Below are 144,179 nucleotides of genomic sequence, written 5' to 3' on the forward strand. Positions count from 1 at the left end.
TATATTTCTTTCCATCACATTTATACATATCATCAGTTTTCCCTTTTAGTTTGATAATGCAAATGCTGGTGTATGTAGGGGATTCACAGTTTCTTGTAGTGGTAGTACCTAGATATATAATGACACAAATACCTGAAAAAATATATCAAAGTATCTTTAGGAAAACAAACACAACAACTCATCAGTTTTTAAACCAATAGGTTGGCGTTGCATGCAAACAGCCTCTTATTAAACACTTGACTCCACCAATTGCTTGCACTGTTTACACAAGCTGTTCTCTTCAGGTTGGATCAAGGTTGAGTCATACTATGACTAACAAGACCCATTGATTTCAATAGGTCAACTCTAAGTATGATTCTGTCTGGATCTAATCCTTCCAATGTATTTATGTATTCCGGGGGGATGGGACAAGTGGCTTTGCCGGCTAGGGCTAATGGGAGCTGTAGGCCTAAACATATGGTCAGCCACAAGTTGCCCAACCCTGATATAGTGTTAAATAAAATCATAGTTAATACATTCATAAAAGGACATGAGTAGATCAAACCACAAAGTGCGGAACCAGTGAAAAACCCTTTGAAATAAAAGGATAAGTGCATCTTCCCAAATATATTTCAAAAGTACATACCTTGCTTATTATAACAGTAATTATGTATGCATTAAAATCACCATCACTTATTGGTGGAGGAAAAGTATTCTGTCATTAAATATCCTTTGTGCCAACAGCCTTCTAGACATTCTAAGGGTTGTGGAACATTTATACATGTGATTGAAACAAAATTAAAATGCCCAATGATTCCAGCCTCAATTAGAAATAGGATTTGGCTCATGGATCATCCCTGCTGGAAGGGCAAAAGGCAGGGAGCTCCACATCTCTCACCACCTCCCAAACCGTATGCTCAATGCCAGAACAATCATGAGAACTGGCAACGCTGGCACAGCCAATAGCTTTCCGGTCACTGGCTTGCTTCCTCTCCTCCCTAATCCCGATAGATGAGCAGTCCGGTCAGCAGTGACTATTCATTGTGGTGAAGAGGCTGCAGCCTTCTGATGGGCTCAAATGGTTCCTGATAAGGATACTTTTATCTCAGTCATTAAAACATGAAGCAATTAAAAAAGTGTTTTCAGCTTAGAAAGAAATATGAACCAAAGGTAAGGTAAAAATGCCTTAAAACATTTGACCTTAAAACACCTGTGCCCCATAACTGTCTGTAATATCACTGCAGTGGCAACATAATGACATTTTTTTTTGCAATTAATACATTAATGTTGCAGTTGGTAACCTTTCTCCTATGGCAGGGTGGCCAACGCACAGCCCAAAGAACACATGTGGCCTCCACTCTGGGCTCCCAATGACCCCTGAAATTGGGGGAAACATTTTTGGGGAAAAAGAAATGCCATCCATGGTGCCTATGGAGTGTCCCCAAAAGGTAAAGATTAGCTTAATTGCTAATTATGCCCCTTTAGCATTCTGTAGCTGCTATTGACACTATTTAAAAAAAAAAAATTTTTTTTGTGCCCATGGTGTGTGAGTGTGGTACATAGGCTGGTGGTGGTCTGGGGGCTGAAAATTGGCCATGGACTGCCATTCTATGGGCTTAAATTCAAGGTGAAAACAATCTTCTCTAGGAAATTACAAAGTTTTCCTCCCAGAAAATATTCCAGTGCTGGCTCTTAACTGTAGATTAAAGAACTGTAGAAATCCTGTAGCTGACATTTAACACTTTCCCAACATGTGTTCACTTTGTCAGTAGTTCGAGGGAAATACATGTTCCTTTGTTCACAAACCTCATGTTTTTCCTCAACAGTAGCTCCTTGTCCCACAAAAAGGAAAACATCTGAGCCGATCATTATTCTGCATCATTATTTTATATCAGCCTTCCCCAACCTCTCTCCTGATGTGTTGGGACTACAATTCCCATCATCCCCTAGCCTGTGTACTGGGAGTTGTAGTCCAACACATCCAGAAGGCACCAGGTTGGGGGAGGCTGCTCTATATATCGGCCAGTGACTGACGCGTTACAAAAAATGGGGTTGGGGGGGAAGAGATTACCTTTCAGTGCATGTAACTAGCAATATATATATAGCAGGATTCCCAACAAAATATAAAGTACCATGCCAAATGTTCATGATGGAACTATTTGTGCAGCCATGTTGTTCCAAATACACATATGAATCTTTAAAAAGCACCCACATGATTACCTCTCAGTACCCACTGCAAAATTTGCTACTTGCAGGTTTCCCACATAGAACAGTAGGTGTTTGATTAAAATATGACACAAAAATCACCACTGTGCAGATTGCTTTAACAATGTCATCAACATCTGTCCATGTTCCAGCTATTGATTCCTGTTCAAAGTCACATCCAAATGAAATAAACTGACAGTTTGAAAGGTGAGGACCACCTTTTCAGGCAGGTTTGCAACACAGAAAATGGCCAACACCAGTGACATCATTAGATTATTGTAACCAGATACTTTTGTGTGAAAAGTAAGAAGAGTTAATATTTCTAGGTTTTGGAGGGTAATGAACAATCCAGATTAAGAAGAGATAGTGTAAATGAAATGTGTTGTACCCAAGAAAGCGCAGATTATAAACAGTGATGCTTTACTCAAGGAAGTTTTTCCCCCATCATCTTGGAATAATCATTTTGTCAGCTTTTTTCTATGTATAAAGTGCAAAATATGAGATAAAAGTTTAATTCCAAAACCATTTTTCTAAATTACCTACAGACTTGTATTCCTGGTGTCTTTTGACATGGTCACAGGCAAAGCATGCGTGCGATTCCCAGAACTGAGGAAGGCGCACTGAGAAATCCTTCCTCCAGTTGAAGTAGCTAATGTACAATTGATCATTTTTATCAAGCATCAGAAGATATTCTGAAAGGTCCCTTGGGGAGAGGAAATCCTCCACGTGTATGAAAGAATTAGCTGGGATGTAATTCTCATAGTTTTCCCTAGGAGGGCCCAAAACGACTGGTACAGACCCAGCCAGAAAAGCATTGTAAAGCTTCTCTGTGATATAGTCTTTGTGGATAGAATTTTCAAAGGAAAGGTAAAACTTACAAGTGGAAATAGTTGGGATCAAATTTTTATCACTCACGTAATCTCCAAATGCTTGCCCATAGGTATGGATTTCAATGTATTTACTTAGTTCGTTATAATACTTGACCCTAGCGTGTTCAGGGTTCCAGTTACTCACCACCCAACACACCAGCCTTTCTTTATTGGGCATTTCAAACAGAAAGGTGTTTGTGCTAACCATCATGAAGCCATAAGGCACTTGAATATCTGAATCACGACGATAAGTGAGGGTCAGGTTAAAGAGATGTTCAATTCCACTCTTTTGTGGAGTGTGTGTTGGTGATTCCAAGTTCATCCAGATCCATTTCTGAAATGGTGGCCTAGGCTGCTGAGGTAAATTAGTCAGATCCCAACTGATGTCTCTGTGGTGAATAAGAACAGCATGAGACCGGTTATATAGTGTGCGGTCAGTAGTCAGATGGCACCCATGGATGTTAAATGTTGGGCAGAATTTCAGGTCAAATGTCTGCCCAAATGGCCACACCCATATTAGAATAGTCGTCTCGTTGATATAATCACTTTTGCTGGAGAAGAAGTTCTTCATTTTCAGAACTGAGCTGGCTGATTCGATGGGACCAGAGATCCAGCTGTTTGTGGGTTTGATATAAATAAGCAGACATGCCATGAAACAGCCCAACACAATGAAGAGAACTAGAAATGGGCGGAAAATTCCTTTGGATGACGATATCATAATTTGATCTGCGAAAGAAAGACAGAAATGAAAAATTATCATCTTCAGATTAATATCATGTGCCCCGTGGTAACAACTGCATGAATGTATCTGAAATTTATTTATTTATACAGCTACAAAGCTTCCCAGATGTTTGCTGGCATTTTTAATATGTTGCTTTACAATATTGATAAATGCACACACAATAAATACTTGGGGAGACCCACAATGCTTCTTTTGCCATCTGAATGGAAATTTAAATACACTGAAAATAGATGGAGAGTTGGGATGAATGATTTCGTTGGTTTTTGCTGTACTTATTTAACGTGGTTTATGTTTCATTCAGTAATATTGAATTTGACTGAAAGTTCAAGCTCATCTGTACTTATCATAATATACCAAAGACTTTATTGCCTCTTCTTCCTCTAGTACAGTTGCCCCAGTTTACTCCGTAAACCTACGAAGGTCTTTACAAAAAAGAGTTTGGACAGTAAAATAATTTTCTTAATCTGAAAGAATGACAGCTAAGAGCATCATCAGATGGGAAAATCATGTTTCCTTACCAATGCTTTCTTCTCTGCTTCTGCTCCATGATACTTCCGCTTTCTTCATGCAAGGGAAGAAAGAGGAGGTAAACAAAGACCACGTGGCCCATTCAGTGGGCGTTTTTATTGCGCAGCTTTCCCTGCACACAGCAGAAATGGCAGAACATTTTGTTTCCAAAAACACACACCAAATAATCGGATTTATCAGGGTCTATTTTGTGATGGAAAAATGGCTAGAAGGAGCAGGAGACGTATGGCATTGTCTAACGACACATGGAAAACTGTAAGAAGGCAGTAATGAGCATGTGATAAAATGCTCATCTGATGATGCTCTATGTATGTATTTAGGTCCAGTAGTGCATTAGGTACAAAAGTAACATTTTTCTTGCCTAGAGGACTTACAGTGCAAAGATAGCTTCACACATTCATCTTGGGCATTGGTGCAATAGGCAAACAAGCTCTAGAGACACCTGAGATCAAATCCTCACTCAACAATGAGACTTATTGGGTGGCTTTCCAAGATAATCTCTATGTACACCACCCAGATCTTCTTGGGTGGGTGATACCAGCATGATAGTATCCAGTCATCCATCCATCCATCCATCCATCTCTCTCTCTACCACAGCTCTGTTTCTGTTTCTTTCTTTCCTAATCCTGACAATGGAAGTATGTCACTGAAACAAGTCTATTATTTAGGTGTACAGAAGAGAACTATTAAAAAGCATAAAAGGATCTCATGAACACAAAAAGAAATTGGAGTGACAGAAAGATCAGTTTAAAAATGCAGTCCTTTTCTGTACACTTGAATGTCTGGACCCTGGGATTCTTGGCAATGGAGATCCACACTATGTATAAGACAGTAGCTTTCTGTTCCAAATGTGGCTTGTTCTGACTGGCTCCAGGAAACTCTTACAAATCTTGTGAATAGCCCATATACAGATACAAGGAATTATATTTGCATAAGTAGCCTTAAGCATGATTTACAATTTAGCTTTATTTCCCCCCCCCCCGCCCATGGTAATGGCCTTGCAGCCCAGACCAGCCCCCTATGGACCACTGGGCCTGGGTAAAGTGCCCACTCCTGTCCAATGCTTGGCTCCTGAAGGTCATTTTTGTGAAGAACTCTTAAGGAGAGTAATTACAAGCATTTGAGTGTTTTAAGATGCAACTGCTATACTGTTCTCGAAGTTATGCTATAAGCAGTTTTCTTATCTCCTGTCAGAATCTTGAGCCCGGCACATTGCATAACAAATCTTATACAGGCAAAGGAGCAAGAGTTGATGACAAGGCCCAAGTATAATTGTTCCAGCCTCAGGACAAACTTCCTCCTCCACCACCTCCAATATCTATAATCTCAAGGCCTCTTTGGTTGTGAAAGGAAGGAAGGAAAAAGGTAAAACTCTTGGCCATCTCAAATTAAGGCAGGAAGAAGGCCTTTGAAAATGTCTTAAAATTTCACACACAGCTCCCCAAATTGATTTGATTATATGTTGGGGGGGCATTTTCATCCCACCCCACAAAATGCTGAATAAAAAGCTAGGCTGAATACTTGGGGCCAGATTTGCCTGCAGGGAATAGAATAGAGGTTAATTTCAATTGCTCCAATCTTCCCCTTTGACCAGATAAACTGGTTATGTTACACAGTCTGCCTAAAGCAATAGCAGGCCAGTGAATGACCAGTCAGTTTAGGCTATGGTTATGGAAATCCCAGCACTGATCAGCAATGTTAGTTTCCCCATATCCCTTCACACAAATAAAGCAGCTATTTATTGATTACATTTATGTACTGCCCCATAGGCGAAGCTCTCTTAACAGTTTACAAAGATTCAAACACTGGGAGAAAAGTCTTGACCTGTCGCTGAAAAGGTAACAATGTTGGCAAGCCTCGTCAGGGAGATCGTTCCATAATTGGGGGCCCACCACTGAAAAGGCCCTCTCCCTTGTTGCCATCCTCCACACTTCCCTCGGAGTAGGCACCTGGAGGAGGACCTTAGATGTTGAGCGCAGTGTATGGGTAGGTTCATGTCAGGAGAGGCATTCCGTCAGGTATTGTGGTCCCAAGCCATGTAAGGGCTCAAAAAAAGAAAAGAAAGGCAGTTGGATATGTACATGTTATCGTAAGTTGTGCTTTTAAGCAAGCATAACTTGTGACAACATCATTACTGATCATGGGTGCCTGTTAAGACATCAGCTTAAGGGCAGTAGCCAACAGTGTCATCCCACAAACTCAAATAGTGCCAGAGAAGCCCTTGTATGTGTGGTTGTGTATTGTTAGCGCAACCAGTCATGTAACTGTTTGCACAATGGAGGCAGCTCTGAGTATAAGAAGAAGCCATTAGGGTTTTAATACACATTTGTATGTAATATGTAGCTTGGCCCTTTACTTTTGTGTGTAAGTGTCTTCCCTTTTCCGCACTTAAAAAAGAAAAAAAGGTGGTGGTGGTGGGGGAAGAATAAATATACTCAATTTTTAGATGGAGAATTTCAGTTATAACTCTTCTGTAGTCCATCCTAACAGCGTCTACATTTCTGTTTTCTGCACAGCTTGAGTCATACTAGATATAGTGAACAATGCAATATTTATTTGACTGTGAAAATATCATAATATTTGAACTTGAATCTTGCTTTTTCTTTTTCTTTTTAACAAGTCACTCCGTAAACATCAGCCAAGTCTATTGATTGCTGGAGAAAAGGACAATTCAGAGACCAAAAAATCAGGAAAAAAAAATGGGTTTCTTTATATTCAGGAGAAGAAAACTCCCACCAAGAAACATCAATAATGATCCATCCTAAGAATGAATCACACAAGTTAGATCATTCACTAGTGATTACAGTTGGAGAAATGGCATCTGAGTAGAGCCACAGTGCTGCATACACAAATATATATATATATATCTGTTTATCCACAGACAACAGGAAAATGCAGCATTTTTACAGTACATAGCAAAGAAAGAAAGAATGAAAGAAAGAAAGAGAGAGAGAAAGAGAAACAAAGGCAGAGAAAGAAATACAATGAATTTGCAACACTGTGCTGCTGGCCTGACTTACCATAATCAAAAGGCTGCAGGTAAGTTTTGGTCTTGCCTTGAAAAGTACCACTTCCTTGTGCAATAGTAATAAAACCAAGGAGCAGATCTTCCATGCAAGCCTGCCAGGCTTTGGGCAGGTACTTCAGGATGGAATTATAATTATATCCTAAGGGTGATGGGTATATTCTTTTGATCTCCCCCAAATGGACTGTCTTACAATGGGGAATAGTTTCCGAGCTTGGACACAGGAAATCTATGGCCCCACCCCATTCAGTTACCCGCTGACTGCTCCAGGCCATATAAGGCTATAATAGGAAGCACGAAACGATCAGTAAAATGTGATGGCTACTTCTGTGGGGAATGTGCTTTGTTAAGAACCTCTTCCTTCTTCCAGCTCAACTCTGACCCACCTGCTCTAATTAAGAGCTCAAGCAGCTCCTCAAGCCCCTGAGGGCTAAGGAAGCAATGTAAAAGAAATATATATTCATTATATAGAAGACACTTTCTGGTTTTAGTTAGTTTTTCAGTGACTCCCAATTCATAATGACCAGTTTCGTATTACTGTATTTTAAAATTTGGCCTTGGGTCAGTATTAAGCAGATTCTGGTTTTAGTTCATTTTTCAGATAGTCTTCAAGTGACTGGAAATTATTATTATTATTATTATTATTTATTATTTATTTATATAGCACCATCAGTGTACATGGTGCTGTACAGAGTAAAACAGTAAATAGCAAGACCCTGCCGCATAGGCTTACAATCTAATAAAATCATAGTAAAACAATAAGGAGGGGAAGAGAATGCAAACAGGTACAGGGTAGGGTAAGCAGGCACAGGGTAGGGTAAAACTAACAGTAGAAAGTAACAGTAGAATCATAGAATCATAGGATAGTAGAGTTGGAAGAGGCCTATAAGGCCACCGAGGCCAACCCCCTGATCATGCAGGAATTCACCTTAAGGCATCCCTGACAGATGGCTGCCCAGCTACCTCTTGAATGCATCTAGTGTGGGAGAGCCCACAACATCCCTAGGCAACTGGTTCCATTGTCATACTGCTCTAACAGTCAGGAAGTTTTTCCTTATGTCCAGCCGGAATCTGGCTTCCTGTAACTTGAGCCCATTAGACCGTGTCCTGCACTCTGAGATGATCGAGAAGAGATCCTGGCCCTCCTCTGTGTGACAACCTTTCAAGTATTTGAAGAGTGTTATTATGTTTCCCCTCAGTCTTCTCTTCTCAGTTCTTTCTTTCTCTCCTCATAGGTATTTATTTCCAGACCCCTGATCATTCTCGTTGCCCTCATCTGAACCCCCTTCCAGCTTGTCTACATCCTTCTTGAAGTGTAATGCCTAGAATGATTTGTTTCATATTTTAAAAATGGTAAAATCAGGCTTAGCTGATAATTGGGCTCCCTAAGCATTAAGAGGGATTATAAATAAGCTTACAAGATAGCAATGGAATGGATCCAGATTTACACTGGATTAACTGTGTTGGTGAAGATGAACTTCCCTGCCCATTCCTTCCCATAGCAGTTCCTCTAGCCCCCTGAAAATACTATACAGACAACCAGGAGACCTTGCTGAATGTGGCCATTCCTTGGCACGATCGCCTCCTCCCCACTGCCATTGCCCACTCCTTGGCATGATTGCGAGCATCCCCTTGAAATCCCCAGCGATCGTGCTAAGGAGTGGGCAATGGTGGCAGCAATGACATGCATAGCCTCTGTTCCTGGGCCCAAGTAAGTACAGCCCTCTCAGGTACTGCATGCTGGGAGTTGTAAGCTGTATGGGGGCCTAGGGCTCTGCATTAAAATGGCGCATCCATCGTATCCATCATAAAATGTCCATCGTGCTTCAATTTACAAGGCTGAATCTCAAATCTTGCACAGTCCTATTTAGAACTATTAAAGCAAAAAGACTGGAACTCCTGCCTCATTAAACAGCTTCCAACTCCAAGATTCCATAATTGTTTTACAGAAGGATTATTTGCATACTATCATCACTTATAAGGAAGCTGGCACTATTGCTTGTACCAACCAATGAAGACATGGTTCCCAATGAACTAATTCAAACCAAACACTCCAAATGCAAGGAACCAAATAACGATGCACTGGACCAGTAATTAGCTTTTTATACAAAATGTATAATATTAAATTGTACAATTAAACTAGGGTGGCCATATGAAAAGGAGAACAGGGCTCCTGTATCTTTAACAATTGAACAGAAAAGGGAATTTCATCAGGTCTCATTTGTAAGCATGCAGCACTTGACAAAATTCCCTCTTCGTCACAACAGTTAAAGCTGCAGGTGCCCTGCCTCTTGACCAGATACAGAGGGCAGGGCCCCTGCAGCTTTAACTGTTGTGAATTTCACCAGATGCTGCATGCATACAAATGACACCTGCTGAAATCCCCTTTTCTGTACAACTGTTAAAGATACAGGAGCTCTGTCTTCCTTTCCTTATGGTCATCCTAATTAAACTCAGTCATTATTTGAAATGATCAAATAAACAGTCAATAGGTTTTCAAAAACAACAATATCAGTGAAGGTGTTAACAATCAGGTTCATAAAAGAGTTGTACCAGGCAATCTACAATTGTATCTGTCAGTCTACAAGTTTTCAAATGCACCAGTTGTATCTGGTGGTTTATTACTACCGACCCCTGGTGAAATTCCATTTTGAACTGGAAGTCTTCCACAGGTATTCAGATAGATGTAACTTGTAAGAGTTTATAATAATTTACAAAACTCATAATGTTGGAAAAACAGTTTAACATTCCTAAACAACTGAACTGTCAGCAGTCTGGTGGCTGGTAAAGGCGAGATAGCTCCCCCTTTTTGGGGGGTGGGATAATGGTGAGATAATCCCTCTTGTTCCTTCAGCTCACCCTTCCCATAAAGTCAATACTCCTACGACCAGTCACAGACACAGCAGTCATGAATACAAAGAACATATTTATGTTTCTAGCATGAGCTTATTACACAGAGTTACTTTTAATTTGCTTGTGAATCTAAATCTTGTGAAAAGCAGTAATTAATGGTTAATTGACTATAAAAACATGGGAAGTGATCCAGCCAAAGTTGCATGTAGTGAGGATTTACAACGATTTCCAATTTGCAGAAGGCAAAAAAAGGAAGAAAAAAAAGAAAGTTTAGTGACAAAGTTTGAGGAGCACAGTGAAACATTGAAAGGCATAGATTGTATACATGCATGCAGAAAGCTGCTGAAAATGTAGAGCAACATGGTGTTAAAAACCCTTAGCAAGACCTGTGCCTCTGGAAACTTAGCAGACTCTCCGATAAGAGATAGGATTATTTGTGGCATTTCCTTACTGCATTCACCCTAAAGTGAATGCAATAACGGAAAGGCTATTGCATGAAGTCCTCACCTTGGAAAACACTCTCTTAAGATATGCAGTGTTTGTGAGGACTCAAATAAAAGAACATAGCAAGAAGAAATTTGGGCAGAATAAGCTTACCCAGAGACAGCAGTAGCCCTCTATAAAAGCACCTGGGAAGGGAGAAAGAGGCTTGAAAAAAGCTTGAAGAAGCAATGGCACATAGCATGGTTTAAAATAGTGAGATACATTTGGGAAACTCTGCTGGGGTGATGGTAATCACAGGTAGGGGCACTTGCTGGTGCTAGCCTGAATCTATTTCACAGGATCCAGGAAGTATTCCACAGAACCCTGAGTGTCCATTCATACTGATGAAAGGTGTTTTTCTCAGTTTAATTGCCACACAAGAGTCAATTTTCCAAGGGGGATTGCAGCTGGGGAGGGAAGTATTAACTCTTTCTTCCCCATATGCTGCAAAACTCCCCCTCCCCCCAAATCTTCCCCTGCATTAACTTGGGGGGACGGGACTTTCCCATTGATTAGGAATAATCTGGGTCAGGGTGCAAATTTAATGGAAGAATTTGTTTTATTTGAATGATTTAGATGAGAAATTAAATGCACCTTTAAGAAACATGCATTTCCAGTCATTTGGGGGCTTGCCCCCGCAAGCAATGCATTGCCACAGTTGGTGGCCATGCAAGTGCTACCACCAGCAAGATCAGCTGCGCATGGCCCAGGAACTGGTAGTGCTCGGTGGCAGCGGTAGGTCAACACTGGATCCTATCCAGGGTACTCAGGATGAGAGTGAGGCTCAAAAGGTCTGCCAGTGTTCTGTGTAAAGTGAGTGTATGTCCTAGGACAGATGAGGGGGTTGCAGTCCAACAGATCTGGAAGGGAGGAGGCAGTCCAAGAACACAGCCCAGATGCCTACACAATGCATACGGGCTCTACATTTGTATGATGCCTAGGGTATTATGTATATAGATGGAATCATCATCATCATCATCGTCATCTTAGCCTTTCTTTGGCAGATGAGGTAATGTGGAAAGTGTTTCCGAAAGGCGTGTGTGTGTGTGTGGGGGGGGGGGGACTGTCCTAAAAAAGCCATAAAGGATGATTCAGCAGAGTTTCTTGTATTTTCAGTGTTCCAAAGGTGATAGTACCTGACTGGAATTCTATATTATTTCAGATAACACAGAGAACGAAATGTTTTATCACCCAAATATGTTTTTTTGGATGGATAACCTTTACCTGATAAAGTTAAATGAAATGAAATAAATTCCAGCCATTCTGGGAGCAGCCTAGTAAGCTGAAATGAAAGTGCTTCAGCAGAAAAGTTCCAAAAACAATTTCCAGATCAGACTAAATATGATCAATCTCCCATGAGGCCACTGGAAAGGTATTTAAAATGGCTGTTCTGCGCAAGCCAGGAAGGTGTAATTTGGAAACAGCTGATGTTGTAATAGTTTTGTCATTGCAACTCCACCCCCCTGCTTTTCATTCCACAGTGGATTTACATTACTTTTGGCTTAGTTAAAATTAGAGGACATTTCTTGGAAGGATGCTGCTGAGGCAAACAGCATTTTGCAATGTCAGATCTTAAAAACAAACAAAAGAAGGTAGAAACAGGCCCTCAGCATGCAAAAGGATTTATTTATACAAAGCCCGACATGTTTTGGCCTGTGTCCTTTCAACAGCCTTCTTCTGGGGGCTGTAAACATTAAAAGTACATTTAGAAATATAATGGGACAACATATAACATTAAAATATATTCATATTGTAGAATTGATTAGACATATTGCCACAAGGGCCTGCCTGCCTATTTATCTATCCTTCATAGATAGGGCCATGGAGCATGTATACATGTGTCCAAATAAAAATGTATGAAATAATTATACATCAAAAATATCATCATCATACCTTACTTGTTAGAAGTTGTCTGCAGATTTCCCTCTAGCAATGAACTGTCTTACACTAATAACCACTGGCGACTGGAAAGAACGACATTCAGAGCCATCATTATATCACCGGTTCATTTTTGTTTACTGTGCCAGGTGTCCCCATGTGGCTGTGATAGTGTCAAGGTCTTGTGATGAGACACTGCTGCTATCATAGGAGAATGTCTACAGCAAATTGCGGAGTCACAATAATGCCAAAAATTCAAGATCTTCATTTAGGCCATTTGGATTCAGAGTTTTTAATTTAAGAATCCATTCTATTTCCCTCCTTAGTAGTTGTTTGTCATCATGTGTATTAAGCTTGTCCAGTGCCCAAAATGTTAGGTCGGCATGTTAGGTCTTCTAACAAGTAAGGTATGATAAGGATATTTTTGATGTATAATTATTTCATATGTTTTTATTTGGACACATGTACACATGCTGCAGTGGCCTTATGCAACATGAAGACTTCTAAAACTTTTATATATGTACACAGGGCCTTGTGGCAATATGTCTAATCAATTCTACATTAAAATATATTCATATTGTAGAATTAGTGTAAGACAGTTCATTGCTAGAGGGAAATCTGCAGACAACTAACAAGTAAAGTATGATATTTTTGATATATTATTACTTCATATGTTTTTATTTGGACACATGTATACATGCTCCATGGCCTTGCATGGCCTCTATGCAATATGAAGACTTTTAAAATGAAGGAATCTAGAATTCCCCACTTCAGGGCTTCCTGGTGAGGCTGTACACCTTCCTTCTCAGGCTGCACACCTGAGAGTTGGGTGTGCAGCCTGTTCTAGATAAGGTTATACTCCCCTTGAAAGAGCAGATTCATAACTTGGGGGTACTCCTCGAGCCAGCTTTATCACTGGAGGCCCATGTGTCCTCAGTAGCTTGGAATGCATTTTACCAGCTTTGGCTGTTCCACCAGGTACAACCATTCTTGAATAGAGATGGTCTGGCCAGAGCGGTCCATGCTCTGGTAACTTCTGAACTGGACTGTAATGCATTGCATGTGGGGCTCCCCTTAAATGGAACCTGAAAGCTTCAAATACTGCAATATGCAGCTACTAGAATATCAACAGGTATGGCCAGATGGGATCATATTGCACTGCTTCCTGACTTGCTTCTGGGCCCAATTCAAGGTTTTGGTGCTAACATATAAAGCCCAAATAGCTTAGGATTCAAATACCTGAAGGAACACCTCTCCCTAGTCCAGCCTGCCTGTGTCTTAAGATCTACAGGAGAGGATCTTCTCAACATGCATTCTGCTCATTGTGTGAAAATTAGAGAAAGGCCCTTCTCTGTTGTGAAAACCCATTTGTCAAACAGCCTCCCAATGGTGGACAACGACCTTGCCATCATTTCAGCTCCAAGTCAAAGCTTTTCTGCTTGCCTGGTCATTTTAAGATGATCAGTCTGTTTTATGTGGTTTTTTTTATTGCCTTTTGTCTTTCAATGAAGAGTAGCTTCTATTAGTCACATGAAACTCCTTCAGATGGGGAAAAATCTCGTTCCCTTATTGTGGCTCTGCTTCCTGCATCTCTCCCGCTTCTGCAATGAGCTGTAATTACTAGGGGTGTGCATTCCACCCTGGAATTATCTGGTAACCATGAACATCCATGGAGCATTCAGTCTTCCAGAGCAGAGATTGGTTGCTTCCAAACCCATCGACTAATATCAAAGTGGAGGCGCACCCAATCGGAGCTTCTAAAGCCTCCAAAATTATCCTGCTGTGTGTGTGTGTCTAAATTGAATATCTCCATATTTGGAAGACACTGCGTGGGTAGTTTTGATATTGACTTCTGTGGCTAACCAATTAGGAATTGCCACAGCGCTGTCCATGACCATGTTCTCCTCGAATCGCAGATTTTAGGGGAGTGGGAAACACTAACTGGCTGCTGATTCTGGCCATGGGGGTGGTGAGCGAGAGAGGGAGTGTGTTTCTGCTCAGTCTCATAGAAGTCAAACATCCACATTTCAAGAGTCTAAAAAATCTGGAGGGCAATAGGTTGGAGAAGGCTGGAATGGGATTTTTTAAAAAAACAAATTCCTAAAAAATCAAGGCATGAATAGATCTAATTCAAACTTGGCATGGATAAAGCCCTCCTTAAAAGCTATCACTGTGCTAAGTTTTATCTCTTTATCTTTAAAAATGAGAGCGTTGTAAGCATTTAATTAATTTCCATTGATTAGAGTGGTTATCCGAAAAGGGGTGGTTCTTTGACAGGTAATCCAATGGGGAGGAGTAAGGGGAGGTTCTCCAAAATTGGGGCAGAGAATCGCCTCAACAGAGATCTGGCTCAAATTTCAAGGCAGTGAACACCCACTTTGCACACCCCTAGCATTACATGGGGAAGAGAGCCGGAAGAGCCTCAATGCAATTGAATGGGACATTGGCAATGCAGTTGAATGGGACAGCGCCCTCTAGTGGGCATTGTATAGTGTAATTTTGCCTGCACATAGCAGGAAAACCCAACAAATATCGATTTATCCCAGAAGAGTTAGGTTTTCTGAGGTTTTATTTGTAGCGCTAGAATGGGAAAATGGAACGGGAGATGCACAGTAGGCTGATGATGTCGTCAGAATGACCTGTGAACATCCGCGAGTGGCCAGTAATGAACATGGTATAAAATGCTCATTTAAAGAAGCTCATAAACAAACATCATGCAGTTAAGACTACACTGTAAGTTATTTGCATTGGAAATAAAACAGATCAATCATTGCAGCATTCTAAATATTATTAAAACGAAACATTTTTTTTAAAAAATCTGCCTTTTCCCTTGTGAAACTGCCTCCCAGTTCACATGCCCCCTCCCCTGCTTCCCTTTTCCCTTCAGAGGCTAATGGAAAAAGGGACTTTGTCATGGCCTGGAAATTATGTAACCCCCCTCCCTAGCCATGTTTGCCTAGCATCCTCCTGGTTATCTTTTAGGTATCAGGCAGTGTCTCTTGAATGGCTTTTAATGATACTTAATTGGTTCCTGCTGCTTTTATTGAGGTTCTTGGTTTGCTAGTCAATGGATTTCATTCATCATTGTTTCTATTTTTTTAATTGTATAGCATATTTTATGGTATTGCAATATCCTTATTGTAAGCCACGTTGAATCTATTTTGCAAAGAAATAAAGAAATAAATACAACATGGAACTCAAACAGGACATACACAGCAGAACCAGGATGGAGGTGGGGAACTAGTGAGGTTGATAAGCAGAACAGTACACACCTCAAATGAAAATCCTTCCCTGTTATTTGCATTTCCCCAATTAATTGACTTTTTAAACATGAATATTGTGCATGTATTTAACAGCAACAAAATTAAAGGGATTGTGATTAATGGATGCAGCAAATCTTCATGTGAACATGCAATTTTAGGACCAGACTTCCTCTTCCTCTAAGCCTTGCCTTACATAAAATACCAACGTTTTGAAATCAGTCCTATTCTGTCCATGTACTGCATCATTGATCAGGCAGACAGGTAGTCTATTTCCACTGTATATTGTTTTCCTCTATAGTAATTTAGAAATCTTTCAGTTTAAATCTTAGGAAACATATTTTCAGTGGATTCATCATATTGTTTAATGTGCCTTTTTTAGAATGGCAATATGGAGGAGTGAAGCATCTTTGATGAATTTCAATATAAGGATAATTTCCATTTTCCCTCTTGAATCCCTTCTCTACTGAAGCTAAAAAAAGAAAAGTACTAAGAAGAAAATGTGATGCTCAACCAGAAGATTAAATATTAAAGGTCAGCAAGTTCTTGCTGTATATTTCCTCTTGCAGAAAAAAAAACATACATAAAATTAATTTTTAAAAGCTGCTTATAGAACTGTTGTGCCGTGTATTACCAAGCTACTGAATTTCAGACAGAGATTTGAATTTTAATATAAATCCACGGGGAAACTATCAACATTTAAAAATCTGCTCATCATCCTAATTTACACATTTATGTCTTAGGGTGTATTCAAATGAATATTATTTTCACCATGAAGTGGGTTTTTCCAATTGCTTTCTGATGAGATCCACATGGAACTGTGTATGTTGCAGCTGTGAGACAGCTTGCATTTGGCACAACTGATCCGAGATCCAAACTTGTGTAGGATTTTCCCCATGACCCAGTTTCATGTTGGCAAAATAGTGAGATGGCTGGAAAAGTTCCTCCCCTCACAGTGCAAGGCAAACCACCATGTAAATAGTACCTTGCTCTTCAGAAACATTGCTGGCTTTTTGTGAGCTGAGGCGAGGGCATCTCAACTCCACTCACCTCTATGGCCTCCATTACAAATGAAAGCAAAATGGCTTGTTTGCAACAAAACAATGCATGACTTCAGTTTTAAGAGCAATTAACGTAATTGTTACAAGTAAGTTCAACAGGTAGACCCAAACTATACTTCGCAAACTGCAAGACAAAGACCTAGTTGTACAGGAGGAAAGATCGCTGTTGGGAAAAGGATTTCTGCTTTTAGGTAAGCAAGTGTAAGTACATCCAGAACCAGACTCAACTCTAGTGACAGGTATGTATGCTTTGGCAGGATGAGAGCCCAAAGCCCTTCTCTGCTGCTTTTCTCTTGCTTGTTGATTTATTAGTTGCATTTATATCCTGCCTTATCCTCCAAGCAGCCCAAGGTGGCATAAATGATCTTCCTCTCCATTTTTTCATACAACAACCTTGTAAAGGAGGTTAGGCTGAGAGTCAGCGACTGGCCCAAAGCCACTCAGTGAACTTCATGGCTGAGTAAGGACTTGATTCCAGGTCTCCCCAGTCCCAGCCCAATGTTTTAACCAATACATCACAATGGCTCTCCAAGCAACACTGGGTCACACTTGACTGTTCTCCTAGTCAAGCACAATTCAGTCTCTTCCCCGCTGGTGCTTCATCCAAAAGGGAAAAGTCTGGAATAGTTCCCTGTGGCCCCACCTCAAAGTACCTGTTATCCCCTTGAATGATAGTGCTTCAGGCTTAAGATGGGGTTCTATTCCTGGCCTCCTCTTTGGTAAGTATAGCCTTTAGGCTTTCTCCCTGACTCAGCTTCTGTTGGCCTTTCTTTCCTTTCTGGGGAGCCTTGTGCATCACAGCCTTCAAAGCCAACAAAGGTACAATTTGTAATTCCTCTGTTTTGAAGATATCACTGCAGTCACTATCCCCACCTTCCCACCAACACTGCACAGCTGGGACTTCACTCAGCCAACTTCCTGGGTGGGTGGGTGCCTGCTCAGCAGTTACACTTGAGGAAACCCCCACCCCAGAATTGACACTGCTACTCATTGAGCTAAGGATACAGTGTAAACATGGGGATGACAACTAGCCATTCAACAGGGGAAAGTGATTGTTTCAGGAAGATTCATGAATGGGACATAGATAGGCAAGAATCAGTATCTAAATAGTACTTCTTTTTAAAGTTCTAGCCTGGTGTTGTATGGGGTGCATTTGGACTCTGCTTTGGACAGGAAAATGTCTCATGTTGTTTAAAATTTTTAGAGCCGCCTAATACTTATTGCTAACAATTTGGAATAATTAAGAATACCTAATATGTGAAATTTGTATGATAAAAAATCTGCAGAGAAGAAGTCTAAAATATTGGTTAAGTCTAACCAGAGTGTTGCACTAAGTGCACATGTAGAACTATTCATCCCTTGGAAAAGACACTGTCATCCTATGCTGTCCCCGTTCTAGCAGAACTGAGTGGTAGCACAATAAGAACTAGTGCTTCCTGAAACAACCAGAAATTAGAGAAGGGAGCTCTGCTGAATTGCCACATTCCAGAAATAGTCATTTCCACACATTTTGGGGGTTGTTTCAGGACCCCCTAGTTCCTGTTGCACTAGAAATCATTTCCACTTGTGCAAGATAACTAGCAGGAAAGCAGCAGCAGTATAGGATACTGCCCTGTAAGTATAAAGAATTACAGATTCAAATCACCTTTCCTAGAGACCAGGGTAGCTGTGGGCAGTTTCTTACATAATGGTCCAGTTTGTATGGTCACTGCAGTTTAAACAAGTGATGGTGGCTTGTTTAAGCGGTGTCACACCATTTACCTAATCACCTTCTCCCCACAGGTTTTCGTATTATCTGAACCCAGGTGGCATGGCTTTTTGAGGGAGAAACAGCTCTCAAATAATGTAACAATAGATCATGGGTTATTTGAAGGTTGTTTCCCCCTCAAACAATCCATGCCACCTGAATTTAGATGACACAATAGGCTGCGTCCAGGTGGACAGTTAGGCAAAGCAACCAGCATGCACCAGCATGTGCCGCAGTTTAAACAAGCCATGATCACTTGTTAAGCCACAGTGATCATGCGAACATGGCCAGTGTTTTGCACTTCAGTATGATAATTGAGAAGTACAAAATAAAATACACAGATATTGTACCATTTGTAAAGAAAACGGGCACATTCCGCACTGCTTATTATATTTAACTCTTTAAAATAAATAAAGATCTAAATCTCACATAGGGCCTAGGAAAAAGATAAGATGTGTGTTTTTTTCTGGTAAGGTTATAGCGAAGCAAAGAGAGCTGAATTTCACATGTTGGTTAAAAATACCCAGCTGTTAAGTACCCAGTTAGCTGGGGGAATGGTAATAACGGCTGGGAAAGGCAACGGCAAACCACCCCACTATAAGGCCTGCCAAGAAAACGTCAGCAAAAGCTGGCGTCCCTCCAAGAGTCAGTAACGACTCAGTGCTTGCACGAGAGGTTCCTTTCCTTTCCTAAGTCAAATTAATGCTTGAAATATAAATTGGTAACATGTAAAACTTTGTTGGACACAAAAGTCAAGAGGATCTGCTCTTTTTTTGTCCACTTTTCCTGTGATATATCCATATTCATGACTCTCTGACTAAAAAATGGCAATTTGTTGTTGTTGTTGTTGTTTTATTTTGGTTTAGTGATTATTAAGAATAACAGAATTCAATTATAATAATTTAATATGAGAAGAGCCACAGAATCACATGTTGTATTGTAAAATCAATGAAGAAGGCAATAAAAGCGAAATGAAGTAATGGCTAGTATGTGGATGGCTACATCTGAAATGGCTACATCTGAAATCTCCATGTACATATTCTTGCCGTAGTATATATTGCCACACTGACATATCCTCATTTATGCTAAATCTACAATTCCAAAGGTGAGGGAGACACCTCATTGATTTAAGTCAGCGGTGGGGGAACCATATTAGTTTATGTGCTAGATAGCCCCTCCCCCCAGATTCCACCCTGGGCTATATGATGTTAGAGAGTGGGGCCCAACCCATTACTTTAGTTCTCACCCCGAACTGCTGCCTACCGGTGCTTCATCTGGGAAAGGTGAGGGACAAGTTGAGAACAGTCAGATGGAATCTCTTGTTCATTCCAAACTGTGATTGGAGATCACAAGGGGATTCCTCTCCCTGCCTACTCGCCAAGTCTCTAGTAGTATCCAGGCCAGGGGGAGAGGTGGGCCCCACAGAGGGAGTCCAAGACATCTAATGAAGATCATTAATAAAAAGGTAAAATGAATAACCATAGTGGTTTACAAGTGCGAACTCACTCAATTTACGTTAGAAACAAATTTAAAGAGATGAAACTAATGAGAATTGTGAAAGTCTTTCATAAGGACTATGGGACATTCAGAAAGACAACACAAGGCATTCTAATAATGACACCCACAACATCAGGAGTTCATAAACCTGTTCATCTTCCAATATGATATATGCCATCATTTGCCAGCAATGCCCTTTGGCAGAAGTAGGCAAGATGGTGCTTGTGGAATGCAACCAAGGTGCCCTGCCCCTCCCGCTCTCTGTTAATTAACACATTTTCTTACTGGCAGCTGGTATTGCTGTGAAATAGGTTTCTTTGGATGCTGAAAACTGGCTTCAAAAGAGTTGCATAGCGATGGTGTCTAAGTTAGGGCTCAGACACCATCACTACGCCCACACAGTGCACAGAGTTCAGACGTCATGACAACCCACAATATGGCACAAGTAATTAGGGCAATCCCGATCATGCAACCAGCATGTGCAGGGGGAAAGAACCAACACCACGTTGTGTCCTCTGCTGATTGTCTGAACAACTTCCAGGAGTCTTTGGTGAGGGACTTTGTCAAAAGCCAATTAAACAAGACTGACAAAAAGACCCCTATCCACATAGATCCACATGTCTATTGTCATTCTCAAAGAACTCTAAAACGTTAGTGAGGCCCCTTGCAGAAAATCAAGTAGTGAGAGTTAAGTAGAAAGAAATGGCTATTGCCAAGGACGTGTTGGTGGGTCTTAGCCCCCAAGCTGAGAGTCAAGGCTGAAGGCATATTTCACACCAATTAAATTCCAGGTCATCAATAATTCTTTAGACAAGTCAAGAACAGGACCAAGTTTCATCGTAAGCCTATTGTATTCTTCAGGCAGACTAACAGGAATGATGGTTCTTAAATAATCCAAACAGCTAAACTAGGCTGCAAACTAGTCAAAATTCAAAATATGAGACAGAGGGAGCAATCCTATGACCACTACACACTGTCTACAGGGTTATAGGATTATTTGGTTACTAAGAATCACGGTTAGAACCAGGGCTCTGACCTCAGAGCCCGGAAACAGCTCGCCCGTCCCAGCCCCCTTTTAGCCAGCATGCTGGCTACATTTCCATGCTCTGAAAAGAAGGTCAGAGAGCACAAAAAGGGGACGGTCACAGGGGTGGGAGGGGAGCAGACCACAGAAAATGCTTTCCACAGCTTCCTGTCAGGTCTCCAGGTCACTTCCCTCATCCTCCCCAAAGCTGTGCCTAGATGAAGTCCCACTGTGCTCCAGCAACCCTGCATAGGATAGATGGCAGCCTATGTTTTCGGAGGCTGACAACTTATCCAGATGGGATTGTGTCCTAAAACATCAGGGCTGAAAGGCTCTGACAGCTGTCCCCTCTGACAGTTGAAATGTACACTTTATATGTAAAAAGCCAGTTTTAATGTCTTAAGACATTTAAAATTTTGAATTTATTTATATTGATTTTGTATTAAAGTTTCAGTTTGGGAGCTGGTTATTAACATTGTGTTAATAACTTGATCACATATAGCCAAAGCTAGAGGGCTTAGACATTTGTCTACTTATCATTCAGTAATAAAGTTTACTATTTTTGCAATGTTCTATTTCTGTTATATGCTAGAATGACATGTCCTTTTAAAATTGTGTAATTGATTACATTGTTAAAGGACAGTATACCGCACTTAATTTTAACATGGAAATAAACTCCTGCAGATACTCTTCTGACATAATTTGAAATGCTGGCATACTTCGAATATCCAGTTTTGTTATCAGTACGGTAGCATATTCATTCCACATCCATGACTGAACAGATCTTGATCCTCTTTTCTTTGTAAAAACCAGGATTCAATTAAAATGTATTTCCTTCTTATGGTTTTCTATATCAGCTTTAAAAGATGAAATGGGTTTCTTCATCTCTTGTGTATACACTTGAACCTGCACTCATTGTCTTATCAAGAGCTTTCTTTAATTTGATCTTTAGAAAGATTCTATCCCTCAAAGGGACTTTATCAGTGCAAGTTCCTTTGTCTTCAGACAGGCCTTTATGGGTCTTTTCTTTTCTTTTTAACAACATGGTTTCTTTCACTCCTTTAATTATCACTGTAAAAAAAAAAAAAAAAACTCGCACACAACACATTTTTATGTTCCATCTGAAATGCCTATATTTTTTCAGTTCCCCTCTGCACCTACTGCTTTATTTCCATTTCATAATGTTTACTTGCCAAATCATTATAAAATGCAAAACATCTCAGTTTTATATATGTAGTTTTAATCTGTTTAAAAACAAGATGCTTTTAACTATAACTATGCACAACCTTCATTTCTACGCATATATGAGAGAAAGAGATTGCCCATTTTTCCTTCTTGCAACAGCCTCTTGAGCCTCATGGAATACTGCTACAGAGAGTCCTCAACATTTGGGTATGCCTTTCTAGTTGTTAGGAGAATGAAAGTTCCCTGTGCACACATGGGGGATCTCATATGGCCTGTTGGATCCAAGCCATGGAATATATGGATCCCAGCCAAGCTCATATCTCGTAAGTACAGAACTTACAATGTTCTGATCAAGTATTACACTGATACGATTAGGAAGCATTACTACTACAAAGTCTGGTGCTACAGTAGTCCCTTAAAAGAATGCAGTAGAAGGCGAAGATGGAAAATTCCCCATGTTCTGTACAGATGTGTATTTGAACCTTTTGATGTCCATCTGATTAATATCTAACTATGCCAACTCCACAGCCTGAATCTTACAATTTTGCTCACTACCTGCTCGTCTGATGTATAGACAGGATCCTATCACCAATCTATCCAAAGATGTTTGAAACTATGAAAATTAATGTTGATACAAGATTCCTTTTTAAAGAGGGTTCTGTTCAATTCACAAATTGTTTGTGGCTTATTCTGTTTTTCTTAAATAATAACATTGTTTCTCTTACCAGAGCAGAAATTCAGCCCGCTTCTGAAACTCACAGATGGAGCATTCATATTTACATCTGAATTTGCACTTTGCAAACCTGTGGCATGGCATTATAGCTGCTTCATTTATGCATTTCCTCTGTAATTGTGATAAAAGGATTAAAACAAGGGCCAGATCTACACCAAGCAGGATATAGCAGCATGAAAGCAGTATATAAGAGGCAGGAGCCACACTGACAACTGTTGGGGCCATGACACATACCGTATACTGCTTTCATAGTGCTTGGTCAAGGTCTTTTTCTTAGGCTGCCTCTTTGCCTCAGGTACATAAACATTTCTGCTGTTTTATGACACAGCCTAGAGAATGTCTTGTTCCCTTACTGAAAGTGATTTCTATTTAGCCAAAAGCAGTGCAATCTACATACAATGGTATCAGCAGCTTGGGGGATTCCTGAGTTTTCCAGAGTCCAAAAATCTTTAGGGAGGAACCTAAGGTGTTGCACTCCAAAACCAGCCAAATGAAGTCTGTGCATGCTCAGTGGGAAACAAAATGCTGACTAGGTTTGGGGAACAGAAAACTGGGTGGAAAGGGGAATGGAATGAAGTTAATTTGTCTGTTGTTTTTACTTGAGCATTGTATCTTTTGTTATTGTACTGAATCATGTGAGAAGACAAGTATTTATTTATTTATTACATTTTTATACCGCCCAATAGCCGAAGCTCTCTGGGCGGTTCACAAAAATTAAAACCATAATAAAACAACCAACAGGTTAAAAGCACAAATACAAAATACAGTATCAAAAGCACAACCAGGATAAAACCAGGCAGCAAAATTGATATAAGATTAAAATAAAGAGTTAGAACAGTAAAATTTAAATTTAAGTTAAAATTAAGTGTTAAAATACTGAGAGAATAAAAAGGTCTTCAGCTGGTGACGAAAGGAGTACAGTGTAGGTGCCAGGCGGACCTCTCTGGGGAGCTCATTCCACAACTGGGGGGCCATAGCAGAGAAAGCCCTCCTTTATTTACTTTAGCACAAGTAAATTGTGCTAAAGTAACAGACAATGTGGAGTGGTCATTTGCCCAGGTGTGATTGCATATGCAATTTACTTACTTGAAAAACTACAGCACTGCTGTATACAAGATTGTGTATGTGTGTGTGTGGTGGGGGGATGTGGTATATTCATTCACCTGATTCTCTTTCTGTAAAGGGCCATAGTAACTCGGAGATCTGAATGTTTTAAAATTACACCTTGATAAGCTTTTAACTCCTGTTTTAGCCTTTTAATTGCAATGTTTTATGGTTGTATAAGCTACATTTTGTTTAATTTTGTTCATTTTCTTAATGTTTTATGTGCTGATTTTAAATTCTGATCTTGGTCCAAAATATGTAAGCTTTTTACTATAACGATTGATATTGCTTTTATCTAGCAATGGTCCTCGGACCCAAGCAATAAAGTATAGTAGTATTTAGTACTGAAGGCAATAATAAAAAAGAACGTTCAAGTGTGATCAAATAATTTAACATTTCTTCTAGGTTATCCTGATCCTTTGATGTTTTTATCAGGATATCTATATAACCTCTCTGGAACAATCCTTACTTTGTTTCAATTTCCTGTTTTGCATTCAAATGGTACGTTCACACCTACATGACGGCATTTTATTGATTGAGTGACTGAATTTATATCTCATCTTTCCACTACAAATAACGTTCAAGGCGGCAATCAATAAGAATAAAATACAGAATTATAATTCAAATTAATTAATTAATAAATAAATACAATTAAAAACACATCAATAAAAGAAAGAAAAAGAAATAAGCAGCAACCACTAATTAAAATACACTTCTGCAAAGTCAGCTTAAAATGGCCACCTGAATAAAGATGTGTTTGCTCCTTGCTGGAAGGGCGACAGAAACTGAGCTGGCCTTACCTCTCTTGACAGAATTCGAGAGCCTGGGAAAAGCCAATGAGAAGGCCCTTGTATTCCCAGCAAGCTTGCAATAGCAAGTGGTGGCCAGGCCAATCACAGAACAAATACCAGAGACACAACTTTCATAGTGACCACAGCTTTTCAATAGATGCAGCTCACATATTTCACTGAGAATCATCAAGCACTGAATAATCAAATAATGAGAAATTATTCTGTGTATAAGCATGTGTGAATTAGGCCTTGCTGTGTTTTGGAGCTCTGTGTATTTCTTGTACATATTCATGTGATCCTCTTGGTTCTTTGGGCAGGCCTTTGGTTTAAAAACAAAAGTGCTTAAAATGTTTGTGTATAGCTTGGTACAAATAATTTTGCTGTGGTATAACCCCACCACCATACATTCACTATATTCCTTTCAGACTACGTTGTAGTCCTTTTAGCACCAGGTGAAGACCTTTTTATTTTAACGGTATTTTAGCATTTTAGCATCATAGTCTTTTAGCTCTGTTTTTGTAAATCTGTATTTTAAATCTCTGTATTGCTGCTAGGTTTTATTCTGGTTGTACTTTTATATTGTGGTTTTAACTTCCCATATTTTATACTTTATGCTGTACGTTGTGGTTTAATTTTTGTAAACCACCCAGAGAGCTTCAGCTATTGGGTGGTAATGAAATGAAATGAAATAAATACACACATTCAGGGAAGGAAAATGATATTGAAATGCCTGTGTGGTATTGCCAAGAGTCATGAAAGACCAGAAATAAAACACACTTACAAAACAAGGTTCTATTTGTGAGGACCGGTTGTCTATGTACAATCATATTTAACAAAGAAAACAACAAGGTCTGATAACGAAGAAGGAGGAGGAACGATGGCAGAGACAATTCAAAGAATACCATGGTAGGAGTAGAACCTGATTTATAAGGTAATAATAAATTACCTTCTACGAAACATACAAATGTGTGAATTGGAACAGGACAAGTTATCAAAAATACAGAACTGCACAAGCTGCTAATAGGGTTTTTTTTTACTGATACAAATCACAAGAAAACGAGCTGTTAGAAATACCTAACTACAAGTATATAAAGAAAATGTATTCTTCTAACAGTCTTTGTCAGTTGACCCTGGGAACCTTCCAACCATGTATATTTATGGATATAATTTATATGCCATTGAAGTCAATCACAAAATTCAATTTATTTTGATGGATCTAAATTGCAACTTTTTAAAATGTTCAAACAAATACTATGTGCACACTTACTTGGAGTTACTTCTTTGTAAACATACATTGAACTGGATTGCAACAATGCAGTCTTTTGCATGCTTATTTGGGTGTAAGCCGCACTTAAAGTGGGACAGCTTTCTGAATGAAGATGAATAAAACTGGTCTGTTAAGATGATTAAAAACAATTGGAAAATCTGTGGCCATGCCTAGTGATTTGCAGCTATTCAACCATGTCCAAAACCACATCGCGCCCAACATACTTGCTGCTAAGTAACTGTTCTTTTCTTTAGTATTTGCTTTTCTGATCCCCTCGCCCTACTCCTCCCCCTCCTTTCTTGAACCTGCTTTTTGTTGTCTATTACCAACAACTTGTTTTAAAGAAAAGGGTCTCTTTTCAGACCTCTGCTCCCTACATTTATATTTTTCTAATTTTAGATGCCTTTGCTCACTCTTTTCCCCTGTTAAAATATTTTTCTTCCTCTTCCTCCTACTTCGAATCAGCATTGATGCGCTTTCTGTTTGCACCACTGTGTGTGGGATGAACTGTACGCCTCAGAGACTAGAATTCAAGCAAGAACTGCACTGTTTGCCCCCGGCTAAGGATAAAATAGATCTGAAAGAGCACAAGAGAAGGGATATGGGGTGATGCAGTGTTAAGACAGAATAGGCCAAGAGAAGAAGCTGGTGTGTCTAGAGTATGAACCATGAGTACTTAAATAAACTAAGCTGATGGAAAATATTTCAGCTTTCCCTATAAATCTTTATTAAGAACGAAAAGGCATTGGCGCTCATTAAACACCCAGCAAGAATATAAGTAAAAGCAAAGGGTTCTATAATATAAAATGATGCTAGCTTAAGGGGTTACGGATAGAAGATAATTGGACATTGAATTTTATTCCATATGAGGCTTTATGGCAGAAGAGATCTTTTGGAGTCACATTGTTCTGTGCCTTAGATCCAATCTTCATGCACTGGAGCAATGCATGAGCCATTTCTGCCTGGCTGGTTCCCACACTGCTCTGTAAAGAGGTACCATTTGGGACAGTGTTTTCTATGCCAACAGTGTTAGCTCCTAAGGAGGTGTACTCCTGACATGGAAAGGAACTTAGCCATTTGCCTGACTCACATGGTTCCTCTTTACAATGTGTGATATACTCCAGCCATTCAGATGGAGCTTCCATGCCAGTCCAGGAACAGCTAAATAAGGCCTCCTAAAGAAACACAGTAAGGTGACTCTGTAGAAGTGGAATGTCATCTCATGAAAAGCCTGCCGTATACTAACTTCATTAAGTTTTGGAAGATCAATGTATTTATTTTGCTGGTTGCACATGAAAGAATACTGGGCAGGATAACCCCACCCCTACTTTCTGTACCCATCGCTTAGGCTTGCAGAAATATTGCAGCTAGACTCAGCCCACGCACACACTGGTTGACAGAAGAATAGTATGGTCAGCTTTGACAATCAGATATACATGTTGTTTGAGTAAAATTCAGCAACACCCCCCACAAAAGCCCCTACATATCAGTATGATAAGTATTTTTGAAACATAGTTCTCCACTGCTCTAGTCACCTTATCATTAATTGCATATTTTATAAGAGATGTAACCTAGTCTCTTATGACCAAGCTCTAAAGAGCTGTGTAGTTTTCTAATCGCTGCCATAACTTTGGCTTTTAGGAAATGGTCTGTCAAAGGAATTAATGATAACATGAGGAAATTTATTAAATTAGCTGTATTTCTAGATAGACCCAATTTTATTATTAAAATGACAGTGTGTAGCACACTGAAACAGCACTACAGAATCCTGACTGCAGATTTTTTTTTTATTCTACACTTCATACACATAATAATGACAAATTCATCACTTTGGAATTCATAACCTTTCTACAATTTGTAATATAGCACTGCAATGTCAGTTATTAATCTTCATCATATTAAAGGAACATTTGTCAGTGAAGATAACGTTTCCTCATTACCTGTATTGGTAAGCTCTTATGATTTCAAACATCATATCAAGTTTTATTTTCGGTATTAAACCAAAGACATTAACCCTACTCAGACTTTTGGGAATTGTGTATGCTAAGTGTGTAAGATGGGGAACACACTAACCCCACCCCCTCATTGTGCATTTCCATTGCCAACTACACTTGGAGGGTGATGTTTTGAAAGGGTGAGCCTCCTGCATCTTTAGAGGTTCTCCACCCAATTCGGAAAACCTGAAAATCAGCATTCCAAATTACGTGGAAACCCTCCATGGATCTGGGAGGTGGTCCTCTTCAGAAAGTTGTCATTCACGTGAAAGAGATGAAGGAAATGATGTGGAGAGTGGGGCTAGTTTGTTCCCCCTCTCTACGTGTTTAGCATACTCAGTTTCTGAACACTGGTATAGGGCTACAGTTTTAAGTATTTCCTATGAGGGATAGGAAACATGAGTAACAGTGGTACTTTAGTGATGCTTTCTCAGACCCAGATAACCTTGACACATGGGTTAGGGCCCAGAATCGCTGCAGTTCTGACTCCCAGAACCATGCAACAAAATAAAGCAAACCCATAAACCGTGAAAGCCACAATTTTGTGCCAAAATGCCCAACCACAATAGGCTGGTTTGTACAATCAGAATAAGCCATGGTAGCTTATTTAAGCTATAGAGGCTTGTTTAAATCATGGCACATGCCAGGCACAATTTCCATAATCACTACCCAGCTTGTCATGTCATGCAAACCCAGGTGGCATGGTTTGTTAAAGGTGGAAACAACATGGGCTGATGCAGGATTATTGGAAGATTGTTTCCCCCTTCAACAAACCATGCCACCCTGCTGTGCCTGAGCGGAAATCGCACCCAACGTCCATCCAACATGTATTGCAATTTTAATAAACCATGGTGGCTTATTTTGATCATGTGAATCAGGTCACTGTTTTCATATACATTTCTTTCGATTTTGAATTATGAAATTGATTAGATATAGAACCACTACATGTCTATAGTAGGAGAGAGAGAGAGAGAGAGAGAGAGAGAGAGAGAGAATGAATGAGCTGGACTTCCCTCACCCACTGATTACCAGAAGTCATACAAAGGATGGTGGAAAAGTTTGAATCTGCCACATGTGTTCTTCAAATGTGGGGGCAGTATGTACAATTCCTAAAGAAGAAGGAAAGTATGTATTGCTCCATGTGGCTTAAAACTCAGAAAGTGGTGTGGGGATGTAAGCAAGCATAATTCATTCTTTCTCTCTGTATAACACGTGCAAACAGATATTTTTAAAAATGGTGGAACTACAGAGAAAAATTTAGAAGGTCAATCTGATTTTTTATTTCACTGCTCTCTCTATATTTTCCAGCATACAAAAAGAGATTTCATATAACATACGTTATTCAAAATGAAGTCTAGAATTTGTGTTCTTTGGAAGCTTGTCCCATTTTTGCTTTCCAAAAGAGACTTGTACTTTTCATTCTACATCAGCATTAAGAAAATCTCAGCTCCAGTAAGAAAGAGTAAAGCACATTAATGAAACATGGAAAAGATTAACCAGCATACAAAGAAACCATTCACCCTGCAAAATTCTTGGGTGCACTTTATGCATTCTATCTATGTGACTTCTCTCTCCACCCCTTATTTTTTATGTTTAGTTCCAGTGAAATAACTAGTAATATTATCAAATAATATTATCAGCCTTTGTCATCTCTAGATGAAGCTATTTTGAAAAAAAATTCTATTAATAGTAAACTTTGTGATGGATCCAGATTTAATCTAACCCAGAGTAGAATTATTGGAATGAATGGAACTGGAGTTAGTCAAGCCTAAATTAAATCCCATTTATTTCAATAGGTCCATTCAAAGTCTTGCTAAATCTGGATCCAACTCATAGCATTTTAAGACTGCAATCCGCAGCACATTTTAACTGGCAGACATTTATTTCACTAGATGGGAACTCAAATGTTCAGAAGTAAGGTCTTGCACATCACTGCATTGTTTCAAAAGGTTCAGGGAAGATCATTCATTTGAAAACATCCACCCCGTCTGTGCAAAGTTAAACCGTTATGGAGGAGTCCGCGGATTCTTTCCCCTAACATACTTACTAGTTATACATGGTTAGCTAGTTTGACAGAAGGATTCTAAAATAGCATTTACTCCTTGCACAGGTAGAAGGAGATGTTTATAGCCACTTCTTTGGCAATTTCCCACTTAAATATAAATTAAATTTGATAGCATTATGGTCACTGTTTTTGACTGGTTCAACATCTCTCACAATTCACACTAGGTCCTGGCTAGCACTAGGTCCTGGTTGGAACAATTTAGGACTAAGTCTAGGATTGCCTCCCCTCTGATCAGTTCTATGACCAACTATTCGAGGGAACAGTTGTTTGGGGTATTGAAAATTTAACCTCTTTGTCATGACTGGAACATGCATTGTGAGGATAACAATGTGAGGATAACTGAAGTCACTCATTACTACAATTCTTCCTTGTTTGGATGCCTGCTGCTTTCATTTTCCATTGAAAGATCACCCAGGCTCATCTACATCAAGCAGGATATTGCACTATGAAAGTGGTATATAAAAGGCAGGAGCCACACCAAGCAGGATATAGTGGTATGAAAGTGGTATATGGTATGTGTCAATGGGCCCCAACAGTTGTCAGTGCACTTCAATACTGCTATAAAGCAGTCGTGTGGCTCCTGCCTTTTATATACCGCTTTCTTTCATAGTGGAATATCCTGCTTGGTATAGATGACCCCTGCCTCAACACACACAGGCTCTTTACAACAGGCCTGTCCGCAGACACTCAGACACAAGCTAAGCACCACCACTTTATGAGCCTGAGCCTGAGGTGAGGGACAAACACCACCTTTCTACAAACTATGTGGAGAAAGGGGTTAAACAGGAATAATTTCAGGAATAAAATAATGTGCAGTGAATTATATGTGCTGATGGTGAATTAATGTCAGAACGGGTGTTATATGTATATAACTGCAGATGATAAATGCCAAGGAGACACGTGGGATTTTTGTGGTAGTAAAACAAACTGAATAAAAATTTATTTCAATGTTCACAAAAACTGAACTGCTTGTTTTTACTCCTAAACCTACTCCTCACCTCTCATTCTCTCTTACTGTCAACGATGTCACGCTTACTCCAGTCAAGGAAGCTCGTAGTCTTGGCTTTATATTTGATTCCTCGCTCTCCTTTATTCCTCATATCGAGGCAGTAGCTAAATCCTGTCGTTTCTTCCTGTATAATATTGCCAGGATTCGACCATTTTTGTCTGTCTCTTCTGCCAAGACTCACGTTCACGCACTGGTTATCTCTCGGTTGGACTACTGCAACCTTCTTCTCTCTGGCCTTCCCTCGTCTCACATCAGTCCGCTGGTCTCTGTCCACCACTCTGCCGCTAAGATCATCTTCTTGGCCCGCCGCTCTGACCATGTCACTCCACTTCTGAAATCTCTTCATTGGCTTCCAATTCACTCCAGAATCCAATATAAACTTCTCCTGCTGACCTTCAAAGCTTTTCACGGTCTAGCTCCTGTCTATCTCTCCTCTCTCATCTCACACTATTGCCCCGCTCGTGCTCTCCGCTCCTCTGATGCCATGCTTCTCGCCTGCCCAAGGACCTCCACTTCCCTTACTCGGCTTCGTCCTTTTTCTTCTGCTGCCCCTTACGCCTGGAACGCTCTTGCAGAACACTTGAGAACTACCAACTCAATCACAGCTTTTAAAACTCAGCTAAAAACTTTTCTTTTCCCTATAGCTTTTAAATGTTGAGTTTGTTCTGACTCTATACTGTTAGCCTCACCCTACCCGGTGCCTGTTTACACTTCCCTGTGCCTGTTTGCATTCTCTTTCCCTCCTTATTGTTTACTACAACTTTATTAGATTGTAAGCCTATGCGGCAGGGTCTTGCTATTTACTGTGTAATCTGTACAGCACCATGTACATTGACGGTGCTATATAAATAAATAAATAATAATAATAATAATAATAATAATAATAATAATAATAAAACTTTTCAGACCCTTGTTAAAACCTCTCATCCAATCCTTTCTCTCTTCTCATACACACTTTCCTTTCTCTCACACCTTCAATCTTGAACTTTCTTTATTATCAGGATTGGTTAATATACACCAATTGATTATCTGCACACTACACTCAAAAGACCTGATCCTCTAATTCTCCCTCAAACCAAAGTACTTTAAAAACACACCCTCTTTTTCACCTCAGTCATTCCCTTATATATCCTCCTCCCCCCTCCTAAGATATTCAATCTCCACCCACTCAGGTCAACATTCTAAACACAATAGACTTACAAATCCTAGACATACATTAGGGAACTGACTTGTGGGGTGTAATGCCACAACCCACCCACCCCGAGTATTTTGGCCAGGGGGGTTCAATAGTGTATCCCCTGGCATTGTCACCCACAATGATTCTGTGGAGTAGTCTGTCCCTTTTAAGGCTTCTAATTTCCTTGACATTGACTGAGTTTACATGAGACACTGTGGCTCATCATGGGTTATTTAATGCACAATGAATTCTGACGTCTCCTGGTGCTATGTTGCATATCCAACCCTGCTCAGGGGCTGTCATGTCACACAAATCCAGCAATCATGGGTTATGAGAGGGTTAAACAACCCTCACATAACCGCAAAATAGACCATGGGATTTTCAAAATGGCAGCTGCACACTCCCCACAGCCTCACCATGGATTAAATAACCCACAGTAGGGTGTTGTGTCATCTGAACAGCCCCTTTCAATTGTGGTAGTGGCACAGTCCTTCCATGCAACAATACTACCTTAATTGTCCAATGGAGAATTATTGTGGTGGGCATAATTGAAAGTACGCTCACAAGCAAATTGTGACCATCACAGAGAGAAGCCTATTTCATTAATGTTGTATAGAATTAAACATTAATGAAATGGAACATACAGCTTCGAGTATACAACTTTAAGGAGGCTATTTTATTAGCATTGTATAGAATTAAACATTAATGAAATGGAATATAACCAAAACTATTTAGTTGTACAGCAAACAAGGAGCTGAACTATTAAGGATTTGGATTGAAGTGCTTTGGATTCATAAATATTTCCTAACTTTCTAGTCAAGTTCCAGTTCAGACTTTGGGTTGAATCCAGACTTGGTCTTCCACAAATGGAAGGGTTCCTTATGTTCACTGAATATCCTGTGCCCATCTTTTGGCACAAACAAATCCTAGCAAACAAACACATAAACTAGAAACAGTGAGAACTTTTATTGGTAGCAAAGCAGGTTTCATAGCCAAGCTTCTTAGCTCTCCTGGAAAAGCTTAATGGTTGTAACTCTCTAGAAATCATATAGGATATGACAATTAGCTATAAGTAAAAGCAAAGTCAAAAGCTAATCATTGTAACTATGCCAGAGATCAATGCAACTTTGTTTCTTTGATGCAATCTCTATGGTTCAAAATACAGGGCAAGGGGTATAGTTGTCGTCGGTGTCTTCATGCTACATGGTTCAAGGCCTATCAATTCCAAGAGTTAAAACACAGGTTCAAGCATTAAGTCTGAAGTAAACCTACATATGTAGAGATTTCGAAAACTAGACCTTCAACTTTGGTTTCTCTGTGCTACATGGGTCAAGGCATAGTAAAATCCAAGAGTCACAATCAGTCCAAGCCATCAGGCCCTCTAGGCTATTGAAAACAAAGATACTCAATCCACAGCAAACAAGAATTCAGGGTTAGCTCACAAATGGAACATGAAAGTGGTATTGTTCTTCCATTGTTACTACCCAGAAACTGATGTTCACGCCAAAACAGACATTACTTTAAATCAAGAATGGACAACATGTAGCCGATAGGCTGCATAGGATCCCCCACTGTGCACCTCCTTCCTACCATACCTGAATGTGGTCAGGAAGAATTGCTGGTTTTAGCAGTACAGAACACTAAAAGATCCAAATTTAGCTTGCGAAAAGTCTAAATTTGACACTTCCAGTGCTCCATTTTCCTTTACCGGCAAATTTCACGACTGGCACTGAATTCAGTGCCTGTTTACCCTACCCTGTGCCTGTTTGCAATCTCTTCCCCTCCTTATTGTTTTATTATGATTTTATTAGAATGTAAGCCTATGCGGCAGGGTCTTGCTATTTACTGTTTTACTCTGTACAGCACCATGTACATTGATGGTGCTATATAAATAAATAAATAAATAAATAAATAATTAATAATAATAATAATTCCACTGATTTATTTATTTTTTGCTAGTGTCTCACATTGTGCATGACCCCCATAGAGTGTGGCATTTGGAGTGCAGCATGGGGAGCATTTAGAGGCAAAAATGCCACTACAAAGTTGCCCGCCCCTTCTTTAAATCCATATCTAACAGCTCTGTCTTTCCTCTTTTATTCTAGAGAGCAGAAGGGCCCCCAATCCAGATGTTAAAAGCCCCCCAATCTAGGGGTCCAATCCAGATCAGGCATCCTGTGCCTACTCTAGAGTTTTAAAAATGAAAGGAACTGCTAGATGTTATTTAAAGCAATGTCTGTTTTTGCTCTCTGTGACAGATTGGCATGATTCCAAGAAGGGCATCAGAAAGTGACATTTCCCCCGTTTCCCCCGCCTGGAAACCCCCTGAAAAGTCTCTTCTGATGTTGGTAGACCCTCCTGAATTAGGTAAGCGGCAGTGCAGGGCACTGGAGATGAAAAAGGATCACCAAAAATTCCATGGAAGAGCCTTCTTGAGCAGACCTCCTGCTCATGGAAGGTATTTTTGCCCAATTATTGGCACCTCATGCCACAGCGCAACTCAATTCAGGAGAGTCGACTAACTCTCAGGGGAGAGGCTTTTCAGAGGACTGCTGGGAAAGTCCTCTTCCACCAATACCCTTCCACCACAGCTCCTCCAAGCCACTGTCTCTGAATCTGGAGGTTGCATATAGACATTTTTGTGTTGACCGTATGTGGACAGATTGGCATGCAAGCAAAATAATTATCCGACTGCATGCCTGGAACCCTAATATTACACTGTAGGCCCTCATTTTATCACACCACTTCTGTGTTGCGTTGAATTGCTTTGGGCATAAATGGTGGATGTGACTATGTGACTATGCTGCTACTTATGCAGGTCATCCTTCATCCCCTCCTTTGGGCCTTTATTTACATAGTTCAAATACCTTTCTGATTCCGGGCTTTGCTAGACCTGCCGGGATAAGCCGGCAGGGAGGCGGGGTGGGAGCGCGCTGATGTTAGTGCGCCGCCCGGGCTTCCAGACGCAGGACGCGCAGGGACGTCGGATCCCTGCAACGTCTGCCTTTTTTTTAAGTTTAAAGGGGCCACGTGCGGCCCGAAGACTGCGGAGAAGGTAAGGGTTTTTTTTTAGTTAACCCCCCCATCCGCTCCTGTGTCGTCTCCCCTTCTCCCTGCGTGTGTGTGTGTCTGTCCTGTGTCGTCTCCCCTTCTCCCTGCGTGTGTGTCTGTCCTGTGTCGTCTCCCCTTCTCCCTGCGTGTGTGTGTGTCTGTCCTGTGTCGTCTCCCCTTCTCCCTGCGTGTGTGTGTGTCTGTCCTGTGCCGTCTCCCCTTCTCCCTGCGTGTGTGTGTGTGTCTGTCCTGTGTCGTCTCCCCTTCTCCCTGCGTGTGTGTGTGTCTGTCCTGTGTCGTCTCCCCTTCTCCTTGCGTGTGTGTCTGTCCTGTGTAGTCCCCCTTCTCCCTGCGTGTGTGTCTGTCTGTCCTGTGTCATCTCCCCTTCTCCCTACCGGGATCTCCCCCGGCCGATGGGCACAGCGCTCAGCGCTGTGGCCAGTCCGCGGCTTTTTGCAGCTACTCGTGAGTAAGCGAGTAGCCGCAAAAAGCCATGGAAGTAGCTAGACGTTGCCCAGCCCCCGTCTCAAGCCGGGGCTGGGGAAAAGGCGCGCCATAAGCGACTTCGCTTATGGCGCGTTAGAGGAGGCTTCAGTGCGGCCTGGAGCCGGATTCCCCTGTGCGTCATGTGGAAGCACAGCAGGGAAACTGGCTCTCAAGGTGCGCTAAGGCCTCGTCTAGGAACGCCCTCCTTCTTCCAAGAGACAATTGCTTTTATAGCCCAACAGAAAGCATTAAAAAGGAAAGAAAAGGAAATCCCCATTTTACTGAGGACGAACAAAGGTGTTAATTACCTTAAAAGAATTACATTTTTTCCCTAATCTTTCTTTAACTTTTAATGTGCAGTAATTATACTTTGTCAAAACTGTACCTCTGAGCAACCTGCAATGAAAGCATTTAAATTAATTCTTTGTCAGTAAAATCCATGAATGTGATAATGTCACAATATATAGACTATATTTATTTTTTATTTTGTAAAAGAGCCCATTGTTTTTTTTAAACCAAAATTAACAATACAATGTATGATTAACTTTATAAAAGGAGTGACCTTTTAATATTGTGTGAAGAGCTTCCACTCACATGCACCCTCATTGCCATTCTCATACATTCTCAAGTTCTTGCCCAGCATTCTGCTGTACAATTAATATTACAACAGCAAATATATACCAAAACAATTATTTCAAAATGTGGAAGTCAATGGTTAAAATCCTGTGCCTATAGTCCTGTGGTTTGTACATGCATCTGCTTGATCATTTGGTTTCTACTCAGCACTTGAAGGTTCTCTGCGAAATGTGTCAGACTCAGATATAATTCTTTTCAGTGGAAAACTGGCTGATAATGCAAATTAAAGCTGTGGTGATTGACTTGTGACAGCTCATTCTAACATGCAAGTAAATCATCACTTCCGTGAATGATGAACATACATATGTGGTCCCTCCCCTAGATCTCATTAGGAATGAGATCTAGAAAAGTAGAGGGTTTCCATTGCTGTGCTGGAATTTTTGCAGAAGTTTCTTGAAAAATGCCATTTTGGCTCCAGATTGCAATAGTTTTACCCAATCAGGGTACAGGAGAGATGTTGTATATCTCTGGTCAGCAGCCAGTTATGTTGAAAGGTCACTTTGAGGGGAGAGAAGAGATGGTAGGCCACTTTCTACTCTCAACTTGAATGCTTCTAAGTCCATTTGCTAAAGTTATCACTCCCTTCAAATCCCTCACTTTAATTTATGTAGAGTCAACTGGAGGGAAGGCAGCACTCTACTAGAACCAGATTTAACCCAAGATCTGCCAACTGTTTGCTTATCCCTACCATGTAGGAGAGAAAGAGGAAGGTGTAAAGTGGCACAACAGCAAAGCAACAAGCAGGCTCTGGACCCAGTATGGATGCAGTCAGTCTTAAGAAGATGTTTATAAGAAAGATAGACTAACAACAGAGTAATTTCAAAATATTTGAAATCTGTCACAGACTTACATTGTAAACCTATGGATTCCCACCTACATTAACTGCAAGTCTTGTCTCCTGAACCCTCTAAAGAACATAATATATAGTTTGGTTCGTTGAGCAGAATCCGATGAGACTTACACCCCCGCTGATCCTCTTACGCTCTGCCAATCCCATTGTGCAGGTGGCCCCCACTGTTTGTGCAACCAAGATTGAATGCTTCTGGAAAATGAGCAGAAATGCTCTTTTCTGGAAGGAGGCAGGTCAGCAAAGGCCCCACTGACCTGCCTTCTTCCAGAAACAAGCATTTCTGCCCATTTCGGGACTTCCCCTAGGCAGAGGTGAATCTTTCTTGTGAAAGCAGTGGGTCCCACTTGTGCAACAGAATTAAAGGGACCCACCGCTCTTGGAAAAGAATCAGCAGGGTGGAAAGGAAAGTGGGAGTTTAAGCGCCCCGTTGGATAACATGTTCTGCCCTTAGGGTAACACATATTTGCAATAATGAAAAAAACTTTTCAAAAAGATGCAATGAACTTTTTACTTATTTGCAATGATAACATAACAAAACAAAACAGGAAATCTAAAAAGAATAACACCGATAGCAAGAACACGAGAAAACCTAGGAAAAAACCCATATCCTATCACAAGTGTTCACAACACCATTGATTTAAAAGAAACAAGACAAAAAAAAACCAAATAAAAAAGTTTGACACTTCTGTTTCAAATATTTTTGTTAAGCTACAAAGAGTCGGAAGCGACTGAACGAATAAACAACAAACAACAACAAGCAGACAATGTGTCTAAATAAGCAGCCAGCAGCCAGACAAAATTGATGACTGTAAGATATGCATTCAAATGCAGCAAGATTTTCATGCCACTGAATAAAAAGTGGTGGATATTTATCCTTCCAGGACTGCAGCATAAGTTTCTTTGTAACTGTTAGAGCTCCCAGAGTCCACTTTTTCTGTCCCTGTTAATCCTCACATTATAGGAGTATAATTTAACAACACAATTATCACAGAATTTTTAAGAAAAAAATATATGTAGGCAGTAATTTCTAACCAAAAGGAATCCACCATAGGGCAGGCCCACATGATATGCCCCAGCATCACATTGCTTTTTCTTAACCAACCTCCGTGGTGTCCAATATAAACAAAACATCATTTTTGGGGTGAATCAGTCTCGGTCCTAATTCTATAGAAGTAGTACAGATGGAAGTTAAAGCAACTTTCCATTGATTAGGCTGCATGGAACCTAATCAATTTCCTATTTCATTCTTCTCTGGGCATGTCTATTCCAGCCCTATATCCCATGGCAGTCCCTGAATTGCCCGTGCGTCAAAATGGCACATAAGGGATCTGGGGGCAACACGGGACAACCTGGGATTTTCCCCAGGATATAGGGAACTATGGAAAACCTGATTTTTCCACGGTCCTGGGACCATCCCACGGAGCACGGGACGTGTGGTCACTGCTCCCAGGTTGTCCTCCCCTCCCCGTGAGTAGCAGGGCACTAAAAATATGCACTGAGCTCTGCGGGGGCAGTCTGTGCTCATTGGGGGTGGACGGTGGGAAGTGGGTTCGGGATTTGTTAAACTCAATTTTTTGCTGGAGTGCAACTGTGCTCTTCTCCATTTTTTTTTTTTAAATGGCAACCACAATGTTGTGCCCCAGCTTGAGACAGAGCGGGAAGGAGGAAAAGCTGAGCCTGGGAGTGTTTGAGGAGTGGCTCTTCTCCAGTAACAGGCAGAAGCCAGGTGCAGGTGAATGCAGCTGACTGTAATCTCTGATCACCACCATCCCTATTTAAGACATGCAAGGGCCGCTGAGTGGTGCTGGAAGCAATTGCTATTCTTCTCTGCCTTTGCCCTTGTTCCTTGCCTACCAGCTTCTAAACCTTGCCTGACCTTGGACTGGACTTTGATGCTTTCCTTATCTCAGTGTCATTGACTTGGTTTCGGACAGATATTTTGGCTTTTGACTATGGACTGTTTATTGACATTTCTCACCTTATCTCTGTATGTCCACATATGTCGGTGATTTACGACATGCAATGTCCTTCCAGCCTTTTCAAAGGGAAACAGCAAAAAGACTGTGTTTGTTTTTCATCATGGAGCAATTAGCACAAGAGACCCTACAGTTACAGGAACAGATCAATCACCTAGTGATGGTTGTTCAAGCTTTGCAAACTGCCGTGGCTGTTCCAGTCCCGGTGTTGAAGCAGAAATGCCCTATAGCTCTTCCAGAGAAATTTGATGGCTTGGCTGATTGGCTACTGGTGTTTTTGAATCAAAGCCAGCTTTTTCTGAGCTTAACGGCTGAGGCATTTCCAGATGAAACAGCAAAGGTCGGCTTCCTTATCAGTCTGCTTACAGGTTCGGCAGTTAAATAGGCTACTACCTTGTTGCTGGAGAAAAGCCCAGTGTTAGGAAATTTAAATGACTTCATCACAGCTGAAGGAAATGTATGAAGACCCAGCAAAGGCAGCTACTACTAACCGCTTTATTTGAAGGCTGCAACAAGTCTGAGTACGTAACAGACTTTTGCCTTCCACAGCAGGACTTTGCTTGGAATGAGACAGCATTTTTGGACCAGTTCCAAGAAGGACTCTTGGGGGAGATATTAGATGCCTTGGGATATGTGGACAGACCTCAAACGCTGCAATAAATGATTCAGCTCTGTCTCAGGATTGAGGGGAGGTTGGAGTCCAGACGAGGCCACTCTAAGACTACAGAAGGCCATGAGGTTCCTACCCCCAAGCCATTGACTCTGGGAGTTCCTAGTGCTGACTGTCCACTCTTACCTGAGGAACCCATGCAGTTGGGTGGAGCCCGCTCTCACCTGCCACCAGGAGAAAAGCAGTGGTGGTGGAAGCTGGGCCTCTGTTTATACTGTGGCCAGAAGGGACATTTTGCTAGTCTCTGCCCAGCCAAGATGTCAGCCCATATTGAATCAGGAAAAGGCCACACCTGGACCCCTGTGGGCTCCAGGGTTGAGGTGAGATTATGTTCAAAGAGGCCCAATGCACTCAGTCCACTGCCTCCCAGCATCTGACGGTACCTATTGCCCTTACAGTTCCAGGGCAAGAGAGTATCCATATACAAGCCATGGTGGACTCAGGTTGCACTAGTAACTTCATGGACATCTCCTTTGCAGAGCACCACCAGATTCCTCAAAGACTCCTAGACCACCCCAGTATGGTGGAGATGATTGATGGTCAGGTACTATCTTTTGGGCTGGTGGTGCAACTGAGTCTTTGTCAATGACTCTAAATGGGTATCAGGAGAAACTCCTATTTTATTTAGCCATGGCTCCCCATTTCCCGGTGGTTCTTGGAATGGCTTGGCTTCAACATCATGGCCCCAGTATCCAATGGTTAACAGGTCAGATTTCCTTTCCCTCACCTCATTGTGAACTGCTCAGAGAGCTTCGGCTATTGGGCGGTATAAAAATGTAAATAATAATAATAATAATAATAATAATAATAATAATAATAGTCAGGACTGTTGTCTGGTCCCAAAAGAACAGGATCTCTTGGCCATCAAAGGGGAAGGCCAACTTGATGGGTTACCCCTCAAATATCATGACTACCGGATGTGTTTGGAAAGAAGGAAGCAGATCAGTTACCACCACATCACCCTTATGGTTGTCCCATCGACTTGGTCCCTGGATCCAAGATTCTGGTTGGGCAGATCTACGCCTTGTCTGAGCCAGAGTTAGCTGAGCTGCAGGGCTTCATAAAGAAGAATTTGGAATGTGGATTTATTAGGCCCTCTACCTCACCTGGACCAGCTCTGGTACTTTTTGTAAAGAAAAAGTGAGAGGAGCTCCGCCTTTGCAACGTTTACAGAGCCCTCAACCAGATTACGATCTGGAACAGATACCCCCTACTCTTGATCCCAGAACTGATGGAACAACTCCAGGAAGCCAGGATATTCACCAAATTGGATCTTCGGGGTGGGTGGGTGGTATAATCTGGTCCAGATTAAGGAGGGAGATGAGTGGAAGATGGCGTTTCGAACCTAGTATGGGCACTTCGACTACATGATAATACCGTTCGGTTTGTCCAATACTCCTGCCATTTTCCAGTACCTGATAAACTACATCTTCAGGGACTTCCTGGACTACTTCCTGATCGTCTACTTGGATGATATTTTAGTTTATTCCCGAGACCCCTGGGAACACATTCAATATGTTCGGGCTGTATTGCAACGCTTAAGGGACAACTGCTTATTTGCAAAGCTTGAAAAATGTGCGTTTGACCTCACCACCGTGGACTTTCTGGGTCACTGCATCTCCCCAGCAGGGATCCAGATGGACGCAGTTAAAGTGGAGACAGTGGTGCAGTGGCAGGCTCTGCGGTCGGTGAAGGAGGTGCAGCACCTCCTAGGCTTTGAGAACTATTATCGCCTTTTCATCTCCCATTTTGCACAACTCACAGTAGCAATCTCTGAGTTGCTCAAGGGGAAGGGGCTGTTCTGGTGAACCGAGGCTGCTCAATGGGCTTTTCAGCATCTGAAGAGGGCCTTCACAGCAGAACCCATCCTACAACAGCCTGATCCTGCACAACCCTTCATTGTGGAGGCCGATGCCTCAGACAAGGCAGTGGCCGCCGTACTGCTGCAGCCCATAGGGGTGGATCAGAACCTCCTCCCATGTACATTCCATTCCAGGAAGCTTAATGACTAGGAGCAGAATTATACCATCTGGGAGAAGGAATTGGCAACTTTATCCTCTTAAGTGAAAATCAAGGAGGAGAACTCACACCTCCAAATAAACGTCTGAAATTCTGCATAGAAATTTTGAAAACACATTTGGGGAATACATAGAGGAATATTACACAATGCATAGATTAGTCATGGTCAGACATTCATCTTAAGTATATTAACCTTGCCCCAAATGCTTAAATTAATTGATGCCCATCTTTCCAAATCTAGAAATATTTCTGTCAACAATCCACTTAAATTCAATTTAATAATTCGAGCAATATTCCTAGGCACCTGTATTCCAAAATGTTATAAATTCTGGACACCAGCAGAATTGCCATTTAGTAACTACTTTGGGTAACTTAATACTACCTACTGGCATTAATTAATATTTTGACCAATTAATAGCCCAAAAGTGTACCAAAGGTATTGATTAATCTTATTAATTGTGGCATAGAAAATTCTAACCTACTAATAAATAACAAGTCATCCACATATAAAACCATTTTATATTCAACTTACTTATGCACAAAACCATGAAATTCTCTGCTCTACCTAACTGCACATGCAAAGAATCCCAGACATAACTCAAGGGAGAAAGAGGGAGCTCTGCCTTGTATCCCTCTGTAGACAATTTTTTTTGGAAAGAATTCCATTTGTCATCACTCATGACATTCTAAGTGATGATGTCAGGTAGTGGATAAAGTGTTCGACTGGGAGTTGGGAGATCCGAGTTCTGTCCCCACTCAGCCATGGAAGCTCACTGGATTTGTTTGGGCCAGTCATAGACTCTCACCCCAAACTAGCTCACAGGGTTATTGTTGTGAAGATAAAAATGGAGGGGAGGAGGATTATACATGAGACCGTGGGTAAATAAGCCTAGCAAAAAATCCACATACACTATCTAGATTTGAAGACAATTCACCGCTCCCACCCTTGTACTTCTAAAATGTTTCATCACAAAACAAGCCATCAAACACAATATCACACACTGCATATTCAGAATGTTCAAGACAATGTTTATGATATTCATAACGAACTGAGCATGTAAATTTACTAATGAATCTTGCATTAAGGAAGGGGAAAAATAATAATAAAAAAAACTTTGAAGCAAAAGCAGTCAGACAAGAGAAAAAAATAAAACTAAACAAAACCCTAAAGAAAAGGGGAAAGTACAATACAAACAACCCCTAGTGCCACAAAGGTCAGATGGCAGCATAATCCATCCGCACAGCCCGTCTGCTGCCAACATGTAGTTTTGTTAGCACTGTGGTAACACTTAGGAAATATGTAGTTATAATATGTGATGACATTTAGAAAGAATTCAAACACAACAAATCTCCTAATAAATGGGGAAGAGCAAAGAAAAAAGATCCAAACATAACCTCACAGCAAGAGTCCAGGTTCCAACTACTAAGAGATTTATTTATTTATTAATTAAGTTCTATAATAATGGGAAGTGAAGGCCTTGAGACTTGCAAAGCAATGGACTTTATCTGTTGGTCTAGCAGCTAGGTCCATGCCAAGAAGATAATCTTCAACAGCGCCAGGTGTTTGAAAAAAATTGAGACTGCATCCATGGTGGAGACAAAAGACAGCTGAAAAGCAAATACTATAGATTCTTCTGCCGAGCTAACTCTCCAGATTGTCTAAATGCACGCTGTCAGAATGCACTTCCTTTATATAATCTGGGGAAATCATTATACGCCGATTTTGTTTTTGACGTCTGAGTTCCCCTTTAACGCTTGCTATTCTCAAAATAAATCCTTTCACAGTAAATCTTGAAAATCTCACAATGAAAGGCATGACTTTTCAGACAAATGACATAAACATTTTGAAATGCGATGTGCATGATGAACATCTAGCTGATAATTATTTGGCAAATCAAGTAAATCACACAAATATAAAAGTCAAAGATTGATCTTGCTCAGACTTCTCCAGGATCCTAATAATTTGTAGATTACAAGAGTGAGAATGGTTTCAAGCACATGTACCTTAGCCTGCAAAGCAGTTTTAGATTTCTGCAAGGCAGACAACGCAGTATTATGTGGTTGGCGTTGTCCTCCAGCTGCAAGATTCTGGATTCTCCAGCATCTCATCTAATAGAAATCCCATCAACCATCAACAGAATCTTTGGCAGTTTTGCAATCCACAGCCATTACTTTAAGGAGTGACATAGCTTCTCCCTTGGATTCTTTTGAGGAACCCAACTCACCCTCCATTTGGAGGGTTGCCACTGTTTTCTTTTTTGTATCTCTGTTGCCCGGCATCGAGTAAATTTAAATGCAAGTTTAGAATCAACAACACAAAGTTAACGAGAAGAGTGTGAAAAGGAGAAAAAGAAGAAAAACAGTCACCAGTTTTCATCTACTGTAGAGAGTAAAGCAATTATTAAGATACAATAAGGTAAAGGAGCAGGAGTAAGTCAAGTCATATCCAACTATAGTGCCATCTCAACTGGAAGTCCAAGATGTAATTAAATTAAATAACATCTCCAACAATGCAGATGCCCTAGTCACATTATTGACTCTAATATCAGTCCAGGGATGCCCTCCTTTATGAAGAAAAAGATAATTTTTGGAATGAAACTTAAATTCCATTTGTTGTGGACTATCATAACCACCAGATTATGAAAAATGGTTACCCTATTATATCCTATTGTGCTTGTTAAATAGAAGGCATTAGCTCTCCGCCATGCATTGTATTCAGAAAAACACCAAATTTACATAAATTACTAGTTAAAGCAGCACTTAAATGATATATTTACAAACCAGGATAACACCAATGTAAATTGGCCTGTTGCACTACATGCAGTTACCTTTAAGAAAGTACTTCTTTTAAGAATACAGTTACAAACATTAGACAATCACTAACATGCACTTCCATTAATGTTATTTATACAATTAAATGTTAAAAAATGAATGTCATATGGAAGGAGTAGGAAAAACTACAATGGACCTAAGAACAAGATTCAATAACCACATATCTGTAATTCTTACTAAAAAATAAAGGGGGGGAATCTAAAGCAGCATGTTGCAAGGTATTTTAACTCACCTGCACATAAGTCTCTCAGACTTAGAATTTCTTCCACTTGAAAAAACAAAGGACACTAATATACTCTGCAGAAAGAAAACTTCTGGATCTACAAACTCAGAATTCTGTATGGCCTGAACCTATAGGAAAATTCATAAGCTGTTTAAAATATTGCAAGATGGTGCTGTCAAGGTGATGCATGCCATATGCCAGCAAATTTGGAAAACACAAGAATGGCCATCAGACTGGAAAAAATCAACTTATATCCCCATACCAAAAAAGGGAAACACTAAAGAATGTTCAAACTATCGGACAGTGGCACTTATTTCACATGCCACCAAGGTAATGCTCAAGATCCTGCAAGGTAGACTCCAGCAATTCATGGAGCGAGAATTGCCAGATGTACAAGCTGGGTTTAGAAAAGGCAGAGGAACTAGAGACCAAATTGCCAATATCCGTTGGATAATGGAGAAAGCCAGGGAGTTCCAGAAAAACATCTATTTCTGTTTTATTGACTATTCTAAAGCCTTTGACTGTGTGGATCATAACAAACTGTGGCATGTTCTTGGTGGTATGGGGATACCAAGTCATCTTGTCTGCCTCCTGAGGAATCTGTATAACGAACAAGTAGCAACGGTAAGAACAGACCATGGAACAACGGACTGGTTTAAGATTGGGAAAGGAGTACGGCAGGGTTGTACACTCTCACCTTACCTATACAACTTGTATGCAGAACACATCATGCAACATGCTGGGCTTGACAAATCCAAGGCTGGAGTTAAAATCGCAGGAAGAAACATTAACAATCTCAGATATGCAGATGACACCACTTTGATGGCTGAAAGCGAGGAGGAGCTGAGGAGCCTTATGACGAAGGTGAAAGAAGAAAGTGCAAAAGCTGGGTTGCAGTTAAACCTCAAAAAGACCAAGATTATGGCAACCAGCTTGATTGATTACTGGCAAATAGAGGGAGAAAACGTGGAGGCAGTGACAGACTTTGTATTTCTGGGCACAAAGATTACTGCAGACGCTGACTGCAGCCAGGAAATCAAAAGACGTTTACTTCTTGGGAGGAGAGCAATGACAAATCTTGATAAAATAGTTAAGAGCAGAGACACCACACTGACAACAAAGGTCCACATAGTTAAAGCAATGGTATTCCCCGTAGTAACCTATGGCTGCGAGAGCTAGACCATAAGGAAAGCTGAGCGAAGGAAGATAGACGCTTTTGAACTGTGGTGTTGGAGGAAAATTCTGAGAGTGCCTTGGACTGCAAGAAGATCAAACCAGTCCATACTCCAGGAAATAAAGCCAGACTGCTCACTTGAGGGAATGGTATTAAAGGCAAAACTGAAGTACTTTGGCCACATAATGAGAAGACAAGATACCCTGGAGAAGATGCTGATGCTAGGGAAAGTGGAAGGCAAAAGGAAGAGGGGCTGACCAAGGGCAAGATGGATGGATGATATTCTGGAGGTGACAGACTTGACCTTGGGGGAGCTAGGGGTGGCAACGGCCGACAGAAAGCTCTGGTGTGGGCTGGTCCATGAAGTCACAAAGAGTCGGAAGCGACTGAACGAATAAACAACAATATACCACTCACATCTGGTTGGTTTGTTTTTCTCATGAGGAATTTTCATCTCTCAGCGTTCCAATCTGCCACTCTTGGTATCTATTTAACATTGCACTTACTGATGAAGGTGTAAGCTGAAATGTTTAGGAGTAAATATATATTGAAATTACTCTGTTATTAGTCTGTCTTTCACCTATATATAAAATAAAATATAGATATGTCATAAGTTGCATAGAAGCCTGTGACACAGGTAATGTCATAACAGCTTTCCTAATTTAGAGTGAATTATCTTGCAGTTTTTTTTATTGTGAATGAACAATTACCATTTTTTTTTGTCCTCTTGACATGCACCTATGGTGACAGAATCAATAATTTCAACATATTAGCATCTATTTCCTTGAGATTTTTAGTGCAGGTTGAGAAAGGCCATGGCATTTTCCAGACACTGCTAGTTCTTTCCTTTGAAAAAATAAATAAAATGCTAGTTGATTACTGCAGTTTTGAAGTGCATCAAGTAATCATATCACATAGCAAAACGTAAATGAATCAGTGCGCTTATTGAGAGGTGTGACAGGTAGGGGTGTGCACGGACCCCCCGATCCGCTTCTCTTCCAGATCCGCAACTTCCGGATCGTGTCCGCTCCGCTCCAATCCACCTATAGTCCGCTCCAGTTTGCTGCGAAGCTTCGGATCTTGATCGGAGTTCTGCTTTTCCCCCCCATAGGCTTGCATTGAAATCCAAAAAACCCTACAACTTTTTTTCTGTTAAAGTTAGAAACCTCAAATTCAGCACCATGACCCCTCATGCACATATACACACTCATGCCAAGACTCAAGCCAATCCAAGCCTCCCCTGATTTTTGGGGATTTTTTGAAAATTGGACACACCATTTTCAGGCATGGACTGTTCGACATTTTGACAGATAAAAACTTGGAAGCAGGCACATCCACATTCATGGCAAGTTTCAAGCAGATTCCATCATCCCCTGATTTTGGGGGGGCTTTAACCTCCAACGCAGCACCCCTAACTCCAATTCAAACACCCCTTTCTATTTCTCCATCAATTTTCACTTTAGAAACCTCAAGTTAGGCACCATGACGCCTCATGCACGTATACACACGCATGCCAAGACTCAAGCCAATCCAAGCCTCCCCTGATGTTTGGAGAATTTTTGAAAATCGGACACCCCAGTATCTCAGGGATTTAAAGCTGCAGACAGTTCAATGGGGCCATTTCAAAGGAAATCCCAACATGCCATGAATTGGGGAGTATATAAACCTAAATATGAATCTTCTTCCACACTTGAAAAATTGATTTGGAACTTCAAAAAGTCTAAGTGAGCGCAAGAAGGACTTATCCCCTGAGTCAAAGCAAGACATACATAAAGGATCCCTGCGAGGCGGGCAGGGGAGGAGGGAGGGAAGGCAGGCAGGCAGCAGACATTTCTGGGGCCACAAGGAAGTGCGGCAAGGATGGCTTGTTTCTTTCTAAGCCAGCAGTAATGCATTGCAAACCAACCCTGCGAGGCGGGCACAAGGAGTGAGCAAAGGATGGCTTGTTTCTTTCTAAGCCAGCAGTAATGCATTGCAAACCAACCCTGCGAGGCGGGCGCAAGGAGTGAGCAAAGGATGGCTTGTTTCTTTCTAAGCCAGCAGTAACACATTGCAAACCAACCCTGCGAGGCAGGCGCAAGGAGTGAGCAAAGGATGGCTTGTTTCTTACTAAGCCAGCAGTAACGCATTGCAAACCAACCCTGCGAGGCGGGCACAAGGAGTGAGCAAAGGATGGCTTGTTTCTTTCTAAGCCAGCAGTAATGCATTGCAAACCAACCCTGCGAGGCAGGCGCAAGGAGTGAGCAAAGGATGGCTTGTTTCTTTCTAAGCCAGCAGTAACGCATTGCAAACCAACCCTGCGAGGCAGGCGCAAGGAGTGAGCAAAGGATGGCTTGTTTCTTTCTAAGCCAGCAGTAACGCATTGCAAACCATCCCTGTGAGGCGGTCACAGAGGAGGAGGACAGGTGGGCAGAGAGCCAGGCAGAGATACGCCATAGATCTAGTATGGGGGAGTCAGTCCCGGCAGATGCCCCACCACAGCAGCACCCCGGGGGGAAGGCAGGCAGGCAGCAGACATTTCTGGGGGCACAAGGAAGTGAGCCAAGGATAGTTTCAAAGCCAGTAATGCAAACCATCCCTGTGAGGCGGGAGCAGCACAGAGAGATGCCTTTTCTTTTGCATCCCATAACTAGGAGGCTAGGAGGATAAGAGTAAAGCTTTGTGATCCTTGCTTCAGAGTTTATTGACTGCACTTTGATTACAGCAATTCTTAAACAACAACAACAACAACAACAATAGTAATGTTAATAATAGCAGTACTAATTAATATTAATAGCAATAACAACAACAACAACAATAAGGAGTTGAACCACAATGAAAGCCTGCCTGACTTCACTGAAGAGGAAAAGCCAGGAGAGCTTGGGCTATGGGGTGTAAATATAAAATGGAATAAATAAATAAATAAACAAAGGAGGGGTGGAATTAAAAGCAGCAGTGTTGCTGAATAAACAACAACAAGAATTTTTTTAAAAAGGCTATGTCTGTCTTTTACCAGTAAGAGGAAAGTGGACGTGCCCAGAGGGAGGGGGATATGCCAATTTTTGACTGGCCCTAAGTTAGTACCAGTCTTAAGAAGCTACCTGTCACTTCAACTCATGATAGGCATTAGTCTCCACTGGTTACTCTTTGGAGGGCTCTGATTACCCTTCAAGGGCAGGACACAGTGTGTGTGCACTGGGCATGTCCACATGCCCTAGGGGACCTCATCCCCTTGCACCACATCTATTCAGTTGTTCACCAAGGTTAGGGTGGGTAGCAGTGCTGTGTTTCCTATCTGTTATTTATTTGCTTAGTATATGATTTCAGGTTGTGTTTGTGCATTTGGTGGGGCTACTGTTTTAAAAAACACTGGGAAAAGTCCGTTCAGACTAAGAAAGAGAAGTTTCCCAGTATCCCAAGTTACTAGTATCCCGTTTTGCCTATCCCCTCCTCCAACTTTGGGATCATGGGATCATGAATCTGCCTCTCAGCACTTCAAAAAGGTACCTCTCCTGCTTTCTTTACCCTATTTTTAAAAAAATTATAGCAAGCGAACCACACCACGCAGAGTGCTGAGAGTAGGCTCAAAATGACCCCCAGCCACAACTCTCTAAGCACAAGAAATTTCAGAAAGATAGCTTTAAAAACAACACAGTTATGCCGTAATCTTTTCCGCAATGCAATCCTATGGGTGAAATTATCCAAAATGGCAGGCGGATCGCTCCGCGAAAAGAGAAGCGTTTCTCCTATGGCCGCTTCTCTTCGCTATGCTTCTAAGGGTCCCCGGTTCGCTTCTACTCCGCCTCTGGGCAAGGCGGAGCAGGCCAATTCGCTTCTGATTCTCCGTTTCTAAGTGGAGCGGAGCGCATCCCTAGTGACAGGTATTAAGTGTAACAAAAATATGATTGAAAATATAGACTATTCATTTACTAAAACAACCTGCACTGAGGAACACCATTTTTAAATCATTTCTGTACAAATGGTTTAGACAGCATTTCATCACGCCACAGAATTAGGGGTGTGCACGGATCCCCCCGCTCCGCTTCTCTTACAGATCCGCAATTTGCGGATCGGGCCACTTCGCTCTGCCCCCGCTCCGCCTATGTCCGCTCCACTCCACTGCGGAGCTCCGGATCCGGATCGGAGCTCCGTTCCCCCCCATAGGCTTGCATTAAGCTAAAAAAGTATACAACTTTTTTTCTGTTAAAGTTAGAAACCTCAAGTTTGGCACCATGACACCTCATGGATGTATACACACGCACGCCAAGACTCAAGGCAATCCCATCATCCCCTGATTTTTGGGGAATTTATGAAAATTGGACACCCCATTCACACCCCTTTCGATAGCTCCGTCAATTTGCACGTTAGAAACCTCAAACTTGCCACCATGACAGCTTATCCAGGGATACACATGCACGCCAAGACTCAAGGCAGTCCCATTATCCCCTGATTTTTGGGGAATTTATGAAAATCGGGCACCCCATTTGCAGACATGGGCTGTTCTCCGACGGTTTGACAGATAACAAAAATTGAAGCGGACACCCTCCCAGATGCCACCCTAATACTAATTATAATATGTATAAGAATATAATACTTATACTAATACTAATATGTATAAGAATATTACTAATACTATATGTAGGGAAATGGGACAAGAAGTGTGTATGCTTTGCCCAAACAGGATTTGAAATGCTCAATCTGTGGCTGTTGCACTTCACAAACAGTGCACACAGCACACTCACACAATAACACAGTCACAGTCACACACACACAGTCCAAGTAACAGAGAGAAGAAATAGAGAATTTTTGGGGGGTATTTTTTTGTATTTAGAAGAAAGAAGGAAGATGAAACACAGTCAGGCTTTAAGAGAGGGAAGGGGGGGGGGAACCAAACAAACAAACAAACACTCCGAAATTTAAAAATAAAGTTTATATTAAATCAAAGTAAGGGAAAAACACAGAGCAAACTAAGAAAAAAGTCAGAAAGAAGCAAACACACACACACGCCAAGCTAAATCTAATCTATCTCCAAACACAGCAGCAGCACCTAACTAACTCCTCTCCCCACGAACGCAAAACCCACAAGACGCTGAGAGCTCAAAGCTCTGAGGGTGCCTCTGCCTTAGTCCCCCCTTCCAACGCTGGGATTGGAGGATGCTTCATGAGGTGATCAATTCTCATCAGGATTGGGAGTTGAATGTGCCTGTCATCACTTCCAAAAAAAAAAAAAAAAAAAACCCCGCCGGTTTACCCGCTGTCCCTGTTTGTTTACCCGACCTTTCCAAAAATTCTAGCAAGCGAACTGCAGCACACAGAGAGCTGAGAGTAGGCTCTCTAAGCACAATAAGTTTCAGAAAGATAGCTTAAAAAACAACACAGTTATCCCTGATTCTTTTCCGCAATGCAATCCTATGGGCGAAATTTTTCAAAATGGCGATCGGATCGCTCCGCGTAAAGAGAAGCACTCCGCCAATGGCCGCTTCTCTTCACCTTGCTTCTACGGGTCCCCGGTCCGCTTCTACTCCGCCTCTGGGCAAGGTGGAGCAGGCCAATTCGCTTCTGATTCGCCGCTTCTAATCGGAGCGGAGCACATCCCTACACAGAATTATATATCTTGTCCCAAGCTCATCCCCAGATAAGATAGCAAGATGATCCCAACTTAGGCCTTAGCTAGACCTAAGGTTTATCCCAGGGTCATCCCTGCCTGCTCCTGGGATATCCTGTGTGTCATTTACATGAACAGTAATGACTCCGGGACGATCCTGGGATAAACTTTAGGTCTAGCTAAGGCCTTAGATGGTGTGCATATAATCTTTGTGAAGAAATGTCATGGAGATATGCATCCAATTTCCAAATTGGATGCCAGAATGAAAGCAACTGAAGGATTGAGCAGGTTGTGAGTAGTATTGGGGCGGGCGGGAAGAGGAGTGCTGAATTTTAAATGTAAATTGGGCTGTGATATTGCCACAGTGAAGGCATGATGGGACAATATTTCATAATACCAGCAGCCACAGCAGCAAGGATTGATAACAATATTCCTGAAGTAATGTTCATAGCAGAATGCAATTGCACATCAATTAGCCTGGCTTGAGAAGAACCTGGAGAAAACTACTGAGAAACAAACAGCTAAAGCAGATAACCACAGCAATTAGTTTCCAAGAGATAACTTTCTGAATTATTACATGTAACCTTTGCTGCAGTTTTGTGTGAATGATTGTGGAAGGTCAGTGTTTGGTCAAATAAAACTGGAACGTAACATTGTAAATTAACATAATATTTCAGCCTCTGACCTTTTAAGATGATATTTAATACGAAAATGAAAACAGCATTATGTAGGTAGGACACGTTTGAAACTGTGTTTGACACACTTGGTGTTAGTTAGGAATGTTTTTAGAAATCTGCAATGAATTCAAATGAGTTCAGATTTCTATGAATCTGACCTGCAGAGTCTGCAGTGGACCAGCTTTTTCTGAGTCACACAGACTGGTTTTTCACTGGGGGCAGGGAGGGATTGGGCAAATTAGCACAAATGCACATTTGCACTAATGAACACTACTGCAAGTGTTCTAATCTGCATTAGTTAATGTGCATTAGTGTTAATTTGCACAAGTGCTAATGTGCATTAGCATCAATGCAATTTAGCATCAATGCAAATTAGAGTAAGTAGAACAAAATCCTGATTTTAAAAATCAGATTCTGTCAATGAGTGAATGACACAATGAAAGATGCCTGACAATCCATGAAAGACAGGCGGAATGGATTTTACAAAATCTGTACATCCCTGGTGTTCACTGCTGGCAAGTCCTATGGACGTTTACCTGGGAGTGAGCTCTATGACATTCATTGTGACTTACTTCTAAATAAACGTGTAGTATTGAGCTGTACGTCAGACCTTGCATGAGTATAGAAGCTCAGATAGATAAGCTTTTCAAAGTGTGGGTGCGCACATGCGCATTCCAGCTTATTAGCATACATACATTATGAACAAACGCTATAGAAAGAACCGACTCCTGTGAAACCCAATTGACCTGTTGACTCAACCCAATAAGTTTCAGATGTGCATTCATAAGGTATCTTCAAGGTAACAGCTCTACTCAGATACCAGTCATCAGGGTAAGATACATGACAGCTTTACTAGGAAGCCAATAAACCAGCCTGTCGTAGGCAGAGGAATGAATGAAAAACATGGCATCACATATTAGATCCTTTCAAAAATACTAATTCCTTTCTTTTTTTAAAAAAGGTGTTTTTTAATAAAAAAAGATACAAATAACTGTATCAATATAAGAGCATATTTCCACATTTACTAGTCTTCCCTGAGCTAAACAAATTAACATGATCTTTCCATAATAAACACTGTCCATTTATTTTTAAATACTGTTGTTTCACCAACCCCAGTTCTAACCCTAACATAAGACATTATCTTTTCCATTGACGTCACTTCCCAAATCTTAATCAGCCAGCATTCTATGGTAGGAACACTGGCATCTTTCCATGTTTTAGCTATGCAGATCTTTGCCATAACCACAGTTAGCTGTATTAGTTCATGCTGCTTACAAATTCTATAAACTAAAATACAGTCTAATAATAATACTTCAGGGGATCTGCTATAGTGTGGCCCATTATTAAATGGATGATATGAATAATTTCTTGCCAGTATTTCCTGATTGCTGGATGCATCTGACATGGATACCTGTATCTTTATTGCTACAGCCTTTGTAAAAAAGTCTGTACCAAAAAATATTCTTAAAGTCAGTCAACAACATGGGGTTACTGTTGGAATTCAACAGTAATGGAATTCAACCCAATGCTGTAATGGAATTCAACCCAACGCTGGGGTTACTGTTGGAATTCAGTGCAGAGTTAGTTTTAACAATCCACAGAATTTACTGATGAACCATTTTCCTGGATTATGCCTCAAGGTGAATATGCATTTTCAATGTCAAATTAACTGGAGGGAACGAGGACTCTCTCTGGAGGCACAAGCATTTCACAAATGTTCTATTTATGCAGAGGGGCCAACTTCTCACCATACTTGACCTTTAAATATTTGAGTTCTTGTCTGCATGGGTACCTATGTGCTCTTATGTATGTATGAACCATATGTTTATATATATTTTCCTAGGCTGAGAGCACATATTCTCAATCTATATGCCAGCCTTCTACAACCTGGTGCCCTTCAGATGTTTTGGACTTCAACTTCCAACGTAGTGGGCTATTGTGTTATGGGAACAGCCCCTGTGTGAGGTATACCTGTTCTGTCCTTTGACTTATCTCCTGCATTCCACAGTCCTACGCAATTGTTTACTTTAACATTGAATCTGCATAATAATCCTATTATCCAATATTTTGATAAATAAGATGCTGTTAACTTTTAATGTACACCACCGTCTGTCCATCCCATAACCTCAACCCAGCTGCTGTATGATAATATTTAAAACTAATCGGTGGCAGCAGAGATTAAAGGAATAAAGAAAGCAGTGCTTTCTGTATATGTAAAGGTGGGGAGCAAAATCCTTTCACAGCATCAGAGGAGGTTCTACAATATATATTGTTGCTCACAGTCACAGTAAGATAACCCATCCACAAAATCACCAAAGTATTAAATGTCACATCATGACACTTTTTTAATCATTCAACTTTAGATAGTAAAGTGATGTCTTCTGATGTTGTTGCATAGCCATAGAAGGTGGATGTATTAATGTTTTGGACAATGGCTTGTGCTGTCTTAGGCCTTAGCTAGACCTAAGGTTTATCCTGGGAGCGTCCTGGGGTCATCCCTGCCTGCTTCCGGGATCCCCTGTGTGTCATTTACATGAACAGGGATGAGCCTTGGGACGATCCCGAGATAAACCGTAGGTCTAGCTAAGGCCTTAGCTTCTATGTGCTTGTTCCTTCTTCAGTAGAACTTCCATAGTGTTCAATTACTTTATTGAAAGTAGCTTTACCCTTTTCATCAAAGTCAGATAGTTGCTCCCTACAGCACTTCATACTATCAGAGTTCCATGAATAGAGTACTCCTTTCATAACTCCTGTGACTGCTCCTCTATTTTAACAAAAGGAAATCAGACATTTTTACTGAAAATTAAGCTGACATGTTCATTATACCACCCTTTTTACTGAGTGAAACATCTTTAAACAAAAGAGAGCTTGTCTGTGGCATCTATTCATAAGGCAGGGGTACTGATGTCCTGAGAACTTGAAAAGTTTTACCTACTGACAAATGGGACAAGCCAAATAGAACAAAATTGAATGTGCCTCAGATTTCCAAGGGTGAAATCAAGAGTGATCAGTTACACTCTTCACCATCACTGGACCTTTAAAGGTATGGAAAAGCTAATGAAAACAGCAGATAAATGAGGAGGGAGGGGGCTCACAACACACATGTTGACATTTCATTATCTTTTAGCAGTATTATACCTTTTAAAAAGCACAATACATACACACATATACAAATAAATGTTCAATGAGACTTACTTCCAGGTAAGTATGTATAGGATTGCAGCCTGAAAAGCTTTCTGCTTGGTTCTTTTAGATATATTTCCAAGTCCAAATAAATCTGGTAAGTTTTTGTAAAACAAAACACTAAGTGCTCATCTACACCAAGCAGGATATTCCACTATGAAAGTGGTATGAAAGTGGTATATAAAAGGCAGGAGCCACACTACTGCTTTTTAGAGGTATTGGAGTGCACCGACAACTGTTGGGGCCCACTGACACATGCCATAAACCACTTTCATAGGCCTGGTTCAGACAACATGTTAAACCATGCTGCTTAACCACAAAATGTTTAAGGGAATGCATTCCATTAACCATTTTGTGGTTAAGCAGCATGGTTTAGCAAGTTGTCTGAACCAGGGCATTGTGTTATAACCTGCTTGGTGTAGATGTGTCAATGGGCCCCAACAGTTGTCAGTGCACTTCAGTACCGCTATAAAGCAGTAGTGTGGCTCCTGCCTTTCATATACTACTTTCATACCGCTTTCATAGTGGAATACCCTGCTTGGTGTAGATGAGCCCTAGGTTTACAAATCTGTTAATATAAGCCAGCTGAATTCTACACTTAAACAAACTGAATAAAGCATATGTTCAAGGCCGCTTTCCTATCTTAATAAAAGAACCATGGATTTTTTTAGGGGTAATGTAAAAAATATGAAAATGTAGTATTGTAGCATCTATTCTTATGGGGTGTTTAGCAAGACCTTACAGGCAAACAGTGAATCCAGCGAATGCCATCTTATATCTCACCTGGATCATCCACTAAGCCTATCTGAGTGGCCTTAGAATCCTAATTCATGCCCACTAAGAGAGTTCTCAGTTTGCTAATTTATAAAATTATGAATATTTGTAACTCTTTCTGCCTAAGACGAAAATAAATATTATTTTCTATCTCATGCCAGGTAACATTCCCTGCTTCTGTTAAATATGGGGTACACCATTGTACTTCCATGAATACTAAGAGAAACAATCAGAAATCAATTAATGTCACAATATCTCTGTCCTACTACTAACAAAAACAGAGAATACCATATTGCAAAAAGGATGTGAATTGTGTGAGTAAACATTTTTGGATTCCCTTTGGTAGTAGCATAAAGGCCACAGTTATTTTTAAACAATATGTTTTGAGGGCTGCATGAACTAATTAGTACACACGTGTCTAAAAAATGACAGAAATATTAATGTGAGGATTGATTTAAAATATTCATTAAAATCAAACCACCCTTAGGTGAAACTGTTTAAACTATCCAAATTAAAAACAAACAAATTAAGCATGCTTAAATTACACTGAGTGGATTGCTTTAGGATTTGATGTAAGTTCCTTGTTTGGTAGATCTTGGAGATATGCCACCACCAAGTTCTCAACACCAACATAAAATGCTGGGTTCACACAACACAACAACCCACATTTCAACAGCAAGCCATAGTTCAATGACAACTCAAACTCAACCCATACTCAACTTTGGCCGTTGCTAGACCACGGGTTAGCGCGGTGCGAGGCCCGTGCTCATCCTTGTGCATCCAGATGACGCACAGGGGATCCTGGTCTCAGCCAGGACTCGAGCTGCCCTGGCACCACGCTAACAGGAACCGCTTGTAGCGCAGTTCTTCCCACAGTCCTGGCCTCAGGTGGGCTGAGGCCGGGACAACAGGCGTGTGGACCGTTCCGCCGCTTTTCCCGGCTACTGCACTTATGCACGAGTAGCTGGGAAAAGCAGCAGAAGGGCTGCAGCGCTCCCGCCCCCCTTCCCCCGATTCCCCCCACAACCTCCCCTAGCCTCCGATCCCTCCCTGTCCCCACGTGCATGTCTCGCCACCCCCCCCTTGTCCCCACCTGCTGTGTCCTCTGCTGCCGCCGCCGCCACTGTCTCCAGCTGGCTTTTCCTGTTTCACCATGTCTGGCCTGCAGGACATGGCAATCCCTTTCGCTATATCCGGCCTGTGATGCCTGCTAAGCAGGCATCACAGGCCGGACATGGCGAAAACAGGAAAAGCAGGCTGGGGATAGTGGAGGCAGCGGGACAGGGCGGCTGGGGACATCAGTGGCAGCAGGACACAGCAGGTGGTGGCGAGACATGCACGTGGGGACAGGGAGGGATCGGAGGCCAGGGGAGGTTGTGGGGGGAATCGGGGGAAGGGGGGGCAGGAGCGCTGCAGCCCTTCCGCTGCTTTTCCCAGCCAGGGGAAGTCGTGGGGGGGGGGGAATCGGGGGCAGGGGTCCCTATTTTTTTTTTTAAAAAAACCCCTTACCTTTGTCCGGGAAAGCTGCCAGTAGACCAGCTAATTAGACAGAGATACAGATGTGGGCAGTGTGCCCAGAAAACCCCAAGAATTCCGCCACAAACTCAGCAAACAAACAGTGGAGTTTGTCTTTATCTGTGCTATGAAATAACACAGTTAACTCTTTAATGTCAGAGTACAAGACGTTTAAACATAAGGTAGAATCCAGTTCTGTTCCAAAAGTCAAAGGCTTACGAGAGGTAGAGAGAGTCCAAGAAACGGTCCAGAAGTCCAGGGATAGGAGCAGGTCACGAATTCCAAGCCAGTCCTAAGTTCAACCAGGATACAAGGTCACCACGATCCAAAATAGGAATCAAGAGCTTTCACCAGGATGCTCAGTTAATCTCTGGCAAAGTTCCTGTTGCTTCCCAGCTCTCTAAATACCCCTCCCTGGCAGCTACAGGTGTTCCCTATTGAGTTGGCGTCTAGCATAAATACGCAGAGACCTGCGCCGGGCTTCCTTTTCCGCCCTATGCTGCCTGAACAACTGTGCAGGTAAGTTTTTGCTTCTCCCTCTGTGTCTTCTGAATTGGCCAAACTCCCTGCTGGTTTAATCACTGGCACGCTGGTACTTGGCTCTGCTTCCACTTCATTCTCTGAGTTGGCCCCACTCCCAGCTGGCACCAGTTCAGCAGCCGTGACACTAGCCTCTGCCTGTAAAGGTTCTGCTTCCTCCTCCTCTGAGTCCATCCCCAGAAACTCTTCAGAGGGCCTAACAACCTTGGCCGTTGGTGTGCTCCTGCGCATGCAGCCACTTTAACGGCAACAAAAATGGTGGACGCGACGGGGCTTCCCTTGGCCCCGTCGCGTCTCACGTGTGGATGGAGCCTACAGGTCGTGCTACTTCTAGCGCGGCTTGGCCCCTCCTCCCACACGGATTCTAAGGTAGGTCTAGCAAGGCCCTTTGAGTATGGTTTGTCGTATTGTGTTAACTCAGCAAATATGAGGGATTTAAAGGCATAAAATTATGACAGTGTATTTCCACCACTGGTGCAACTCCATCTAAGAAACTGGCCAACTAGATCAGTAGGACCAGCAACACAACCCACATAGGTTCTGGACACAGGCCACAACACCACATCTGAGCCTTCAATTTGTGTCATTACAAGTGGCAAAATCCTATTTTACCCACACACCTGTTTTTCTTAGATTGCTGAAGCTAACTAGAACCAAGGTATCAAGGCTACAGAAACTGTTCTCAGTTCCAGGTAAGGATGCTGGAAAAATTGGAGATGGAGGAAAATGAGTTCTTGATTTCTAATAATCTGACCTGTGTAATCCACTGCAGACTGGCCTCCTTGGAATGGATGGAATACTTGGACTCTTGCTTTAAAAAAAAAATAATCCCGAAATTTGTGGGAAATACACACGTTTTTGCTGACACATATGGCATCCTGGAAAATATATGTGGGGAGAAGTTAAATAGAATGTGGGACAATATGCTAAATATTGCGTGCTAACATAAATTAAGGAAATTGTTGTGAACCATGTTACGGATTTTTTTGAGCATTTTCCCGCATAACAGAAAAATAAAAATAAAATCTTTCTGTGAATGGACACCAGAATGAAACTGCGCAATTCATGAAACAATACACGGGATTTCATAAAATCTGGACATCTGTAGTTCCATGTACTGGGAAAACCGAACCAGGAAAGAACTGCTTGTGGGTGTATTCCAGGAAGACCAACCAAGAAAAACAACAACTGAAAGTAACATTTAAATCTCCACTGCTAAAAGATATATACTGAATTAATCTCTTAGAGCCATTTTCAAGAATAAAAATGTATTGCTGCCAAGAATCAAGCCCATAAGGGACTTTTTTTTAATGAAAGCCTAGCTTTAATTCAGTGGCTTAGCTGTCTTCCACCATAATAATTCAACTTGGTATAATTAGAAATAAAGATCTGCTTGCAGCCAGACACAGTTGTAGAATATTTACAACAAATCTACTTATTTATGGAATAATTCACTTTAATATTGCATCTTTTATTATAGTTGTACAAAGAGAAGGCATTTGTTTGTAATTTAATGGCATTTCACACAGAGTCCCTAGCTGCTTGCTAGGCTTAGGTTTAATCACCATCCCATTCTGTATAGGATCTTCCAAGTTCTAGAACCTACAAGTAAATGTGCAGTGTTCAATGTATATGCAATATATGTAAGGTGAAAACAAAGTGTCATTTGTTGCTTTTGAATTATGTTCATGTGTATAATACATGGCAAGCATTCCTCTCTCTCTTGCCAGTGTCTTAAGGACAAGTAGATGTGATGTGAGGGATCTGTGATCAGGATATCCCTTCTTTGGGTGGATAATTTCAAAACAGTTACATATTGTTGTTAATTTGATCGAGGAAGTAATATTTGGGGATGCAGTATTTAATCTAAACTTTCCCCCTTCCCCATGCTTCTTTGACACCACTTTGGATCTTAAGAACTATCACGATGAAAAATTGAGTTTGGGAAAACATCAGGGGAGATAAAGGCCTAATCTACACCAAGCAAGATATTTCACTATGAGAACAGTATGAAAGCAGTTTATAAAAGGCAGGAGCTACACCAAGCAGGATATAGCACTATGAAAGCAGTATGTGTCAGTGGGTCCCAACAGTTGTCAGTGCACTTCAATACTGTTATGAAGCAGTAGTGTGGCTCCTGCCTTTTATATACCGCTTCCATAGTGCAATATCCTGCTTGGTGTAGATTAGGCCAAAGTTAAAACATTCACACCTTTCCCGAGCAAATCTCCCACATCATACCTTGTTTGGCACTGGGAGACAAAGAATCCCTGATCTAAGATCATAGTTGGTTGGGGCCATGCAGGAGCAAGTAAGCATGCTACTTCCTGGTTGATCACTTCTTCTGCTTTGCATCCAGTTGAGAAAACAACCCAGAAATCTCCATTCCTGCATTATTCACCATGGTGTGAACCCAGAACTCCGGGTTGTTGAGAGGGAAACAACGCAGAGTTCTAACCCAACAACAAACCATGGGTTAAAATCTCTAGGTTGTTTCCGCTTCAACAACCCAAAGTTCCGGGTTTGTATGTCATGCTCAACAACCCAGGAATGGGGCACTCTCGGTTGTTTTCTAAATTAGATACAAAGCAGAAGCTGTGAGCAGATGGTTAGCTGCATGCTTGCTCCCACACAGCCCAAACAACCCAATGGGTTGTCATTATGTGAGAACTGGATCACCATGTTACTGAAGAACAGGGATTATGCTGAAGATCTTGTAATAAGGGGTTTGGGAACTGCCCACTTAGGACAGCAAGCCATGAATACTATATTGTTTACAAACATATTTTTCTCTGGTCCCCATGCACTTTTGGTATCAACTGTTGACAAGATAAGGGGTGCCCATGAAAAGGTATATTATATCAAATTATTAAAAGAAAGTAAATTCTATTAATATGGGGTAATTTTCTTGAATTATTTTCAAAGTAATATGATCCACCACAAATTCAGCAAAAAGACACACATGAGACAACCTCCCCCACCCCCATATAATTATCTATTTATCCAATTTTTGCTTAATTATTTTACTTATAAAGTCTTTAGATACTGGGTCATAGAAGATGGTGGGATGGGAGAACCCAAATGGGAGGGAATGAGGGCAGGAGACATGTTTACTGTTTGTACTATATTGGAAAATGCAAAAAAGATCTAACAAGCTACTATTAACAAAGACAAAACTAGTGGTTGGATCCAGGATCTACCTTTCATTAATAGAAGGGCTCCACTCACGGAAGGTGCATGCACCCCATTTGGGGGGATTCCGCCCTCCTCCCTCATCACAGCTCACCCCATTCAGCAGGCTCCCCAACCTTCTTTGTGGCATTTTCAGGAAGCTGGAGGGGCTGCCATGGTGGAGGAAGGAGTGGGGAAGTCCACAACAACCACCTTTTGCTTAAAGTCCTGCAATTTTATATCACCATTTGCAAATAATACTATTGTGTTATTACTGGTGAATCAATCAGGCACATCATATTCTAGAGGGTAAAGAAAGCATTACTTGTATAATTAATTGTTATGAGGAAAAACATATATTTTACAAAGCTGCACAGCAAGGAGAAATGGGGCGGTATATAAATGTAATAAATAAATAATAAAGCATAATTGATGAGTGCAATAAACACTCAAGGAGACCAAGAGGAAAAAGGATAGCACAGTGACAATTTTAACACACACACACACACACACGAAGTCAGAAATTTCAATCACTCATTTGTGTTCTACCCCATTAATTGTCACTGTTCTGCATGGAATCCCCCCCCCCCCCCCCTTAGCCTCAGCTTGTACACAAAGTTCTTTAGCCTCTGGTAAGGATTACCAGCCCAAGTAGGAGAATAAGGAGTACATCACTATTTTGAAATAGACATTATAGGTACAGCCCTAATATCCAGATGGGGTCCATAGCAAGAGGGGCAAAGGTTAAAAACCCCTACATCCCATTAGGCTTCTGCTGTGCCTACTCTAGAGTAAAAATGGGCAGGGAGGTATAGCTGCTAACTATGTCTTTCAAGTCATGTCTTTTTTGCCCCTTGTTGTATCTGGGTGGACTCAGGAATTTACAGTTTCTGTTTTATTCTTGTTGCGAGATAGACAATAAAGTTCTTGTCTAGCTTCCTGAGTGGTGTGTCCTCCAAGCCTTCCATGGAAATGATAAGATCATACCTCATAGCCCACTTAATGAAAAAAGAGAATCAACAGAGAAAAAAGATATTAATCTCATGTCTCTCCTGGCTCATAAAATGGTATTTCTATATAAAAAGCTTCACTAAAACTGTGCAGCATAGCAAGTATGCTATAGGGTTACTTCAACACCATTTGATAGTATCAACTTGGCTTTAACAGGAGGGACAAAATTAGGGATGAGCTAAAAACCATGCAATTAATTGAATGCATTGTTGTCAAGATCCTTGGACCAAGTCACTGCCACCTTGACTTCTATTTGGTTTGTTCTGTCTTTGCTGAACCAATCAAATATTTGATGGGAAGACAATTCTGAGATGGTCATAACGTACAACATGCCAATGTTAACATCATTATATACTGATTTAAATCAAGGCAGTTTAAACTAGAATTTAATCACTACTGGAAAAAACTTTTTAAAAAGAAAAACTGATTTAAATTAAACTTCTCATTTTGTAATTGATACATTTCCTGAACAACTGTGCATATTGTTTGCTGTAAGAACTAAAACACATTGGTCTATGTATGTTTTCTCCTTTGGAATGAATAGCAGCGTAGCAAGCGAGGGGAATGTGATATAAATGGAGAGCCGGTGTATTGTAGTGGCTAAAGTGTTGGACTGGGAGTTGGGAGATCCAGGTTCCATTCTCCACTTGGCCATGGAAACCCACTGGGTGACTTTGGCCCAGTCACAGACTCTCAGCCCAACCAACCTCACAGGGTTGTTGTGAATATAAAATGAAGAGGAGGATTATGTACACCGCCTTGGGTTCCTTAGAGGAAAAATGGCAGGATATAAATGCAATAAATAAATAAATAAATGTGTCTGGACTGGGGAGGTCTACGTCCCTCCTCCGGGGTCATGATCCCAATCCAATTCACAGCCTCCTCTCATTTGACAATCTCCCCTCAGCATGGATTTCTCAACAACACATCAAATGTGGCCCTACGTGAGGGTGGAAGTGACTTCTGCTTATTTCTCACTACATTCATCTTTCTGGAAAATAGGAACATGTGAACTTATCCATAGGTTGTTGCAGTAAAGTCCACTTCATTTCAGTTAAACTGTCTTAAGACTCCCTGTGTGATACCTGCTTCTGTTGTCTCTTTTATTCAGATTCATATTTTCTATTTCCGTCATAGACCAACATATGAAAAATATAAAATACTAAAAATACAGTCTATAAGGCATGGAAACCAATTTAATTACAAAAATATATAGTAAGAACATACTAAAAAAACTTGATAAAATGTTAAAATATTACTTTATCATCTTCTTCCAACAAGCAATAACAGTGGCTTCTCTTATTGAACATGTGAACAGGCAGCACTTGGGAAGTTGATGGTGGGTTCATGGCATGTCAACATGAGAGCCCTTCTTCCATCCTATTCACACTTGTTTGGGAGTAAGTGCCATTGAACTCTCTGAGATTGAGTCAACATGCTGCTGCTAAAAGCAAAATGCAATAAAAACACAAGACGCAACAGAGGAACAGTGTGGGGAAAGAAAGTGATCATTTTTGGGGTAATCAAACTGACATATGACAACAAAATTACTAAATGGAAATATTACCCTGGAAAACAATGAATTGCCCGTGTAGCCATTTATCTTGGCCATATATAGAGTGCCTTTTCATTATGTCTAAGAAACTGGAATAGCTATTTTCTCTCTTCTCTAAATCTTTCATGGCCATACTAGATGTCACAACAGATGTGTGAAGGCATCTCTGTCTCTTTAAAATTCTTTCAAATATCAGCCACTGGGGGCCTGATCTAAATCAGGACTGCAGTGCAGTTTCTTTTAACCCCTGTGCTATTTTCCAGTTCAACCTTGCCTTTCCCAAAGTTGCTATGTGAAATAAATTTAAAGAGATGAACATAAATTCACACATAACCATCATTACATATGTTTTGTTCCTGAATATACTGAAATAGGATTGGAGTTCACAGGTCTACATACTATAAGATAGCAGTGGGCTGCCCAAACCAAAACACTACTTGTTGGCCACTACCTGGATCCCAGTGCCTATGGTTGACTTGCCAGTCCTTGGGTCTAGGAACCAAGAAGTCCAAAAGAATAACTACATGATCTATCATGTCATATTTGTAATGCTAGACCTAAAAGGTCAGATTCCTCCTCCCATTCTGTTCATTATTTTTCACATTAAAAAGGAAACTGTAATTCAGTTTGCTTGATACAACCTCATGGACTCATGTTGAGATTACAAATGCAGGTTTAACATGTTTGCAAATGTTTAGATTTCATTATATATCAGGTCAATTCCCCCCCCCCCCCTTAAAAATATCCAATTGAAATGTTTTTTAAAAAATCATTTTTAAAACTGATTTTCTTTTTTAAAATAAGTATTTAAAATACAAACAAATATAAATATAGAATGGGCTTTCTCATGTCAGCTCATTTTTGTGACGAAAATTTACGAATTGCAGGGATCATGACCATTCTTGTTACAAGAACACCTTGACATGATGAGAAGTACAACCATGCTACATTTTTGTTTGTAGGACTTAATTTGTATTTTCATGGAGAAGTTTCTCAATAAAATATGATTGTTTAAAAATAACAAGCACAAGCACCTTCCATGTATACAATGTACTAGTTCTTTGGACAAGGAGGATTCTTTATTAGTTTAGAACTTCTAATCATTTTTAAACCAAGATTTCACAAAACTAGCTAAATTATTCTTCCAATCAAAATTACATTAAACTCATAGCTTTTTCGCACTAAAGCAATGGTAGAGACATATGGAACTAAATTGTAGGAAATGTTATGTGTCATATCTATAAGATAGCTGAGGTGTATTTAACTAGAAATTATTTTAATTTACTGTAGCAAACTACTCACATTGCTACACCTATTTAAAATGATTTTTTCCCTGTGGTGCCTAGGTTTTCCATATGTATGTACATTGTATGAATGTACATTGTGTGTACTGTGAACTTCATTTAACTTCAGTTAATCTGAAATGTATTTCTTAAAGATTCTTATCTAATCTGTCTAGACCTTTTAGATATGTCCTAAGTATTAGCAATTGCAGAACTTCTTGTTCATAATATAATAATCTCTCCTCTATTTAACAGAGATATTTCAATTACAAAGCCATACTAATTTGTAAAATGCAAACCCTTTCATATATTTTAGCAATGTCTATAAACGGAACCTTTGAGGATTAGAGTGAGGAACTCCCAACAGTTGTACTAAAAAGAGCATGGTGGCATTTTCTCTTTTGTTCTTGTACTACTTATGCGACAACTAAATTTTTAATAGAGTTGATTTTCACCATGGCTCAGTGGTTGCATGTCCCACATTCAATCTTTAGCCTCTTCAATTAGAAGTACAGTTAGCTAAGCTGGGAATAACCTCTGCCCAAGTCACTGGAGAAACACGGCTGGGATGAATAAATAGGTACTGCCCTTCTTTAAACAGCTACATTTATTCCATTTGAACAGCAACAGGAAATCTATCAGTTTTCTTACTATGCAGCCCAGACAACAGGACTGAGAAGTGTGTCTAGTGATTGATATAAGAGTAGGTAGGCTTCAAACATGTTTCCAGAGGCTCTAGTGGTATTCACACATGAACAGGCAGGTGGCGTAAAAGAGTCCTTTGGTATGCTTTGAAGTAGGGGTGTGATCCGCTTCGCTTAGAATCGGAGAAACAACAGCGAACCGGGGTGATCTGCCTCCCCTACAGGCGGAGGAGAAGCAGATCGGGGGCTGGAGAAGCATGGCAAAGAGAATCAACCATAAGCGGAGCGCTCCTCTTTTAGCGGAGCGATCCGCCCGCCATTTTGGATTTTTTCACCATAGGATTGCATTGCAGAAAAGATTAGTGGATAACTTTTTTATTTTTCAAGCTAACTATTTGAAACTCGCTGTGCTTAGAGAGTCGTGGGTGGGGGTCATTTTGAGCCTATTTTCAGCACTTTGCGTGCTGCGGTTTGCTTGCTATAATTTTTTAAATATAGGGTAAAAAAAGCGGGAGAGGTACCTTTTTGAAGTGCTGAGAGGCAGATTCAACTCCCAGTCATGATCACCTGATGAAGCATCCTCCAATCCCAAAGTTGGAGGGGGGATAAGCAAAACGGGATACTTAGTAACTTGGGATACTGTGAAACTTTTCTTTCTTAGTCTCTGAATGGACTTTTCCCAGTGTATTTTTAAACAGTAGCCCCACCAAATGCACAAACACAACCTGAAATCATATACTAAGCAAATAAATAACAGATAGGAAACACAGCACTGCTACCCACCCTAACCTTGGTGAACAACTGCATAGATGTGATGCAAGGGGATGAGGTCCCCTAGGGCATGTGGATGTGCCCAGTGCACACACTCCTGCCCTTGGAGGGTCATCAGAGCCCTCCAAAGATTAACCAGTGGAGACTGGAGTGGAGAAGCTATACCTGTCATGAGTTGAAGTGTCAGGTAGTTCTTAAAGACTGGTACTTACTTAGGGCCAGTCAAATTGGCATAATTCCCCCTCCCCCTGGGCATGTCCACTTTCCTCTTACTGGTAAAAGACAGACATAGCGTTTTAAAAAAAAATTCTTGTTGTTGTTTATTCAGCAACGCTGCTGCTTTTAAGTCCACCCCTCCTTTGTTTATTTATTTATTTATTTATTACATTTTATATTTATACACCTCATAGCCCAAGCTCTCCTTTGCAATAAACAATTATTATTGCTATTAATATTAATTTGTACTGCTATTATTAACGTTACTATTGTTGTTGTTGTTTAATAATGGCTGTGATCACAGTGCAGTCAATCAACTCTGAAGCAAGGATCACAAAGCTTTACTCTTATCCTCCTAGCCTCCTAGTTATGGGATGCAAAAGAAAAGGCATCTCTCTGTGCTGCTCCTGCCTCACAGGGATGGTTTGCATTACTGGCTTTGAAACAATCCTTGGCTCACTTCCTTGTGCCCCCAGAAATGTCTGCTCCATGCCTGCCTTCCCGCCTCCGCCTGGGTGCTGTTGTGGTGGGGCATCTGCTGAGACTGACTTCCCCATAGATCTATGGCATATCTCTGCCTGCCTCTCTGCCCGCCTGGTGCCTGGGAGCTGTACTACTTGATGGGCTTTGTGGTTCAACCCCACAAGCCTCTGGCATGCTTGCTCCCATTGCTGCCTGTCCTCCTCCTCTGTGCCCATCTCGCAGGAATGGTTTGCATTACTGGCTTTGAAACAATCCCTGGCTCACTTCGTTGTGCCCCTAGAAATGTCTGCTGCCTGGCTGCCTTCCCTCCTCCGCTTGGGTGCTGCTGTGGTGGGTTTGTGTGTGTCTTGCTTTGACTCAGGGGATAAGTCCTTCCTGCGCTCACTTAGACTTTTTGAAGTTCCAAATAAATTTTTCAAGTGTAGAAGAAGATTCACATTTAGGTTTATCTACTCCCCGATTCATGGCATGTTGGGATTTCCTTTGAAATGGCCATGAATAAAGCCCATTGAGCTGTCTGCAGCTTTAAAAATCCCTGAGATACTGGGGTGTCCGATTTTCAAAAATCCACCGAAAATCAGGGGAGGCTTGGATTTGCTTGAGGCTTGGCATGCATGTGTATTCATGCATCAGGTGTTATGGTGCCTAATTTGACGTTTCTAACGTGAAAATTGATGGAGTTCTAGCATGGGACTTGAATTGGGGTGAGTTAAAAGGTTAAACCCCCGCCAAAAATCAGGGGATGATGGGATTTGCTTGAAACTTGCCATGAATGTGGATCTAGACGGCATCTGTGAGGGTGCCCACTTCAAAGTTTTTTCTGTCAAAATGTCAGAGTAAATCCCATTTCTGAAAACAGGGTGTAGGATTTTCAAAAAATCCCCCAAAATCAGGGGATGCTTGGATTTAGGCAATAGGTTCATCTTTACAGCAGCTATTCTGCCAAGCCATGTTAGGTTTAGTCGACTGCATATAAAGGTAACATGAGACTCAAAAAGTGTTTTGTCTATTTCCGAATGTTCTTCAAAAGCAGCACCGCATATAACGCATTGCAGTGATCCAGGCTGGATGTTACCAAAGCAAGATTACTTCTATCCAAGATGGATACCACCGAACGAAGCATGGAAAAGGCACTTCATGCCTCATATGCCAGTAGGGCATCCATAGTCAAAGCCAGATCTAATAGTACCACTAAGTTATTAATGTGACCTGAACAAGTGTTTTGATAAGTTCAAAGCCTGCCTCTCCTTTGAGGTGGGTTTTTAGAAATCCCAAAGTTAGTTTCTGAGCCCAATTTAAAAAACAAACACACACATCAGCAGCTACTCACTTCTGATTAAGCAATCATAGGGTTGCACTGTTAATCAGTGCATCCTCTTCATAAATATAAAGCCGGAAACAGCTAACGGACATAAACTCCCATCCTCATCTACACTTCAGCTCTTTCAGTGTTCTAGATCTTAACTGCAATCGACCTTTTCACATTTTGTAGGATAAAGTCTTCCAAAATCTTCATATAAATACAAAGGACACTAAACATACGACCACTGAAATGAATGGGTTGTTTGCGGAAAAACAACAACAGTATGAATCAGCATTTCATCATCCAGAGTTGTCCTTAAATCCACACATTTAAAGAAATGTTTTGTACTAATTTTTAAAGTCAGTGCCATAAATCTATGCCAGGTTACATTGTAATGTTTCTTTTATATCCATCAGAATGTACTAGAGATCAGAAGGCTTTCCCACAAATTTGAACTCTGCTGGCCTCATGCTTGCAGTTCTCAACATGCACACAGATCATCCTATTTATCTCACTGATTGCAGGAAATTAAATTACTCATAATCTCAGATTAAGTGTTAGCAATTGTTCCAAAGACTCCTAAAACCAAATTTAATTGTGACACTTTGACTACTGAAGTGTCATTTATTATACAAAATTTCTATTTTCTCAAGAGCTGAAACTATTGTTTTTAATGTTTTTGTCTGCTATGATTACTTAAGAATATGAAGTTGCCTGCAGTTTAGGTTTCTCTAAGAAGAACTTAGAAAAAAAAATAGGTGGATTTTCTTCCCCTTGTTTTGGGATATTAATTGCATGTTTTAATATAGCTATGCACATACACAAAACTTTCAATGCGGAGCGGTATATAAATATTGTAAATAAATAAATAAATATAATAATGATCAATAATTCTGAAAAGTAATTGAAAAATCACTTCATTCATTTGAATTGTTTGTCTGCTGCGAAGAAGTTTGTAGGAATATATCTGGAACAAACCTCTGGCTTTCCTATGTAATTTATAGAATAGCTTGAGGAGAAAATCAAAGCTCAGGCATGCCTCAGGAGGATATATTGTAGGGAAGCACGTGTAGCAATTAAAGCGCTTCAATTTCCAATGGGATTAAACTATAATAGATTTTGATTCAATTGAAGAAATATTTGAGAAACTAAATACATTTAGCATGGGATTAAGGAGACTTTAAGAGGATGTCAACCAGACGGCTTGGTTCAAATCATTGTTCAGCAATGGAGGTTTCTGGGTGGCATTGGGCAGGTCATTATCTCTCAGCTTTATTTACATCACAGAGTTGTTGCTGAGATAAATGGGATAATCTCATGTATGTTATCTAGAGCTCCTTAGAGGAAAAACAGGATATACATGTGATGCATAAAACAAATAAAAATAAGTAAGAACAAATCCACTGAAATCAGAATATGAAGCAACTGATTTAACTTAGGCTGTTGCTAGACAAGGAGTTAGCCCGGTATGAGGCCCAGGCTCCCTGCTGTGCATCCAGATGACGCACAGGGGATCCCGGGGTCAGGCCAGGCTAAGTTCTCCCTTGACCCGGGATAACCGGATCTGCTTATGGCCCAGCTTTTCCGCAGCCCCGGGCTGAGGCTGGGGCTGCGGAAGTTCTAGCTACTAGAACTTCTCCCGAGTAGCCGGGAGAAGCCACACACTGGCACAGCATCAGGCTGGGGGGGGGGAAATCACGGGGAGGGGAGATGGGGGCCAGGGGAAAGAGCAGACCCAGCAGGAGAGATGGGGAGGAAGAGCGGAGCCAGGGTGGGAAGATCACGGATGGGGGGGCGCAGAGGGGGCAACGGAAATGGCAGGTCGGGTGGGCATGGCGAGCGGGGATGGGCGAGCAGGCAGGGGGTGGACATGGTGAGCGGGGACGGGCGAGCAAGCGGGCAGGGGGGGCATCAGACACTGGGGGAAATCAGGGGCAGGGGGAGCAGGGAATCCTTTATTTTTTTAAAAAAACAGACTTACTTTTCCATTGGTGCGCTCCTGCGCACATGGCCCTTTAAGTCCAAAAAAAAAATGGAGGACGCGACGGGGCTTTCCCTTACCGCGTTGCATGTTACGTGTAGAAAAGGGCGACGGCCCATGCTAGCGGTAGCGCGGCGTCGCCCCTACTTATCAGGTAGGTCTAGCTAGGCCCACAGTGAGGTAGATTTAGGCTGAAGATTATAAATGATTAAGAATAAAAATAGCCAATAAGAACAGTCCAACAATTGAATGGTTTCACTGAGAAGAAGTTGGACAGGTTCACCATAAAGGTATGATATCTGCTTTAGGGTAGTAAGTTATACTAAATGGTACATGAGTCCTGACCAAATCTAAGAACATGTCAGTCAATTAATCCGTTAAGAAGGAAAAGTCAGAAGAGCTGCACAATGTCTTTTGATTAGTTGCAGTAGGAATCTTCTGTCTAGAAGCACCCACGTTTGGGATCAGGCTGATAATTAAACCCAATCAAATTCCATCTGAAAATGGTTCCTAATTTTACCCTCTTCCTCTTTATGTTCAGCTCAGAGCTTTAATTAAAATCATAAAGTGCACATTGTAAAGTAACATATGGACAAAACAAATGTTTTGTGTGACTAGCTGCAAATCTTGAGTGTACAGCTGATTAATCAAAGCTTGAGTGTGTTTCAGTTAAGAGTGCCTCATAGCAGCCATAACCTCTTCATGTAGTCAACACCATACATTTAAGGTGTGATCCTATTTATTTTATTTATTTATTTATTTATTTATTACATTTTTATACCGCCCAATAGCCGAAGCTCTCTGGGCGGTTCACAAAAATTAAAACCATCATAAAACAACCAACAAGTTAAAAACACAAATACAAAATACAATATAAAAAGCACAACCAGGATAAAACCACGCAGCAAAATTAATATAAGGTTAAAATACAGAGTTAGAACAGTAAAATTTAAATTTAAGTTAAAATTAAGTGTTAAAATACTGTGAGAATAAAAAGGTCTTCAGCTGGCGACGAAAGGAGTACAGTGTAGGCGCCAGGCGGACCTCTCTGGGGAGCTCATTCCACAACCGGGGTGCCACAGCGGAGAAAGCCCTATGCAAGTCCTATGCAAGTTTAGGCAGAAAAAGTCCTATAACTCCCAGCATTTCCCTGCTTTTTCTGTCTAAACATGTATAGTATTGCACCCTAAATCTAGGAAGGGTTCTTCTTGTTAGGATCAATGCACTGGATCCATATGTACACTCAGCACAGTTCTGCTGATACTAAAGAAAGAGGGTTGGGCAGCAATTTCCCCTGCAGCTACCAGTGTCACCTCCAAACTACTCCACAGGTTTAGGAGACCCTCTGGATCGGAGAGAAATGTCACCCTCTCACTGGTGCAGATAGGACTGGACCTTGGGGCCAGTGTCCAGGGTCCTGCAGCCTGGGAAAGGGCAAATGACCACCCACAGGGTAGCAGGTAATAAGGGGATCAGGGCTGCAGAAGCAAACTCCATTTTATTCCTAAAATCATAATGATGTTATAAGAAGTGCCATGCTGGATCAGACCAAGGGTCCATCTAGTCCAGCACTTTGTTCACACAGTGGGCAACCAGCCATTGTCCAGGGATGAACAACACCCTGCCACCTATGTTCCCCAGCAACTGGTGCACATAGGCTTACTGCCTAGAATACTGGAGATAGCACACAACCATCAGGGATAGGAGCCATTGATAGCTTCTGCCTCCCAGAATTTATCCAACCCCCTTTTAAAGTCATCCAAATTGATGACAATCTTGTGGTAGTGAGTTCCATAATTTAACTATGTGCTGTGTGAAGAAGTACTCCCTTTTATTTGTCCTGAATCTCCCATCAATCAGCTTCATGGGATGACCCTGGGTTCCTAATATTTTGAAAGAGGGAGAACAATGTCTCCCTATCCACATTCTCCATACCATGCATAATTTTGTACACCTCTATCATGTCTCTCCTCAGCCTCCTCTTCTCCAAGCTATGATTTAAATGAGTTTAAAATCCACACGTTCAAATCACTTTTTAACAATCAGTGTTGGTAAACAGTTTTCCTGTTGATGACCCACCATACAGGGCCAACTCGCATCTCACAATGGCAAATCGTGGGTTAATTAAGCCACAATTTCCCAGGGTGCTCACCATGCGTCAGCTGCTTCCACTTTCTATAAACAAATTATTGCCTAGACTGTAGATTTTCAGTGTGTTGTCTGAACTTGGATGCTCTGGGTTGTTTATTGTTAAATAATCCAGAGTTAACCCAAGAACAAATCATGGATTAATTCTCAATAGTTTAACCTATAATAAACCATGAGTGTCTGGGTTCAGCTGAAAAGGTCACAATCTACATTCGAGACTATCATTAGGTTGTTTACAGAAAGCAGCAGCTGTTCATGTGCAGTTCACACACACACACACAGTTCACACACAAATTGTGGGTTGAATAAGCCACAGTTTGCCACTGCGACATGTGAACCAGGCCATCATGAATGTAGAAGCAGTTGTAAAGCATGGAAAGCAGGTGGGGGACAAAGAGAAATGTTAGCTGTATACTTCGCAACTGAAGTAATAGATAGGGCCCTCTAAAGCCACCCAGCCGAAAGACCATTAAGTCCAGGGTCTAAAATTACCTGGCTGAACCAATGCATCCTCTGCCTCCAGTGCCAAGCCTCTGCTGGATCCCACTTCCCTCCACAAATAGGAGCAATTTCTTCAACAGAGGCACAAGTCCAAATCCAACTTAATGTGGCAGTTGTAAGAGTAATTTCATGGGGAAAAGCAGCTATTTCTTTAGTCTTTATTAACTTTTAAGAAATGGGCATTTTGTACTGCTCAAAAAATGCTACTACACAAAATTATGCTCTTGCAGTATCATGATAAGTAGTATAAAATCAGAAGTATAAACTATCTGCGCTTATAAAATTCCCTTGTCTGTATTTCTCCCCAGATTTTAAGGTTCCAGTTTTCCTGCTTTTGCTTATGGATTGACACTACTGTGTTGATATTCTGGCATTTATTTTTACTTTATTGAAACCACTGCACATGCACGGTTTGCCCCAACTTTCAGTCTCTTCTATTCATCATGTCTTTCCCCCTCCCTATTCAGGTTACTAAAATGACAAATGGAACAGAAAGGGTTAAACCAGGATAGTGTAAAGGGTTGGCCCTGGAATCGGAAGACTTGGGTTCTAGTTCTTACTCAGCCATGGAAGCTCACTGGGTGACTTTGGGTCCAGTTACTGACTCCCCGCCTAACCTACCTTACAGGATTGTTGTGAGGATAAAATGCAAAGGATGGCAACCATGTAATATGCCATGGGTCCCTTGCAAAGGAAAAGGTGGATAGAAATGAAATAATAAATAAAATAAACTCAATTTTAGCAGTTTATGCATATGTTACTGTGAATGTTAAAAATGTGAGGTATTCACAAAATTCACAAAAGTTGTCAGCATTCACATGTGTGTAACAAAATTTTGAACATTCACTTTGACATACATATGTAATGATTTCATCACTATTTCACTGTGCATAAAATCTCATTTTGGTATGATTACCATAATACATCTAGATACTAATTAAAAACCTTCTAACTGTATGTGAATATAGTAATAAGGTACTTACAAGGATTCAGATATCTGATTCAAAGATTTATGATCACACCATTATATTTTTAGTGTTAATGCCAATACTGGAAATATTTTACAAACAGGGTTTAAAAATATATCACACACGATGAGTTCAAAAATTATAGCTAAGCAAAAAGGGATTCTTAAACAAAGCCTTGACAACTCCTAAAACTCAAGAAGATGAAGGTGAAACTTTTGACTTCACATGCATGATTTCAATGTCCAAAGCTCATCCTATACCCATTGATGTCTGCTTATATGGCTCTGGAAAGAAAAGCAATAGACATAAAATTAATTTGAACAGAAGGAGTATTTCCTCTTATAAGTTTCCATGTCATCCTGCTGGAGAAGTGTGTGCCTTTTTCAGTTAGATAAAGCCTACAATGGCACCAGAGCCTCAGTGTGGCGACTGCTGCTGCCACCCTTTGTTCCCCTGTTCTTGCCCCACCCACCAGGGCCCAGCAGCATTCCTGAGGCAGCGCAACACACAAGGAAGCAGCAGGTGGTCCTAGAACTCCAGTGGAGCATCTTCTCCTGGAGTGGATGGACTACTAGAATCCTTGGGAGAAAGGGAAATGATGGCGTTCTCCCTAGTGGAAATGGTGCAAATAGCATCATATTCCTACCATGGATTCTGGGACTTGTATTCTTAGGCCAGATCTATACCAAGCAGGATATAGCACAATGAAAGTGGTATGAAAGCGGCATATGGTATGCGTCATGGGCCCCAACAGTTGCCAGTGCACTTTAATACCACTGTAACTCAGTAGTATGGCTCCTGCCTCTTATATACTTTCATACCACTTTCATAGCGCTATATTCTGCTTGGTGTAGATCTGGCCCTAGTCTCATCCCTAGCTGAAGATTCTCCATCAGGACCTTGGGAGTGCTTGCCATTGAGAGGGTGGTTGCAGGACAACTCCAGGCACTCTTGAATGAAACGGATTATCTAGATCCATTTCAATCGGGTTTCAGGCCTGGTTTTGGAACGGAAACTGCCTTGGTCGCCTTGTGGGATGACCTTTGCCGGGAGAGAGGCAGGGGGAGTGCGACCCTGTTGGTTCTCCAGGACCTCTCAGCAGCGTTCGATACCATCGACCATGGTATACTTCTGGATAGGTTGTCTGAGCTGGGAGTTGGACGTACTGTGTTGCACTGGTTCCGCTCCTACTTGGATGGCCGATTCCAGAAGGTGGTGCTGGGGGATTATTGCTCTGTACTGTGGCTCCTAAGCCATGGGGTTCCACAGGGCTCTATCTTATCCTCTATGCTGTTTAACATATACATGAAGCCGCTGGGGGAGGTTATCCGGAGATGTGGACTGAGGTGTCATCAATATGCAGATGATACCCAGCTCTACCTTTCCTTTTCATCAAACCCAAGTGAGGCAGTGGCTGTTCTGAACCAGTGCCTGGGCACAGTAATGGACTGGATGAGAGCTAATAAACTGAGACTCAATCCAGAAAAGATGGAGGAACTGTTAGTGGGTGGTTCATCTGTCCGGCGACGTAATGTTTGCCCTGTCCTGTACAGGACTGCACTCTCCCTAAAGGATCAGGTCCGTAGTTTGGGGGTGCTCTTGGATACAGAACTGTCACTTGAGGCACAGGTGAACTCAGCGGCAAAGAGCACCTTTTATCAGCTTAGGTTGATATACCAACTACGCCCTTATCTGGACAGAGATAGCCTAGCTACAATTATCCATGCTCTGATAACCTCTTGTTTGGATTACTGCATTATACGTGGGGCTGCCTTTGAAAACGGTCCGGAAACTTCAGCTGGTACAAATCAGGGCAGCTCGTTTACTAACAGAGCCGGTGAGACCACATTACCCCAGTCCTTTTACAACTTCATTGGCTGCCAGTCCAGGTCCGGGCCCAATTCAAAGTGCTGGTATTGACATTTAAACAGTTTGGGGCCAGGTTATCTGAAGGAACGCCTCCTCCCATATGTACCTACCCGGACCTTAAGATCATCTACAAGGGCCCTTCTCCGTGAGCCCCTGCCAAAGGAAGTGAGGCAGGTGGCTACTAGGAGGAGGGCTTTCTCCGCTGTGGCACCCCGGCTGTGGAATGAGCTCCCCAGAGAGGTCCGCCTGGTGCCTACACTGTACTCCTTTCATCACCAGCTGAAGACCTTTTTATTCTCTCAGTATTTTAACACTTAATTTTAACTTAAATTAAAATTTTACTGTTTTAACTCTGTAATTTAATCTTATATCAATTTTTGCTGCGTGGTTTTATCCTGGTTGTGCTTATTATACTGTATTTTGTATTTGTGTTTTTAACCTGTTGGATGCTTTATTATGGTTTTAATTTTTGTGAACCACCCAGAGAGCTTCGGCTATTGGGCGGTATAAAAATGTAATAAAATAAATAAATAAATAAATAGGCATAGCTCAATGGTATGCAGTTTTGCATGCAGAGGTCCAAGATCCAACCTCCAACATCTCCAGGTAGAGCTGCTAGCAATCCTGGAGAGTTGCTGCCAGTCAGTGGCTGTGTCTACAACCAGCCCAATAGTCCAGGCTGGTCATGGCTGAGTCCCTGTGCATCTAAATGACAGACAGGGACTCCCGGGGGCAGTGGGGACAGGCATGGATTTTCCCAGGGATAAAAAGAACAGTGGGGAAACCCGATTCTTCCTGTGGTCTCGGGATCATCCCAAGACTGCAGGAGGTGTGGGCACTCATCCCAGCTTCTTCCGTTCTCCCCACAAGTAGCGGGGGTCAGCTGAGGGAAGGAGCCAGGCCAGGGGCAGTCCAGGGACATCGGGGCTGAGGTGGGGAGCAGGGTTGGGTCTTCTTCTTCTTCTTCTTCTTCTTCTTCTTCTTCAACTTATTTTTTAGTGGAGCGCAAATGCACTCCGGCTCCTTTTCCTTTTAAAAAAAATATGGCAGGCACAACGTCCGTCCTCCCATCCTGGACATCACACTTCCATTTAGACATCCTGGGACAATCCCAGAAGCAGGTAATTCTGGGATCCTCTCCACTCCCTCCCTCCACACCATATGGTGTAGAAAGAGCCAGTGTCAACAATACTGGGTAGATATACTAATGGTGGTACTCCATATAAGGTAGCTTCCTATGACGTGGGAACTCCACAAACGCTTTTGAGCTCTTTGCAAGCACTTGAATGGGCCACTTACAAAAGTTTGAGTTTGGGGTCAAAACTTAGTTGCTTGTCTTTCCCAAGCTGCCAGCAGGTAAGACCTTCTTCTACCTGAAGTGTTGATATACGTAGGCTACTACAAGTGATAAACATTCAGGGATAAACTGTGTGGCTTTGTGACTAATGTTCTTTTATATATTTTTTACTGAATGGATTTGCATTGCATTGTTTAAATTGTAATTGTGGTTGTTTGTGTTGTATACTACCTCAAGGTGCAGTACATTTCCTGGGATAGTGGAGAAGCCTAAATGCCCACTTCCTCTAAGCAGGGAAGTGTGTGTGTTTAAATGTTCACATTTCTATTTTTATCTCCACCTGGAGACTTGCCAAAGCCTGAGACTGGCCATCCTCCAGAAGCAAAATTAGGCATCTTTATTCAAATTGGCTTCTGGTGCCCAGGGACTGTGCAGAATGAATGTTTAATCCTTGGTGAATTGTTCAACACATGTATGACCTGCAACCAGTGGCAGCCGGTGGAGTGGAGGACAGGGAAGCTAACAGAAGTTGAATCCAGGGGCAAAACACACAGGCAAGCATTCTCTCTGTCTCTCTCTCACACACACATACACAGAGCGAGCTGAGGAACACCTCAGACTGGTGCAATGTTTACTTGTTTGTTTTAAAGTAAAAAAACAACTTAAACCTAACTTAAAAAACAACAACAGCATACATCATGCCACTCTAGGCACTCCTCAGCAATTTTCTACTGCTCAGTGGAGGTTGGCTGGGGTCAGGAGGAAGAGATCAATGAACTCAATTCCATCAAGCCTTGAAGAGTAGAGTGAGTAAGAAAGAGTGAGTTAAGGAGCACTGAGCAGGAGCTGGCATAACTTTAAAAAACCACCAAGCAACACAATGTTGAGAGTATCAGTAATGGCGCATATAGACAGAGTGGTCAGCCTGGACACTATGACTTAGAATATACTTTTTCTGCGGGCATTATGAAGCAGGTGTGCAGGGAACTAGGTGAGCCACAGCCAAACAGGGAGAGAAACACGCACACACACACACACACACTGGAGGAGAGATGTATTCACAGAAGGCGGCACAGAAATGTAGAGACAGAGACTTTAAGAAAAGCACAAGTAGAGTTTTCAGAAGAATCCATTTTGGGGGTGCAGCTCCATGAGTTTTGCCAGCTCGGCCCCCTGTATGCCAGCTCATGGATCACCGAGCTGGATCAATTCAGCATGCTCCGAGTTGGACAAGCTTACAGTTTCCTTTGCTTTATTTTCACAGGATCTGTGAAAATTCACAGCTGGGAACATGTACGGAAATCACAATTTGTGCAAAACTGCAGCCATAAATCGCTCCTTTTGTGTAAAATCACAGGTGTAAATGTCCCTTTAACTTAAACTTTTATGCAAATTACACTATTTATGGCCATGATTTTGCACAAATTGTGATTGCTGTAAATATTCCCAGCTGTGAATTTGCACAAATCATGGCTTGTGTCCAAAAAAGACTCAAGTTTTCACAAGGTGCCCATGGACTGTCTGGCAGCTTGCTTCACATGCACACTAGGATCAGGCAATTAGCAGATGTCTGGCAAGCAGAGCATGAACAGGACACCCATCCCTAGCAACTTGAACACATGTGTAGAGATCTCGAAGTGAGGAGACCGAGTGCTTTCTGGCTTTGGGTGTGGGCTCTGGGGAAATTTGCTCCCCAGAGCTTTCTCCTCTTCTCCCCATACACCCCCTGTGCCCCCAGAAAACTTGCTCTATATGGTCCTCCAACCCTCTGGGCATATGGTTTCATGCTTGATCCAGACCCAGATGACTTTTCAGATGAAAAGGGTCAGATTGCAGAGTTTGAAGATCACAAAGAACCCCCTGACTCCTAGGCTTCTCCAGCATCTGTAGGGAAGCTATGCTGGGCCCTTTAACAGTAGTGGACCCTGAGGAACATGCCTCACCCGTGGTGACAAAGGAGGGGGCTGAGCAACTACCCAGCATGAGAGAGTGCCAGTGCCTGAAAGTGCAAATACAGGCTGCTATTCAGAGATAGAGTGTTCTTCAAGGCCCAAGAAACTGGGCTCCCCATGAACAAAGTTCTATTCAGAAGTAATGGTACTCCTCATGAGTAAGACTCTTACTAAATAATGCAGAGGACTTTCAGTTGAGTCTTTGGGTGAGATTCTGGAAGTTCTGGCTATATTAGTTCTCAGCTGGAACTTGAGAGCTGCTGAAACAAGTCCTAGTGTATCCTTGTTTTCCTGACTGTTACAAACAGTTGTTTGTTTTAAATTCTGGCACTGCAACCAACTCCTTGTTGGATGTTGTATGGCTACTATACACAGAAGGAGCATTCAATCACTCAATAACTTATCAATAAAACAACTGATTGTTTTAAAATCACTTCACTGGCTGCCATTTTGTTTTTTAAAGGAAAAGGAGCGCACGAGCGCTGGAACGAAGGATAAGTTGGTTTTTTAAAAAAACTTCCCTTCCCCCCACCCCATAGTAATTTTCACTGGTTTTTTTTAAAAAAATGGTGCAGATCATAAAATGCCTTATTATTTTATTTAACTTTTGAAAAATAATGCTAAAACTTCTCCCCATTTATCCACTGAAGTAAAACTATTCCTACATATTTTACAGATGAGCAGCCTGAAGTAATCCCCACTGACTGCAAGGCAACTTGCTTCTAAATAAATTTGTTTAGGATGAAGATATTAATGGAATGATTTAAATCATAATTTAACCAATTTAAGTGCAATACTATCTATGAATATCACATAATGGACAGGGTTGGGATTGCTACCAAGGCATTAGCTAGATCAGCCTTTATCCCGGGGTGAACCCCGGGATTGTCCCTGTGCGTCCAGATCATGCACAGGGGATCCTGGGATCAGGGAGCCATCACCAGCAACTCCAGCCATGTCAGAGGACAGGATTCCATATAACTCAGTAGACAATCATGGGTGTAGCGCAGTGTGATAGAGCACATGCTTGGCATGCAGAAGGCCCCAGGTTCAATCCCTGGCTTCTACAGGTAGGACAAGGAAAGAATCCTTCCTAAAACCTGGCAAGCCACTGCCAGTCAGTGTTGACAATACTGGGCTAGATTGACCAATGATCTGACTCAATATAAGGCAGCTTCCTATGTTCCCAAGAGTGTATAAGCCCAACAAAGGAAAACAGCTCATATATCAATGCACATAGCATGGGGCTTCATGTCTTAAAAACTGGGAGTGTGACCTGGTGATGGCAACTCTAACAACATAGCATTCCAATGAAAGGGAATACTTTGAACAAAAAACAAGCAGCCAAGAAGTCAGTAAAATAGGAAGGCAATATTGATAATATTTACCTTCTTACAACATTACATTTGTTCCATTTCAGGAATTCAAATACAAGCAGCCACCAGGAATCTCAACTTCACTGCTGCAACTGGAGATGCAAGGCAAAGTACTCCACACTGGTAAGCAAGGAAAATGGACTCAGGAGCATTGTTCCTGTATCTCTTCCATCAATCTCCTTTAAGCAGCCCAATTAGAGAGATTACTCAAACACCCATGGCCCCATCCCTTATCCTCTGTTCTGCAGTATGGGGAAGCAGTGTACTGACATGATATATGGCATGACGCTATGCAAATCAAAGAAACTGTCCTAACGCAATCAGAAGATAAGAAGTTCTTTCTAGATCTTGACATAAGCGTCCTTAACTTTCCACCCAGCAACAATAGTTTATTAAGCATATGTTGTGTTGCATTTGTAACACTTGACCTCAAGTTAGATATTTTCCATCATTTGGTCTTTTACATAGAAAATTAGATTGAAATGTAAAAATCTGTTTTTTAAAAAGACATTGTTTTTACCCTGCCTTTGTATAGAGAAAAATAAATAACAGAAAGCAAAAACAAAACACAAAATGCACCTAATTAATGTATGAACATTCATGTTATTAAAAAAAGGATTAGTAGTCACTACAATCATTCATGGAGTATTAAAACAGAGCTTATAAAGTGCCTTGAACACTTAACATGCTCTATAAATGTTGTATTATTACTTATTATTAAGATTATTATTAATTTCTCCACTGCCGTGGTTATCACATTAATTTTTATGTTCTTGGAAACCATATAGGACTGTTCTTTCAAATTTGAAGATTTTTCAAGTGGTATTTCAGACACTCTTTTCTCATTTTTCATGATCTGTTTATTATAGGTGTTTAGTTTTCCAAGGATTATACCATTTTAAATTTTCAGTTTTTTCAATATTACATCCTCTACTGAAGTTTCAACCAAACTGATTGAAGAACTGATTGCATAATCACTAAACTAACAACACAGGATCATAGATCAGAACCCAACATTTCTTTTAAAATAATCAACATTTGGAAACAGCTGCTTTCCAATACTTTAGAAGGTTAGCTCTCTTATCATAGTATTATATTTAAAGATGCATAGCTGTACGTCCTTAGTTACGGTTTGATGGGGGGGAAGCATTCTACCACGATAAAGGGGTAATCCAGCAGTTGGTCATTTTAACATTCATAAAATTAAAAATGTTTCACCAATCTTCCTGAAATTTACATGTACCAGAATTTCTTTTGTTTTACATAACCTGAAAATTTCAAGAAGATTGGTGAAAGACTGAGGGAAGGAAGGCAGTTTAAAGTGGGGGGGGGGGAATCTCCTTTGGACAAAGTGTCTGTTTAAAAAATGGTGATTTTTTTTGTCCACCCTTTCTGATCATATGAGGGCTTACCTAATTAAAATCCTGATGATTTTCTTTTCATTTGATCTTATATTTGATGGAATAGGTTTTCTTTTTTTAAAAAAATCAATTTACTTTTTAATTTTTTTTAAATTGCTATTGATAGCCTATGGAAGCTCATGATGTGGCATATGTAATGTAGAGGGTGAGGGGAGGGGGAGCAGCTATGAATTTCTGTGACATTTATGTGTGTGTGTGTATGTGGACAAGCAATCCCTTCAGCGTGACCAGACCCTACCACAACAAAGCTATGGAATTGAATGAGAGTAAAATTTCAGTTCATAAGCTTTCCTAGGGGGAAGAGAGATTTGCTGCCTAAAGCCTGAGAAGCAGACTCAGCCTGGTTCTTGCCTCCCCTTTTGAGAGAAGAAGAGCCCTCTTTTCTCTTTTGGACCCTGTTTTCCCTTGGATTTGATATTTTGGGCATTTTTTCCTAAGGCCAACTTCCCTGACCCAGGCACCTGACTCTCCCCCTATTTGCTTTTGCTCACTGGTGAAGGTTGAGCTTCACAGCACTTCTCATTTTAAAATATTTTCTACCTGCATTAATTTTCCCTACCTGGACTTTGCGGAGTTCTACACACTGGATTCTAGGTGAGATCTCTTTCAACCTTCCTCTGGATCCATGATAACCTGGGCCACATCTCCACCAAACAGGATATAACACTTTGAAAGCAGTTTTAAAATGATATATTGAATGTGTCATGGGCCCCATCCGTTGTCAATACCATTATAAACCGTTATAAAGCAGTAGAATAGATCCTGCCCTGGTCTTCAGCTCTCTCCTTGGAATAGGTAGCTAGCTATATGTTCCTTTTGACTACCCCGCAAGGCTCCCTTCTTTTTTTCCTAGGAGTTTGGACCATACTGTTATAAAGTTGAAAGCTTCAAATACTTCACTTAACTAGTTTGGACCAGTGTAAGTTTTAAGTACAACTTTGAAACCTTTCAAAGTGTTTCTGGGCCTACAACATTGTTTTTGACCTAGTCACACTGTTTTTCTAATAGGCCTTAGAAACTGTAAAACTGTAGCGTACTTTTCATACTATGCACATGTATTTTCTTTCTAATCATTGCATGTTTGACATTTCACTTCTGTATCTGATGTACTTTTGCATCTACTTTTCTTTATAAAACATTTATATCTTAAGTCTTCTTGTGTGGCATGTTTTCATTGGTTCAATAAGTTAAAAGGAGTATTCCCTTTTTTTGCTTATGTATTAAAATCTCTTTTCAACAGGCCTTGTAACTTCAAGAGTTACAGAATTGGGGGAAATCCTCAATATCTTTGCAATCAGAGACAAAGGACCCCTGGAGATGATTTAGACTGACTTCAACCACATAACACAATTCCCCCTTCTGAAGAGGTATGGACTACAGACTACTAAAGACAAACAAAGTAGCATACCATAGTAACAGTTCTCATGTATTAAACAGTTCTCATGAATTAAAATTTCAATCTCATTCAGTTCCATAGCTTTCTTGTGGTAGGGTCTGAAACCAGGCTGCTTAGTGGTTAAAGCAAAACTCAACAATCAGAAGGAATGATTCCACTAAGGAAATGACTGCTATGGGAGCCAGGTGGCCATTTTATTTTCAGCATACATCTATCTGAGACAGGAGGGAGGGGGAGAGCAACGCTACTGAACATGTGCGTGCTATGGGTGAAGCAGGCCTCTGTATTCACTCTAATGGGGCAAAGAAAAATACTTTAAAAATCAACTGAAGGGATTTTTTTTAAAAAGAAAGCCATTCCACCAACTAGAAGGAAGAAGACCCCACCACTGGATTACTAAAGATTTCCTGACTTCAGAAATCGTGAACGCATATCCTCACCACCCTATGTTATCAGAGTCATTTTGATTCAGAGAGGGGTTTTTCTTCTTCTGTACTTTAAACTGCCATCCTTCACCAATCTTTCACCAATCTTCTTGAAATTTTCAGGGTATATAAAACCAACATTTCTTTCTGGCATGCGTAAATTTCAGCAAGATTGGTGAAACATTTTCGATTTTATGAACGTTAGAATGACACACACACACACACACCAATTACTGCTTTATAATGGGGGAATGCAGAATCTACTCATCACCCTTAACTACATGGACACTACAGTATCCATGTAAATAAATAAATGTTTTGGCTTCATCAGCAAAACAGTTCCATTATCTGTAAAGACCGATAAATATAAACATAATACACAGTGAATGCCAACTCACCGCCATTAATGAGCAATACCGTGGGAATACAGGAGTTTGAAAACTTTAAATAGTCCTTCTGTCCCAGATTTTTTTGTTAAAGTCCTCAAAAGGAGGTTGTTCTGTGAGATAAATGCAGGTTTTAGAGACATAATCAAAATAAACACACTAACGGAAGAATAATGAAGGAATAATGAAGAATTAAAACCTCAATCCCCAGCAAGTGATCCAAACAGCTTCAGGAACACACCTGTTCACAGTACTTGCCACCGCTGAAGCAGTTTGGATCAGACGGAAGGACTATTTAAATTAACTTATCTGACTTGTAAAAAGTGAATTTCATTTCCGTTTCACACCTTTGCCAAACAATTGTACTTTATCAGTGCTTTTTGTACTCTACTGTTTAACACAGAGTTTGTGTATTTGTACTTTCCATTTGTGGTCAATACCCTACCCTTCAAAAAGCCAAAGATTTTTTTCTTAACATGTGTTTATACAAAATATACTGTTCACTCCCCACAATCCCTCCACAATACATCATCTCATCAAAGTGATAGAGGAGCAGAAAGGGTTTAGTTTGGCTGTCTTGAACTCCTTTCAGATGAGATTAGTTTGCAATCCTAGTCCATTTGAGAGTAAACCCCAGTGAACTCAGTTGCACTGACTTCTGAGAAGACATGTACAGGATTCAAGTGTAAACCAACCTTCCCCAGCCTTCAGATGTGTTGCACTGCAACTTCCATGTTATGTGTTATGGGGAAGACAAAAATCATTGTCATCATTAATTTTAAAATAATCTTTACGCATGAAAGTATTAAGTGCTAGCTCTACTTTTTATCTCACACTACTGAACACATAAGAAAAATCCTCTATGTCCCCGAACCCATATTTCTGATATTCAATCAACATAAAACCTATGCCATGTGTTGAAAACTAATTTTAATGTCTGAAGAACTGTCTGGATTAGGTATTCAAGATTCATTCATTGTCACTTCACTTGGTTTAAGACTATTTACACTGATGCACCTCTTTTGGAGTTCCTTGATGGATTGCATATCTTAATGTTGGAAAACAACATACTTTAGAACAGATATGCACAGAAAATAGATCTATCTTGATGTTTTGGACATCAACTCCCAGCATTCCCGATCATTGCCCACACTGGTAGGGGCTTTTGAGAGTTGAACTCTAAAACATCTGGAGATCTAAATTCTGCCTGCCCTTGCTCTAGAATAGCATTCCTCAACCTGGTGCCCATCAGATGTGTTGGGCTGCAACTCTCAACGGGAGGAGATGCTCTAAAAAAAAAAAAAAAAAGTAGGCATACACACATAAAACACTGTATCAAGGGTTAAATGCTTTGGTTTAGATAAGGCCTGATGGGAAATGATTTGGAAATATGATTTTATATTGCTCAAAGTCATTACTCATGAGGACTTGTACCAACTAAATTGGTCAAGGATATTAGTTATAAGAACTTGTGACATGTACCAACTGTAACAAGGTGAAGGGTCCAGGGATAAGAACAGGTGAGGTTGTGGTTGGAAAGATCCCCATGTTCATAAGAACAGAGAAGTAAAGCAGACAGTTGAGCACATGAAAAGCAGAAGTAATGTCCAGGTTTGACATCAAAAGGGATGGAATATTCTGGGAAGAGGATGATCTAAATGAATGATGTGGACGAATAGATTTAGCAATTTCAGAATAAATTAATATGTATTAGGAGGGAGGTCTTTGTCTCTAAAATGGGGACAACGATGTCTGTCCTTTCTCCCAGGCAAAACCATGTAAAACCATCAAGACCTAAGCTGACTTTTCAGCACTGGCTTGAGCCTAGTTGCTAGACCTAAGACCATGATTCTTTTTTGAGAAGGGGGAGGAGTACATCACCAGTGTTGCCATTGCTTGAGGTGTTTGTCATGTTTATATTTTATTTATTTATTTATTACATTTATACACCACCCCACAGCCGAAGATCTCTGGGCGGTGTATAAATGTATACAAGATTTAAAAAACCATCAGAAACATAAAAACAGTATAAAAACAACAGTCAATGGAGTCTGTGGGCCTTGCTAGACCTACCAGGTAATCTGGTGGGGAGTAGGGGCGAGGCCACGCTACAGCTAGCGCGGGCCATCGCCTTAGCTAGACGTAACACGCGACGGGGTAAGGGAAAGCCCTGTAGTTTCGGCCATTTTTTTAAAAAATTAAAAGGCCATGTGCACAGGAGCGCACCAAAAAGTAAGGCTTTTTTTAAAAAAAAAATTAAAGGGTTCCCCGCTCCCCCTACCCCTGATTTCCCCCACACACACAATGTCTGATGCCCCCCTGCTCGCCAGTCCGCTCCCGCCCGCTCGCTCACCCACCCTGGCCCCCATCTCTCCCCCCGCGATTCCCTCGCCCACGGCCCAATGGGCACAGCGCTCGGCTTCTCCCAGCTACTCGTGAGTAAGCTGCATAGCTGGGAAAAGCTGCGGAACCGGCTAGATTTTCTGCAGCCCCGGGCTCAGCCCGGGGCTGCAGAAAAACCGGGCCAAAAGTGGATCCGGTTATCCCGGGTCAAGGGAGAGTTTAGCTCAGCCTGACCCTGGGATCCCCTGTGCGTTATCTGCATGCACAGGGGTGAGCCCGGGTTTCAGCCCTGGCTAAACCCTCGTCTAGCAACGGCCTGTGTTTATCTGTGTTTGTCTTGTTCTCTAGAAATCTGCCAGACTTGTGAGTATATTCTTTTAATTTGCTTTGCTGAATAGAGGTTTGTGTGTCTGTTTAACTTTAACTTTCTTAAATTGTTTTAATAAATGTTTTAAAGCTATAACAGTTTCATTGAGTTTGTGAGTCTGAGTGAAGTCAATCATTCTGGGTATTTATCTCTAGATCTTCCTTACACCTCCTATAGTGGGGAATTTAAGAAGTATTGTTGCAGGGTCCTGCAGGAACCTACACTTCCAAGCAGCCTAAGTTCAGTGCCCCTTAAAAATAAAATCACCTGACAAATCCCCTTACATCAACCAGCTGTTGACCAGGGACCAACAAAGCAGGACATGGTGCAATAGTCCTGTCTCCCAGCAACTGCTGCACACAGGTTTACTGCCTCAGATACTGGAGGTAGCAGAGATGTTACAAAGACAAAATGTGATAAGCATATAAAGACAGATGTCAACATTTTCTTATAGATCTAAGAGATCTAGATACACACAGAAATACAAACAGACAACCAATCTTCATCAAACATCAATCATCCCGCAGGATCCTCTGCACTTCTGCTGCAGTCTTATCCTAAACATAGCTAGTATACATCTGCACCCATGCTATAACTCACCTTCTCCCCCTCTATTACAGCAATGTACTAAATCCCATATTCAAACGTCAAGTTTTGCCCAGATCAAGAAAGGATAATACAGCTTCATCCTGATACAGCAAGACCAATCACCATGCAAATCACCATGCAGGATGCCTTTAATATAACTAAAATGTAGTTGTGTGGGGTAAAGTCTTCTATTCAGCATCCAAAACTGTTTCATTATGCCAGTGTTCTTGTGAGATCCTCTTAGCAGTTAGTTGATATATCCTTTAACAGAGATTACTCTAAAAAGATCAGTCACTTACTTGAAAAAATGGGAGGATAGAATTCAGGTGTTCTCCCACCCCGTACTCCCACCCCAGTCTTATCCCCAATGGAGATAACAATCTGTTTCGTGAGAGCATGTGCAGAAAGTCTTTTTTGGAAAAGGATACATGTAGACTATTGCCATACACTGAAGATTTTTAGGCTGGGTTTACGGCCAGGGGCTAAGGTAACCTAGCAGGAGCAGCACAGTGTTTCCTTGAATCAACAGCAACAGGCTTAGGTCAAATTATAAGGTTTTGTGAGTCATGGTGTCTCTTCCTGATACTGCATCAACTCAGGGGATAAAATCTCCTGTTGATGTTTACTTTACAATTATGAACAACTCAATAACAAATGCATCAATACATTCTGTAACTTAATAGAATACTTTCTGTAATAAGATTTTCTACTAATACAACTCTGCAACACAATTATTTTTATTTTATTGTCTTTATTTCAAATACCTAGGGATTACAGTATTTTATTTTTCATTCCCTACACTGCAGTGAATATATATTAAATACTTAATTTTGCATAAATAGCATTCTGGTCATTTTTTGAATGTTGTTTTAAAAAAACCCCTCCAGTTTTCTTATTGTAGACCTTTATTAACTTGTGAGGGTTAGTAAAGCAAGCTGGTAAACCGGACATAGGTCAAGTAGTATAAAATACAAGTTACAAATGCAAAAGTCTTGAAAGCACAGGGGAGGTGGAATCTTATATTCTTATAACCAAGTCTAACTCTCTGTTCCAAGAAACCCCTGCATATATGAAAGAATGTTTTCCTTAAAAAATGAAAAAGGCAACGAAGGAATATAGAACACCTTTTTATTTATTCACACCTAGTACCATTGTACTAGGTTTGAATAAACCACTACATTTTTTCCTTAAAATAATTCAGGGAAGAAGACCAGAGCAACAGCTTTTCAGCTACATCTTATTGCAACAGGGAGGCAGAGCCACCTTGAATGACATAATGGTACTAATGACAGTTCTGACTAATCTCCATGCATCTGATAGTTTTAAACTACTGCCAATCTTTGAACTATTACCAAGTATTACCTGGATTTCTGTGATCCAAGAGTTATCAAAAGTTCCTGACTAAACTCTCATATCAATCACTACAACCTTTACTTATAGCTAGATACCAGTATTTAAACAGGCATAGCACACGTATATAAATAAAATGAACAGAAGCCTTTTTCTTCTGATAATCCAAAACCTTTACAGGTGCAATATGAAACAATATTAGAGAAAACAAGAAAGACACCTTTGTTATATTTGCAACTTCAACACACAACACAGAAATTCAAACAGGAATTACGGAAGAATACCGCATGCTCCCATTGTTTCAGTCCAGTACAACCATCACTACAATATTCTCTAAGAACGGGTACAAACATTGACACAGGAGAATATGTATGCTACTATTTCAACGATTACAGGATTGCAGAGTAACTTTGAGAAAAGATTCCAACAATCCATGATGCCCCTAAAACAGACAGTGATGCTAAATACAAAGTAGTGATGGGGGGAGGGGGGTGTAGAGAGGGAAACTGCTGTCATAACAACCCTTCCACAGAGAACTACTGAAATATCGAAAATACTCTGAAAATACTACACAGGCTTCAGTGAAATAAATGAAGAGAAGGCATCCCAGTAACCCAATCTCCTGTTATTCACCTATGTAAGGAAAACAAAAAAGAGGACGGGGGAGGGGGGACCTTTTGGCAATAAAGTTCATGTTTGTCTCCTCTCTGCATTCTGAGCATCCTAAGGCTTACCTATGGCAAAAAAAATCACATTACAGCAGCACTTTCGAACCAGGTGTGCAGCGTGCCTTCAGCATAGATCAAATTCTTTGCTCAGTCCAAAGAAATGGTCCAGCGCTTCACTGGGTAAGTACTGGCACAACCCCAGCAGGCTAAGCGGGCAACCAGGAATCTCTTTAAAGACTTCATTGTACGGCGAAGAGGAGGAGGAGGAGGAGAAGGGAAAGGGGAGAAGCCTGCAAGGACATGAGTGATTGTTGAGGGGAAACCACCAGCTTCCATTCACCCATTCCTCTTTAAAATAAATAAATAAAGGGTCCTTCCAAAAGTTAAAAGGTGTTTTGAAAGCTGCCGTAATAGAATTATGTGTCTTTTTTGATGGGCTGGTTGACCGCGGATAAAGGGGGATGTCTCCTGGGTGACCAAGACGTTTGAGGGGAACTGGGTGCGTGGTGCTGCTGCTGGTTGTGGGGAGGCCAACTGTGGGGCACGTGCAAGAAAATGTTTTTTTTAAAGGGGAGGGGAAGAACTCTAGCGATTGCGGGGCGCCGGACCTTAAAGGCTTGAGCTGTTATTCCTATCTCTATCCCAGGAAAAGCCCCTCCCGCCCCCATTTTCCTTCATCCCTCAAGCAGTCCTTTCAGCCAGGAGGGGAGATGGCAACGGGGGAATGTCCAGAGCAGAGTCAGGGGCAAGAAGGCCGTCCACTTTCCCCCTGTAGAGACAACCCCCCCCCCAAATTATCACCACCCTTCCCGCAGGCGAACCTTCCCGCCGACCCACCCCAGCCCCGGCTTGAGCAGGTGCTTGGAGGGAGGAGCCACTCATTCAACTCACCCGTCCTTGGTGGGAAAAGGCGGGAGCGCAGCCTAGGCGCCGCCCTGGGGGCAGCAGGGCAAGAGGAGCAGCAGGAGCAAGTGCGGGCGCAGGGGGGAGCGGCGGAGCCCGGGCTGCTCCTGCGCGCGCTCTCGCTGCCCATCCCCGGCGCTGGTGCTGGATGGAGGAGGCTGAGAAAGGGGTGGGGGAGAGAGAAAGAGAGAGAAGCAGAGGAGGGAGAGAGACACACACAGAGAGAAAAGACTGAGGCTTGGGCTCGCGCACGCGCGCGGCTGGCGAGCGGGGTGGGGAGGGGGGAAGAGAAGAGTGGCTGGTGATGGTGGTGGCGGCGCGCGGGGTCGCGCGGCGCATGGGGAGCCCTGTCGCGCACGGCTTTGCTGCTGCTCTGGAAGACCAGCTGGCGTCACGGTCTTTCCCCTTCACCTCTCCCCCTGCAGCAAGCCCGGCAGCCACGTCTTGTGGCCCTTTCTCCCAGAAAGCGCGCGCGCTGCCCCCCCCCTTGACGAAGGGGCGGGGGGAGAGTACAGGAGCCAGGCTTTCCTCGAGCCGGCTTGAAGCGCGGTCCCCGTTTGTTGGGCGGCTTCAATGGAGCAGTTAGCCTTCATCGCTTCCCTCTTCTCCTCCCCCCACCACCCCGTGGGCTCCACAGCAACTCATTCAACTGGGAAGGTCGTTCCATAGAAGAAGGGCAGTATCCACCCCCCTCCACGTCCCCCATTCTCCAGCCCATTTAAAAATCTAGCAAAACCTTCTGCGTTTCGTTGCTAGCTGCAACGAAAGAGGGGAAAAAAGGCAGGGAAATCAGGGCTGTGCAAAAGCAAGGCATTCCTCGTGGATGTGAGATGGGCTTTTCCTTGCTGCAATGACCATCCCCGTCCTTTGTGCGTGCGTGCACGCGGTTTGCTCTTTCTTCCTAGGGAAATACATCAGCTTTGTTCACAATAACGAAACGCGTGTGTGTGGGGGGGGGGGGGGTGAGTCGAGAAAAGCATCTGAAAAAAATGTCAGCTTGAGACAGAGCACGGCACGCGGGGGTGGGGGTAGGTTGCCTGCTTCTTCGCCTTTACAAAGAAAGGTCTAAATGCCGTCGCTAACTGGGATGCACACGGCCAAGCGTACAGGCAGCTCCGCGCGACGTGTGCACGTGCCCTCGGTATTTGTTTTCTTGGTTAGGTGGGAGGGAAGAAAAGGAGCAGTATTTCAGAAGAGGTCGTTGGCGCCTCTTCTGAATATTTGGTTCCAGACAGCAGAATGCACGAATGGATGTCACTATATGAAATAAGTTGTTTGCTTAACAGTGATGCAGAGCGTTACAGGGCTGCATGAGATGTGTCAAGGGATTTATTATTTATTAATTGATAGCTATTAGAATTCACGAGTAATTTATTTTTGAATCCGTTAAAACACGCCCTTTCTTCTTGTCTGTTTAACTGTTACACGTGAAAAGACGACGACGAGGGAACTGTAGAGGAATTCCTGCAATATATGAACTCTGCACTCTTCCAGTCAAGTGTAGTTTTGGGTATGAAATGTCTACTGCCCAGACAGGTAGAAATTTGTAACCCAAACTGATCTCCTGTTGTTCTATATGGCTGAAAACTGAAAAGGACCATCAGGTTTAGCTGTGATGAGTCTTATGATTCTGGTCCTGGTGCTCTTCATGATCTTCATTATATCAGTGCTGTTTTGAAGGGTTTAACTTGATGTTTTTGATGTCAACTCCCATCACCCTTGACTATTGGCTATACTAACAAGCTGATGGGGACTGTTATCCTAAACATCTGAAGGGAATGTTGTGCTAGATGCTGCCTGCGACCTGAGAGGAGGTGCCCATTGCTACAGCTCCTTCAGTTTCCTCCCAGGCTTTGCCAGGAGCAAGTGGAGCCAGATCCCATATTAACATGGGTTTCTATGTCCCCAGTAATTGGATTCGTTAATTGCTTTACAGATCATATGTATGCTACATGCCCTTGGGAATATCTGACTTTTTTGAGAGGAGGTGTAGCAGCTTAGTAGCTAATGGCTTTCAGACGTGGGAAATCGACCATGGCTCTGCTATGTGCTTCTCTTCCACATTTGCATTGAACTGAAATTACAGGAGAAAGAGAGCAGCAACCATGTGGCTTATACAGTTCAACGCAGTGCAATGGGACAGCTCCCTCTAGTGAGCGTTTTATAGTGCAACTACACCTGCAACTTCCCCTTGTGAAGTCAGTAATGTCACATGTTTTTCCCTTTAAAAAAAAAAATCTTCATGATGCTATAACACTATTTTGATGGAGCAACTGAGAGCTGCCAGTAACACTGTGTTCTTGCTTGGTTCTCCTCACATTGTACTGCACATACATGATGTTTTCATTACTTTCCCCCATTCTGTCAGTGTCTTGGTCAGTTTCATCCCCACTCTTGGCTGCTTTCTCCCCATTTTTTTTTTAAATCTTCAGGGTGCTATAGGGCTATTCCACTATAGTGAAAGACAGACAAAAATTGGTGTTGCTTTTTAAAAGTCAATTTGCGCAAATAGCTGGAACATGGAAAATAAACTTTAAAAGGCAGGGGAACTAGTGACAGAGCCTCCAAAGTTCTGTTGGGGCACTGTTAGAAGGGCTGCTCCTGGGCTGTGATAGTGCCCATGATCAGGAAGAGCACCAGTGGTTTTTGCCACTCTTTCCAAGTGACACGCATGCTGCTTCCCTAAACCTGCAATTGACTGGGTTTCCCAGGTTCGGATGATACACCAACCCATCATGGGTACAACGATCCCTATAACAAGCCATTGGTCATTGCTGTGGCTTGTTTCAAAAAAATTAATCCACCCCGTGAGAAGTTGTCCGGGTTCGGATGACAAGTTAACCCATTATAGATAGAAGCCTATGATAGGTTGCGGTGTTATGTGAACCCAGTCAATGACTGCCAGCTCTAATTGCCCAGCCTAATGAATGCAGACCTGGCAGGCACAAAATAAACCTTTAAGAGTCTTTTTTGTATTACATCATAAGGATTTTAGGACAAGCAAGTAGTGGGACTTAAATTCTCAATAACATGTGTAAGCTTGGGCTGCAAATGTTTTGTATATATGGCAAAGTTGTATTGGTATTTTGATATTTGCATAGAACCATAGAAGGGTCATTAGAGGTTGAAGGGTCATAATAATAATAATAATTTATTTGTTACTCGCCTCTCCCTCTGGATCGAGGTGGGGTACAACACTAATAAAAACACCATACATACAACTAATTCAAACGTTTAAAGCCAGTGCATCATTAAAAGCAGCACACCATTAAAAAAGGCATCTTAAAATTAGAGGTCATCTAGTCCAACCTCCTGCTCAGTGCAGGAATCTTGCAGCTACAGCATCCCTAACAGATTGACATCCAGTCTCTGTTTAAATACCTCCAGCGAAGGAGAGACTACCACTTTCCAAGGTAGTCTGTTTCACTGTCAAATAGCTCTTATGATTAGGAAGGTTTTTCACCACCCTAATGTTAGTTCATTACATATCTACCATCTGTATCAGTTTCTTGTCATTTACATTCCTCAAAATTTCTTAGGCGCATGTGATGGAACACTACTATTGCCCCTTTGTTTTTAATTCCAGGGATAGACTCCTGTGATAGAAATGGACAAATTTTCAAATTTGACCAACTAATCATACCAGTTCCATATTTTTACATTGAAAGCAACCTGTTTGTATGCAAATGTCATCAATTCCCACTTAGACACCTGATATAACAGGTTCTCACACGAGTACTCTATCTTCCAGTTACACACAGCTTGAATGAAGCCATTCCCTCCCAGCATTTGTATTGGGTTTAGATGGAAAAGAGGACAGGACTCCTGCATCTTTTTAATAGTTGGGAGAGGAAATTTCAGCAGGTGTAGCTTGCATGACAAATGGGGAAGACAATTTAGACATCTTTGTGCTCTTTAAGTCTGCAAGTACCATTAATGAACCCCAGATCAGCTAATGGTAAAGGTGTGCATTATCTCTGAGTTGATCATGCTAAACTGGCTTGTGTCACTGACACCTGGCTGGCTGAAGGGGTGATCTGTGGCAGGGGTGAGGGATTAGAGTTGTTCTGGTCTTATTTATTTATTTATTTATTACATTTTTATACCGCCCAATAGCCGAAGCTCTCTGGGCGGTTCACAAAAACCGGTCTTATTATTTGCTGGCTCTAAGGAGGTTACAGAACCATCAAAGGTTTGCTGTGACATATTTGGGAGGCATTTCCAGGATAAAAGGTCTCAGATTCACAAAGACTTAGGCTCCAGTGTTATAGCAGGTGAATCAGGTGAAGTATCCACAACACAATATTGTTTCGTTTTGTTGGATGAGTTTCAGCTGGTACAGCTCAAGGACATTGTCAATGTACTTGGAGAGGTTCATGCAACCATTTTCATATTGGATCCTTGCTCCCTCATGGCTTATTAAAACTGGCAGAGAAGAAACAGCCAGCTGTGCCAGGGAGGTGAATAATTTTTCCTTGCAAGAGAAAGTGATCCTGGGCCACCTGAAAGTGGCAGCAGTAAAACCACTCCTGAAGAAATTCTTCTTAGAGCCAGAAAATCTCAACAAGTTCAGGCTAATGGCAAATGGTCCTTTCTTGGGCAAGGTCCTTGAGTGAGTGGTTTTCAACCAGCTCCAGATACACCTGAATGAGACCAATTATCTGAATCCATGGCCAGCTCTTCTTTTGCATTCACCACCTTAGGTTGACCAACTTTTTATGCTCTCTTTCAGTTGCCATAGAGCCCCTTTTACCCATCCTGACTGGATCAGTTTTCAAATCCATAGTAAAGATGCACACTCCATTTCTGTTACAACACCATATTTGCATTCATTCAGTTTTCTGGAACAATTCTAGAGCAATGATTTTTTTCAAATATGGGAGCCAGTGTTGCGTAGTGTTTAGAGTGAATGTGACTTGGGAGATCAAGGTTCTAGTCCCCACTTGGCCATGAAGCTCACTGGGTGAGTTTAGGCCAATCACTGACACTCAGCCTAACCTACCTCCCAGGTTTGTTTTGAAGGTAAAATGGAGAGGAGGAAGGGTTCCTTCCACAAAGCAAAAAGATGGGATGAAGATATATATATATATAGATATATATTGTGTGTGTGTGGTTGTAGTGGTGATGGCGGTAGTAGGGGTGGTGATGATGAAGCTGATAGTATATCTGCATATGTCTTTGAAATATAATCTTGGAAAGAACGAAGCCAAAGATGTATCAAGTAATTTATCTTTCTTCATGTCATCTGCCAGGATCCATCTTTCTGAGATGAATCATACAAATGACCAGTTGTCAGATTATTGTTTATGTCTTTAAAAAATATTCTCTGAAAATTAATTGAAATCTGTCATTAACTCAAATAGGAGATCAGGGACCCTAGAACCAGTAAACCAGAACCAGTAAATGGATTCAGGTTATTGTTGGTAAACTATTTTCAGCTTGGGAAATAGCATAATTCATTCTTTGCAAATGCTTCTTTGATAGTCCAGAATTATATAGGAATAGGGCAAGCAATCTTATTTCATTAGATATTGTTTTTAAATCCTGCCTTTCCATTAGCATGTTCAAGATAGCGAACAAAATAAAATTGCACACACACAAAATATGTAATAAATCAACTGAAAAAATATTACAACAATGTTGCACAATTTGCAACCAACCAATCCAAATGCAGCCCAACAGCTATGAATTGTGGCCTGCCAAGTGCTTAACCACCCATCGTGGTGGTTTTTTTTTGCAGGCAGCAGGACATGGGGTTTATTGATGTCCAGCCATACATGACTTGTGGGCTATGTTTGGTTGGTGTTTCACACAAGCTGTGAGGTGAAGAATTTGGCAATGGAATGTAGAATTAACCCGGTGTTTAACAATGAAAGTTGAATATTTAAAAATCTTCAAATATTAGCAACATGTCTAGCAAATTACACATTAAGCTAGTTTTGTGTTCTATTTGTGATGTTAGGGTCTTTTTCTGACATTGGATAGGACTTGTGGATTCAGATATCAGCATTTCTGCACTCCTGACTATTGTTATTTGATTATGGATGCAACCTTATGCACACTTACCTGGGAGCAAGCCACACTGAACTCAGTTGGGCTTACTTCTGAGTAGGCATGCATATGATTGCACTTCAATTAATTTTATTTAGGAACCAGTAGTCATAATTTATGTTTGCAGTTATTTGCACAAATGACCTGCTGATGTCATATGGGGGGGGAGGCTAAACATCTTCAGCTGTTTAACACATACTGTGGTTTAAAAGTTCCCACCTATTTTCAAAACATCCGTGCCAAATCATATCTAAAGTCTCACTAGTCCACCATCTTGTTTCATATAGTTATATGTTCCTGAGATGGCCACAAGCAAAACTTGAATGCAATAGCCTTCCCATGATATAGTTGGTTTATAGATGGATCCCAAAAGCTTGAGTAAGTTTAATGATGGATCCCACTCCAGAAGCACTGGACTAAGGTGTATCAGGAGGTTCTACATGGTTGATGGCATCCAAATCTATTTCTTTTTGAGGGAGCCCTTGTAAAGAAGAGGTCCATAGTAAGTCATTTCCTTCCTAGATCTGTAACAGGATTGAAGTTATTGAAACCTGGTGAATCATCTAAAGGAAGTTCAGGGCTATTATCGAGTAACCATCTGCATGCCAGCCTATATTTGGCCTTGTGTTGATTTTACACTTACACACCCACACCCACACCCTGATTCTTTTATGTGAGCTTCTACCTGCTGTCTGAAATGATAGAAACCACATTGAGGATTGCCACCTGAAGTGACCTAGAGGTACATAATTGATTTTGGAAGCAATTTACCTCAGGAGGGCATGAGTAACAAGTCAGAAGTACTGACAATTACTCAACTTTATTCACAGTTCCATGAAAGCAAACTATTCTCCAAAGAGCACTATGAAATGAAGGAATCTGATTTTGGACTTACATATGAGTAGATAGAATACTACAGACGTCCAAAATAAATAAATACCAGTGGAGGGAATCAGGTCTTCACTCTGCTCAGAGCAGCAAAGCTACAATAATAGAGACATTTTAATGGAATTTTAATGAAGTTCCAGTCCTTTTTCGTCTTTCAAAATTCATATCCAGCTTAAACTAGCCTCACTGGGTTCTCAAAGCAGCTTTCCACAAAAATAAATAAATAACAGATGCAATAAAATTGTATTAAAGCAATTTTAAAAACCCATCTATGTAACATACAGCCAGCTTTGGTGCTACTATACTTTTGATAATGTTATGAAAGAAAGTATCTAAAATGCATTGAGTAAGGTGCTGCAATGTAAAGGTTGCAACACTGTAATGATGTATTATACTGTAGAGATAGAGGAGTGTGCAAGGAGTCCTGGAGTCAGGACTGGCCCAGGACATTTTCCCACCAGAGGTGGGAAAATGGAGAACAACAACAGTTAGCGAGAGGTCAGGAAAGTGGGGGCTGAGTTAGGACTGAGACGTGGCTTGGACATACTGACCTGGTTTGCTAACCCATGCTTTATTTAAAATCAGTCACTCTACATGCCAGTACTACACCTCCCAGCATGCCTTTGGCAGCACTCAAGTGCCCATGTCCTCTGAGAGGTGCTTCCCTCCTCTCATTGCCGATGCTGCTCTTAGATAGGGGATTGAGGAGTAGTATTGCCAAGGAGGGGAAGTAAGTGGCTGTCAGTGGACATGCCCAGCTCCAGCCAAGACCTGCTGGGACTGCCGTGGCCTGCACTTCTTGCCCACCAAGTGCTCTATCAGGAGCCTGAAGGGACAGGGCTGGCCCACCTATTTCTAAGCATGTGCAGGGCCGGCCCACCTATTTCCCTTTCCTCCCTCCCTCCTAAGGGTGAAGGCTGCACATGCGCTTCTTTCAGTTTCTGAAAAAACAGCAATATCAGGACAGGGTGCCTTTGAGCATGTCCTGAATTTAGCCTCTCAAAGTCACGTTGTATCTAGTTATGATTTTAAAACCACAAATGGCAGGTGGGAGGAGGCAACACAAATGGCTGAAGCCCATTTATGTGGGTTGTTTCCTTTTATGTGGAATTGGATTGACTGCTTGAGACTAACTTTGGCCTCCCACCCAAGGCATGCTGGGAGTTGTAGGCATAAACCTAGTTTTTTTATTAAATTTTTTAAAAAATACTTCAACTCCCAAAATCAATGTTTTTAGATTGTTTCTGATCCATGTACACAAAAACCTGTCTGGGTGAACAGCATTAAGGAAGTGCCATATGTGGAAGTGGGTAAACATTTCAGGACATACATGACACACATGTACTTTCCACTTTATAGGTAGAGATATCAAAATATGATTCTACTACATGTTGCTAATTTTCTTAGATTAAGGTATTTAAACCCCCTATTAGGCACTTTAGATAGGGGTCTCAAGCCACATCAAGCCTGTTTTGAATCTGGTGCTTATGCTACATACCATCAACTGACATTGTAGGTGTAAGCCCTGCCATTTCATATTCCATGTCTAAGATCACAGGAAGGAGAATTTGCTAGACAGTGGGGCAGGAGAGGTAGTATGGAAGTGGCAAGGCTTCTGGCTTGTATTGCTCAACATTTCATAAGATGTAAGACTTTTCTTGGGTGCGTTGTGAAATGTCAGGTGAGCAGTTGACAGAAGGCTTTACAGAAGATGAGTCTCTGCTTTGGAGAGCTGGCAAAGGACTGTCCTCTATTTGAACAGGTGCCAAGTCCAAGTATGATTTAAAGTCAAAGAACCATAAGGAGAGACAGCAGGGACCTTGATGTTGCCGATTAACAATTAGGACCTGGACAGCAGACCGAGTAGGCACATAGGTCACCTAGTCAGTATTCTCCACTAGGGTGAGTTGTCTTGCATTTCTAGTTAAATTATAGGTATCTCTAATTTTCCACTATAGCCATATATTTGCATATATGAATTTGTGCCATTTTTTTTTTTGCTGATGCATTTCTTTTTAGATGATGGCTAAGTGGTCACCCTACAGAGAGGCAGGAAGAACAGCCTATATGGGCTCTGTTCTTGCCTAGAACACTCAGCATTGGGGCTGGCAGGCAGCACAATCCTCTCATTTTGGTGAAGAACCACTCTTAATTGAAGGAAGTTGGCAACTGGGTTAATGGTTTGCTATTTCATCATAATTTTGACAAGCAGACAAGCATGGATTTAAAAAATCATTGACAGTATAGGGACTATGAAAAGGTGAACAAGCACTCATCAGGGGTCCATGAGTAGGGCTGCTATCAATGGTAATGAAAGTATTGCTCAATCAAAAGGGCTTATAGGAAGCACCAACTGGAAACAACACAGCTACTATCCACACAATGGTGGAGGGGAGGATAGTTTATCAGGACAGATTCAGGGTGAGATGAGATGTTCCAGATAGCAGTCTTGGTCAACTGCCCATGCCAATTTCCCTGGTTTTCCAATCTCAACAGGAAGAATAAGGCTCCCCATCACAATAAACTTAACAGTAAATTGTGGATTATGCCCATGTTCTCTAAATAAAATTGTGACTTGTTTAACCCCAGATACTGGAGGCTGCCTCTTTATTTCCTTCCGTCTGCAAATGACTGTTCTGTTTTCATGTGACCTTGTCCTACACTGAGATATGCTTAAATATATGCATAAATAATTAGAAGGATTTGAACTTCAAGGATTATAACCATCCCCTCCACACCAGGCTGAATGTTTGTGGATTATTGTTAACCTCCTTTAATAAATATTTGGAAATTACTTGTTCAAGAAACATGGAGGTATTATCAGAAATGTAGCAAATATTTTGCATAATTGCCAGCATTTTTCTTGAAAAAATACCACTCCAGTCCGGCAAGGGTTTTGGATAGTGATTACCTTTGCAGATGGGCTGGCTATAGTTCAGAGGCAGAACACATGTTTTGCAGAAGGTTCCAGGTTTAATCCTTGGAGATCTAGTTTTAAAAGGATCCCCAGAGAACATCTTTCCCTGACACTCTGAAGGGTAGACAAATGCAAAAAGGGTCCATCAAATAACAAGACAAACCATAGACAAAACCCCTGGGTAGCCATGAATGACGGGAGAAAGTAAATATACTAGTTCCTGGCCATGATCCAGATGCCGCTGTGATAAACAACCTAGATATGCACGGATCCTGGGTTGTTTATTGCGATGTCTAAACCCAGAATCCTGGGTTGTTTGAGGAAGGACAATCTGATACTTTGGGTTGTTGTGGGAGAGACAACCTGAAGTATCACTACTTCACAGCCCGGCTTCCAGCACTCTGCAGCCACCTGCTCTGGATTCCAGGTGTCCTTTCAGAAGATTTCTTTCAACTCTGGCACTGATCCCTTCAGCTAACAACCAGCAACCCCAACTTTCCCATGGAACTCCCAACTGCCAATCATCTTTGTTGACTCACCTGACCAATCAAAACTGGAGAAACATCACCTCTTAAATATTTTAACTGCCTAACTAAAGCCTTCCTTGATAAGCTATTGTAACCATGGCAACCACAACTGTTTAAAGCTACATACATAGTAGCCCCTGGCTTTCTTGGATACATTATAGCCACACAGAGATCACATAAAGCATTTCAAAATTACAGAAGAGAAACAAACAGTTATATTTTGCATAGCATTTCCCCACACTCTGTATAAGGCATCTTTGTATATTCAAGAAGGTGCTGTGAGAGTGGCAAAATCTGTACTCAGCATTTCTTATAGACCAAAATGTCTGTTTGAGGAATGGAAACAGGTATTTTGTTTATTTTATTCAAAATTTATTCAAAATATCCTCAATAATGAGGATAAATGCCTCATTATTGAATTTATCTAGGTGTTTTACAATATAAAACGTAATGGTAATGATGCAAAAAAATACAAACAAAGATCACAATAAAAGCAAGATGAAACTAATAAATATGCCTAAACGGCATGGAATATAATACAAATAAAATAGCCATCAGGGAAAAGGTTACAATCATATTACAGCAACTAAAATAATAGATATTAAGCACTAAAATACTTCAAAAGGCTGGAGTACAGGAAAGTCTTCAACTAATGCTCAAAAGGTAGCAAAAGTGGGCACCAGGTGAGCTTCCCTTGGGAGGGCATTCCAGAGCTGTGGGGTTGCCACCAAAAGGGCATTACAACCGCGCCCGGCTCTGCCTGGGCATGGTGATGTGATTGCAGGTGGGGGTGAGCGATGTGAGGCATGGAGGCACGCGATTGGCGGCCTCTGCATGGTGCCACTGTGGGGGAGGGGCTGATGATCTCCTTCTTAAATGGGACCGCCCCTCCCTGCCTCATCTGCTTGGTGCAGTTTGGGAGCGCAAGGATGAGCTCCAATTCCAAGCCATGTTTTTGAAGGCACAGCCCCGGATGGGGCCCGGTCGATCAGATGCTGAGGGAGGACAGGCGGCTGCAGCAGCGCGGTGGAGGAGCAATCACTGTCAGCGCTCTTTTATTTATTTATTTATTTACTTATTACATTTCTATACTGCCCAATAGCCGGAGCTCTCTGGGCGGTTCACAAAAGGCCAGGAAGGCCTAAGGTTTGGCAGGAAGACTGGACGGTCTTCCCAGACTTGGGTGTGACCATGCAGCACGCTCCACCCCCACAAAAATGCCTTTGGCTTGGGGAGAATCATCTTGAGTAGCGTTTCTTGTGCGGGGGGGCTTACCTACCTACCCACACTGTTCTCCCTGGGATTGTGGATGCTCATTGTGTCCCTGTTCAAACGAGGCCTTGGGCTATAAAGCCACAGCTTGGGGATTTAGGGAGTGCAGACTGTGCTAATTACTACTTCGGGGGAGTAAGGGGCATTTTGCTTGAGCAACTCTCCTTGAATCCGCAAAGGAATTCACCTGTGTGTCTGTGGGAGCGTTTTTTGCTGGGGGGGGCATTTGTAGGTATTGGCCTTAGGTGTAAGATGAGACAAAATACAATAATAATAATGTATTGGGAGGATATTAACCCCCATCTTTTTACAGCACACATTGTAAAGACTATAAGTACAAGTAGGTCAGTCTCTTGCGCACTGCATTAAATATCAGCAATGTGCCAAAAAAAAGATATGGGGGAAGGGAAGGGGAAGGCACCCCATCCCCAACCCAAAAGAGCCAGAGAGAGACACGATTCCTCTTCAGAGGAAATAAATCCTCAAATACAGGCAATTTTGGCAAGGCTCCAAGCTGTGGAAAAGTACAAAGGGATAAGAGCAAACCCAGTGGGGGTACCTAACATACCTATGGGCACAGGGTGGGCCCAGACAAGGATGCAAACTCAAGAGAATTTGTGGCTTGCAGTTTCAGCTCATCTAGATGCCATAGAATCATCCTCAAGTGCTGCAGCAGTCACATCCCAAGCACCAGAACAGACCATTACAGAAGGAGTGGCAATGTCTGAACACAATAAGGTTGTGGAGGACAGAGCAGAGACCCCAGAAGTAATGACCTCAACCCCAGCTGGAAGGCATCCCCAACCACTGGGTCCAGGTACAAATACACATTCCACTCATTTTCAAGTCAATCCAAACAGGGGGGGCATACCACCCTGGGGCTAGTACCCATGGTTCATGGGTATGGGGTGGCCTACCAGGGGCACAATGGGTGCCCCCCTTTTGGGATCACAGCTGGTTACTGGTACACCAACTACTAGCCACCCCATTGTATTTCCAACTGATGACAGTTCAGTTCAGCAACTTACGATGGGAAATGTGGCAAATACAAGACTCTTAAATCAAAGCCAACCTTTAGTATCACAGACAGATGACAAGGATAATTCCAACTTAACCTCTGCACCTACCCTCGATGCACCCCAGGCATCCAACCTGGCACCACAGAACCCAACAGTTGAGGCTGCATGTGCTGCTGTGTGGCAAGGCCCAGCAGGGGCGATCACACCAAACAAACAAGATGTGGGTCTCTCTGAGTGACCCACAGACAGGCATAGACAGGGATGTCATCCCAACTGGAAGTGCTACAGCTCCATTGGGATACCACCTTTTACCAGCTACATGGGGGGAAATTTGACAGGGGGAATACATAGACATATTTTCACTGCTTTTCCAGGAATTGGAAAGTAGCGACAAGGACAAAACATCTCAGAAATATCATGAGAGGTTGAGACGTAAGAGAGTGGCCAGAAATGGGAGTAACTGGCTTCCTGTTTTCTTAATATACATAGGAATGTTACAACAGTGCTTTTCCAAATGTGCCAGCATACTCACGAAGTACCTAGACATGCCACCTCCTAAGGGGCCCTATCCTAATTAAGCTAGATAAGTTACGCAACATGTTAGTGGTTTATCCAAACAAACAGTATGCTGTCTACCTGGAGAATGGATTCAGGGAAGGTTTTCATATACCTTTCCTGGGACCACACACATCAACATTTTAAAAAAACCATAAGTCTATCATTTTCCTTGAACATTTAGTCAGGGAAAAAATTGACAAAGAAGTGCAGTCTGGCAGAGTTATTGGCCCCTTCCTGCAACTGCCTGTAGCCAAACTTCGAGTGTCTCTGTTGGGCATTGTACCCCAAAAGACCGCTGGGGAGTACAGGTTAATTCATAACCTATCTTTCCCATTGGGTGAATCGGTGAACGATTTTATGCCTGAGCATCTATCATCTGTACGCTACACATCCTTTGATGCGGCGGTCAAGATGGTGTGCAGGAATGGTCCCGGGGCGTTGATGGGCAAATGCGATATCAAATCAGCGTTTCGCATATTGCCCGTCAACCCTGCTGATTTCAACTTGCTGGGATTTTACTTTCAGAATCACTAGTATATCGATAAACCATTATTCATGGGCTTCTCCATTTCATGCACTAGGTTTGAAAGATTCAGCTCTTTTCTGGAATGGGCTGTACGACACAAGACCAGATCTCATGATGCCATCCACTATTTGGATGATTTTCTGTTTTCAGGCCCAGCTTGTTCTGATAAATTCTCATGGCTTATGAGTAATTTTCACACACTTTCAGAGGAATTGGGTGTTCCACTAGCGCAGGAAAAAACGAAAGGGCCAACAACATCTATCATGTTCTTGGGTATTGAGATTGATTCTACACAACAGTGCTGCAGGTTGCGTAAAGATAATTACTTTTCCTTCAGCTCAAATTACAGGAATTTAATAGGGCAAAAAAGGTGACTCTCCAGCAACTATAGGAACTTATAGGCACACTCAATTTTGCATGATGGGTAGTGGCTCCCGGCTGGGCATTTATCTGATACCTTTGTGGCACATTGAAAGGCTTGTCACACCCCCATTACAGAGTGTGTGTGACAACCAACATGTGAGAAGACATTGGAGTATGGCTCGGCTTTCTCAGAGATTTCAGTGGCATTTCCTTTTGGAGATGTTAATTACTCTTAGAAGCTGAAATGCAGATACACTCAGATGCGTCTGGTGCATTGAGATTTGGGGTTATATAGCAGGACTGCTGGTGCACCGAACAGTGGCCTCAAGACTGGATGTTGTCAGACATTTGTAGGGATCTGACTTTAGAGTTTTTTCCCTATATATGTAGCAGCACATATCTGGGTCAAAGAAAGGTCCAATTCAATCATACATTTTTGGTGCGACAACCAGGCCGCCGTTCAGATCATCAACACATTGTCATCACAGAACCCTCACATCATGGCAATAGTCAGAGCCTTCACACATTACACTGTCTACAAAACAACATTTTGTTTTGGGTCAGACACATCCCGGGTCTGGATAACCCAATAGCTGATGTACTATCGTGCCACCAGGTCGACAGATTCCAGAATCTGGCTCCCTGGGTACAACATCTACCAGAAGCCATGCCAACAGCATTGTGGGAGATTGGCTGAATGAGGTAGAAAAAGCAGTCTGGCTGTAAATTGCCCCTAGCACCAGGGCATCCTATCAGAGAACAGGTAGTGAGTTTACTGCATTTAGAGCCAATCCCAGGCTCCCACAGGAATGGCCCATTCCCGTAGAGCATACCCTACAATTCTGCATAGCGTCTCATGAAAAGGGCCTGTCAGCCAAAGCCATTGCTGGCAAATTGGCCACATTAGCATTTCTGGCAAAGATGCGAGGTGTAAAGGATAATACAGACAATTTTCAAATTAGAAAGGCCCTGAGAGGTTGGGCGAAAATATCCCTAACACCCCCTGACAAAAGACACTCCCTGTGTCCACATACGTTAATAGGGTTGCAGAAGGCATGGCCTGCCATATGCCAGAACAATTATGAAGTATTATTGTCCCATGCAGTTGCATTAACAGCCTGTTTTGGTGCATTTAGAATTTCAGAACTTGTGGCTTCTTCTAGGGGTGACACGTCCGGATGGGCATTGCAATTTGATGATATTCAATTCTTAAAACAAACCATACAAATTCATTTGAGGTGGTCCAAGACTGACCAATCTGCTAAGGGGACAATTATTTCACTGGCATGGCTCCAACGGCACAACAACTCCCCAGGCTTTTTTTTTTTTTTTTGCCATCAGGATGCTGCCCCCTTGATGAAATACCAGTTCTGGACTATTACCAAAAGGGCGCTGACTGCATTAGGCATCGATACAGCCAATTTTAACACTCATTCTCTCAGGATTGGAGATGCCACCACCACTGCGCATGGCATTGGTTTTTCAGTCAAGTAAATACAGGCCATTGGTAGATGGAAATCTAACGTGTTTCAGTCAAACATTAGATAGTGGATTAACTATTTTGTTTACTTTAATTCAACAAAATATGTTGTTTATTACAGATGTATGGGCAGGATGGAGCCCAGTGAGCATGATTATCTGTTTTTAAATTATATATTGTTTTAACTTTGTTTATGGTTTAATTTGTTTTTAGTTGTATATATTTACTGTTTTATACTGTATGCTTTTATCTGTACGCTGCCCTGAGATCTTATTGATATAGGGTGGGATATAAATGTTTTAAATAAATAAATGAATCTGTGGCCACAGTATGATCTTTTGGGCAGTGCAGAGGACTTCCAGATCAAGCGTGGGATCACAGCTTGGACTAAGCCACCAGGCCAACATCCTGTGGCTTGGGTGACAGGAAATGTGTTGGGAGTGCCTCATGCCCACCTTGTTTGCACGTCATTTGGTGCCCCCCCGAAGGGACTGCTTATTCATCTGGGAGGTAACAATCTAGGGTTCCTCAAAGGAAAAGCCCTAATATTACAGGCCATTTCAGATTTTCATACAATTCGACAACGTTGGCCAGGTATCATAATAATCTGGTCTTGCATACTTCTTAGGAAGAGAGTCAATAGTGAGATTTACAAAAATTTGTCCATATATGGGGATGTTAGCATTAAACACCCAACAATAGTTAGCTCACGGAGGGAGCTCTACAGGCAGGATGGTGTCCATCTATTCAATATGGGCAATGGTTTATTATTGCAGGATTTGCAGAAGGGTTTGATGGAGGCCATGTGCTCCAGGTGTGTGTGGGGGGTGGCAACTAAGCAAGTAGCTTGTTCCCCCCCACCCCATGGCAGGTGTACAAACCTCGGGAGTAAGGTTAGGGTTGGTGAACATTCTTTGGCACTGTTGAGGTGATTGGTAACACCTGAGGCCCTCATCTGGGAGTCCTGCAGCACCATATGATGGGATAAGGGTTACCTCTGAGTCCAACCATACTCTCTTACTCAGAGTTTTGCATCTTGAGTGGGAGTGACATCAGAAGGCCTCTCTACTCCAAAAGGGGAATCCGGATGGGTGGTGACATATGAGCACCACCAATCTGGATACAAATGGCTCACCCATTCCCAATAAGGCCTGTAAGTGGCCTAGTTAGGATGCCTGTTTAGGCCTCCATCACCCTTTGCTCAACTTAATAAATGTGGCCCTATTTTAAAGCTTTCTCTCTTGTTGCTCTCTAAGCCTCAGAATGGGAGGGCATTTGAAGAAGGGCTTTCATGGATGACCTTATAATACAGGTAAATATATATGTAAGAGGATCGCAGGTGCTTCCTCTACCCTCTCACCAACTAGTAATTTCAAAGCTGACATCAGAAATCACATGTTCAATTAGAGAACTCACACAAAGCCAGCTGCTGCACAGAATGATCTCAGGATCTGCCATAATCTTCATTGTCTATCTACTAATGAAACCATCAAAAATCATTTTCCTTAAAACCAGAATATTTAACAACTCAGGAAGGAGTGACAATGATGCAAAATAGACTTTTCTTTAAGTGACAGCATACATAGTTTTAGAGCATGTTATTGATATTACTGCACATCTATTATGTTTTAGTTTGACTTCTTTTACAAACTCATCATTAGATGTTGATGAAGAAAAGGCTCCAGATGTTATTGGTGATGGGACTCATCATAAACTCTGATTTTAGGCTGATGCTATTTTGATTATTTGATCTGAATTCTTCTAAATTTCCTTCTCAAACATCATAAAATTAATTTAAGCTCCTTTGCTTTTAAAAGTAACTGAATGATACAGAAGTTCATCTTAAGTTTTCAGTTTCCTCTATAAAATACTATTCCAATGCAATTTCATTTTAGATTTAGAAAAAATCTTTGTGAGCAATGGCTATTGCAGAGAGAAATAATATTACTTTCATGTATTAAAAACAATGCAAAAAAGCATACATGTTGAACTACCTTAGTTTAAATAAGTTGACTCAATAGAGATTTATTGTTTTATTCCCCGCTCCCTCAATCTGCTTTTCATATTACCGAGGGCTAGATCTTTCAGGCTTTGGGAAGAAATTAGGTGGAATTATTTCTATTTTCTACTGGCCCATTGTTTTAATGGCCAGATGCTAACTGAATTCCAAATCAAGGTATTCAGCAAAAGTTGGGAGATTTATATTCTATAAATACAATGCAAGGAGAATATTATATATATATATATATATATATATATATACATACACCCTGCACTTGGAAAATTGTGTATCTAGAGCTGGAAATAGGACTGAAAACAGAACAGGAAATAAATGGTATGGGTTGTCCCTGTGCTCTTTAGTAGCTTGATTTGCAGAAATTTGTAGGTGAAGTCACAGCATCTTGGTAAGCATTATCATATGTTGCCTGCAGATTAACTGCTGTTAAAGGCAGATGAGCAGGGGTTGACAAAAATGTTGGCAACCCTACCTGGAATATGTATGCAAGGACAATGTTATAATTCCCTGCTCTTACAAACTACCCAAGAGTACGGCTGTGCACGGACCCCCCAATCCGCTTCTCTTCCAGATTTGCAACTTCCGGATTGGGTCCGCTCTTCTCTGCAGCGATCCACCTATGGTCCACTTTGCTTCACTGCGGAGCTCCGGATCCGAATCGGAGCTCCGTTCCCCCATAGACTGGCATTGAAATCCAAACACCAATAACTTTTTTTCTGTTAATGTTAGAAACCTCAAAATAGGCACCATGAGAGCTTATCCATGTATCCACATTCATGCCAAGCCTCAAGCAAATCCAAGCATCCTCTGATTTTCGGGAAATTTTTGAATATCCGATACCCCATTTTCAGAAATGGGATTTACTCTGACATTTTTACAGATACAAACTTGAAAGTGGGTACCCTCACAGATACTATCTAGATCCACATTCATGGCAAGCTTCAAGCAAATTCTATCATCTCCTGATTTTTGGCAATTTTTTAACCTTTCAAGCATCATCCCCTAACCCCAATTCACACCCCTTTTGATATCTCAGTCACTGTAAATGTTAGAAATTTCAAAATCAGCACCATGAGAGCTTATCAACGTAGCAACCTTCATGCCCACTTGGAAGTCAATCCGAGCCTCCACTGATTTTTGGAGAATTTTTGAAAACCCTACACCCCATTTTCAGAAATGGGATTTACTCTGACATCTTTCCATACCTGCCCATAAGAATCCATTGCAAAGTGCATGCCCATAGCAATCAATAATAGCACAGAATTCTCCAAAGAGAAACTATAGGGATCCATTGCAAAGTGCTTGCCCATAATAGGACAGATGATTTTGGGGAATAAAGATTTTTTTTCTAAATAAGGATGTTCATCTCCGGTGAAACACTTAAAATGCACACACACACCAAGAAATCTTAAACAGGGTAAGCGTGCAATGCAGCTGCCTTTATCACAAGGAAGGATACCCCGAGACAAAGCAACACACACACAAATGATCCCTATGGGGCGGGCACAGAGGAGGACAGTTTGTGGGGTTGAACCACACAGCCCATCCTCTGGTACATCTCCCAGGAACCAGGAGTAAGTAAGTGAGCCAAGGATTGCTTCAAACTATCCCTGTGAGGCGGGCACAGAGGAGGACACAGAAGAGGATACATGCCCCTGTATCTGTTTTGCTTATCCCCCACTCCAACTTTGGGATTGGAGGATGCTTCATCAGGTGATCATGTTTGGGAGTTGAATCTGCCTCTCAGCGCTTCAAAAAAAGGTACCCCTCCCGCTTTTTTTACCCTATTTTAAAAAAAACTATAGCAAGCAAACCGCAGCACAAAAACTGCTAAAAATAGGCACAAATGACCCCCCACCCACGACTCTATAAGCATATTCAGTTTCAAGGAGGTAGCTTGAAAAACAAAAAAGCTATACACTAATCTTTTCCGCAATGCAATCCTATGGGGAAAATATCCAAAATGGTGGTAGGAGCGCTCCACGTAAAATTGAATTATTTGCTTTCGGTCATTTCTGTTTGCCATGCTTCGCTAGCCACCCAATCCGCTTCTCCTCTGCCTGTAACAGAGGCGAATCAGGCCGCTCCACTATTGCTTCTCCGAACCAAAGAGAAGCGGATCACAGCCCTACCCAAGAGGAGAAAATGAGCTGTAGAGGATATGCCTTGTATACAACAGGTGAAGACTATAATGAGACATGACACCCATTTGTTTTTAATTTCAAGTTGAAGTGCTCTCCTCCTCTCTCTGTAGATGTACATGTACTTATATATGTTCATGTAGATGTAGATGATATGCATTTAATTTAAAATTAGAATGGAATGTTCCATGGCGCTTTCAGACATCTAGTCCTGCCATCAAAAGACATTGAACTGCCATTCTGTCTTTTTCTCCTTAACAGAAAGCTCCATCCGACAAGCGTTTTATTGCATGCTTGTTACTGGGAACTCAGAGTTTGCTCAGGTCCCTCACATGACGTTGTCTGCCTCCCATGTGCCTTCCGCCCTTTCTGGCCTTCCTTGCATGACAAAAAAACCCTCATTAAGTCTGATGTTTTTTAAAACATGGAATTGCTGCTCTCTCTTGCTGTGTGCAGGAGATGCAGCGCCATTACAACAGCGGACTCAATGGGCCTTGTGTTCATCATGTACTTTGAAAAAGAGGAAGTAACAGAGGAATGAAAACATGGGCGGAGAAGTGAAGGTAGGGAGCGTGTTAACTAGGGTGACCATATGAAAAGGAGGACAGGGCTCCTGTATCTTTAACAGTTGTATTGAGAAGGAAATTTCAGCAGTCGTCATTTGTATATATGGGGAACCTGGGGAAATTTCTTTTTCATCTCAACAGTTAAAGCTGCAGGTGCCCTGCCCTCTTTTAAATCTGGTCATTCTAGTATAGCTCCTGCCTCCTGTACCTTTAACTGCTGTGATGAAGAGGGAATTTCACCAGGTTCTCCATATATACAAATGACATCTGCTGAAACTTCCTTTTCTATGCAACTGTTAAAGATACAGGAGCCCTGTCCTCCTTTTCATATGGTCACCCTAGTGTTAACCCCCTGTACTATGGAGCTTAGAGTTTCTGAGGTAAGTATTAGGGTTTCACCCAAGGAAGTCTCCTCAGACGAGGAGGAGGCAAACTTACCAGAGGTAGAGGGTGTTTCCTCCCGCACAGCCATGCCAGAGACCGGCACACAGACAGAAGAAAGTTGTGCAAGGGAAGAGGACGCAGGTCCCTTGGAGGAACCACTGGCCAGTCAATCTCTTCCTTTGCCTGCCTCTCCTGAGGCTGAGTCAGAGACGGAGGCAGTTTGACTGCCCAGCCCCTGCAAAAAGAGGCGTAGGAAAAGGGCAGAACAGATTTAGTCAGTCAGATGAAGTATGCACCTGCAAAACAGGGAGGGAAAAAACACTGAGCTTAAATAGGGGCTGGGTCAAAGGTTGGAGAAATGAGGCACAGCTGGGATCTGGGTGTGGTCATGCTGGCAGGGCTTGAAAAGGAGGAAGCTGAAAGCTGGCTTGGCCTAATGAACAACTTTTGCTTCTCCGGTAGCCACTGTCTCTCCTCACCATGCCTCCTGGCTGTGACTTTGGATTCTTGACCTAGACTGGCGTGATTGACTCTGCTTGAATGCTTCACCCTGGCATTTTGGATGACTGAGTTGGCTTTTGACTTCCACTTGCTCTTGGTTCGTAACACCAGCACTCCCTGTTTGGCTTTTCTCCCCAAACTGCTTGCACTTCAGAACTTGTCGCTGGGCAGAACTGCTGAATTCTATGTAAATAACTGTTTCTCTTAAACAGCAGCAGTTTCCTCCTGTGTTCTTGGCCAAAGATTTATGTCAATAAAACACTAAACCAATAAACCATTTAAGAGAATGCTTCGATTCGTGGCTGGTCATTAAAAGTAAGAAAAAAAGGAGGAAAACTGGTGGGAAATGTTAGTCTTTTGTTGCAAAAGAGTAACAAGGCTACTCCTCTTGAAAATGAATCAATGGTGCAAAAGCAAGGGAAAGAAGCACCACCAAACAGAGAAAAAATGGAGAGCAAGGCTTTATGCAACAAACTGACCTGAAGAAGGAAATAGAGGAGAAAAATATCAAACTGCAGTGCCACAGGTCAAAGTCTAACAGTTCAAACAATAATAAAAAATGATAAACCCAGATTATGAAAGAAACCCTTGGCCTGCACGCCAAGCACCCATTGCTTCTCAAAAATCTCCCTTCTGTTCTACACCAAGATCAGGTGGAACTTATTTAAGTTAGTTTTAAAGAAATCAGCAACCTTAACCATCTTGTTGGTTCATCCTGCAAACACCCAGTTGTGTGTTGTAGGAGGACGCAGTAAATAATACACAGACACAGAGCTTGGGTTAAACTTTGGCCTCTTTATTTAAACATAACTGCATCCCTCCCAGGATCTTCATGTGCCAGTGCGGGAATTAACTCTAACTCAGGCAGCTATTGCCTGTCTTGTATAGGGCAACCCACACTTGAAGTGAGAAGCCGTTAAATGCGGCTCCTTACTTATCTGTCACTTATTAAAGTGTGGGGAGAATGCCCTATTTCACCCCTGCTTGCTGCCATAACAACAGCAAGTAGGTGAAGCAGGAGGGTCTCCAAAGGCACACCATATCCTGACACGTGAGCCGCGGAGCCCCGTGGAGCAGGCCGTCTGGATATGCCAATCACCCAAACGGGTGCCAGTGTGCTTACCATCCCTATCTAAACTTATACAATTCCCACACATCCCTGCCATAAAAGGCAACCAAGCCTCAGCTTAGGTTCTCTTCCCCCACCCAGGGAGGCATTCCCGCAAACCCACATGAAGATCACGCAGGAAAATGTCATTCCCTACGTCAGAGAGATGCACACCATCTGCCCTGTACAACTCTGGTCTGTTGACTAAAATATCTGGATGAGGGATGTCCCATCCCTTTCTATTTTGAAAAAAACTTAACTCACTACTAACTTTTTTAACAGCCCTATTTAAACCTTATGTATCTCTCCCTTTGCGCCATTGGCGTTGGGGCAACATGTTGGACCATACAATTCTTGTATCTGGCCAACGTTCCCAAATGTACTCGAAGTCTGCCTGAGCCTGCAATATAAGGGCTTTCCCTTTTAATAATCCAAGGTCATTGCCCCCCAGGTGTATAACCAACACCTGTGGCAGGTTGACAACCACTCCAGCATGAAACAACCAATGGCAGAGACCGCCCCATCTCAACCACCTCCATCCAACCCATTGTATGGAGGCTTCGGGGTAAAAACTCAAATGCGGGCCCACAGCTACCTTCGATGCTCTGTGGCAAGCCCAGAACACCATGCTGTGTCTGCAAATCAATATTCTTATGGGCTCAGGTCTCATCCACAGATCTGTCAAAGAAATAACAACTATTAGGGACAGCGGTGAGAACGAAGTACCTACGCAAATAGGTCTTAAATGCTCCTGACCGCCATCTTCCAATAGATTTAATCTTGGCCTCGTTCATGCCCGTGTTCGCTGCGGTGGATGCCACCCCAATCCTGAAAGAATGGGTCCCAAACTGCATGTTGCCCAGTCCAATACCATCCAGCGCCTTTTTGGCTATTGTCCAAAATTGGTATTTGGTCAAAGGTTTGCCATCAACATGACAAAAAAGGAAACCTGGGGAACATCCTCTCAAGGCAATGAAATCTGACATTGCTGACACTGGGCATAACTCTTCCCTCGCTGCCTGAGCCAAATTTACCCATACTCCCCGACCTTCCTGATCAGTCTTGGAGTAATGCAGGTGAAGCCTGATCCTGTCATCCTCCATCCTAAGGTCCATTGGAGTGCTCTGCAAGAATTATCAGACTTTGATCTTGTAAGGATTTCACTAATCCTAAATGCCCCGAAAAATGCTGTCAGGGCCGTGGCATGATACAGGCACTGCTCAAAATTAGAGAAACATAGCTTAGGCCATTGGGCGTTAAGCCCTAACAGCACTTCGGGCGTAATGGGCATATGTTTATCTGGAGCTGTGGGCGCATCTCTTGCCCAACCTTTCAGCATTCTGCAGACTCTGAAATCAGTTCTAATGTCTGCTAGACCTTTAATTTTTGCCTCAAAGGCTAACCCTGCCAATTTACATCTCAATGTTCTATTGGACACCCCCCTACGATGAAGAGTCACACAATATTCTAATATATGATCAATTGGTATGGGCCAAGTCAAAGGCAACCCCAGATCAGTTCTAAAAGCGCAGAACTCCCTACTTGATCTCTCATAGGTAGCACGAGTTCTGGGGGCCATGGACCTCCTCATGGCTTCGGTTGCTTCGGATCTCCAAGATCCCAAAGCTCCTTGGGCATGGGGTCTGGGTGTTGCCTGGCTGCTGGTGCCAACTCCCGGAACCTGGACATCTGGTTATGCAACAAGGCGTCAGCGACTCCATTTTCCAGTCCGGGGATATGATGAGCATAAAAAACTACATTGTGTTGTAGACAATGAGATGTGATGGCCCTGACCAACCTCATAACTCTACGGTTCTTTGAAGACAAGGAATTTATGACATGAACTGTGGCCAAATTATCACACCAAAAATGTACTGAGGCGGAGGAAAGTAATTTAGCCCATAGCCATACTACTACTACTATTGGAAAAAGCTCCAAGAATGTGAGATCCTGGCAAATATCGGATTCTTTCCAACGCCTAGGCCATTGTTGTGCACACCATCTATCCCCCAAAATAAAGCCAAACCCGCAAGCCCCAGAAGCATCTGACTTAATCTGAAACTGCTACTCAAGTATAATTTCCTGTCTCCAAAAAGAAACCCCATTGTAGTCTTGAAGAAATGTCAGCCATACCTTCAAGTCAGCTCTCATCTCTGCAGAGACTCTAATGCGATGGAGTGGTCTAGAAACACCTTTCATTGCCTCGCAAAGGCACCTAATGAAGGCGCGCTCTGGAACTACGACTCTACAAGCAAAATTGAGGTGCCCAACAAGCTCCTGAAGTTGCTTTAAAGTAACTTTTTTGGCAGTATAAGCTGAGTTAATCAATTGCCTAAGCTTCAAAAGCTTCTCTGCGGGCAAACTACACGATTGCTGGATGGAATAAATATGGATTCCCAGAAATGACAATGCAGTGACTGGCCCCTCTGTTTTTTCCTGAGCTAAAGGTACTCCTAACTCATCTGCTAAGGCTTCAAATTCCTCCAAATATTCCCTACATTGGTTGGATGCAGCAGAACCGGCAAACAGGAAGTCGTCCAAATAATGCACGGAATTTTCTGATCCAGTTCTGCGCCTCCACGCCCACTCCAGAAACATACTGAACATCTCAAAAGTGGCGCAGGACACCGTGAAGCCCATAGGCAAAGATCTATCGACGTAAAACATGCCTTGAAAAGAGAACCCTAACAATTCAAAATCCTCTGGATGTACTGGTAAAAGACGGAAGGCAGATTTAATATCGCACTTCCCTAATAATGCTCCCTTTCCACAGTGTCACACCATATGTATGGCACTGTCAAAGGAGGCATAATGGACAGAACACAATTCAGCAGGGATGGCATCATTAACTGAGCCCCCTATAGGATGCGACAGATTGTGAATCAACCGAAATTCACCTGGCGCTTTCTTGGGAACAATGCCTAGAGGAGATATCCTCAAAAGTGGCATCGGGACTTCCGCAAAAGGCCCTAACACTCAGCCAGCCCGTACTTGTTTTCCAATTTTTTCCAAAACCACGTCTTCCATACCAATGATAGAAGGTTGTTTCTTGGAAAAAACTGGAGATCTTGGTCCCTGAAAAGGAATCCTAAATCCTATGTTAAAACCATCAAACAAAAACTGAGCCTCATCTCTTCATGGGTATAAATGCAGCCATTTAGCCAACACCTCCACCTTGATTGGGCTGGGGCCCTTTGAAAGGAGCTCCTGTGTTGTTGGCTTTCTTTCCAGGAAACATGTCTTTACTGCCTTTGGCGTTCCTAAGACGTGGGCAGTTTGAGTATGAGTGTGCAGCCCTGCACAGTCAACACTCATGCCTGTATTTACACTGGGATCTAGCACAAGCTCCTTTAGAGCTGAATTCCCAACAAAAGAGGAGGGGTTGAACTGCCTAACCAGCGGAATTCTGCCCAGAGGCGGATCCTGCTGGACGTGATAAGATGTGCCCACTATCAGCTCGTTCCCCGATGATGGGTCTTGCAGGGGTCATGAACTGGAGCCACAACTCGGGCTCCTTTACGTCCCATTTTAACTTTGGGGTGTAGACGGCTTTGAGGTGAAAGGCCTCATCATACGCTAACCAAGCAGGACCAAGATATTCCATAGAGCAATGGTAAATAATATCCAGGTATTTTACAAGGACAATGGCCTTATCAGGATGTTTCTGGAGCACTACCCCCATGAAAATAATGTATCCTGCCAGCCAATTGGACCAGGTTCTTTCTACTTAACAAAAATATGTTAACATATTCCCCCTTCGAGATCTTCTCCTTGGTTTCTGGCAGAAGATGGTAACCAACAGGAGTAGATATGGCTCCATAAGGTACGAGGGATCCCTTAGCAGAGGAATATGGATCTGAAGTCCCTGGCGCAGTACTAGCCTCCGTTTGAGTTGTTTGTGTCGCTACTGCAGTACTAACTGAAGCACTAGTCAAAGCGCTATTGCCTTGCTGACTTCCTTGACTCCCAGGTGTTAGCCCTTCATTAGACCTATCAGTGTCCATCCAAACCTGGGTGCATGCATCAGCTGCAGACTTCTGTGTGTTGCATGTGTCTGCTCCTTCCTCGAACTCTAAAGGTTTAGAAAATGGCCACATTTGGCTCAGGGCCCAAGGGGGAACTCCCCAGGGTCCAAATGATGACCAATGTTGTATATTGGGTGTGTTGTGTGAGCAACACTCACTGTGAGGGGTGCTGGTAGCCACAGGATCTGGTGAAGTTGGTTCAGCAGGAACTGGTGCAGGTGGTGGTGCATCAGAATTGTCTCCATGCCCAGAGGATGAAGCCTGTTTGGATACCTTATGTTGGGTTACTGTGCTTCATTTTCTAGGAAGAAAAGAATGGACTGAGACATTTGTTCTAGCAGCTTTGGCCCTTAGGCCTTTACTCTTGCCTGCTTTTAACTGTTGTCGCAAATTGGCATTATCCTTTTCTAAAGCATCTATGCATTTGACTTAAATCAGGTTCTTCATCCTCTGATGAAGAAATTTGTTGTTGAGGAGGCCGTTTAGATGCTTGAGGGGTAGCACGGCCTTTCTCCTTCTTGCCTCCTAAACCTTTCTTGGGAGGCATTGTATAAATCAACTCTAATTATGCAAAATATAAAAATACGCCCAAGCTGCAATTTAATTAACCAAGGCAGGGAACCCTGACCAGACCAAACCAAACCCTGCTTAGCTTCAGCAAAGTGGCTGGCTACCTATGCACTCCAGCTATTCCCTGGGACCCAAAACCCAAACAGCAGCAACAACAACAACAACAACCAGCAACAACAACAACCGAAAAAAAATTAAATTAAATTTTAAATTAACTAACTAGACTCTTAACTTTATTTATAATTGACTGAAAAGACAAATAAAATTGCCTATGCCTTTAAGACTAGGTGGGGGGGGGGTCACCAACTAAAACACCCCCCACCATTTGCAGGCCAGAAGATGGAGAACGCAAACGCCAAAAGGAAGACTTAAGGAATCAGGCAGGCCAAGCCTTGCAAGGAAGGCTGCCGCCCTCTCCCAAAAACCCCTCCCGCTACCAACACAAAGTTTTCCCCCTTGGCCCAGGGCCGATCAAACCGTCTGCCGCCATTGAGGACCACGCCGCAGCCAAATCAGCTACCGCCGATTTCAAGGAGGCCCAGGGCCGCTACCGCCCATGAGGCCGACCGCCGCAATGGCCTGGAAAGCAGGAGGAGTCCTGGCTGCTGCCGAAGGGATGCCCCAACTCAAGCCCCACTGCCGCATTAAGGTGAGCGCCGAAAACTGCCGGCCGCGAAATCGAAACCGAAAGCTGCTGCCGCCGCCGCCGAATCTCTCCCGCTCGCTGACTGTCCCCGCTGCAGTCAGCGACCCAAAAGAGGCCGGACTGGAGGTGAGGGCTGCTTATATAGAGCAGCCTCCACCACAGCCCCACTGCAGCCAATGGGGGAGTATTTATTTCCACTCCTCCCCAAACACAACTGCCGGCCTTCCTGCCCAAACTTATGTTGGGCATTGGCTGGATTTGTAATCACACTTTGTCATTTTTAAAGTAATCTTGCATTATTTTCAATGTGTTTTGCCATGAGTCTTTTGGGGTTTTTAGAAGGGTCAGCTGGTCACATGACACAACTGCAAGGCTGCAGTGCATGTGGGGTGTGCACAGCTGCCATTTTCCATATCCAGTCCCTGCTTGGGGGTTGTCATGTCATGTGAACCTGGCAAGCATGAGTTATGCAAGGACTATATAGAACAGACCATAGGTTATGTGAGGGTTGTTTAACCCTTATGTAAACCATCTCACCAGGTTCACATAACACAACATATATTCTGAGTGGGGGTTGGATATATAACTGTGGCTTGTTGTGTCATCTATGAGTAATTGTTAAAAATACAGGATTTTTTGACTAATAACTAGGGGTGTGCAGAGTGGGTATTCTCTGCCTTGAAATTTGGGCAGAGCTTTGTTGAGGTGATTCTCTACCCTGATTTCCAGAGCGGGTCCCTCTGTCCATCCTGTCAAATTATCTGTCGAAGAACGTTCCATTTTCTGATAACCTTTACATTATCATCAATAGAAATTAACAGAAATGCTTACACCTCCCTCAGTTTTAAAGATAAACACATGAAAATTGACGCTGTGGCAGCTTTTGAAGAGGGCTTTAGGCATGCCAAGCTTGGAGCAGATCCCTGAATGCAGTAATTCATAGGGAATTTTAAAATTCTGAACTCAAATGTCCTTTCAGGCACCTCTCTTGCCTTGATCTGTATGGCAACGGAGAGGGAAATGTAGCAGTGGGATAAGCACTTAGCGCAATAATAAATAAGTAAATATAAATTAATAAATGCCACAATAGCAGCATACAGCTTGCCCATCCCCAGAGAGGGCAGGAGGTTTGCAGGACAAGGTGGCGGCAGCACACCCCCACTGTCAGTTGGGCACATTGGAGCGAGTCAAGGCAACAACAGCTTGGAGGAAGAGGATGATGATGATGATGATGATGATGATGACGAGGAGCCTCCCCTGCATTGGAAGCCCAGCCAGCCAATAGGAGTAATATTTTAACTGAAATAAAGAACCTGCCTGACTCAGGTGTAGAAGCTTACTCACTCATAATTCCAGCCCAGCAGCACTTTCACACTGTGGATGACGTCTATGAGTCCGAGCAGAAACACACAACCAACCAGCCCTGCACTCCCCCTATGGCCAGAACCACCAGCAGCAGTGTTTCCCACACCTCATAGAATGTTGTCAAAGTGTGCTTTATTAATTGTGTACTCTTTGTGTGCACTGCACAACCCTAAAACACATACAAGTACAATAAGTTTTTTTAATGGGGGAAGTAAATCAAAGAACAGTCACACGGACAGTGGGCTGGCTTCTTTTTTTCTGATTTTTTAAATTTAAAGAACAGAACAGGCACATGCATACAGCTGCCTTGAATGGACTTAAAATATTTGAAGGAACTATTCAAAGAAAAGGCTTTTTAAAAGGATTTCTTAAGATGTTAGGATGTGCACACGCTGGGGGTAGAACAGCTCAAACCAACGAAGCATTAAAGACAGCCAAATGGAAAAAAAAAACAGGTGCCCCCCTCTCCTAAATAAATTCAATTTGAAACAAATGCTAAACAAATGGAATCTTTGCACTGACTGAAATGAACACCACCAGACCAAGAAGCCCAATGAGCTCAGAAAAATGGTTGGCATTTCCTCCCCCTAACACTGTGATTGGAGGAGAACACGGTCACAGACAGTGTTGTGGCAATTCCTTATTGGTTAACCACAGATCTCAATATCAATTATCAAAACTACCCCACTCCATCACCCCATGTTCCTTATTTGGAGTTTTCAATTAGACACACCACACACACACACACACATTACATGGTTGAATAATTTCACAGATGTTAGAAGCTCTGATTGGGCACATCTCTGCTCTGAAATTAGTATATGGAAAATTAGTATTTAGAAGCAGCCAATCTCTGCTCTGGAAGATAAAATGCTTCGTTGATTTTTGCGGTTATCAGATCTTTCCGGGGTGGAGCACCCTCCCTACTAATAACCATATGACCCAATATCTGATATCATGGACAGCTAGCACCGATTTAAAAATGAAACAATAAAAAGACACTGTGAAGTACAAAGCGATCAGAGTGAAAGGTGTAAGTCCCACAGAATAGATCATAGAGTGTAATAGGATTTTAAAGTATTTATTGTATGCTTGAAAATATTTAAAGAAGGCAGTAATTTAGAAAGCAATATAGTAGTTTGTAACTTGTTTCCTTTTGTACTTATAAAAATGTGACTATATTTTTTGATGACAGTAATGAAATGAGGTAAATAAAGCAATAGGGTTATATAGCGATCCAAGACATCCTACAAAAAATTCACACAGGCCGCCCCATGACCTTGTTCATCTTTGTCTTATTTTGATTTTTCTTCAACCATTTTAAGGCCGACATTCCTTTTGAAATAAAGTTTAAAAATATAGAGGGAGAAAGTCAACAACTGCATAACAATGCAACAAGATTGCTAAATAAGAGGAAAGGGGAAATGAAAGCTCATATTGTTGTGATTACTGGCCAGCCTTGTCAGCCATATTCTTTGTTAGGGAAATTGAATGTTAATGACGCAGGATATTCAGAGAATGCCTTTATCAGGCTAATCATTAGGAAATCGTTTCTTAATGCAGAAAATTGTTTTATTAAGCTTGCAATAGAAGAGCCATTAAACTTTGAGGAAGGTGATTCATTCTAAGGGTAGGTGCTACGCCTCCACCTCACACACAAGGCTTTGATGCACACATCTCCCTCAGGCTAATCACTACCACTTAAATACCTGAGGAAGGGTAAAAAGAAAAAAGTATAACCTTTCCCTTATAGCTGAGTGAAAAGGTAAGGAGATTTGGAAAAAGGTTTTTCTGTGAATATAGCAGGCTGAAGGTTTAATGTAATGTGTTCATTTATGAACTAATAGAGCAGGAGACACAGCCAAACTGACACGTGGTTTTATGGTTGCAAAATAAAGAAAATGTTTATTGTAGTTTACAGTTCTTAGTTCCTTTGAATTATATTCCAATTCGGCCTATTCTTAATAATTCTGGTAGTAACCAATCTAATAGTAACAATCCTTAGTCCCTATGATCTTATTTTCACACACTCCTCACAAAACTCCTGACAATAAATCACTCAGCTAAACACATCCATCCTCTAAACCCAATCACTAACCCAACACCTCAAACTACTCAGCTCCCCCATATATATATACTCCTCCCCTCTTTCCACAGCATCACTAGCCACACCCATTTAGTCCAACATTCCGCACTCTCTAGACATACTTATCCAGACATACCAAAGGGAATAGAAATGTGGGTAATGCCACAGTAGAACTTAAGTTCTTTGTGTGAAATAAACTACAGCTTTAGTGGGGGACTGTTATGGGCATTTTTGGTGGTTTCAGGTGCCTGGAATGTTAACATTGTTTTTACAGGGGGGGGGGAATGCTGATCTAATGTGGAGAAGACTGTGTGCCTTTGTAGAACTACATATCATAGCCCATTATGGAAGAATTTCTGAACAAACCCAAAAAAAATTAGACAAGAACTTTATCTCTTATAAACAAAAATATAACAACTAGAAGAAACTTCTGACTCCAACCAGATACAACTAAGTCTAGGGCCTCCTAGTGACTAAACTATATAATGACATCTGGAGGCTGTTTAAATCAACAGTTGTCTTAGGTAAAGAAAATATTTTTCAAAAGACTCTAGAACTGTAGGAGATGGATATTAGGCCAAATCAGGGAACAGAAATGAAGATTAAATAATTTGAGTAGGCTTTGCTTTCTCTCCTTACCTCAGGCAATTTGACACAATGTGATTTGCACCAGGATAATGTCAATAGCAGAGGTTTTTGCTTTTTTTAAAATCCATTTTAGTCAGTATGTGGCAGATGAGACCAGCTGCTCACATCTGATTTTTACAAGTTCAGCACATTATTCTCCTACTTGTTTTTTTTAAGTTACTTTTTGAGATGAAGAAGGGAATGCTTCCAATCTGCAGTGCTATCAGATATTATAAAATTTGCAGATGGATGACCTTTTAGAGGTCTAGAAATGTGCTACTTTCACTGCCACCTACTGGGAAATGTCATCCTATTAATTTTATTGCCTTGTGTCTGAGGACAACTGTTAATAAAAGCATCTCTTTCATTACTGTCACTATTGAACTGAATGGGCTTTATGCGAATTTATTCAGGTCTATTTTTAATCACTGCCCCCTTTTACAGTCCAATGGCCGATATATCACATCCCCATATAAAGGCCAAAATGATGTAGCACTGATTTCATCAGAAAATCTCATGGCTGTTTTCCCCATAGCACTAGACATCTGGTGAGAAAGGGATATCAGTGCAGCCCAGCAAATGCCTTTTGAAACTCAAGATTTCTGACCATAACATTAGTTTCTCTGGATGTAGCAGGGCTACATGTGTGAGTCATAAATAATGATGAGGCTTATATACTTGAGGACTATGGCTGAAATGCATCATTTTCCAAATAGGTTTTGTATTGGTTTGGTTGGCTTTTTTATGTCATATTTGTGTTACATCTCTTCCTATTGATGTACCCATTTCAAATTTATGTTTCTAACTCTTGTAACTACAACTGTTGAGTTACGTTATGATAATTCAGCTGTTCTTGAGATGGGATAACAAGAGGCCTATTAATTCATGCTGTGTACTTCGAATAGTCTCTTTCTCCAAGTAATCCAATAAAATCATTTGTAGATTCCACCTGAGCATTCTATACTTTATAATGGACTTTATAAAGGACTTTATATAGCTAATGATATTTGACCAGTATTGGATTACTTTCAGGCAAGAGAACCAAGTATGTCAATATGTTCCTCTGATGCTATACCTGTTCCTACACTTAATAGGATATTTATTATTAAAATGACACATGTTTACCTGGGTATTATACATTGACATTGGCGGATGGTGAAGAAAGGAAGGATGAAATCCAAATCTTCATCTGTATTTCTTGAGTCTTTGTTCGCTCTACTTCTGTGGCCCATCTCTCGCCCAGACTTCTCTTTGCATATGGTTTGCTTATTCCCAGTGAGCCCAGATGTTTGTACAGAATGAATTGTCATCTTTGAAGTAAGCATGTCTGCTAGCTACTAAACTTTCAAACCATTTGTATACCCCCTTTCTATAGAAAGTATAATCAGTCTGGCTTAGCAATCATAACATATTAATCAAACAGCAAATAAAATGACCAAAACACAGTTGCAACAAAAAACGATTAAATAGGACACATTTTAGATGGCAACTTCTTATTGTATGTTTGTATTTATTTATTTTTCCATATTTGTATCACATTTGGCCTACAAAGAGTGTCAAATATGGAAGATCAGTAATAGGACTGTCTCTGTCCTCAGGCCTTCAATATCGTTCGACCTGCTAGATCACACAGTGGTATTCACTGAATGTGTGCGCTATTTCACAGGCACAAATATATGTGGCAGGACATGACAACATAGCACTGAGGTGATGTATTACTACATATTCCATGACCAACCTGAACATTTTGCCCAACTATGTTTATTTGTTGTTTCAACTGTCATGGTCATATCAACTTTACACATGCATAGGTAAACATACAAAAACTTTACAATACAAAGGAGTAAAATACAAAAAAGATGCTAAAAGGTTTTCATTAAGCTCCCCAAGAATTTACAGCTCAGGGAATTAATCCAAAGTTTGTGTACTGCTTATATATTGATGGTTCTGTTTCCCATTTGCCTGGTTTTGAAACTGTGCAAGGAACGCCCAACTATATCTATTTTGCATAATGAGAATGCAAGACCACCTAACACTGGGTCAGACCAATGTTGAATTCTCTAGAACAGGGATGAAGCCTGCAGGCTGCTACAGCTCCTGCTGCCTTCCATGTGCTCCCTGGCACCCTGAAATTAAAACAAAAAAATGAACAAGTGGCATCCAAAGTGGCTATGACTTACAGAACAGCCAAATTTAGCTCATTTGCAAGCTAAATTTTGCCCTTTGGGCACTCTGTAGACACTCTGGAGTGCTGAAAGAGTTGTAAACAAGCTGAATTTAACCAAAATATTGCTCTGTAGTGCCACAGAGTGGCTTTCCTCTGGACTTTGATAGCAAACTGGAGATGAGCTCTGCTGTAAGAGGAACAAAAACAGGAACATTTTTTCTGGTCAGTTGGCATCTAGACACTCTGTTAGCTCTCAACTATTAAGAAAGGAAAATTGAAATGCAGTCACACTAGAAGACGTTTAACAACTTACCATCATGATGCCTAGTCACTTGCATTTGAAGTTGAACAGAGCATTTTCCCCAGTAAAAACTCATGGTAAATTTAGAGAAACACTAATATCACAATCAGAAAAAAATTCTCAGAGTGCTATCTATTGCCTTTGGCTTGGATGGAGTCATGCCAAAATACTCCAGTTGGAATATTGGGCCAAGACTGAGAACTGATCAAAGGAGAGGCATGATTTGTACAAGAGCCATTAGAGTTGTGTAGGTCAGCTTTAATTCTAGTTTCAAGACCATTTTCAATGCCACCATGCATGTCTTTTTTTCAAGTATGTTTGCTAATTGTATAAAATTCCCCAATTATCTGGTGCTCTTGAAAGGTGCATACAGGGTCGTTATGATCCAGAGTGTAAAGAAAGTAATCATTCTTTGTGTCATACACTTTGGAAGATTGTTATCCAGGCACAGGCATGCATTAACCTATTAAAAATGTATCATACATAATGGCCCAGGTAAGAATGACCTTGATCCTTGTCAGAGCCCAACTGTTTTGTTTGCAATCTCACAACAATTGCTTGTTCCAAAGTTCCACATGTTTCAGTAAAATGTATGAGCCAGAAACTGTCCACAGGTATGTATACATAAATAATAATAATAATAATAATAATAATAATAATAATAATAATAATAATTGTTTTGGATAATATAAAATAAAAGGCCTCTGGATAGCTATAGTATGCACATAATTTTTAGTCACTGAGGGCTAGTTGGCATATGTAACAATGTCATGTAGAACAAGGGGGTGCAGTCTATGTTTTGTGGACCCTATGCAGTTCTGATTTTCTGCAACCCCCTAGAGCTATCTGACTTGCCTGTTTCTTTTCCTTTGTAATTATTGAATTCTTTCTGCCTTCTTGCCCCTGCTAACAGAAGGAAAAGGTCGGGCAGTAAACCAATGTTAAAAGCAACACAAAATTTGTATAGCATGTTTTCAGGAGGCGCTGAAGCAACACAGTGTTGGTGGTTGCCAGACCTCAAGAAGAAGGGAGTTTCAAAGAATGGGGCCCACCACACTGAAGGCTCATCTCCTGGGGGACTCCAGTCGGGCCATAGGTCCATGTGGAACCACCAGGAGCATGCCCTCTGACAACCTCAGCGATTGGGCAGGTTGGGAAAGAAAAGGCGCACTCTCAGGTATCCTGTTCCCAAGTTGTTTAGGGCTTTGTACACTAGTACCAAAACCTTAAACCTGGTAGTGAATAGGCAGGCAGTGCAGTTCCATCAGGAAAGGAGTTGCATGCTGAAAAGGGAAACTCCTGATAACAGCCAAGCTGCAGCATTCTGCACTAGCTCCAGCTTCCAGAGCAGGCTTAAGGGCAGCCCTACATAGAGCACATTACAGTAATCCAGCCTTGAGGTTACTAACACCTGTACCACTGTGGCCAAGCTCTCCCTGTCCAAAAGAGGCCATAGTTGAACCAGCTGAAGCTGGTAAAAGGCACTCCAAGCCTGTATGTATAGGTGTGAGGGAGCCCTCTGCAAGGAATGTTCAGAAGTGATTCTCTACTTTTTCAGGTAGAAATGCCCTCTGCAAATAACCATTCATTTTTAAATGCATAACTCACTTTTTGAACTGTAAAACCTACTCTCTGGCTTTTCCCTCACAGTTTTGCCAACAGGTGCCATTTCAGCCAATCAGAAAATACATCAGTCCCACTTTGATCAAATGGAGTAAAAGTCTGAAAAGCCTGACCTCAGAAGCAGGTTCATCTGGGAAGCAGATTCTCTGGCCTGAAAGAGTAGATCAAAGAGAGAAAGAAAATATAGACAGAGAGTGCCACAAAGAGAGAAAGACAGATGAGTGGGAGGGAAAGCGAAAAGAAGTTTCTAGAAAGAGAGAAAAAGTGGGTGGCCCTGCCCTCTGTTGGCTCCAATTAATGCTCTCAAAGGAAAAAAGGTTCCTCACTTTTGCTGCAGAAAGTGCAGAAAATGAATTTCCACCATTGTAACTGGATTGGTCAGCTGCTGCATGTATTGGTTTCAGTTGCAACCGAATCAACATCCTTGAAATAGAAAAAAGCAATTTGTGTTGCATATTGCATGTTAGCATAGACACACTATTTCCTTCATGGCTGTTCTACAGGAATGAAATTTTAGTGCATCATCATCATCATCATCATATTTCTTGCCCGCCGCTCCATTTTGATCGAGGCGGGGAACAACAATAAACAATAAAATACATAATACTCAATTAAAACGTAATATACATTGTTAAAAACATCCTAAAAACTAGGGCTGTGCACGGACCCCCCGATCCGCTTCTCATCCAGATCTGCAACTTCTGGATCAGGTCCGCTCCTCTCTGCAGTGATCTGCCTATGGTCCACTCCGCTTCGCTGCAGAGCTTCAGATCTGAGCTCCGTGTTTCTAATTGGAGCTCCATGTTTTCCCCCATAGACTTGCATTTAAATTCACACACCTATCACTTTTTTTCTGTTAATTTTAGAAACCTCAAAATTGGCACCATGAGAGCTTATCCATGTATCCACATTCACACCCAGTTGGAAGGAAATATGAGCATCACCTGATTTTTTGGGAATATATGAAAAATCCCCCACAAAAAAGGACAGTATGCCCATAAGGAAACCATACCTGCCCATAGGGATCCATTGCAAAGTGCTTGTCCATAGCAATCAATAGCACAGATGATTTGGGGGAATCAAGATTTTTTCTAAATAAGGATCTTCATCTCAGGTGAAATACTTCCAAAAATGCACCCCCCCCCAAGAAATCTTAAACAGGGAGCACACAATGCAGCTGCCTTTTATCACATGGAAGGATACCCTGAGTCAAAGCAAGACATGCACAAACCATCCCTGTGAGGCAGGCACAGAGGAGGACAGGCAGCATGCCCCTTTAGCACTGAGAGCAAACATGCCAGAGGCTTGTAGGGTTGAACCACAAAGCCCATCAACTAGTACATCTCCCAGGCACCAGGAGGGCAGAGAGGCAGGCAGAGATGTACGACTATGCCATAGATCTATGGGGAAGTAAGTCCCAGCAGATACCCCACAACAACAGCACCCAGGCAGAGGCAGGAAGGCAGGCATGCAGCAGACATTTCTGGGGGCACAACGAAGTGAGCCAAGGATTGTTTCAAAGCCAGTAATGCAAACTGTCCCTGTGAGGTAGGAACAGCACAGAGAGATGCCTTTTCTTTTGCATCCCATAAGTAGGGGACTAGGAAGATAAGAGTAAATCCTGTGATCCTTGCTTCAGAGTTGATTGATTGCACTGATTACACAGCCATTAGTAAACAATAATAATAATGTTAATAATAGTAATATTATTAACTATTAATAATATTAATAGTATTATTATTATTATTAATAATAATAATCAACAGTAAGAACTTGACCCACAATGAAAGCCTGCCTGACTTCACTGAAGAGGGAAAGCCAGGAGAGCTTTGGCTATGGGGTGGTATATAAATTTAATAAATAAATAAACACACACAGCAGGGGTGGAATTAAAAGCACTGCAGCAGTGTTGCTGAATCACAACAATAAGATTTTTTTTTTTTAAAAAAAGGCTGTGTCTGTCTTTTACCAGTAAGAGGAACGTGGACGTGCCCAGGGGGAGGGGGAACTATGCCAATTTGACCGGCCCTGTCTAGGTACCAGTCTTTCAGAAGCTCATGAGAGGCATGTAGCTTCCACTGGTTAACCTTTGGAGGGTTCTGATGACAGAAGGATAGGAGTGCACTGGGCACATCCACATGCCCTAGGGGACCTCATCCCCTTGCACCACATCTATTCATTTGTTCGCCAAGGTTAAGGTGGGTAGCAGTGCTGTGTTTCCTATCTGTTATTTATTTGCTTAGTATATGATTTAAGGTTGTGTTTGTGTGTTTGGTGGGGCTACTGTTTCAAAAAACACTGGGAAAATTCCGTTCAGAGACTAAGAAAGAAAAGTTTCCCAGTATCCCAAGTTACTAAGTATCCCGTTTTGCTTATTCCCCCCTCCAACTTTGGGACTGGAGGATGCTTCATCAGGTGATCATGATTGGGAGTTGAATCTGCCTCTCAGCGCTTCAAAAAAAGGTACCCCCTCCTGCTTTTTTTACCCTATATTTTAAAAAAATTATAGCAAGCAAACTGCAGTATGAAAACTGCTAATAAGCACAAATGACTGCCACCCATGACTCTCTAAGCACATTCAGTTTCAAGGAGGTAGCTTGAAAAACAAAAAAGTTATACGCTAATCTTTTCCGCAATGCAATCCTATGGGGAAAATATCCAAAATGGCAGGCGGAGCGCTCCGCGTAAAAGCGAATTATTCGCTTTCGGTCGCTTCTCTTCACCATGCTTCACTAGCCACCTGATCCGCTTCTCCTCTGCCTGTAATGGAGGCGAAGCACCCCACTCCGCTATTGCTTCTCCAAACCGAAGAAAAGTGGATCACAGCCCTACTAAAAACATCCTAAAACATTTTAAAAACTTCTTAAAATTCCACTGGATAGGCCTGCCAGAAGAGATCAGTCTTTATAGCTTTCTTGAATGCTAGTAGACTGTTACATTGACGAGTCTCCTCCGGCAGGCCATTCCACAGTCTGGGAGCAGCAGAAGAGAAGGTCCTCTTGGTAATCGTTAATCTAGTTTTTGCTAGCTGAAGTAGATTTTTCCCAGAGGACCTGAGTGTGCAGGACGGATTGTATGGGAGAAGGTGATCCCGCAGGTAGACTGGACCCAAACCATTTAAGGCTTTAAAGGTGATAACCAACACTTTATACTTTGCTCGGAAACTAATTGGCAGCCAGTGAAGAGATTTATGAAGTAGCCCAACGGCCATACTGCTGGTAAAAGCAAATCCTGATGGCTGTACTGGCTTGTGAATGACTGTTGTGAATATGGTGGAACAACCCCGCCCCCAAAGGAATGTATTTGTACCTTGACACACAGCATGACAGACTTTGATATACTGAGTGTGGAACTTGCAGTGAGCACTGCTGATATTTGCTCCACTAATAAAAATGGGATAGCTGGGCTGCATATTAAGAATTGCATTAAGTGGCACCTGGATCTAATCTGAGGAAGGCCGTATAGGCTGAATCGTGTATGAGATCACCATGTATTTTTCTTCTTTATTAATTTCATGAGCATCCACCAAGGAATGACTTGAACTACTAAACCATCATCTCTATCTTATGGGCTGTATATTGACCTTTTTCATTCCTATGTAGCTAGTGTTGGGCTCTATGAGAATTTGTTATACATGACATTGAAATGCACAAAATTGTTTCTTATTGTCTTTTAAATAATTGGGGGCTACACCCACAGTTTAAATAAAATCTGTGCTCAATATTTCTAGTTTATTATATTAGTCACTTTGAAGTTGTAGTAATATTGCTATACCTTTGACTTTTCTTGTTGTGAATATGGTAGAGTCCAGAGCAGTAACCAATGCTGGCAGTCCTCAAGCATTGATCAGGTTGCTAGTGGAAATGACCACTAGTGCAATTGGAAGCTAGTGCTTATGACAACCCCAGAAATTAATCCAAACGAACATTTCTGGAATTGGACAGGTCAGCAGAGCTCCCTCCTGAGAGCTCTGCTAACATGTTCCATTCCTGAAACACCAGTTTGAGCTATTTTTTGGCTGTTGTAGAAAGTGCTAGCACCCTCTTTCAGTAGTGGTAATTCCTGCTAGCACAATGGCACACTGGATACTGCCCCAGATGATGATTTTCAAAGCAGCATTACACATTATTCTTGGGGCTGATCTACACCAAGCCGGATATAACACTTCTAAAATGGTATGAAAATGGTATATTTAATTTGTCCTGGGCCTGAACAGTTGTCATAACCCTTATAAACCATTTTAAGCAGTAGTGTAGATCCTGCCTTGGTGTCATATGAACTATACGTTTAAAATTATTGTTGTCATTATCATCATCATTGTAATACTGTACAGATTGTTTTACAATCTAAAGTAAGCAAAAGACAGGTCTCCCACCCCAGGAATTTACAAACTAACTTTAGAGAGGAGTGGAAGGGAGAGACAAGATAAATGAAGCAAGTGATAAATGAAATAAGAAGAAAATGTAGTTTCATGTCTTTTGACTTCTACAGTTGGAGATGAAAACTAAGGGTTTAAGCAAAGGCTTCACAGGAAACTGGTGATTCTGGCTCAAATGGCGCTGGGTTAGAATAACAGGATCATAGAAGAGTAGAGTGGAAGGGGCCTATAAGGCCATTGAGTCCAACCCCCCTGCTCAATGCAGGAATCCACCTTAACTTAAGCTTCTCAGCTGACCCTCCCTCTTGATATGAAGCACAACTTTCCACATGTGCAGCCCTTACTGATGCAGCAATGAAGTGCCGGGTAGCTGTTTCGTGGTCTTTTTGTGCAGCATTACTATACAAATAAATGCATAAAGATATTGCTCTTAGCAAATGCCTACCTTCAAAACAAGTTATTTCATTTTTGGAAATGCAGAAAGTTCAGGTGAATTCATGCCTAGCACAACATAAATGCTGTATCAATAATACATGCATCTAAGCTTTTTTGACTTGTACCTCAACTGAATTCAACAACATGCAAACCAGCCGTTTATTTCTGTACCTGACGATGCCTTAGGCTCATTAGGCAATATCCCTATTAAAATATTTAAAAAACAATTCAAAATATGAAATATATCAACTATGTCCTTATTCCTATCCCCAGCCACAAAAGCCTGCTTAAAAGTTAAAATCTGGCATAGATTTTGTTGGACCCAACCAGAGGACGGGAGTTGCAATGCTCGGTTACAGCCATCACAAACAGATCTTTTACTGCCTCACCTCACCCCATCCTGTAGTATTTCATTTCTTTATTTACAGTCAACAGACCAATATAAAACAAGAATATACACTGTTATATGAAGCAATACAAAGTAGGGATAAGGAAGTAAGAGGGAGTGTTACAAAAGCACTAGAGATACTAGATTGTTATTTTATGGTTTTTGAGAAGGGAACAGAATCGGGTTATTAAGGCCTAGCATAGTGAAAAAGGGGGATGTATAGATAATGAAATTGCTAATCTGTGGATTTAAGCATAATCAGACATCCATAAGAGATCTGGTGCAGATGGCCAAATTCAGGAATTTGGCCACCTGCTCAGTGGTAGATTTACTGGAGCCTTGAAGTAAACTAATCAGAAGTGACACGGGGGAGCATCCTGGGAAACGTTGCATAATAGGACATATTAGATCTTTCCTTGCTTGTTGGTAAAAATTGCAATGGAAGAGCACATGTAGAATGGATTCCACCTCGCCGTTATTACATGGGCAGTATCTGTTTTTGGATGGAATTTTCTTATATCTGCCCTCCAGCAGCTTGGAGGGGAGGACATTAAATCTTGCTAGGGTGAATGCCTTCCTGTATTTGGGAATGGTAGTAGTATGGTTGTCTTGGTTGCCACTGTTGTCATAGTTCTAAGGTTGTAAATTTACCATAGTTTTCTTCTGCCAGAGACTTTTGACAAAATATACCTTCATTTATTATATGCTATATCTATTTTCTTCTAGAGCTTTTAAAACTTCATGAAATGTAGAAGCAGAAATAAAAAGGTACAAATTTCCCATCATGGCATTGTCATGCTAGGAAAGGCTGCACCTCTTAAATAGATGTCACACCATTGTTAAAAAAAATCCAAGTTTCTATCGATAAGAAGATGTCTGCTCTATTTAGATGCTTCAGATGAAGGGGTGGGGGCGGGGCACAGGAAAATGTCTCCATGGGATGTAGCTGACAGTACTGCTCTTGAAACCGGAGACTTGCATTTAGATCCCAGTTTAATATAATGATCAAAGTATATATGCTTAAACACTCCTTTAAAATGTCATTTTGGCCAAAATGGCACCTGCAACTTGGAGTTCTACCATCACATTACTAAGAACATAAGAAGAGCCATGCTGGATCAGACCAAAGACCTATCTACTCCAGTATTCCATTGTGTTCACGCAGTGGCCAACAGTTCCCTGATGGAAGCCCGCAAGGAGGACATGAGTGCAATAGCACCTTCCTGCTCTTGTTCACTGCCACAGGTTTATGGAGGCATATTTCCTCCAGTACTGGAGGTATCTGACTGCAAACCCAGAATAAACATGCTGCTTAAGAATGCTTTTCAAAAAACCATTGCACATGCTGAAAAAACAGGGAAAGGCCTGGGCCTCAGAAGTATCCACAGAGCAGCCATTTGAGCCTTATCATCCATCTGCCTTAGTCATCCCAGCAGTGAGCTCAGCCCATGCAGAAAGTAGGGTGCCTTTGAGCATACCCATCTGCTCCACAGTCTGTCTATCAGTTCAGGAATGCCATGAACTCGCCGCTGAAGTAGCTGCTCCTCTAAACGGGACGGTCAATGGCCATTCATTTTAGGTGCTGCTTCCAGTCCTGAAAACAAAAACCAGGGGATGTTCCCCCCTCCCATAGCTTAATTCCTGATACACATGAGGTCCTTTCTCTTTAAGCTGGCCCGATTTCAATGGCCATATCTGTGCCAAAACTCATGAACACTTAAAACATTTTCATTGCATATTCATATGACAGGGAATATATTTTAGGCGACGATGCTTCATTTAAAGAAGAAATGGGTCATGCTGCATTGTTCCCAGTATTCTCCTTGATGGAACAAAACAAAACAAAACAAAAACATACCACCACAGTCATTTTCTTTTCTTTTTTGTGTTCACTATTATTTAAAATTATCTCTTAGGATGCAGACCTGACCCAATCATGAAATCCATGTCACAAGCTTAAGGATTCCTCACTATTATTATGTGTTCTTCCCCCACACAAACCCAGTTAATGATGCTTATGCTGGAGTTGGCTGAGAGCAATATTTATTTTTAGAAAAATGATACATTTCAAGCAGCCTTTTTTGTTTAACAAATGAAAAAAAGCATTTGGCAAACTCATTTGAACTTGTCCTGCAAGTGAAATTGTGGGCATACCATTTGCAGTCAGTTGTTTAGAAAACACAGAAGCCAAATATAAGAGGGCAAAAGGTATTGCAAAGAGAGTTAACAGCACTATCCTATGTATGCTAAATCAAAAGTAAGCCCCATTGTGTTCAGTGGGGTTTACTCCTGGGTAAGTGAGCCCAGTATTGCAGCCTAACTGAGATTATGTTCAGCCTAGCACTGAGAGATGTAAATATATCAATTTGGGTTAAAATGATCCAATTTGAAGCCCTACACACTCCATTACTTTTCTTATCTAGTAATGATATTTTAATTAGACTGGATGATTTAAAGAAGGGATACAAGAACAAGCAGGGGAACAGCAACAATGCATCACACTCAGGAAGCATAAACCCACAATTTCCAAAATGGTTAAAGTGGGGTTCTTGTACATTCCAATGATTATTCCATTTATAACCCTTACACTTCTTACATGACATGCAAACCAGGCCGCATAGAGGTGTTCTCAGTAGCAGTTCTGTAATTGTGAAGTTCCCTCCCCTTGGAAACATATCAAAATCTGAGCTTGAGCATATTTCAGAAGTTGCATAAAAGTTAAAATAGTTACATTAAGCAGACTATGGCCACCCATGCAAACAGCTAGCAAAAGTGCATGATGCAAGGTGTCCATTCCCCCCCCCCCCCCGGAGAACTATGCTACTTCAGGATGCAAATGGGAAGTAGCATTTGTGAATGAACTACATAATGAAGACTTCTATTCATGCTGAAAGACATCACAATGTGCTTCTATCTCTTTACATGCAGTGAACCCAGGGAAACTGCTGTAGCTATGGGAGTGATTGGTGAATCGTGGGTTGACATTATGTGCATATCGTGCACCATAGTTGGGTTGTTAACTATGAGCAACCCAGAGTTCCCAACCCAACAATAAACCATGAGTTTTCTTCCAAACCATGCGGTCTCTTCCATAGTTAAACCATACTGCAGGTTTTGCGTTGTAATGAGAACCGACAATTCAATGATGATCCATACTCAACCCATTCTCTAAGTTGTCACTACTTGCCAACCATGATTGTATCTTTCTGGTCACTGGGTTTCCTATTTTGGGAACAACAGATGATCACATCCCTTCCCAGAACTGTGCTCCCCCTCCAGTACACCACTGGAGTATAAATTGCAAATGCAACAGTGTATATTCTTTGTGTGATGCCCTGAGCCAAAGCATATAATTGTAAAAAGATCACTATTATTTTCATGTTTCCTGAACACATCCATCCCAGCTGTATGCCACCTTTGTATAAAATCTGGCTTGTTATTTTTTTTATTAAATACAAAGTTAAATGTGATGTTACATAAATAATTAGAAACCAACAGATACAGACAAAACTAGATTTTTTAAAAAAACACACACACTAGGACTTGTAGCTAGCAAAAGGCAGTGGAGATTAGTGTTAGACAAGGAATTTGCTAGGCAAGAACAAAAGGATATGTTTGAGTGAGGCAGAGTAGCAGCATACTAATTGTGAGTGAAGAAAAAACACCCCAAACATTGCTGCCCAGAGCACCACTGAAGAGAGCGCCAACAGAATCCTAGTATTGTTGCCAGAATCATAAAAAGCTGTGATAAATTTAAAAAGCCATCAACTCTTCTCAAAACACATGGAGTATTATGGGAGACTATAGTAACAGGAGTGATAGATTTAATAACTCTCATCTCCTATGTACTTAACATATATTAGGCAACAATATATGATAAGACTTTTTTTGTCCATTCCTTGTATCTCTAAAGAGTGGTATTCAGCTGATGACATGTAACATAAATGCTGACAGTGATTTATGGGGTGAGAATATTATGTTGCTGGATAGCATGTATGGAACTGAATGTACAGTATTCTCTGGATGAATAGCTGACCCTTTCCCACTTCTTTTTCAACATATCAAAACATTAAGAATAATTACAAGGTGGTTATCCTATTTATATCTGATGGGAATGAATACCTGACATTTATCAATTGTTATTATTGTAATAGATTTCTTCTGTGCAGGCTAGTGCAACCTGGGCTTGGCTTCCTCTGGATGAAAAGACAGTGGTGATTTACGGCATTTTGCATTGATATTTGCTTTAATTACAAACAAGCAGAGTTTAAGTGGAGGCAAAGAGCAGAGTGGGCATTCCTATAAGAGAAGGGAGCACCCCCACCCTTAGCCCACATCAGGTCACCAGACAAAGGTGCTGTCAAAGTGCCTCCAGCCAGTTCATAGCTCTGTCTCTGCTTCTTCCATTCGACAAAATGCTGAGGGATGGAGGTGCCGCCTACTTCAAGGCCTGAGAGCTATCTCCTTCAAAACAGTCAAGAGACTATTTTGGTTATCAGGAAACCATCTCCTAACTAGTAGCACCTGTTGACTAGATATCAACCAGCCATTTGGGGTCATTGTCCAGTTATCTACCATCTATAGGAACATGTTACTTCAGCAGCATGCAGGCTGCTTCCTAAGCTACGGTAAATTCTGGATGGAGAAAACATGGGAGATGGATGAAGGACAGGTAACTTTCCACACAAGCATTACCCACCCAGGGGGTTTGGTGACATTCTTTTAAGAAGGACTTGTATCATTCTCCATTAAGACATTACCACCCACGCATTTTCCATCCAGACATTACTAGAGCAATGCATAGTAGAATTTCAACCACAAGAAAGTGGCTGTCACACAGCTCTAGAAATATATGAACCAGGTTTACAGAACCCAGATCCCAGGGAGCTTATTCCTCTTTCCTCTCTACCCACAACAGAATCATAAACATTACAGTTTATTTGGATCTTCTCCAGAGAGGTTCACCTGGTACATTGCAATCTTTTTGGCACCAGGTGAAGACCTTTATTTCCCCAGGTTATATAGTCCTTTGGTTTTGTTTTGTTTTTTAAAAAATGCCTTAGTACATTTTAGATGTTTGCACTTCTGCTGGCTTTTGTCTTTGTTCTGTTTTAAACTCATGATTATTATTTTTGCATTATGTTTACTATGTTATTGTATTTTATGTTTAAAAGTTTGTTTTGTGAATTGCCCAGAAAGTTTGGCTAATGGACAGTATACAGATGTAATAAAATGAATAAAATAATTTGTGCTATACATAGGGAACCCATTCATACAAGAAAGAGTTGACATCATAGATGCCAAATGGTAACTGTGCGTCCATTGCAAGTTAGTGCATTTACAGAATAGAGAAACACTTATCTATGGTGGCTTATTACACATAAGCATTATTCCTATTACAAGCTTTCTGGGTGAGTGTTCAGGGGAAAAAAAGCATATCTGTTTTCTAGTTCTTGTGTGATTTATAATTTTGGATCATGTGTATTGATGGTTCTGTGTATGCATTGGCCTTGTATATTTCCTGCTGGTAATTATAGTTTCTGGTGCTTCCAGAATGAGGATAACTAGCATTAGCATTCAATAGACATTGTGTACCTATTCAGTCTCATCTCCCTCAATGAAGGTGTTTTTATGTTTTGGTAAGGAAAAGAAGTGGGGATGCAGTGGGAAAACATGAGAAGATTACAAATAGAACAAATTGTCATCTGAATCCCTGTATAATTCTATGTTTGAGGCAGAGTGATTGCAGGATAAAAGCCTTGTCTGGAAACAACCTTCTGTTACTCTTCCTGCAGAGAGCCACATGGAGATGCAACCATCCCATTCCTGCCAAACAGTGTTTGATTAGTTATACAGCAAAGCATCACAAGTTGAGCCAATCTGTATTCTAAACTAGATAATTAGAAATGTTTGTGGCACACACCAATTGGCTTACTGTGACGCACTCTACATGGGGCTGCCTTTGAAAAGTATTTGGAAACATTAGATGGCCCAAAATTCTATGGCCACTGGGACTGGTTATTGGAGCATGTGACTCCTCTCCTATTCTCCAGCCTCAGTTCCCCTTGTGACTCAGAAGACGAGGCGGCTTGATCTGGTACTCAGTAATCTGCAACTCCAGGACCTTTCAGGCCAGAGGATGTGGCTTTTCCAGACTCCTTCTGATGCAAACCTATTGCCCCCAGGCTAGAGGAGTCAGTGGCTGCAGAACTGGGCAAATGGCCCTTTAAGAAGAAGCCAACTCCTTAGATGAGACAGGTTTAATAGTAGTCCCAGATCTGCTAGTCTTGAGAAAATCTTTGAATCTGGCTGTCAACTGTTTTTCTTGAGTAGTTCCAGCCCATACCAGCCAGACTGTCCTGGGTCCTGAGAAGCCTAGCCTAGCCTGGCCAGGTGTATTGGATGAGAACTTGTCTCATTGGGCATGATCTTACTTTACCAAATGTGTTCAGTACCATAGCTGCAACAGACCAGTCTCACTTGGGAGCCTTAAACTGACTTAGCAGAGAACAGCTCCCTTGCTTCACTGGCTTCCAGTTCTGACTTGGGGCCCCAGATTAGCTGAATGACAGTATTCTCCAATATGAATCTATCCAGGAAATTAGAACTTTGGGTGAGGCCATTCTCTGCATCCTGCTATCATCAAAGGTGCATTTGCTTGGAACATGAAAGAGGATCTTCTCAAACTACATCCAGGCTCTGGAATTCCTTTTCTAAGGAGACTCATCTAATTCCGTCTTTGATACCTTAACTCTAGCAGGCATCTACTCTTCTTGTGTAGAAGAACTGCTGGTTTATAAGCTGACTATGTTCTGCTGCAGCTGGCTCATGTTTTTTAGTTTATTTTGCTGTCGGTGCCTGTTTTTATCTGACCTGTTCTTGTTCCCTATCTGTCTTTGATAAAGTTGCTTATGATTGTATTTTTCTATATTGTATATTTATGTTTTATTGCTGTCAGCCACCATGAGCAGTTAATGCAGAAAGGGTTTTTTTTTTAAAAAAAGTAAATAAATATCTAGTCTTGTCAGGTATTAAAAAGTACCGAAATCCTGTGCACCTTTCCATCTGGCCACTCTGTCTCCTGCTCCCACTTTGCTTGCCTAGAATCTGCATGTCATGTAGTACAAACAATCTCAGGCAGGCTGTACAGCCACTCACCAGTAGTCTCCAATGGGCTGCAAGAAGAAGAAACAGGTAGCTGAAGATCTGGCCAAGTGCCCAGAGGTGACTGCAGGAGGAGAGCCCAGATGGCTAGCTCTGATTAATTGGCACACTGCTTTAAAATGTGTACTACAGGCATGAATTGTTGCAGCATTATTATTGCTTGCAAATAGAAATGATATTTTTGCTTTACAAAATTGCAGGCCGAAAATTAAACCTAGAAGTTACTTTTTTTGCTACGCTATGAAGAACATTTACAAAGTGAATTTATAGTCTATATCAGGAGTAGGCAATGTGATACTTCTAGGCATCATTGCATGTCTGATCACCTTTCTCGACAATCACCAAAGTGGCCTGTCCCTCCCACTAAAACAACAACACATTTTCTTACCAGCAGCTGGGATTGCTGTGAAATAGATTTCTGTTGGACCTGAAAACTGCTCAGACCCCACCTCTGCCTTGTACTCAGCCTTTGGGGCAGGCTACTTGTCCCAATGGCAGCCATTTTCTAGTGCTGTCCAGGATATTTTCTCAAATGGCCAAATATGCCCATGGTCCCAAAAGAGGAGCCCCAGTGATGAAGCATCTTAGCTCAAGTGAGAAGGTGCTATTTACTGTTTTATTAATTAAATGATCTCAAGTAATCGTTTACAACTTATCTAAACTCAAATCTGCAGCTGAAGGCAAAATAAGGGCACAGCAAAGGGAACTAAATTCCAGAAAGGTAACCATTTAAAACCTTATAGCTGGAAGCTGAAATCCAGAAGGAACTTAATTCTTGGAGCCCTGCTCTAGCAGAAATTCCTGAGTGGTTGAAGAGAACCTCAGTCACATATTTAAACTAAACTCAAGTTTGGAAAGGGACAATAAAAGCAATACACAGCTTATATTCACAAGGGCCACTATGCAGGCCTAGCTAGTGGAAGAGTCTGCTTATATTTATTTATTTTATTTATTTATTTATTACATTTCTATACCGCCCAATAGCTGAAGCTCTCTGGGTGGTTCACAAAAGGTAAATATATATAAAAGGTGTAGGCTAGCTTCTGTTTGAGCTCAGTGTAGGTTCAGGTTTTAAGTCTTATCGAGTAGCTCATAAAGTAAAGTTCAGGAATACAATCATTTCAAGTTTGAATTCAGCTTTTCTTTTCATTAAGTTTTAAACACACATACACAAAGGGACTCAGCCCCTTGCAAATCACATCCCTTCCTTAATCATTTATCCATTGTCTATGATCCCCTCCCACTAACTATTGCCTTCCCTCTTGAATAGAACATTGGTAGTCACAGAGGGCTCAACTGACCTAGATTTTCACCCATAGAAAGCAAGTGCAGATCTGTAATTGAGCCATACCCTCCTTTGCGTTTTAAACAATCTGTAATCTGATTGGCTGCAGCAGCAGTTGCTGTAAGCTAACTCGAGCTATATAAGGAGGCAGGCTTGTGAGGAAGCCCAGCTCTCTGAACACAAGGAGCCCCAGCAATAACACACAAATGAGTTAAGCATCTTGTAATATAAATGTAAGTTGTGGTTTTGAAAGAATACATTGCATGCTTACAATTATACTAAAAGTACCAATGGTGTAATACTTAGATATCCCATCTTTATTCCTCTCAGGGCTGGTGTGCTTTTAGCAGCTGCATTGCAGATAGAAATTCAGGGCAGCTTTTCTCAGTATAGAGATGATGAGGGCATTTCTTTTTCTCAGAGAGACTCTGCCAGGAATAAAGATGGCAACTGCAATACCTATATGGATACCCCTATGTGCTGTCTTGAACGCCTTGGGGAAGACACAATCCACAAATGTGATGTCATGATAGCCCAGGTAGAATCTCAGTCTTTACAGTAAAGGCTGCCCATTTTTAAAGTGGAAAATAGAGGAAGTCAGAAGCATCTCATTTTCCCATTTATCCTTCCTAAAACAAACATTCACCTCTCTTTAGCTTGGCCTCCTATTTCATATCCTGGAAACAGAAGAGTGTTCAGGGAACAACCAAAGTGGATGGAATTTTATATAGGTCACTCACTCATCAGTTTCAGGAATGACTGTGGCATGGTTAACCAGACACAGAGGAGTACAGGGCTTTAGTACTTTTAATAGTTGCTTGGAAGAGGAAATTAGGACAGCTGCAGCTTGTCATGCAGGGTTGAGAAAAGCTGTAGCTCATGAAATTCCCATTCTGTGCAACTATTACATGTGCAGGAACCCTATCGTATTTTGCATCTGATCACCTGAATGTGACCATCACTGCTGTCACAAGTCTGGGGTGGGAGAAAGTTAACTGATGTACAAATCATCATTAATAGTCAGATTGTGTTATTATTCATTGGAACTAACATGGCTAGAATACAAAAGGTGGGTTTGCACAATCACAGCAGGAAAATATAAGCCACGATGGCATACTTTAGAACAAGCTGTGGTTTTCAGGATGGTTTGTAAACCACCCCAACTGCTCACACTGGCCAGGTCCAGATGTCATGACAACCTGCACGTGGCAAGGGTAATTACACTAATTAGGTGGGATGCACAGAGAGGAAAAATAAGCCACCATGGCTTATTTTTTCTCCGTGATATTGCAAACGCAGTCAAAGTCTCACACAGACCACTGATCCTGCTAGATCTTCAATAGAAATGAGAACATTTCTATTGAATGTTTCACTCTCACTCCTCCCGCTGTGGGCTGTGGCCCTGCGCACTGCTAGCATGCAGATCTAATGTGCTTTTCCAGAGCAAATTCAGCCCTCAGGCACAGTGCAATCTTATGCATGTTTACTCAGAAATAAGTCCCACTGTGTTCAATGGGAAATAGTCCTCAGTGTTTTTTTTTTAGGATTGCAGCCTTAATTCTGAATATAAGCACCTATCCTCTTTCTAATTAACATAGTTAGGCCTCATCTTGAATATTGTGTCTAATTCTGGGCACCACACTTCAGGAAAGATGCAGACAAGCTGGAGGGGGTTCAGAGGAGGCCAACGAGGGTGATCAGGGGTGTGGAAACAAAGCCCTAGGAGGAGAGACTGAAAGAACTGGACATGTTTAGCTTGGAGAAGAGAAGATTGAGGGAAGACATGGTAGCACTCTTCAAATACTTGAAAGGTTGTCACACAGAGGAGGGTCAGGATCTCTTCTCAATCATCCCAGAGTGCAGGACATGAACTAATTGGCTCAAGTTACAGGAAGCCAGATTCTGGCTGGATATTAGGAAAAACCTCCTGACTGTTAGAACAGTACAACAATAGAACCAATGACCTAGGGAGGTTGTGGTTTCTCCCTCACAGGAGGCGCTGAAGATGCAGCTGTAAAGCCGTCAGGGTTGCTTAAGGTGGATTCCTGCTTTGAGCAGGGGGTTGGACTTGATGGCCTTACAGACCTCCTCCAACTCTACTATTCTATGATTCTATAGTTATTTTGGGTTTATGGGAGTTTATATGAAAATAAAATAAAACAACATCAAACCACAATGTAAAAAAACTCTGCAAGGTGACAAAAGAAATTTAGAGGCAACCCTAGGCATGCTTATTCAGCGCGTCTTACTGGCCAGTAAGCATGCATCATACTACAAGTGAAAATATACAATTGGTTTTTCAAACTACTCCTTCTTTTCCCAAGGAAACCTTAAATTTCTGAGCAAAAAAGCCAGCTACACAGGCAAGCTCCAGGCCCTTTAGACATTGACTCATCATGACACCTTCCCTCATGGCTCAAAACATAGGCAAGCTTCCCTCTTTCCTAGCTTCTAAAATTTCCCATGAACCACTCTGTGATTGAGTCCAAAGAGACAGATAGAATGCCAAATGATGTAACAGATAATGTTTTTACATTTTAGTTTTAACTGCTGACCATGTCTCCTTGGTTAATTGTTTTACATTGCTGTTTTTATGGAATTGTAATTATCAAACCTTGGAAGCCATGCTGAGTGGCGCTGCTGAACCAGAAGGGCAGGATATAGATGTTTAAATAACTAACTAACCAACCAACAAACCATTGCCAACTGATCACCTGACTCATGCATTCTGGTGTTTGTACAACTGCCCGCCATTCTTTCTTAATTGCTCCCAGCTTAGGCTGGTTAGCTGTAAGCGAATTACCCTGATTGCTGCCTTAAGGGCAGAATAAGACACACTCCCTCACAGTAATTGAATGTACGTTTATTTCTATTACAAAAGAATTAGATAGGGAGATGGAGGAAAGAATGTTGAACAAACTGGGGTGATGGGTTGTCATTGTTGGGTTTTGTTTTTTGGTAAATAAATGCCTATGCATAACGTTTATGGAAATGAATAGGTATAGAATAGAATGTGCAGAAATTAGGCAGCACAGGGCATTGTGACTGCAGTACTGTATTTAAAATATTGCTTAAATCAAATAGAGTTTGTACGGGAAAATGAAATGCAGCTTTTGTGGCCTTTTGTTTTTACAGCCCAATTGTATGCATGTTTACTTTCAAAGCCTACATAAAGTTTCAGATGGCTTTGGCTTTGTGCTAAGTCAACATTTCTCTGTAACTCAGCCAGCAAGGCTGTAATTATTTATAAGAACATAAGAAGAATCATTCTGGATCAAACCAAGGGTTCGTCCAGCATTATGTTCATACAGTGGCCAACCACAAGCAGGACACAAGTGCAACAATACCCTCCCACCCATGTTCCCCAGCAACTGGTGTACATAGGCTTACTTCTTCTGATTCTTTACAAGGAGTGCAACCCCCCTCTAGAAAAAATTGAATACAACTCATCAGGGCAGAAAAATCACCCACTAACAGTAGCTTCATCTTGTCTGGCTTGAATCTCATTTTTAATGTTGTTACCTGTGTCGATTCAGAGGGAGAGGCGGGTAAGAAATAAATATATTATTATCCAGTCCATTATCACACTCAGGAACTACCTGCATTGCTACATGTGTCTACACCATAGTAAATCCAATTTAGTTCAATGGGACTTACTTCCATGTAAATGGGGATAGGGTTGCAATCTTAAAGTCCTAATCAGCTTGGGACGTGGCTGCTTGAAGAACCACCTTCTTTCACAGATGCCTGTTCAAACTC

The 144,179-nt window shown here is 41.6% G+C and overlaps 1 protein-coding gene across 1 annotated transcript; it reads right to left on the reverse strand.

Annotated features, from left to right (window-relative positions):
- Positions 1-2,655: 2,655 nt before the first annotated feature.
- Positions 2,656-91,133, reverse strand: FUT9 (fucosyltransferase 9). The gene is made up of 2 exons (XM_063125766.1): positions 91,031-91,133; positions 2,656-3,779 (listed from the first exon to the last, which is right to left on the reverse strand). The coding sequence occupies exon 2, from the start codon at positions 3,769-3,771 to the stop codon at positions 2,695-2,697; it is 1,077 nt and encodes a 358-aa protein (XP_062981836.1). The 5' UTR covers positions 3,772-3,779; positions 91,031-91,133; the 3' UTR covers positions 2,656-2,694.
- Between the last annotated feature and the right edge of the window lie 53,046 nt (positions 91,134-144,179).

The sequence above is a fragment of the Elgaria multicarinata genome, chromosome 4 (assembly GCF_023053635.1).
Source record: "Elgaria multicarinata webbii isolate HBS135686 ecotype San Diego chromosome 4, rElgMul1.1.pri, whole genome shotgun sequence".
Classification (NCBI taxonomy): domain Eukaryota; kingdom Metazoa; phylum Chordata; class Lepidosauria; order Squamata; family Anguidae; genus Elgaria; species Elgaria multicarinata.

Excerpts from the sequence above, each read along its gene's own strand:
- FUT9 (XM_063125766.1), bottom strand. The coding sequence starts at position 3,771 with ATGATATCGTCATCCAAAGGAATTTTCCGCCCATTTCTAGTTCTCTTC.